Source organism: Ylistrum balloti, unplaced genomic scaffold (genome assembly GCF_031769215.1).
Source record: "Ylistrum balloti isolate Yb309-2 unplaced genomic scaffold, AGI_CSIRO_Ybal_v1 Utg369860, whole genome shotgun sequence".
In the NCBI taxonomy this organism is placed as follows: Eukaryota; Metazoa; Mollusca; class Bivalvia; order Pectinida; family Pectinidae; genus Ylistrum; species Ylistrum balloti.
The window spans coordinates 397,307-523,625 of NW_026782008.1; the positions used below are offsets into that span (position 1 = coordinate 397,307).

Sequence of the window (126,319 nt, forward strand, 5' to 3'; positions counted from 1 at the left end):
GTTTGATATTTAATCATAAGCACAATACTTATCAAACATTGATTTCTATTTTTAGATCAGCATTTGAATGGGATTTTCGTGTAAATAATTGTGTCGAGAAAGGTGTATACCTGTTTTTCGTTCAAAATTATACAATAAATAGTTTTAAGTGATAGACATTTTATATACTCTGATTATACCAGATTTGTACAGAGAATAAACCTAATAAATTAAAACTATTGTTATAAGAAAATGTAAATTGTGAAACGTAAGATGTGTCAGTAAAACTTTAGGTCAATTTTACAATATGATATTCAGATATTTTTAAATTTTTATTTTCCCTTATTTTCTTGATATTAGTATTAGCTGTGTGAACTGTAGATTTTTATTGCTTGGTATCTTCCTGTAGCTATCTGTCATTATTAGTTTTACATCGCAAACTAGCTTCAGCTGAGGCACATTTGGGCCAGAAAATCTTTCAAACGAAACATGGATGGCAACACAAGCACATTGTGGTGGACTACACAGGAGCTTATTTCGTGAAAAGTAGGTCCAAAGGTGGGTATGAAGGACGGAATCGTGAGGAAGAGTAAATCTCTGGTTGACAGTATTTTCGTAAAGTTTGGTGGTAAAATCTTGTGGCTATGGACCCCTATCAGAAGGTTGAAAATAACTGTAACCTTACTAAGTCCTTCGGTTTTAAGATATATTGATATATCAATAAATAACAAGTAATGTATTAAACGTGTACATCGTAAATAACAGGAAAATTTACATAGACAGTATAGGTATTTTTTTAAAAAGAGAGAGAGAGAGAGAGAGAGAGAGCAGATTTTCCAACAGTCGGAAATCTAATCCCGGAATGTGTATTTTATAAATCTGTAGAAAAATTGAGGCAATTATAATAATAGGTATACAGAGAGAATTGAAATGAGTGGTAAACAACAGCAGGCTTAACCTGGAATCATACGTTATGTAGGAAGTAAATTAGGAAGATCCGTCAACACCTGTCCCAGTTAGTTATCCAATCTTCTAGGGAAAAGGAAGAGTGAGCAAGAAAAATGGTCGAAAAGGAGTATATAGATCAATAATATAAAGGAATAAACGAGCTCATCGTAGGAAGGGGCATAACTCTTAATAAACGAGAGGCAGGAAAACAATGTTCAACCTGGGACAGATAATAGTATCAGTCGTTCTTGACTAGAGGCGATTTTTCGTAAAATGTTGAGGGATGAGGGACACTGGGTGAATATATGTGAGATGCCACTGATATATATTTTTTTTTTTGTCTTCTCACCGCATTTTAAAGTTTTCGTGTAATGATACTATGTAAATGCTTTGTATGTAGACAACATATATTTTGGTCATTTTGTTGATGTTATGGGAATTTAAGTCCTTGTTTGCTGATGGTAAGATATGTTAGTGGGTGTGTCGACATTGTGGTATATTTAAGTCCTTGTAGGATGATGGTAAGATATGTTAGTGGGTGTGTCGACATTGTGGTATATTTTTGTCCTTGTAGGATGATGGTAAGATATGTTAGTGGGTGTGTCGACATTGTGGTATATTTAAGTCCTTGTAGGATGATGGTAAGATATGTTAGTGGGTGTGTTGACATTGTGGTATATTTTTGTCCTTGTAGGATGATGGTAAGATATGTTAGTGGGTGTGTCGACATTGTGGTATATTGAAGTCCTTGTAGGATGATGGTAATGTAAGAGAGGTCATTTTTCATCAATGCCTTAGTGGGTGTGTCGACATTGTGGTATATTTAAGTCCTTGTAGATATGAGTGGGTGTGTCGACATTGTGGTATATTTAAGTCCTTGTAGGATGACGGTAAGATATGTTAGTGGGTGTGTCGACATTGTGGTATATTGAAGTCCCTGTAGGATGATGGTGTGTCGACATTGTGGTATATTTCAGTCCTTGTAGGATGATGGTAAGATATGTTAGTGGGTGTGTCGACATTGTGGTATATTTGTTTCCTGAAATTATGGTTTATTTTCCAATGGTATTTTGATTTTGATTTTTGAATATTTTATTTACAAAACATTCTATAAAAACCAAACTGAGAACACTTGCTATATATTTTGTCCTTTTTTGTACTTTATAATCATAAGACGTACATATCAAAACAAACACAGAGAGCTATTCTTCACCGTTCTTTATTTCGTCATCTCAGCTTCTAGACTTAATACCCTAAACAGAAACATTGAGTATTTATTTGAAAAATGTAAGGTATAAACAAACACTTTGAAGCAGTATCATGTCATCAGTGTCACCAACTCACCAGATTTTATCAGGACGACATGATATAGGTCAAATCGTGATGACTTACTTAAATCGTGACAAATTCTAGCATCACCTGATACTTCTTCACTTTTGATCAGTATTCAAAGGTTTCAAAGTCAATTACTGAACCTGATTTATTCAAAGTAGTGTTCAAACATATCACAGAATATCATCTTAATACACTGTAAGCAATGTAAACGAGAGAAATACTGGAAACATTTCTATAGCATTATGAAAACACCAGACCAGATTCAATCCTTTCTATTACACTGTCTTAATCCACGTCAGTCTTCAAAAGTATTGTTCCATAGTCTAAATCCACGTCGATCTTCAAAAGTATTGTTATATAGTCTAAATCCAGGTCAGTCTTCAAAAGTGTTGTTATATAGTCTAAATCAATGTCAGTCTTCAAAAGTATTGTTATATAGTCTAAATCCACGTCGATCTTCAAAAGTATTGTTCCATAGTCTAAATCGACGTCAGTCTTCAAAAGTGTTGTTATATAGTCTAAATCCACGTCGATCTTCAAAAGTATTGTTCCATAGTCTAAATCGACGTCAGTCTTCAAAAGTGTTGTTATATAGTCTAAATCCACGTCGATCTTCAAAAGTGTTGTTATATAGTCTAAATCCATGTCAGTCTTCAAAAGTATTGTTCCATAGTCTAAATCGACGTCAGTCTTCAAAAGTGTTGTTATATAGTCTAAATCCATGTCAACGTTCAACACTTGACTTGACATTGTAAAATATGAAACGTGACATAAATAAAACTCACATCAGACCAAAATCTATAAATATGTACCTAATATCAAATTTAAATAGATAAATAATGTGGCAATATTGTAACAACTTAATTAGTACCGGTATCAGTAATGTACTGACTCAATCAAGACTGGATACAACAGGACAAAAATAGCAGTCAAGGGACACAACTCTTCCTGGACTACTTCAAACCAATTGCATAGGTCCAATCCATCAATCTTCAATTTGTTCAGAATCATAAAACAAGCAAAACATCATGATTGAGATTTGCTGTTATGTTGGTGCAGTTGTTATTGAGAAGTCAGAAATGTGAATTTGATCATGGAAAATATTTGTTTGAGTCTCTGGAAACCCAGAACAGAGATTGTTTGTATATATACCAGGTTTGTCATGGAATAAATAACAATAGTAATTAACAGTATTTAACACAGTGTGATAATTAAATAGGTGACAATATACACTGATAAACAATACGTAAACAAACAACCCTTACACCATTACATGGTATTGCACTGAAATACAAAGACATGTTGCACCATTTATACAAATGGTAAGTGTACTACGGAATGTTAAACACCTGGTTTATATTCTAACTAGTGATTGGTCTGTTACTTATAACCCAGCTCACATCGATATTTGGCATAGCGGAAATAAATTTTCTTTATCTACAATTTCTACTTGATTTTTGCAGTAAAAAGCTCAGAGAAAATTTTTAAATAACAAGAATTACAATATTCAAAATGTCTTTCATAGAAGAAAGTTTTCGTATTTATATTTTGAAATACCATATTTATTCTCATATAAGCACCCTTCTCTAGTGTAAAGGTTTAGTAACAAAGTTAAGGGCGGGCTTATTTGTGAACCACTTTCAGCTTACTATTTTGAATTTGATCATTTGGCAAAAATGAAATGGGGATAAATACAGTATGCATATTGAAAGTACATTTTAAAATGAAAATTGTGTTCTTTTTTCCAGCGTGAAGCACTAAGTTTATGTAGCCAGATGGACTAGATCCTGGATGTAGTTGCTATTGTCTCCTTTCTCCATAGCAGTCAGAAGGTCTTTAAACCCAAAGTCCTGTGCCACTTTGTACTTCACCTTCACATCCCTACAGTGTGTTTCAAGGAACTTTTTCAGGTTGTTCAGTGACTGAGCAGGATGATTCTGTTCCTGTTGGAATCTAGAAAATAAAAAATATAACAACCTAAGAGACCATGTACAAATGTTTATAAATTCTATATCATTGATTCACAGAGATTTTACATTATTTCTACAGAGCATTACATATAGCTGTAAGATTTCATACTTCTCTATGGCCTCTGATACCAGAGCTGTGGTAAGTTTAATCCGAGACTTGACAAATGTTTATAAATTCTGTCATTGATTCACAGAGATTTTACATTATTTCTACAGAGCATTACATATAGCTGTAAGATTTCATACTTCTCTATGGCCTCTGATACCAGAGCTGTGGTAAGTTTAATCCGAGACTTGACAAATGTTTATAAATTCTGTCATTGATTCATAGAGATTTTAGGAACATGTTCTATATTTCTATAGAACATTACATATAGCTGTAAGATTTCATACTTCTCTATGGCCTCTGATACCAGAGCTGTGGTAAGTTTAATCCGAGACTTGAAGTCCTGCAGGTAACGGAAGTCACCGCCTTTCAGTACGTTATGACACAGAGCATCTGGCCAATTTCCCTTCTTGCCGTATGTCTCACTCACGATCAAAGCCTGTAGAAATACATTCATTACACTTAAACAAGTATTTCTATAGTAAAATGTAATCTCAGTCAGTCTTACAGCTTTGTTTCCTAACCTCAGCCAGTGTTACAGCTTTGTTTCCTAACCTCAGCCAGTGTTACAGCTTTGTTTCGTAACCCCAGTCAGTGTTACAACTTTGTTTCTTAACCCCAGCTATTTTACAGCTTTGTTTTGTAACTTCAGTCAGTTTAACAGCTTTTTTTCGTAACCTAAGCCAGTGTTACAGCTTTGTTTCGTAACCTCAATCAGTGTTACAGCTTTGTTTCGTAACCTAAGCCAGTGTTACAGCTTTGTTTTGTAACCTCAATCAGTGTTACAGCTTTGTTTCGTAACCTCAGCCAGTGTTACAGCTTTGTTTCGTAACCTCAATCAGTGTTACAGCTTTGTGTCGTAACCTAAGCCAGTGTTACAGCTTTGTTTTGTAACCTCAATCAGTGTTACAGCTTTGTGTCGTAACCTAAGCCAGTGTTACAGCTTTGTTTTGTAACCTCAATCAGTGTTACAGCTTTGTTTCGTAACCTAAGCCAGTGTTACAGCTATGTTTTGTAACCTCAATCAGTGTTACAGCTTTGTGTCGTAACCTAAGCCAGTGTTACAGCTACACTTTTGTTTTGTAACCCCAGTCAGTCTTACAGCTTTGTTTTGTAACCACACTCATTTAACAGCCTTGTTTCGTGACTATATTAACACGATATTAACTTGAAAATGTTGGTGCAAATGCACAGCCCTTCTTTGATCAATATGCAGTAGGTATGGTGGTGTTAGGATCTCTCGGATAGATAGGTTCTAATGATCAATTGATAGGGAAAAAACCAACATCTTAAGTCAACTCATAGAATTTACATACCTCAAGGAACTTTGGATGTGAGGCTATGAATTTCTCAGCATTATCTGAAGAGAGATGAAGGACTGAGAGAACAGGGGCAAGGTGCTGAAGCTGGAGAGCCACAAGTCGTGCCTGACGCAAACAAGTTTGGGCGTGTCGCAAACAGCTCTCCTGCAAACAAAAGACATGGGTATCACACAGTATCATGATAGATGTACCGGTCATTTCCTTTAAAAAGACCAGAGAAATTGCATCTCTGAAGAAACCTTGATTTTGACTTACTTTGTAGTAACTCTCAGCCGCCTCAGTAAAATCCTGGACAATGTTCTGAAGGTCTGCTTTGATCTCTGTTGTATTTTCTATAAAACCAAACAACCAGGATTATACAACACATTCACTTTATACATTATACAACACTTAAATACTATGGTAATAACGGCTATTTTGTAAGGTAAAAAGATACCAGATTATACACCACTTTTCAGAACAGTATGTAGTCCTGACATCTGTTCCACAACAATGAATCTGAAGCAAGTTTCATGTCCTTCAGTTTATCTACTTACCTAGTAGTTTATCTTTATATCTACTGAGCCCTCTACAAGCTCGAGACTCCAGCATCTGTGCGATCTCACGGTGCATGAGGAAGTTGTGAGCTACCATGTCGTAGGTGTCTATGTCTGCTGGATGGTAACGTTTCAGGTAGTCAAGCAAGGCAATCTTCAAACTGTTCTCCTAAAGGTAATTATCAGTTAAAATGATGAAATACATGACACACTCAATCCAATATACACACTACTACACTACACATGTTTGGCTGATTGGGGTAAATATGTTCACTTTTCACAGGACGACTTTCTTAAGATGAGAAAACAGACCCTTGCAGGCACTTTCAGGAAAGCCATCTAGAAGATTTAAACTGTATTGATCCAGTGGAATACAAAAGAAACTGCTAGAACTCATATAAATCTTTTCTTAATTTTACAATAACAGTTTACATACTATTCAAAGTAAACCTCCCAAGTTACTAGTGTAACTTCTAATAGATGCAGCGGAGTAACTTACAGTCATGTCTGATAAAATCAGCTGGGGACAAATTACCAGGGTACAAGATGTTGTCTTGTAGAACTAGCTGGGGACACATTACCAGGGTACAAGATGTTGTCTTGTAGAACCAGCTGGGGACACATTACCAGGGTACAAGATGTTGTCTTGTAGAACCAGCTGGGGACACATTACCAGGGTACAAGATGTTGTCTTGTAGAACTAGCTGGGGACACATTACCAGGGTACAAGATGTTGTCTTGTAGAACCAGCTGGGGACACATTACCAGGGTACAAGATGTTGTCTTGTAGAACCAGCTAGGGCCAAATTACCAGGGTACAAGATGTTGTCTTGTAGAACCAGCTGGGGACACATTACCAGGGTACAAGATGTTGTCTTGTAGAACCAGCTGGGGACAAATTACCAGGGTACAAGATGTTGTCTTGTAGAACTAGCTAGGGCCAAATTACCAGGGTACAAGATGTTGTCTTGTAGAACCAGCTGGGGACACATTACCAGGGTACAAGATATTGTCTTGTAGAACCAGCTGGGGACACATTACCAGGGTACAAGATGTTGTCTTGTAGAACCAGCTGGGGACACATTACCAGGGTACAAGATGTTGTCTTGTAGAACCAGCTGGGGACACATTACCAGGGTACAAGATGTTGTCTTGTAGAACCAGCTGGGGACACATTACCAGGGTACAAGATGTTGTCATGTAGAACCAGCTGGGGACACATTACCAGGGTACAAGATGTTGTCTTGTAGAACTAGCTAGGGCCAAATTACCAGGGTACAAGATGTTGTCTTGTAGAACCAGCTGGGGACACATTACCAGGGTACAAGATGTTGTCTTGTAGAACCAGCTGGGGACAAATTACCAGGGTACAAGATGTTGTCTTGTAGAACCAGCTGGGGACACATTACCAGGGTACAAGATGTTGTCTTGTAGAACCAGCTGGGGACACATTACCAGGGTACAAGATGTTGTCTTGTAGAACTAGCTAGGGCCAAATTACCAGGGTACAAGATGTTGTCTTGTAGAACTAGCTAGGGCCAAATTACCAGGGTACAAGATGTTGTCTTGTAGAACCAGCTGGGGACACATTACCAGGGTACAAGATGTTGTCTTGTAGAACTAGCTAGGGCCAAATTACCAGGGTACAAGATGTTGTCTTGTAGAACCAGCTGGGGACACATTACCAGGGTACAAGATGTTGTCTTGTAGAACCAGCTGGGGACACATTACCAGGGTACAAGATGTTGTCTTGTAGAACCAGCTGGGGACACATTACTAGGGTACAAGATGTTGTCTTGTAGAACTAGCTAGGGCCAAATTAGCAGGGTACAAGATGTTGTCTTGTAGAACCAGCTGGGGACACATTACCAGGGTACAAGATGTTGTCTTGTAGAACCAGCTGGGGACACATTACCAGGGTACAAGATGTTGTATTGTAGAACCAGCTGGGGACACATTACCAGGGTACAAGATGTTGTCTTGTAGAACCAGCTGGGGACACATTACCAGGGTACAAGATGTTGTCTTGTAGAACCAGCTGGGGACACATTACCAGGGTACAAGATGTTGTCTTGTAGAACTAGCTAGGGCCAAATTACCAGGGTACAAGATGTTGTCTTGTAGAACCAGCTGGGGACACATTACCAGGGTACAAGATGTTGTCTTGTAGAACCAGCTGGGGACACATTACCAGGGTACAAGATGTTGTCTTGTAGAACCAGCTGGGGACACATTACCAGGGTACAAGATGTTGTCTTGTAGAACTAGCTAGGGCCAAATTACCAGGGTACAAGATGTTGTCTTGTAGAACTAGCTAGGGCCAAATTACCAGGGTACAAGATGTTGTCTTGTAGAACCAGCTGGGGACACATTACCAGGGTACAAGATGTTGTCTTGTAGAACTAGCTAGGGCCAAATTACCAGGGTACAAGATGTTGTCTTGTAGAACCAGCTGGGGACACATTACCAGGGTACAAGATGTTGTCTTGTAGAACCAGCTGGGGACAAATTACCAGGGTACAAGATGTTGTCTTGTAGAACTAGCTAGGGCCAAATTACCAGGGTACAAGATGTTGTCTTGTAGAACCAGCTGGGGCCAAATTACCAGGGTACAAGATGTTGTCTTGTAGAACCAGCTGGGGACACATTACCAGGGTACAAGATGTTGTCTTGTAGAACCAGCTGGGGACACATTACCAGGGTACAAGATGTTGTCTTGTAGAACTAGCTAGGGCCAAATTACCAGGGTACAAGATGTTGTCTTGTAGAACCAGCTGGGGACACATTACCAGGGTACAAGATGTTGTCTTGTAGAACCAGCTGGGGACACATTACCAGGGTACAAGATGTTGTCTTGTAGAACCAGCTGGGGACACATTACCAGGGTACAAGATGTTGTCTTGTAGAACTAGCTAGGGCCAAATTAGCAGGGTACAAGATGTTGTCTTGTAGAACCAGCTGGGGACACATTACCAGGGTACAAGATGTTGTCTTGTAGAACCAGCTGGGGACACATTACCAGGGTACAAGATGTTGTCTTGTAGAACCAGCTGGGGACACATTACCAGGGTACAAGATGTTGTATTGTAGAACCAGCTGGGGACACATTACCAGGGTACAAGATGTTGTCTTGTAGAACCAGCTGGGGACACATTACCAGGGTACAAGATGTTGTCTTGTAGAACCAGCTGGGGACACATTACCAGGGTACAAGATGTTGTCTTGTAGAACCAGCTGGGGACACATTACCAGGGTACAAGATGTTGTATTGTAGAACCAGCTGGGGACACATTACCAGGGTACAAGATGTTGTCTTGTAGAACCAGCTGGGGACACATTACCAGGGTACAAGATGTTGTCTTGTAGAACCAGCTGGGGACACATTACCAGGGTACAAGATGTTGTCTTGTAGAACCAGCTGGGGACACATTACCAGGGTACAAGATGTTGTATTGTAGAACCAGCTGGGAACACATTACCAGGGTACAAGATGTTGTCTTGTAGAACCAGCTAGGGACACCTTACCAGGGTACAAGATGTTGTCTTGTAGAACCAGCTGGGGACACCTTACCAGGGTACAAGATGTTGTCTTGTAGAACCAGCTGGGGACACATTACCAGGGTACAAGATGTTGTCTTGTAGAACCAGCTGGGGACACATTACCAGGGTACAAGATGTTGTCTTGTAGAACCAGCTGGGGACACATTACCAGGGTACAAGATGTTGTCTTGTAGAACCAGCTGGGGACACATTACCAGGGTACAAGATGTTGTCTTGTAGAACCAGCTGGGGACACATTACCAGGGTACAAGATGTTGTCTTGTAGAACCAGCTGGGGACACATTACCAGGGTACAAGATGTTGTCTGATTTGTTTCTTTACTTGCCATCACTCACCTTCTCTATTCCTTTTTTCAGCAGCAGCTCAAAGTGCTCGTTCATCTTCAGACTGTCAAATATATAGGTCATCTCACTGAATCTGCCAACTCCTGTCAATAACCGCACCTACAAACATCAACAATAAATGTTTTAAGACTTTATCTATCTATAGCATTCTTCCTGTCAGTAACTGCACCTACAAACATCAATAATAAATGTTTTAGGATTTAATCTATCTATAGTTTTCATCCTGTCAGCAGATACACCTACAAACACCAACAATAATAGTCATGTACTTGGAGAATTTTGAAACACTTTATTAGTAACAAATTGTCCATCAACTTAAAATTACATCATAAAATCCATTGCGAGCAGTGGACTGAATGTTTAATATCAAACAAAACACTTGACCCTTACAAGAGGTCTAATTACCATCAGTGAGAAGTTGTGTGTGTTAGCCAGGCTGACTGTGATGGTGCGAGCCGACCTTAGGACGTGGGAGATACCCTCCATGTTACAGGCTGTAGTGTGACAGGTGTGGGAAAGGATCAGCAGTTCTGTCTGGACTGACAGCACTGAAACAAATTACAAGGTTTGAGTTATAACTCATGAATATTGTAAATTCCTTTTTGATATATACAGGAGGGTCAAAGTTCAAGGTTAAGATGAAATTATATATTTTGATGTACTTAAATTTTAAACACCATATGAAAATTAACAGTTTTATATAACAGTGAAAGTTTCTTTGTGTAACAGTGAAAGTTTCTTTGTGTAACAGTGAAAGTTTCTTTGTGTAACAGTGAAAGTTTCTTTGTGTAACAGTGAAAGTTTCTTTGTGTAACAGTGAAAGTTTCTTTGTGTAACAGTGAAAGTTTCATAATAGTTTTTGTTTGTAACAGTATATTCTAATTCAAATCTTTGTGACAGAAATATCACTTTTGCCAAGTAGGCTTGTTATTTATGATGTCAATTCTGATATAACATGAACAATGATGGGGTGGATTTTGTGGCAGTTTCTGAGGACCAAAAATAAAAAGCATATCTTTTCTTGATTTATTTGTCATCTATGTATGATAATTAGTGAATATCAATATTTATTAACTTTAAAAACATAATAGTTTTTGTTTGACAATTATTACATTTGTTATATTCTATATTCAAATACAAAGACAGATTAAAAAAAAATAACCAGTCTACAATATAGCCTTTTTTTCAACCTCATAAACTTCACTTCCTGTCTGTAACTGTACTGATAACCTCACTTCCTGTCTGTAACTGTACTGATAGCCTCACTATCTGTAACTGTACTGAAAACCTCACTTCCTGTCTGTAACTGTACTGACAACCTCACTTCCTGTCTGTAACTGTACTGACAACCTCACTTCCTGTCTGTTACTGTACTGACAACCTCACTTCCTGTCTGTAACTGTACTGACAACCTCACTATCTGTCTGTAACTGTACTAACAACCTCACTTCCTGTCTGTAACTGTACTGATAACCTCACTACCTGTCTGTAACTGTACTGATAGCCTCACTATCTGTTACTGTCTGTTTTAACTGTACTGACAACCTCACTTCCTATCTGTAACTGTACTGATAACCTCACTATCTGTCTGTTACTGTACTGATAACCTCACTTCCTGTCTGTAACTGTACTGACAACCTCACTTCCTGTCTGTAACTGTACTGACAACCTCACTTCCTGTCTGTAACTGTACTGATAACCTCACTACCTGTCTGTTACTGTACTGACAACCTCAGTACCTGTCTGTAAATGTACTGACAACCTCACTTCCTGTCTGTAACTGTACTGACAACCTCACTATCTGTCTGTTACTGTACTGATAACCTCACTTCCTGTCTGTAACTGTACCGACAACCTCACTTCCTGTCTGTTACTGTACTGACAACCTCACTTAACTGTACTGACAACCTCACTTCCAGTCTGTTACTGTACTGACAACCTCACTTCCTGTCTGTAACTGTACTGACAACCTCACTTCCTGTCTGTCAACCTTTCTAACTGACTGTAACTATATTGACATCCTTACTATCTGTCTGTAATGATATAAACCTACATGCAGTAGTGATGTGTTGTTCCTCAGACATGCTTGTCACTACATCCAACAATCTGTCCCCAAGAATGGAGGGATCAGGACACAGGGTCACAAACTGCCCAGACACACCCCTGTCCTCAGTGGGGTTAAACAGTAGATCCCTCTCTCCTGACTGGTGGGTAGGGTCAGTCTGAGGTAACTCCTCATTACAGTAGGAGAACTTGTATGCATAAACAATGGCATCACAGAGAAAGCCGGCAACCTAAGACAGTAAAACAATTGAATAGGATTATATGTTATTGGATCATATAACAAGCCTTTTATCAGTGTAATAACATCCTTAACACAAATTTTCATTTAACATGTATTATGACATAGCGTAATTGTGACTGGTTTCCTTTCATTTCAATCGTGACATCACCAAAAATGAGATAACCAGTGCAAATTTTGAAAACTTAGGTTTTGTATCAGTTTTAATAGGATGCTTTACTCACAAATATTCGCAAAGGTATATAAGTCATGTGATCAAAATCTTACACTTGTTTCCATTCATATGAAATTTGACAAAGGCTTGGTAGAATGATCATAAATCACATGAAAATTGAAACTCGAGTGAGATCCTACCAGTAGTGTATTAATTATCTTGTGTTAAACATTAGCCACTTACTGATGCCTCTACCTGATATACTTACTTAATACATTTGTAGGTTTAATTTACCTGAAAGGTGAATAAATATGGATAAACCTTACTCCAGTGGTTTGTTCAGCAAAATGCAGCTAAAATCTTTTTAAATCTTTAAATCATTTTCAAAATCTGCTGATCAGGTAACCTTGTTCCCACTTACCTCAGAGTTTGTGAGAGAGCTGCTGACCAAAGACTCGGATGTCAGTCATTGCATCGGTCCTACTTACCTCTGAGATTGTGAGAGAGCTGCTGACCAAAGACTCGGATGTCAGTCATTGCATCGGTCCTACTTACCTCTGAGATTGTGAGAGAGCTGCTGACCAAAGACTCGGATGTCAGTCATTGCATCGGTCCTACTTACCTCAGAGTTTGTGAGAGAGCTGCTGACCAAAGACTCGGATGTCAGTGATTGCATCGGTCCTACTTACCTCAGAGTTTGTGAGAGAGCTGCTGACCAAAGACTCGGATGTCAGTCATTGCATCGGTCCTACTTACCTCTGAGTTTGTGAGAGAGCTGCTGACCAAAGACTCGGATGTCAGTCATTGCATCAGTCCTACTTACCTCTGAGTTTGTGAGAGAGCTGCTGACCAGGAACTCTGATGTCAGTCATTGCATCGGTCCTACTTACCTCTGAGTTTGTGAGAGAGCTGCTGACCAAAGACTCGGATGTCAGTCATTGCATCGGTCCTACTTACCTCAGAGTTTGTGAGAGAGCTGCTGACCAAAGACTCGGATGTCAGTCATTGCATCGGTCCTACTTACCTCAGAGTTTGTGAGAGAGCTGCTGACCAAAGACTCGGATGTCAGTCATTGCATCGGTCCTACTTACCTCTGAGTTTGTGAGAGAGCTGCTGACCAAAGACTCGGATGTCAGTCATTGCATCGGTCCTACTTACCTCTGAGTTTGTGAGAGAGCTGCTGACCAAAGACTCGGATGTCAGTCATTGCATCGGTCCTACTTACCTCTGAGTTTGTGAGAGAGCTGCTGACCAAAGACTCGGATGTCAGTCATTGCATCGGTCCTACTTACCTCTGAGTTTGTGAGAGAGCTGCTGACCAAAGACTCGGATGTCAGTCATTGCATCGGTCCTACTTACCTCTGAGTTTGTGAGAGAGCTGCTGACCAAAGACTCGGATGTCAGTCATTGCATCGGTCCTACTTACCTCTGAGTTTGTGAGAGAGCTGCTGACCAAAGACTCGGATGTCAGTCATTGCATCGGTCCTACTTACCTCTGAGTTTGTGAGAGAGCTGCTGACCAGGAACTCTAATGTCAGTCATTGCATCGGTCCTACTTACCTGTGAGTTTGTGAGAGAGCTGCTGACCAAAGACTCGGATGTCAGTCATTGCATCGGTCCTACTTACCTCTGAGTTTGTGAGAGAGCTGCTGACCAAAGACTCGGATGTCAGTCATTGCATCGGTCCTACTTACCTCTGAGTTTGTGAGAGAGCTGCTGACCAGGAACTCTGATGCTAACCAGAATCTCTGTGGAAGACTGGTCTGGAGAAGCTCTTTGAGAACAGTGAACTCCTTGTCTAACACCACATTCTCGTATCCTTTTTCAAGAACCTGTGGAATGAGAAGGCAGATTTAAGATCAGAACAAGACATAAAAATACCAAAATTCCTCAGTCCAATGCACAAAAAAAGTTCTGATATTCTAATAACAAAACTAGATAATTTGTAACCAAAATCAAAATGACACAAAATATAGTCAAAATCAGCAATATTTTTGTGTTTTTGCATTACCTTTGAAACACATTAGAATACACCAAATTTAATTATTTCAAGTTTGTCCTATTTCATTAAAAGAAAACTGAATCATGTTTGCTCTATTTCATCAGTAGACAACTGAATTTTTAACTGTTACTTTACTGAATTTTGCAGTTAGTGCCTTACTAATATGATAGTGAACTGAAATACATTCTACAATGTCTCTCTAATACAATGTTGATATAATACTCATTGACATCCTTACTGTTGCTATGACATCACTGTCTCATTGACATCCTTACTGAAGCTATGACATCACTGTCTCATTGACATCCTTACTGTTGCTATGACATCACTGTCTCATTGACATCCTTACTGTTGCTATGACATCACCATCTCACTGACATCCTTACTGAAGATATGACATCACTGTCTCACTGACATAATTATTGTTGCTATGACATCACTGTCTCATTGACATAATTACTGTTGCTATGACATCACCGTCTCATTGACATACTTACTGTTGCTATGACATCACTGTCTCATTGACATCCTTACTGTTGCTATGACATCACTGTCTCATTGACATAATTACTGTTGCTATGACATCACTGTCTCATTGACATCCTTACTGAAGCTATGACATCACTGTCTCACTGACATAATTACTGTTGCTATGACATCACTGTGTCATTGACATAATTACTGTTGCTATGACATCACTGTCTCACTGACATTCTTACTGTTGCTATGACATCACTGTGTCATTGACATCCTTACTGAAGCTATGACATCACTGTCTCACTGACATAATTACTGTTGCTATGACATCACTGTCTCATTGACATAATTACTGTTGCTATGACATCACTGTCTCATTGACATACTTACTGTTGCTATGACATCACTGTCTCATTGACAACCTTACTGTTGCTATGACATCACTGTCTCATTGACATACTTACTGTTGCTATGACATCACTGTCTCATTGACATACTTACTGTTGCTATGACATCACTGTCTCATTGACATCCTTACTGTTGCTATGACATCACTGTCTCATTGACATCCTTACTGTTGCTATGACATCACTGTCTCATTGACATCCTTACTGTTGCTATGACATCACTGTGTCATTGACATACTTACTGTTGCTATGACATCACTGTCTCATTGACATCCTTACTGTTGCTATGACATCACTGTCTCATTGACATCCTTACTGTTGCTCTGACATCACTGTCTCATTGACATCCTTACTGAAGCTATGACATCACTGTCTCACTGACATAATTACTGTTGCTATGACATCACTGTCTCATTGACATAATTACTGTTGCTATGACATCACTGTCTCATTGACATACTTACTGTTGCTATGACATCACTGTCTCATTGACAACCTTACTGTTGCTATGACATCACTGTCTCATTGACATACTTACTGAAGCTATGACATCACTGTCTCACTGACATAATTACTGTTGCTATGACATCACTGTCTCATTGACATAATTACTGTTGCTATGACATCACTGTCTCATTGACATCCTTACTGTTGCTATGACATCACTGTCTCATTGACATCCTTACTGTTGCTATGACATCACTGTCTCATTGACATCCTTACTGTTGCTATGACATCACTGTGTCATTGACATACTTACTGTTGCTATGACATCACTGTCTCATTGACACACTTACTGATGCTATGACATCACTGTCTCACTGACATAATTACTGTTGCTATGACATCACTGTGTCATTGACATACTTACTGAAACTATTACATCACTGTCTCACTGACATCCTTACTGTTGCTATGACATCACTGTCTCACTGACATAATTACTGTTGCTATGACATCACTGTCTCATTGACATCCTTACTGTTGCTATGACATCACTGTCTCACTGACATATTTGCTATGACATAACTGTCTGGTTGGTATATAAACTGTAGCTATGACGTCATTGTCACTCTTTAACACTTACTGTTGCTATGACGTCAATGTCTCACTGACATATTTACTATGACATAACTGTCTGGTTGGTATATAAACTGTAGCTATGACGTCATTGTCACTCTTTAACGAATACTGTTGCTATGACATAACTCTCTGGTTGGTATATAAACTGTAGCTATGACGTCATTGTCACTCTTTCACGCATACTGTTGCTATGACATAACTCTCTGGTTGGTATATAAACTGTAGCTATGACGTCATTATCACTCTTTAACACTTACTGTTGCTATGATGTCATTGTCACTCTTTAACACTTACTGTTGCTATGACATAACTCTCTGGTTGGTATATAAACTGTAGCTATGACGTCATTATCACTCTTTAACACTTACTGTTGCTATGACGTCATTGTCACTCTTTAACACTTACTGTTGCTATGACATCACTGTCTGGTTGGTATATAAACTGTAGCTATGATGTCATTGTCACTCTTTAATACTTACTGTTGCTATGACGTTATTGTCACTCTTTAACACTTACTGTTGCTATGACGTAACAGTTAAGGACTTGTTTACAGCACTGGTTTCCATGATGACAGTTGTCCAGTAAAGCCTCCATTGTGGTAACAGTTTTCTCTTGGTCAGCAGGCAGGAATTCCCAGGTAGTGGATGCCACAGATGCTAGACTGACCACTGCAGTGACCAGAATTAAATCAGGGGTAGATTATTAGTACATTACAGACACTAGACTGACCAGTGTTAGACCAAGGATAGATTAAATTTTCAGAACTTTTAGAGACTTACTACTGAATTACTTATTCCAGTTTGTGACCAAATATAAACATGAAACTCTTGGTTTCTTACTACTTGTGAATACCTGTTCTTGTGAAGGTGTCTCCAGTTCTATATTTATGTAGTAAACACAACAAGATCAGACATGTTGTAGTGTCTGCAGTACTCACTAGAAGATCTGTTGTTTATCCTTCCCATACCCGGAGTCGCTGTCATTGACAATCTGCGATGTCCTGTAGATTCTGCCAACAAACTGACCATTGTCATGTCCATTGATTCGCCCACAGTGACTGTTCCCAAGGCCAGTCGTATACATGTCTGTGAGAAAAAGCATATGTGTCCTAACTCTGTCACACAAATATTCCCTTAGTCCATCTCAAGGCAAGAAAAGAATTCTGTTTTTTTCTTGTTCTGCATTGACAAGTCTTTCTAAAAATGAAATTCCCTTAGAATATTTTCTGAAACTTTTTTCAATCACATATATAAATATGTAGAACAATTAAAGGGTCAAATTATTATTAGTTTCCCTCACAAATGTCCACCACATATATGCTACCAGTAGGTTATAATCATTACAAAATAGTGTGTACCATCCACGCTGACATACAGGTGAAGTCATGTGACCAGTGACTGACACACAGATATATTGTATATAATAAAAACTCTGACATACAGGTCATGTATCCATCAATAACTTTAACTTTAGAGACTGAAACTGTGAGAAGTTGACTGACCAGGACGATGACAAGATCACGACAGTAGAAATGGAAGTCAGTGGCCAGTCTACAACTCTCGATTACTTGACCGTTGTCTAACAGTTCCTGTATCAGTAGATCCAGGGCCTTTGTCTCCTGTTGAAAAAAACACACAAAATCACCACAAAACTGTGAATTACTCATTAAAAGTAACAAATTGAATATAAGCCAATATACAAATAGTTTTTACCACAACATTAACAGTAAATTATCTAGCAAATAGTCAATAGTTTTACATTCCTGGCCAAGGTTGAAACATCAACAAGGGCCCTAATCTTCATGTATTGTGGAAAAATAACCTAATTTCTCCATATTGTCATACCAATACATAGAAAGACAATTGTATCTTAATCAATTAGTAAACTGACAAGACTGAAAATGACTTTATTGGAAACAAAATTTTAACAAAGGGCAATAATTCTGTAATTGAGGGGTGGAAGGCCCTGAATTTGTTTAACTGCATATTATCATAGTATAACCAATGTATACACAAAGTTTCATTAGCCAAGGTTTTAATGCAAGCAAAGTTATGCTGATGACATAAATAAGTTTGAAATAACTGAACTCTGTAATTTGGCCTATCTGTTTCCATGGAAACAGAAAAAGTATTTAAATGGAGAACTCCCTCCTAGCAAAAGATACTACTAGCTTGAAGTTAGAGCATAGAAAATCCCTTGAACTGACAGATGCACAGATGCATTGAGGCACAAACAAAGTGGTGACTGTATGCTTCCCACAAGCATGATAAAAGTTGATATTTCAAAGGGACATTAACAACTTTTAGAACTCGAACTGAAGCCTTTCAGTCATTCTAAATCGTATTAATATGAAGACAAGGTATATGGACCGACCAAAAAGATGGACGAACCTCTCTGTCCTGGCTAAGGATGAGTAATGATGCTATGTTTAATTAATTTATTAACCAACCTCCTCAGTCAGCTCTTTCGATACTTGATCTTTACGAGGCATCTTGCCGTAGTTGAGAAGTTCCTTCTTACGGTCATGGCTATCAGATGGTAAAGAACTGCAATCATCTTCAAAAATGTCCTCCATGAAATCCTCGCTGTTATCTCCATGCTAATTAGTGAGTGAGATAGAGAGACGTCACTTTTTTGAAATCATTAATAAACCACAGCAGAGCTTCAAGGGAATTTACACATCAAATTATTCTAAACTTTGTAAGCTACTTTTTGTACTACAAGGTTATAGTAATTTTTAACCCCAGTTGAATGAACATTTCTACGGTGAATGAACATGTCTACAGTGAATGAACATGTCTACAGTGAATGAACAAGTCTACAGTGAATGAACATGTCTACTGTGAATGAACACGTCTACAGTGAATGAACAAGTCTACAGTGAATGAACAAGTCTACAGTGAATGAACATGTCTACAGTGAATGAACATGTCTACAGTGAATGAACAAGTCTACAGTGAATGAACAAGTCTACAGTGAATTAACAAGTCTACAGTGAATGAACATGTCTATAGTGAATGAACATGTCTACAGTGAATGAACATGTCTACAGTGAATGAACAAGTCTACAGTGAATGAACATGTCTACAGTGAATACGTGTACAGTGAATTAACAAGTCTACAGTGAATGAACATGTCTATAGTGAATGAACATGTCTACATTAAATGAACATTTCTACAGTGAATGAACATGTCTATAGTGAATGAACATGTCTACAGTGAATGAACATTTCTACAGTGAATGAACATGTCTACTGTGGATGAACACGTCTACAGTGAATGAACACGTCTACAGTGAATGAACATGTCTACAGTGAATTAACAAGTCTACAGTGAATGAACAAGTCTACAGTGAATGAACATGTCTATAGTGAATGAACATGTCTACAGTGAATGAACAAGTCTACAGTGAATGAACAAGTCTACAGTGAATGAACAAGTCTACAGTGAATGAACAAGTCTACAGTGAATGAACATGTCTACAGTGAATGAACATGTCTACAGTGAATGAACAAGTCTACAGTGAATGAACAAGTCTACAGTGAATTAACAAGTCTACAGTGAATGAACATGTCTATAGTGAATGAACATGTCTACAGTGAATGAACATGTCTACAGTGAATGAACAAGTCTACAGTGAATGAACATGTCTACAGTGAATGAACACGTGTACAGTGAATTAACAAGTCTACAGTGAATGAACATGTCTATAGTGAATGAACATGTCTACATTAAATGAACATTTCTACAGTGAATGAACATGTCTATAGTGAATGAACATGTCTACAGTGAATGAACATTTCTACAGTGAATGAACATGTCTACTGTGGATGAACACGTCTACAGTGAATGAACATGTCTACAGTGAATGAACATGTCTACAGTGAATGAACATGTCTACTGTGAATGAACATGTCTACTGTGAATGAACAAGTCTACAGTGAATGAACATGTCTACTGTGAATGAACATGTCTACTGTGAATGTAGATATCTGTTATGCCTTATACATGAATACCAGTTCAGTAAATGGTGTGAAATTAGATACCTGTGAACAAACCAAAACAGGAACAATTGTAAATTATAAGCTCAGTGAAATTGCTGTTTACCTGGGTGACAATTTGTAAGTAGATATGTTAGCTAAGTTGTTATTACAGCTAGTATATACCAGGGTGACACTTTCACTGTGTCCCCACCAGGCCATACCTGCATCTGCTCCATCTTAGCCCTGATTCTGTATATGCTCAAAGTGTGGTACGTTTGGTCGATGAGTTGCAGCATGTCTGCCTTGCCTAGGGCCTCCATGTGTTGGACACACAGCTGGTATAGATAAGCTTTTTCCTGGTAGCTCTCTACCGTATTGGCCTCAGTCTGGAAGGTGAAGTGTTCCATCACACAGGAGTTACATCATTATTTCCTTTAACACGACTTTACTATCCATTCCTCTGAGAGGAGTTACATCATTATTTCCTTTAACACGACTTTACTATCCATTTCTCTGACAGGAGTTAAGGTGAACCTTACCTTGAAGAAGTCTGTTGCTTGCTCCACTGACAGTTTGTAGTTTAGGAAGGATTTAGCACACTGTTTCCAGAATCTCTGACGAATGATGGTAGACTGCCACAGGGGAGTTAACATCAACTTCGACTTCTCATCTTTCACCTAAAAATGAAAACAAAGTTATAGAATACTGGATAGAAGAGAAGTCTCGACAGATAAAACAACAGCATTCTTCATTTATTTATATCATTTCTCATTAGTTTGGATATCTCCATAATTTGAACATCTATGTTTCCTTGTCAAACTCATCTGAAATGTGAGATTTCTGGACTATTGTTGACCTTGTTCACTATCTTCTGTTCACTTGTTGGGCAGTAATTGTTCATCTTATCATTCTAAAATTATCTATCATTATTACAATCTTAACTGCCTGTCAACACATAAAAGTTCATTTGGGCCATCAACCAGTAAAACATACAGCGATCCAAAAAGAAAATAACAGCAAACAAACTAAAAAGTAAAAGATAAATGCTTTAAATATTAAATGATTATATTATCACAAAAGATAAAAATTGTAAGTCATAGTCTTTTGTATAGGCCAACATTTTTCAGATAACCTATCTTTAGACTTATAAAAATGGTTAGAGATGTTACCTCTGCCATGGTGACACGATCATGAGACAGTCCAGCCTCGCGGACAAACTCTCTTGCCTGATGGAACAACTGTTTCTCTACCATGATTTCCAGTATCCTCTGACTCTCTTCATCCACCTCAGACTTCTCTGACGCTATCAAATGTGAAAATCTTACATCTGGGATTGGTACATTCACCACCATCTGAAGCATCCGAGCCAGTCTGGCAAAGTCTGGTACTACAAGTCAAATCATCGTCACAATAATCAAGTGAAAAATATGGATATAGACATCAGACTCCTGTAACTGACACAAATAGACTACAACACTGACTCAGTGACCAATTTTATAGTTATATACAGGGTACCCCTGTCTCCTCTAGTTCACACTAACAGACTACAGTCAGTCACCAATGTTATAGTTATATACAGTGTGCAGTCTCCTCTAGTTCACACTAACAGACTACAGTCAGTCACCGATGTTATAGTTATATACAGGGTACAGTCTCCTCTAGTTCACACTAACAGACTAGTCAGTCACCAATGTTATAGTTATATACAGGGTGCAGTCTCCTCTAGTTCACACTAACAGACTACAGTCAGTCACCAATGTTATAGTTATATACAGGGTACAGTCTCCTCTAGTTCACACTAACAGACTACAGTCAGTCACCAATGTTATAGTTATATACAGGGTGCAGTCTCCTCTAGTTCACACTAACAGACTACAGTCAGTCACCAATGTTATAGCTATATACAGGGTACAGTCTCCTCTAGTTCACACTAACAGACTACAGTCAGTCACCAATGTTATAGTTATATACAGTGTGCAGTCTCCTCTAGTTCACACTAACAGACTACAGTCAGTCACCAATGTTATAGCTATATACAGGGTACATTCTCCTCTAGTTCACACTAACAGACTACAGTCAGTCACCAATGTTATAGTTATATACAGTGTGCAGTCTCCTCTAGTTCACACTAACAGACTACAGTCAGTCACCAATGTTATAGTTATATACAGGGTACAGTCTCCTCTAGTTCACACTAACAGACTAGTCAGTCACCAATGTTATAGTTATATACAGGGTGCAGTCTCCTCTAGTTCACACTAACAGACTACAGTCAGTCACCAATGTTATAGCTATATACAGGGTACAGTCTCCTCTAGTTCACACTAACAGACTACAGTCAGTCACCAGTGTTATAGCTATATACAGGGTACAGTCTCCTCTAGTTTACACTAACAGACTAGTCAGTCACCAATGTTATAGTTATATACAGGGTACATCTAGTTCACACTAACAGACTACAGTCAGTCACCAATGTTATAGTTATATACAGGGTACAGTCTCCTCTAGTTCACACTAGCAGACTACAGTCAGTCACCAATGTTATAGCTATATACAGGGTACAGTCTCCTCTAGTTCACACTAACACAGACTACAGTCAGTCACCAATGTTATAGTTATATACAGGGTACAGTCTCCTCTAGTTCACACTAACAGACTACAGTCAGTCACCAATGTTATAGCTATATACAGGGTGCAGTCTCCTCTAGTTCACACTAACAGACTACAGTCAGTCACCAATGTTATAGCTATATACAGGGTGCAGTCTCCTCTAGTTCACACTAACAGACTACAGTCAGTCACCAATGTTATAGCTATATACAGGGTACAGTCTCCTCTAGTTCACACTAGCAGACTACAGTCAGTCACCAATTTTATAGTTATATACAGGGTACATCTAGTTCACACTAACAGACTACAGTCAGTCACCAATGTTATAGCTATATACAGGGTACAGTCTCCTCTAGTTCACACTAACAGACTAGTCAGTCACCAATGTTATAGTTATATACAGGGTACATCTAGTTCACACTAACAGACTACAGTCAGTCACCAATGTTATAGCTATATACAGGGTACAGTCTCCTCTAGTTCACACTAACAGACTACAGTCAGTCACCAATGTTATAGTTATATACAGGGTACAGTCTCCTCTAGTTCACACTAACAGACTACAGTCAGTCACCAATGTTATAGCTATATACAGGGTACAGTCTCCTCTAGTTCACACTAACAGACTACAGTCAGTCACCAATGTTATAGCTATATACAGGGTACAGTCTCCTCTAGTTCACACTAACAGACTACAGTCAGTCACCAATGTTATAGCTAGTCTCTCTAGTTCACACTAACAGACTACAGTCAGTCACCAATGTTATAGCTATATACAGGCTACATCTAGTTCACACGAACAGACTACAGTTAGTCACAGATTTTATAACTGTACATTATGTATATAATTATCTATGAGATTGTCAGTCAGCAATTTCACAGTTAAAGGAGATAGTGAAGTGTAATATTGGAGTATAATAACAGTATACAGTCTATTGGAGTATAATAACAGTATACAGTCTATTGGAGTATAATAACAGTATACAGTCTATTGGAGTATAATAACAGTATACAGTCTATTGGAGTATTAATAACAGTATACAGTCTATTGGAGTATAATAACAGTATACAGTCTATTGGAGTGTAATAACAGTATACAGTCTATTGGAGTATAATAACAGTATACAGTCTATTGGAGTGTAATAACAGTATACAGTCTATTGGAGTATAATAACAGTATACAGTCTGTTGGAGTATAATAACAGTATACAGTCTATTGGAGTATAATAACAGTATACAGTCTGTTGGAGTATAATAACAGTATACACTCTATTGGAGACTTAATAACAGTATACAGTCTATTGGAGTATTAATAACAGTATACAGTCTATTGGAGTATAATAACAATATACAGTCTATTGGAGTGTAATATCAGTATACAGTCTATTGGAGTGTAATAACAGTATACAGTCTATTGGAGTGTAATATCAGTATATAGTCTATTGGAGTATAATAACAATATACACTCTATTGGAGTATAATAACAGTATACAGTCTGTTGGAGTATAATAACAGTATACAGTCTATTGGAGTATAATAACAGTATACAGTCTATTGGAGTATAATAACAGTATACAGTCTATTGGAGTATAATAACAGTATACAGTCTATTGGAGTGTAATAACAGTATACAGTCTAGTGGAGTATAATAACAGTATACACTCTATTGGAGTATAATAACAGTATACAGTCTATTGGAGTATAATAACAGTATACAGTCTGTTGGAGTATAATAACAGTATACAGTCTGTTGGAGTATAATAACAGTATACAGTCTATTGGAGTATAATAACAGTATACACTCTATTGGAGTATAATAACAGTATACAGTCTATTGGAGTGTAATAACAGTATACAGTCTATTGGAGTATAATAACAGTATACAGTCTATTGGAGACTATAATAACAGTATACAGTCTATTGGAGTATAATAACAGTATACAGTCTATTGGAGTATAATAACAGTATACAGTCTATTGGAGTATAATAACAGTATACAGTCTATTGGAGTATAATAACAGTATACAGTCTATTGGAGTATAAAAACAGTATACAGTCTATTGGAGTATAATAACAATATACACTCTATTGGAGTATAATAACAGTATACAGTCTATTGGAGTATAATAACAATATACACTCTATTGGAGTATAATAACAGTATACAGTCTATTGGAGTATAATAACAGTATACAGTCTATTGGAGTATAATAACAGTATACACTCTATTGGAGTATAATAACAGTATACAGTCTGTTGGAGACTTAATAACAGTATACAGTCTATTGGAGTATAATAACAGTATACAGTCTGTTGGAGTATAATAACAGTATACACTCTATTGGAGTATAATAACAGTATACAGTCTATTGGAGTATAATAACAGTATACAGTCTGTTGGAGTATAATAACAGTATGCAGTCTATTGGAGTATAATAACAGTATACAGTCTATTGGAGTATAATAACAGTATACAGTCTGTTGGAGACTTAATAACAGTATACAGTCTATTGGAGTATAATAACAGTATACAGTCTATTGGAGTATAATAACAGTATACACTCTATTGGAGACTTAATAACAGTATACAGTCTATTGGAGACTTAATAACAGTATACAGTCTATTGGAGTATAATAACAGTATACAGTCTATTGGAGTATAATAACAGTATACAGTCTATTGGAGTATAATAACAGTATACAGTCTGTTGGAGTATAATAACAGTATACAGTCTATTGGAGTATAATAACAGTATACAGTCTATTGGAGTATAATAACAGTATACACTCTATTGGAGTATAATAACAGTATACAGTCTATTGGAGTATAATAACAGTATACAGTCTATTGGAGTATAATAACAGTATACAGTCTATTGGAGTATAATAACAGTATACAGTCTATTGGAGTATAATAACAGTATACAGTCTATTGGAGTATAATAACAGTATACAGTCTATTGGAGTATAATAACAGTATACAGTCTATTGGAGTATAATAACAGTATACAGTCTATTGGAGTATAATAACAGTATACAGTCTATTGGAGTATAATAACAGTATACAGTCTATTGGAGTATAATAACAGTATACAGTCTATTGGAGTATAATAACAGTATACAGTCTGTTGGAGTATAATAACAGTATACAGTCTATTGGAGTATAATAACAGTATACAGTCTATTGGAGTATAATAACAGTATACAGTCTATTGGAGTATAATAACAGTATACAGTCTATTGGAGTATAATAACAGTATACAGTCTATTGGAGTATAATAACAGTATACAGTCTATTGGAATATAATAACAGTATACAGTCAATTGGAATATAATAACAGTATACAGTCTATTGGAGACTTAATAACAGTATACAGTCTATTGGAGTATAATAACAGTATACAGTCTGTTGGAGTATAATAACAGTATACACTCTATTGGAGTATAATAACAGTATACAGTCTTTTGAAATTGGTGTTTAAATTAGACAAAAACCTGAAAGGGGAAAAACATCAAAAAGACACCTTCCATACTTTATAAAAAATAACCCTGTATACAAAAGCTGTTTATATATGGACAGAAAGTGGACAGACAAGTGTATACAAATGCTGTTTACTACTGAACTGATATAGACAGAAAGTGGACAGACAAGTGTATACAAATGCTGTTTACTACTTCACTGATATGGACAGACAGTGGACAGACAGCTGTATACAAATGCTGTTTACTACTTCACTGACATGGACAGACAGTGGACTGACAAGTGTATACAAATGCTGTTTACTACTTCACTGATCTGGACAGAAAGTGGACAGACAAGTGTATACAAATGCTGTTTACTACTTAACTGATATAGACAGAAAGTGGACAGACAAGTGTATACAAATGCTGTTTACTACTTCACTGATATGGACAGACAGTGGACAGACAAGTGTATACAAATGCTGTTTACTACTTAACTGATATAGACAGAAAGTGGACAGACAAGTGTATACAAATGCTGTTTACTACTTAACTGATATAGACAGAAAGTGGACAGACAAGTGTATACAAATGCTGTTTACTACTTAACTGATATAGACAGAAAGTGGACAGACAGCTGTATACAAATGCTGTTTACTACTTCACTGACATGGACAGAAAGTGGACAGACAGCTGTGTACAAATGCTGTTTACTACTTAACTGATATAGACAGACAGTGGACAGACAAGTGCATACAAATGCTGTTTACTACTTAACTGATATAGACAGACAGTGGACAGACAGTGGACAAATGCTGTTTACTACTTCACTGATCTGGAAAGACAGTGGACAGACAGTGGACAGACAAGTGCATACAAATGCTGTTTACTACTTCACTGATCTGAACAGAAAGTGGACAGGCAGTGGACAGACAGCTGTGTACAAATGCTGTTTACTACTTAACTGATATAGACAGACAGTGGACAGACAAGTGCATACAAATGCTGTTTACTACTTCACTGATCTGGACAGAAAGTGGACAGACAGTGGACAGACAGCTGTATACTAATGCTGTTTACTACTTCACTGACATGGACAGACAGTGGACAGACAGCTGTATACAAATGCTGTTTACTACTTCACTGACATGGACAGACAGTGGACAGACAGCTGTATACAAATGCTGTTTACTACTTCACTGACATGGACAGACAGTGGACAGACAGCTGTATACAAATGCTGTTTACTACTTCACTGACATGGACAGAAAGTGGACAGACAGCTGTATACAAATGCTGTTTACTACTTCACTGACATGGACAGAAAGTGGACAGACAGTGGACAGACAGCTGTATACTAATGATGTTTACTACTTCACTGATATGGACAGACAGTGGACAGACAGCTGTATACAAATGCTGTTTACTACTTCACTGACATGGACAGAAAGTGGACAGACAGTGGACAGACAGCTGTATACTAATGATGTTTACTACTTCACTGATATGGACAGACAGTGGACAGACAGCTGTATACAAATGCTGTTTACTACTTCACTGACATGGACAGACAGTGGACAGACAGCTGTATACAAATGCTGTTTACTACTTCACTGACATGGACAGACAGTGGACAGTTGTATGACAGGTATAAGACAATTAATATGTATATCTACATAGTGCTGGGTATAATAATGACTATGATTTATTACTCTGGAGGAGGTAAAATGAGTTATCAGCATGAAATAAAATCCTATGTTTTTCTCATCTTTAAAACAACAGCTTTTGGCATCACAGCCTCAAACTTACAGCAGGTTACATGTCTGATAAATAATGAACTCAAACTCTCAAACTTACAGCTGGGTACATGTCTGATAAACAATGAACTCAAACCTACAGCTGGGTACATGTCTGATAAATAATGAACTCAAACCCTCAAACCTACAGCTGGGTACATGTCTGATAAACAATGAACTCAAACCCTCAAACCTACAGCAGGTTACATGTCTGATAAATAATGAACTCAAACCCTCAAACCTACAGCTGGGTATATGTCTGATAAACAATGAACTCAAACCCTCAAACCTACAGCTGGGTATATGTCTGATAAATAATGAACTCAAACCCTCAAACCTACAGCAGGGTACATGTCTGATAAATAATGAACTCAAACCCTCAAACCTACAGCAGGTTACATGTCTGACAGACAATGAACTCAAACCTACAGCTGGGTACATGTCTGATAAATAATGAACTCAAACCCTCAAACCTACAGCTGGGTACATGTCTGATAAATAATGAACTCAAACCCTCAAACCTACAGCTGGGTATATGTCTGATAAATAATGAACTCAAACCCTCAAACCTACAGCTGGGTATATGTCTGATAAATAATGAACTCAAACCCTCAAACCTACAGCTGGGTACATGTCTGATAAATAATGAACTCAAACCCTCAAACCTACAGCTGGGTACATGTCTGATAAACAATGAACTCAAACCCTACAAGGGTACCTGACAGCTGAACTCAAACCCTCAAACCTACAGGTATATGTCTGATAAATAATGAACTCAAACCCTCAAACCTACAGCAGTACATGTCTGATAAATAATGAACTCAAACCCTCAAACCTACAGCATGTCTGATAAATAATGAACTCAAACCCTCAAACCTACAGCAGGGTACATGTCTGATAAACAATGAACTCAAACCCTCAAACCTACAGCTGGGTACATGTCTGATAAATAATGAACTCAAACCCTCAAACCTACAGCTGGGTACATGTCTGATAAATAATGAACTCAAACCCTCAAACCTACAGCTGGGTACATGTCTGATAAATAATGAACTCAAACCCTCAAACCTACAGCTGGGTACATGTCTGATAAATAATGAACTCAAACCCTCAAACCTACAGCTGGGTACATGTCTGATAAATAATGAACTCAAACCCTCAAACCTACAGCTGGGTACATGTCTGATAAATAATGAACTCAAACCCTCAAACCTACAGCTGGGTACATGTCTGATAAATAATGAACTCAAACCCTCAAACCTACAGCAGGGTACATGTCTGATAAATAATGAACTCAAACCCTCAAACCTACAGCTGGGTATATGTCTGATAAATAATGAACTCAAACCCTCAAACCTACAGCTGGGTACATGTCTGATAAATAATGAACTCAAACCCTCAAACCTACAGCTGGGTATATGTCTGATAAATAATGAACTCAAACCATCAAACCTACAGCAGGGTACATGTCTGATAAACAATGAACTCAAACCCTCAAAAACCTACATGTCTGATAAATAATGAACTCAAACCCTCAAACCTACAGCTGGGTACATGTCTGATAAACAATGAACTCAAACCCTCAAACCTACAGCTGGGTACATGTCTGATAAATAATGAACTCAAACCCTCAAACCTACAGCTGGGTACATGTCTGATAAATAATGAACTCAAACCCTCAAACCTACAGCAGGGTACATGTCTGATAAACAATGAACTCAAACCCTCAAACCTACAGCTGGGTATATGTCTGATAAACAATGAACTCAAACCCTCAAACCTACAGCTGGGTATATGTCTGATAAATAATGAACTCAAACCCTCAAACCTACAGCTGGGTACATGTCTGATAAATAATGAACTCAAACCCTCAAACCTACAGCTGGGTACATGTCTGATAAATAATGAACTCAAACCCTCAAACCTACAGCTGGGTACATGTCTGATAAATAATGAACTCAAACCCTCAAACCTACAGCAGGGTACATGTCTGATAAAACCCTCAAATACAGCTGGGTAACTCAAACCCTCAAACCTACAGCTGGGTACATGTCTGATAAAAAATGAACTCAAACCCTCAAACCTACAGCTGGGTATGTCTTATAAATAATGAACCCTCAAACCTACAGCTGGGTACATGTCTGATAAATAATGAACTCAAACCCTCAAACCTACAGCAGGGTACATGTCTGATAAACAATGAACTCAAACCCTCAAACCTACAGCAGGGTACATGTCTGATAAATAATGAACTCAAACCCTCAAACCCTCAAACCTACAGCAGGGTACATGTCTGATAAATAATGAACTCAAACCCTCAAACCTACAGCTGGGTATATGTCTGATAAATAATGAACTCAAACCCTCAAACCTACAGCTGGGTACATGTCTGATAAATAATGTACATGTCTGATAAATAATGAACTCAAACCCTCAAACCTACAGCTGGGTACATGTCTGATAAATAATGAACTCAAACCCTCAAACCTACAGCTGGGTACATGTCTGATAAATAATGAACTCAAACCCTCAAACCTACAGCTGGGTACATGTCTGATAAATAATGAACTCTGATAAATAATGAACTCAAACCCTCAAACCTACAGCTGGGTACATGTCTGATAAATAATGAACTCAAACCCTCAAACCTACAGCTGGGTACATGTCTGATAAATAATGAACTCAAACCCTCAAACCTACAAGGGTACATGTCTGATAAATAATGAACTCAAACCCTCAAACCTACAGCTGGGTACATGTCTGATAAATAATGAACTCAAACCCTCAAACCTACAGCTGGGTACATGTCTGATAAATAATGAACTCAAACCCTCAAACCTACAGCTGGGTACATGTCTGATAAATAATGAACTCAAACCCTCAAACCTACAGCAGGGTACATGTCTGATAAATAATGAACTCAAACCCTCAAACCTACAGCTGGGTACATGTCTGATAAATAATGAACTCAAACCCTCAAACCTACAGCTGGGTACATGTCTGATAAATAATGAACTCAAACCCTCAAACCTACAGCTGGGTACATGTCTGATAAATAATGAACTCAAACCCTCAAACCTACAGCTGGGTACATGTCTGATAAATAATGAACTCAAACCCTCAAACCTACAGCTGGGTACATGTCTGATAAATAATGAACTCAAACCCTCAAACCTACAGCTGGGTACATGTCTGATAAATAATGAACTCAAACCCTCAAACCTACAGCAGGGTACATGTCTGATAAATAATGAACTCAAACCCTCAAACCTACAGCAGGGTACATGTCTGATAAATAATGAACTCAAACCCTCAAACCTACAGCTGGGTACATGTCTGATAAATAATGAACTCAAACCCTCAAACCTACAGCAGGGTACATGTCTGATAAATAATGAACTCAAACCCTCAAACCTACAGCTGGGTACATGTCTGATAAATAATGAACTCAAACCCTCAAACCTACAGCAGGGTACATGTCTGATAAACAATGAACTCAAACCCTCAAACCTACAGCTGGGTACATGTCTGATAAATAATGAACTCAAACCCTCAAACCTACAGCTGGTTACATGTCTGATAAACAATGAACTCAAACCCTCAAACCTACAGCAGGTTACATGTCTGATAAATAATGAACTCAAACCCTCAAACCTACAGCAGGTTACATGTCTGATAAATAATGAACTCAAACCCTCAAACCTACAGCTGGGTACATGTCTGATAAACAATGAACTCAAACCCTCAAACCTACAGCAGGGTACATGTCTGATAAACAATGAACTCAAACCCTCAAACCTACAGCTGGGTACATGTCTGATAAATAATGAACTCAAACCCTCAAACCTACAGCAGGGTACATGTCTGATAAACAATGAACTCAAACCTACAGCTGGGTACATGTCTGATAAATAATGAACTCAAACCCTCAAACCTACAGCTGGGTATATGTCTGATAAATAATGAACTCAAACCCTCAAACCTACAGCTGGGTACATGTCTGATAAACAATGAACTCAAACCCTCAAACCTACAGCTGGGTACATGTCTGATAAATAATGAACTCAAACCCTCAAACCTACAGCTGGGTATATGTCTTATAGAAAACTCATGCTCTAAATCTTATTAACTGGTTCAAGCCTGACAGACAATGTACTCATACCCTCAAACTTAAAGATGAGGACAATGCTCTCGCTATCAAGGAGGCGAAGGAGCTGCAGGATGTCGTACAGACTAGGTGTGTGTGTGAAGTGGTGCTGGAGTACTCTGAAGATCACTTGCTGAAACCAGTCGGTGTCCCCATAGATGGCAGCTCGCTCTTCGGCAGTGATTTCATGGCAGTACTGAAACAAATAGAGTTCAAGGGTTCAAGGAAGTATTTTCAGCTGTAGTTTGCATTTTAAGTTTCAAATTCTTTTCTTTAACATGGGTCCTTAAACAGAATTTGTATCACATATAATGTTATATCTGTAAAATCTGTATATAATCATATTTCATACAAACAGATACAACAGTGAAATAATCCACATTAACTAAAATCAAAATACTAGTATTAACAGAATACATACCAGATGGAAGCATTCTTTAAAATCTTCTAATAACGTTTTACACTGACTGAAATTCCTCTTTTCGGAAAACTCGGCTGAGAACTTGAAGAATGGAATGATTGGATTGTCCTGTAAAGTGAGTGTTCAGCAATCAATAAAAGTATCAAGGACTTACTGTGTAACTCACTAATACTGGTCAGCTGTTCTGTTGAGAGTTGTTCCTCTTGTTACATTATTACTATAATACATGTTTATAGAAATACAATGTTCAGATAGATTGTGGTATTTAGAAATTTTGTATTTAGCAGGGTTTGAAACGATCATCAAGTTGTTTAGTTAATATCACTAAACTTTTAACAATGGTGTCACATTCCATCCTGTTCCTAACCTAATTAACACCGTTCTACTGCTTCCATCACTTTGGAGGATTTTATCAAACTTTATACAAAGGTAAAATACGAAAATACCTCAAAAGATCTTGTCTTTCTGGGTTTAAAGGTCAAGGTCAAGGTCAGGGTTACTGTTACTGTTTGTTGTATGCATTAGAAACATTCATATCTTATTGACATTTCTAGAAGAAAATCTAACATAATTTAGAAAGATATTAGAACTTAAACCAATTTTAACAGAATAAAAAAATAGGATGGGAGCTGAGGGTTGAAGATGAGGGGGGATGGCAATGAAACCAAGAGGTGGTGAAAAAAATTTAACTAGGTAGAGTTGCTTGGGATATGTATTGCTATAGTTACCGGCTGGAAGATATGGAAACCATTGGCCAGAGTAGAAACCCAATTGTTTTGGAGATAGATGTCAATCAAGCTGCCAAGATGACGCATGTTCCACTTCCCAGCAAGCTTTCCATGATTCTTCAAGAACTTGTCATGTTCTTTAACATCTAACATAGCCACAAGCCAGCCACATAGGCATGCTAACCCAGGAGCTTCCTAGAGGGGGAAAAATATAATTCTTAAAACTCCTACAGCAGGTTTCTGAGAGGGCAGAGAAAGTATTCTGATATAAGGTCTAAATCTACAGACTCTGGTTTGTAAGATGTAATCACACAATAGGACAAAAATCTGATAAAAAAGATTTCTTACTAAACTTTATGAAAGGTTCGTTATTCTATGATGTTAAAACAAACACATCTGACTTGGAATTTACAGACTAGATCAGATTTACCTACCGATATACATGCAGCTAATTCAGAGAAGAGTGGGTTACGTAGTACGATGGAGTACTGCAACAGTGACCGCCACTGACACTTAGAAGACTGTGTTACAAATACGACTCGGAACACATCATCAGGGGCAGAGTCCTGATCCACCATCAACACTGTAAATAGAAGAAAGTGTTTTTTTATTTATATATTTTTACCGATTGACACTTACTTTTCACCTCAATGCAGTATTTATACCAAGAGACTGCAGTGCAATTTCGTATGTTTATAAAAATCTAACCATTCATACAAAACCTTGCAAAACCTTAAATTAAGATACCGCTTAACACTGCATTCAGGTATTACAGGATACCTCTCTACATCTTCTACAGGACACACTCAAAAAATCTTCAAAATAAGTTTGGTAATCTAACATATTTAGATAACTCTAAATCACAGTATATGACTGTGTTTAATTCAATGTATTTAGATTACAGTATCAGTTACCTACATTATGTAGTACATTTTAACAGGAGTCCAGAACATGTACAAATGATGATCTCATCCCTATAATTCTGTCATAAAGATTCATAAATTTGCCCTGAATTTTTACAGTACTAGAATGTAACAAAAAATGTGACTATTTTGAATATGTACTCACCCCCATTATCTGTATCATCTGTTTGTGGTACAGAGGTAAGCTGGTCCTCTTCATCACTACTTAGCTCCGCTGTAGAACAACACACATCAAGTTTTAATGTATCAATAGTTACAACACAACATTTCAATATAAAGGTAGAAATTTGATCACACCAACAAACCAGATAAAAACAACTCTATGAAGCAAATGAGTCTTATCAGAATTTTGGTTAAAATCAGTCATGTTTCCATCCGATGTATGTAACAAAATTTAAAAATTGTTTCAAGTTCCTTAAAAATCACTCAACAAGGTAAATTAATATCTACAGAGAGAAACAAGAAAGAGGTCATAATTCCTGGGAAAATCTTCTAAATATAAATCAAATGACAGGCACAGAATTCCCTTGGGTGTTCATCATGCCCATCTAGACTTTTAGATATGTCATGAAGTCTTAATACATGTACTTACGACAGCTATCTATATTCTAGACTTTAAGATATGTCAGGAAGTCTATATACATGTACTTAGGACAGCTTTCTATATTCTAGACTTTTAGATATGTCAGGAAGTCTTAATACATGTACTTAGGACAGCTTTCTATATTCTAGACTTTAAGATATGTCAGGAAGTCTATATACATGTACTTAGGACAGCTTTCTATATTCTAGACTTTTAGATATGTCAGGAAGTCTATATACATGTACTTAGGACAGCTTTCTATATTCTAGACTTTTAGATATGTCAGGAAGTCTTAATACATGTACTTAAGACAGCTTTCTATGTTCTAGACTTTTAGATATGTCAGGAAGTCTTAATACATGTACTTAGGACAGCTTTCTATATTCTAAAAATAACTACTGTTATAGAGATCTTTATAGAACCTTTAATAGAAGGACAAATCTTTGGGGAATCTTTATATGTTTGTTATTCAAAGTCCCGTACAAAATGAACTTCGTAAGATAACTCTCTATTAATCATTTATTAAAAAACGAATCAAAATTTAAACAGAAAGTGAGTTCTGAACTTTTATGGCATAGATGTGTGTAAAGCTTACAAACTCTTTATTACTGGTTTGACATTGTTGTAGTTGTCTCTTACCTGTGTCTGCATCTTTCTTAAGTCCAATTCTGACATAGAGTGATGAACGTACGTCCTTGCCCTTAGAGCCAGCTTGACCTTGACCTTCTGACTGCACATGTCCTCGGTCACTAGCTTTGGTTTCGGCATTTTCTATTACATAATGTAGATGCTGCTGCAGGTGAACACCCTTGAATTTATACAGCAGGCTCTGTAGCTGTAAAACATTCAGGTGAACAAGATTATACAATCAAATGTTGTTAGACTCTTGAGCTATAGAACATACAAATGAACAAGATCATACAATCAAATGTTGAACTTTAGACTCTGGATACAGAGAACAAAATTTTCAATTTAAGTCAATTTGACCCTTTTTTGACACCCCCCACCCCTCAACCCCTCCTCCCCGCACTAGCCCTTGGGTGTCAGTCAATATATAGAGTAACAATTCTCGCCAAGTTTGAACTATCATTAATGGTAAATATTCAAATTATGTTCAAAAATGTCATTTTCTGTATAAACTATGATAAAATTTACCCACTCCCTAGAACAGGTCATTTTCATAAGTATGATTGGCTGGATCAAAATTGTTTGTTTATAATACAGATCTATAGATCTGATTTTGCTTTCTGACAAGTAATTTCAAATCTTTATCAACACGTGCAGGTCAACCCTAACTTATGTCTGAAATGTAACAGTTTAAATATATACAAACCAGTGGGTACACATGAACGGACAGGCCCTGGTTTGATATAATGATCTTAATACATCACTAACCTGTTCTTTAGGATACTGGTGGGTCTGAGCAAACCAAAGGAAAGGCAGCCATTTATCTGCCTGGCAGCACTGCTCCAGGAACCTGGTGGTCAGCTGGAGGTGTAGACTTTGACAGAACATCACTGCTATTGTCCACTTCTGACCAGCTTCAAAACTTGTGCTAAAGTAACAAACATTCTAGATATTCATTCCATATATCTCACTGATGGTACCAGTAAACTGTTACCACCTCAATTAGAATCATGTTATGTGTTGTGTACCACATTGTCCAACTTTTAGTCAGGAGGAGTTAATTAGATAAAAGCAGATATTTTACCTGGGAATGTCATCCTTGTCCAGACTTGCGCTAATAGCCTCCTCCAGTTTAACTAACAAGAAAGTTGCTTGTTTCCTCTGATGCAGAACACAACTACACAGCCAAGATGCTGAAAACAAAATATGATGTAAAGTGGAACAGATATATCTGATCAAAGGGAAGTTGATTTATCTGATAATAAAATATGACCGCCAGTTACATGAACAGGTTTGTCCTGGTCTAACTAGGTCACAGTGACTTCTGTTAAACTGTAAGTATGTCATAGTTACTTCTGTTATATCCAGATGATAGCATCTTTCTAACTAGGTCACAGTGACTTCTGTTAAACCGTGACTGTAAGTACGTCATAGTGACTTCTGTTATATATCTTGACCATAGAGTCATTCTATCTAGGTCACAGTGATTTCTGTTATAACCTGACTACAAGAATCTTTCTATTTAGGTCACAGTGACTTCTGTTAAACCCTTACCGTTGCATTCTTTCTATCTAGGTCACAGTCACTTTGGTTAAACCCTTACCATTATATTCTTTCTATCTAGGTCACAGTCACTTTGGTTAAACCCTTACCATTATATTCTTTCTATCTAGGTCACAGTCACTTTGGTTAAACCCTGACCATTATATTCTTTCTATCTAGGTCACAGTGACTTTGGTTAAACCCTGACCATTATATTCTTTCTATCTAGGTCACAGTGACTTTGGTTAAACCCTGACCATTATATTCTTTCTATCTAGGTCACAGTCACTTTGGTTAAACCCTGACCATTATATTCTTTCTATCTAGGTCACAGTGACGTCTGTTAAACCCTGACCGTTATATTCTTTCTATCTAGGTCACAGTCACTTTGGTTAAACCCTGACCATTATATTCTTTCTATCTAGGTCACAGTGACGTCTGTTAAACCCTGACCGTTATATTCTTTCTATCTAGGTCACAGTCACTTTGGTTAAACCCTTACCATTATATTCTTTCTATCTAGGTCACAGTCACTTTGGTTAAACCCTTACCATTATATTCTTTCTATCTAGGTCACAGTCACTTTGGTTAAACCCTGACCATTATATTCTTTCTATCTAGGTCACAGTGACTTTGGTTAAACCCTGACCATTATATTCTTTCTATCTAGGTCACAGTCACTTTGGTTAAACCCTGACCATTATATTCTTTCTATCTAGGTCACAGTGACGTCTGTTAAACCCTGACCGTTATATTCTTTCTATCTAGGTCACAGTCACTTTGGTTAAACCCTGACCATTATATTCTTTCTATCTAGGTCACAGTGACGTCTGTTAAACCCTGACCGTTATATTCTTTCTATCTAGGTCACAGTCACTTTGGTTAAACCCTTACCATTATATTCTTTCTATCTAGGTCACAGTCACTTTGGTTAAACCCTTACCATTATATTCTTTCTATCTAGGTCACAGTCACTTTGGTTAAACCCTGACCATTATATTCTTTCTATCTAGGTCACAGTCACTTTGGTTAAACCCTGACCGTTATATTCTTTCTATCTAGGTCACAGTGACGTCTGTTAAACCCTGACCATTATATTCTTTCTATCTAGGTCACAGTGATGTCTGTTAAACCCTGACCGTTATATTCTTTCTATCTAGGTCACAGTGACGTCTGTTATATCCTGATCGTAACAGTCTTACTAGGTTTAACTTCCTCAGCTTATTCTGATTTTTCGTTTTTCCATTCCAACGTACCTATCTCGGTCTCGTTGTGACGTGCTTGTTCTTTACGACGGTCAATGTTGCCAGTCAAACTGCTGTTGAGGTGTAGTAGTATCTCTTGCCCTACTTGTAGATATGTCCTTACAAGGATGCTGTTCTGTCCAAGCATCTCTGTGAACACCACACATGCACAGGAAATCTGCGGGTTGTGAAAGTGTTTTATTCCAATCCAAAGTGCCGTTCCACACGCAGCGAGTATGCTGCAAATAACCATACAACAATAGAGAAATAAAACTTTTTGAAAAGTGTTTCAATTACACAAACAAATTATTTCAGAATGCTACATATAGGAGCATTTAGAAGCATGTATTTGCACTGATGCCTTTCCCAAACCAAAGTGAGGGTAATAACTGAAATGGACCCCAAATGTTTCACTACAAGGCTGATATGTATCCTGTTTGGGGCAAATCTTTTGAACATTTTTACCAGTATATGTCTCTCTAGTGACTAAATTTATTTATTTTGGTACGGGATTTTTTTTGTTGATTTTCGTGGATAATACTAATTCATTAATTCAGATGTCCATAAACTATGAAAATAAGAATAAATACATTCATTATATATTTATCCACAAAGTCAATATCCATGAAATAGAACTTGAAAAAAACATGAATATTGTGCTCCACAAGTTGTGTTTGTAATGGTTTCCTAATTTGTATGTGTTGGTTATTTAGCCAAGTAAGGATCATTTTCTTTTCATTATAAAGATATTTTGAAGGATTATTATAAATGAGGAAATTTGTCACCTTTTGTTAGACAGGGTTGTAGGATCTGTGTCTAACTGTTCCGCCAAAAAGGATGCAAAGGCAAATGAAGGTCTGCCTTGTCGCAGGTAGTATGGGTACCTAATCGTCTCTGTGTAGGCAAACCGGTTCACCAACTCTGCCATGGAGAAGTGGGGCAGCTGTCGTAGGGAATCTGGAAAGTCCATTGTAAAGATTTAAGTTGTAGGTTGCTGATAGTGAATAAGAATAGTCCCTGCATGTCATGGTAAGTTGGTAATCCTACTTATTAAGGTACATATGATGGAAGTATAAAAATGAAGCATGTACATCGTTTTAAATTTTCTGTTACAATAATTAATCTGTAAAATCCTACCAATTAACAGACAGAGAGCAGTTATAATTACGACTTAATATGGTATTATGGTATATCTTAAAGACACATTAGGGTGCATTAATAAAATCTGTGAATTTTACCAAGTGTATGTAATAATAATAAAAACAACATATAAAACATATTTTACTGTGATGTCACTTTAACCATTTCTTTGGGTTGTGATTTTTTTTAAAACTCTGCCATTTTCTATTCTTTAACTTGTACCAACCTTCTCCTGTAGTACGGTTCATGGACTGCCAACCAAAAAGCCGGCTTGGACTAAATGGAGCATTGTCCTGCACAACAAAAATGTTTGAAAATGATTATTAATCTGATGGTGACTAATATTCATTACAATATTTTATATAAGTATTTTCAGAATTCCTATTTTAATATTTTTGATGCTTAAACTATGGCACTGAATTCTGATTGCACTGTGAATTCAGTATATTGTCATCAATGTTGGCTAGTGAATTCATCAACATCACAAACCTTCAGTAACTGATAGACTGTGACATCGTTTTGAGGTTTGTCGATGGTAGAGGTAGGGAACAGAGCTACATGAAGTTTAGGGTACGGCTGTAAGGCCTGTTCCAGGGCCTCCATACTGAGTCCACCAAACATCGAGGTCATATCTGTACCAGGGGTAATCTGAAAAAAAAACCAATTAACATGACAATGGATAAAGTAGAGGGATTCACACCAACAGTGAAAGGAATGTAAAGTTTCATAAATAATTTGTACATAGATTCTTAGACCATGAAATTAAAAAAATAATTCAAATTATGTCAGGTTTAAAAAAGGTTTTTTCACACTTGTTTCATATCACAAATGTTAAATCTAAAAACAAAGTATCAAATCAGAACCTCAAACAACTATTACTGAAGAAACAGACACATCACAGCCAAGACCAATCAGAGCAGGGATAACAGACACACCTGTTGTATAGAATGTGGTGAGTACACAAGTGTTGCCGCAGATGTGAGGACTTCTCCCTGACCAATCAGAGCAGGGATAACAGACATACCTGTTGTATGGGATGTGGTGAGTACACAAGTGTTGCCAGGGCTGTGAGGACTTCTCCCTGACCAATCAGAGCAGGGATAACAGACATACCTGTTGTATGGGATGTGGTGAGTACACAAGTGTTGCCAGGGCTGTAAGATTTCTCCCTGACCAATAAGAGCAGGGATAACAGACCTACCTGTTGTATGGGATGTGGTGAGTACACAAGTGTTGCCAGGGCTGTGAGGACTTCTCCCTGACCAATCAGAGCAGGGATAACAGACACACCTGTTGTATGGGATGTGGTGAGTACACAAGTGTTGCCAGGGCTGTGAGGACTTCTCCCTGACCAATCAGAGCAGGGATAACAGACACACCTGTTGTATGGAATGTGGTAAGTACACAAGTGTTGCCAGGGCTGTAAGATTTCTCCCTGACCAATCAGAGCAGGGATAACAGACCTACCTGTTGTGTGGGATGTGGTGAGTACACAAGTGTTGCCAGGGCTGTGAGGACTTCTCCCTGACCAATCAGAGCAGGGATAACAGACATACCTGTTGTATGGGATGTGGTGAGTACACAAGTGTTGCCAGGGATGTGAGGACTTCTCCTTGACCAATCAGAGCAGGGATAACAGACCTACCTGTTGTATGGGATGTGGTGAGTACACAAGTGTTGCCAGGGCTGTAAGATTTCTCCCTGACCAATCAGAGCAGGGATAACAGACTTACCTGTTGTATGGAATCTGGTGAGTATACAAGTGTTGCCAGGGCTGTGAGGACTTCTCCTTGACCAATCAGAGCAAGGATAACAGACACACCTGTTGTATAGAATGTGGTGAGTACACAAGTGTTGCCAGGGCTGTGAGGACTTCTCCTTGACCAATCAGAGCAGGGATAACAGACATACCTGTTGTATGGAATGTGGTAAGTACACAAGTGTTGCCAGGGATGTGAGGACTTCTCCCTGACCAATCAGAGCAGAGATAACAGACCTACCTGTTGTATGGGATGTGGTGAGTACACAAGTGTTGCCAGGGCTGTGAGGATTTCTCCCTGACCAATCAGAGCGGGGATAACACCATCATCCAGTGACCAGGTGAGTGCGGCATTAGCTACACTGGCTTCAAATAGGCTGATTGTATCTGTAGCAATAAATTAGATCATTATTGAGAATATTCACAGTCAACACATTTCTTATATTATCTTTTTCAGCAAGGATTTCTCGCATCCTATTACGCAACTTAATTATGTACAACAGGATAAACTGCTAAAACCTGCTATACAAATGTGTGGTTCTACAGAATCTCAGTAAAGTTATAACATTCAGTTAGCCCTGATCATTATGATAACATCTATGTGTATGTATATGTGTCTCAAAACTAGTTGTGATATCGTATCTCAAATTGTATCATTGACAAGAAAACACTTACTGTGAGGGTTGGTGGCAACAGAGTACATGTGGACAAAAAAATCCAACCATTGTAGTTCACTTGAGGACTGGGCCACTCTGTACAAAACATCAGACTGGACTCTGCAAATGTTTTTTTTTTAAATTACTAAGATGTTTTTGCCCTCCACACAAATACAGGTATAAAGTAAAAGTCATTCAGTATTGTAATGTATTGCAGGTGTTAGACCATTGTATGATATAGGTGTTGCCAGGTCTTACTTGTAACACTGTGATCAATACTACAGATAAAGTTGAATTTTGTTAACTCAAACTTAAGGGGACAAAGTATTCAAATAGAGCAAGTTCGTAAATTTTGTGCAGACTTTTCTCAATATATACACGAATGCTAAAGTTACGTGATGTCAGTCACTTTCATTAATGATACGTTTTGGTATGAATTTGCTGCGAAACGGTCCTGATTTTAAAGCTTTATGACACTTGACACCTACTCAATACAGAGCTGCTATGAGCACTGCCGCAGTTATTACGATATAGTTTCATTAATTTATCAATTTGGTAGGCAGCTGTTAACTGTTATATTTGAACATCTGTTAAAACATTAGCTAAGTATGAACCCCAGCTCGTGCTAATAACTGTGTTCTATAGCTTAGTTCCACTTGGAGAGGGCACATGCTAGACCTGACGACGACATTGACACCTGTGTGTGTTATCGCCGACAGACATGGATTGTAAGTACAACTGTACTTTTCTATGTCAATATTTCTAATGAAATTTAACAATAACCCATTTTTTTTACAACAAAACATCTTTCTATAGCATATCATTCAGTAGTCTTTCTATGTAATGATATTTTTAGTACTACAACTGGAAGATTTGTAGGAAAATTTCAGCATTTATTGTCAACTAGTTAACTGACACAAAATCAATACTCCCAGTTATTTCATTATTTCAAGAAGGATTTTTATTTCCAGGGCCAAATCTTTACTTTGAATTATCAAAGTTTTTTGAGTTTTCCAAATTCAAGTCTATCGCGTCTGAATGATGAAGATAGAGTTTTGTAGGGACCGACTAAGTGCTTAAAGTCCAGCAGGGTATTGAAGTTTTCCGAGTTTGAGTTGAAGAAGTTTGACTGTATGTATTACATTACTCATGAATACCTGTGAAGGAAACAGTACTGCCAGAGAAGACTTGGGAGATTGTTCTGGACACAGTACACGGCAAATTCTTGATGAAAACGTTCTTGTGTATGGGCAGAGTAGGAAGCTAGAGGGTGTGGCACAACTAACGGACCTCCAACTAATCCCATTTGCTTCAGTAACAACGGGAAATCAGACCGGTCCAGGTAGAGGTTGTGTCTAAACAAAAAAAACACACATCAAAAACTTTACATTTTTTTTATTGCTTTCAAAGTTAAATTTACCCTATTTTTCTGGAGATTAAAATCATAAAAAAACTGGTATTATATAACATTTAAAATAAATTGTGATCTTATATTCCTAGCCATGAAAATTACACAGTTACTGCTTCAAACTTCTGGTTGGATGTTTTTTCCAACAGAAAAAAACCCAGAAGTAAGTTAATTCCGGAATCTTGGATAAACCCTTCCAAAGTTAAATCTATTTATAGAATAACTAAATCCTTCATATAACAAAAAGATGCAATGTAGCATTATACTTACTGAACACAATAGTGAGTGAGCTGAAGGAAAGTGTACTTACTGAACACAATAGTGAGTGAGCTGAAGGAAAGTGTACTTACTGAACACAATAGTGAGTGACCTGAAGGAAAATGTACTTACTGAATACAATAGTGAGTGACCTGAAGAAAAGTGTACTTACTGAACACAATAGTGAGTGACCTGAAGGAAAGTGTACTTACTGAATACAATAGTGAGTGAGCTGAAGGAAAGTGTACTTACTGAATACAATAGTGAGTGACCTGAAGGAAAGTGTACAGAACACAATAGTGAGTGAGCTGAAGGAAAGTGTAGTTACTGAATACAATAGTGAGTGACCTGAAGGAAAGTGTACTTACTGAACACAATAGTGAGTGAGCTGAAGGAAAGTAAAGGCAGTCATCTTGCTGGCCTGGTTATGTATTTCCTGGATAATGGTATGATCACTTGACTCAGCAGCCTGGTCAATTAGATTCTTCAGCAAGTCCAGTTTATTATGTCGAGCTAAATAATCCACCACTAGATCAAGGCGACAGTTCAGCTCCTCTGTAATATAAAAGTATCACCATGTTTACTTGTCAGTGGAAATAAAAAATAATAATATAAAAATCAAAATAATAATAATAATGCAAAAATTAGTTGAAATTTGAAATTTCAGACTTATCTTTTTTTGACCAGTGTCCAATAAGACTGACAAGCCTTCACCCTCCAGACTTTGTCTCCTATCCTAGTGTCTTACAGGACTGACCAGAATTTCCCCTCCAGACTTTGTCTCCTATCCTAGTGTCCAGTAGGACTGACCAGCCTTATTCATCCAGACTTTGTCTTAGAATCTAGCATCTTATAGGACTGACAACCCTTTCCCCTCTAGATTATGTCTCCTGTCTCCAGCAGGACTGATCAATGTTATCCTTTCAGATTTTTATTTTTCCATACCAGTTATTAATAGGACTGACCAGACATACTCCTTAAGACTTTGTCTTCTATACTGTATCTAACAGGACTGATGTGACTTACCCCTCCAAACTTCTGTCTCCTATCCTAGTGTCCAGAAGGACTGACCAGACTTACCCCTCCAGACTTTGTCTCCTATCCTAGTGTCCAGTAGGACTGACCAGACTTACCCCTCCAGACTTTGTCTCCTATCCTAGTGTCCATTAAGACAAGTTGTTGAGTATCTATGCTCCACCACCGCAGCCAGTCCATCAACACTTGGGAGTAGCAACTTGACTGCGTTGATAACTGTTTCTGGGAATCGTGTGATTGTTTGGATATTTTCTCCGGAGAATCATCTGTTTTGTTGATATCTTCATCAAGAGAACAGTCAATTTCCCCACATTCTTCTGATAAGTCGTACTTTTTATCAGCAAGCTGAATGCCAGAGTTTCTATGTAATGGTGGTCTACACAGTGAAAACAAAACATTGTCTTAACAGATCTCATATTCTTACAAATAGTTTCTGGCTAAATTATTACTGTCAATCACTTATATTTCGAGAGGGATTTATTTTCATGGTAATATGTCTGAAAAGTTAATCACGAATTCAAATTTCAAATTAAAAACAAAGTTCTTGATGACATCCTTGTTATTTCGTTGTTAACTAGCTTTTACAAAATACTGCAAAAGGCCCTGTCTTAAATATCTGTAAGGTATTTTCACTATTTCTACCTTCTAATAAATGAATTGACCATAGGAAAGTGTCAATGAGACCATACATACATTTCAGGCCCTCCCTGTTGTTGAAGACCAGCTGCTGCAGCTCTGTAAGACTGACATGGGTAGTGTTTAGACAGGAGGTCGGAAAAGGTCACAAGGTCATCCTGTTCTTTTGTCAGAGGTGCACGGGATCGTAACTCCTTGATGATAAAGTCTCGTGTAGATTTTTTCACTGACATAAGAGTTATCTCCCATAGTGTGTTGTCAATGTTCAGACCCTGACAATAACAATACCACGATTTAGTATTTCTAATCACAGATTAAAATCACAACATTCTGCGTAAAAATTTGTTCAAATACGTAATTTAGCTGCTTCTATGGCATATTAGCTTATCATGTAAACACAACATTCCCTTTTACTTTTATTTTATACCATAAAATCATTCCAACAATGTAATGGTAAAGTGGGTTCAAATAGGAACAGGTGTGTGAGGATGAGACAGAAATATTACATGTACCCGGTTTTTGAGAATGAGATAATGAGGGTAAAATGGATTTAATATTACCAGGTTTGTGAGAGTGAAAGGGTTCAAAATTACCAGAATTCTGAGGATGAGACAGATTTAATATTACCAGACCTGTGAGGGTTAGAGGGTTTTAACATTACCAGGTTTATGAAGGTGAGAGGGTTTCAATATTACCAGGTTTGTGAGAATAAAAAGTATTAAGTTTTTATACCAGGTTTGTGATGGTGAGAGGGTTTTAATATTACCAGGTTTTTCAGGGTAAGATTTTATTATTTTACCAAGTTTGTGAGAGTAAGAGGTATTGATACTACCAGGTTTGTGAGATTGAAATGTTTTCATATTTCAGGAGTGTGAGACAGTTTTAATTTACCAGATTTGTGAGGATAAGAAGGGCTGGTTTAATCTGTTGTCGTGACAGGTACTGGATGGTCTTGTTTAAACTGGCTCTGATAATACATGTAAGATCAGACTGGTGTCCGTTACTACACAAGTAAGTCTGTAGAGCAGGGATACGGTTCATGGTTACTCCATTCTCAATCACAGCCTGAAATACAGTCATGGTAAGTATAGGCCAGACAATCAATAACACCAGAGTTTTAATCTGGGCCACTCTACAATATATCAGACAAAGAGACGTAAATCAACAGTAGAAACAAGGTATTGTTGTACATATAACATTTCATAGACAGCTTAGGATACTTTATAAAAGCCACCGATGAGCAGGGATTGATTTATACATATTATATGTCCTTGCAATAAAATAATAAAATGTTCCATAATAATGTATTTGGAAATATATTTATATGTAACTATTCTGTCTGAATTTTGAGATGAAAATAATCAGTGTTGTCTCATTATATACTGATATACATAATAGATAACATCAGGGTTTACAATTTTTCAGTGTTTCAGGGAATTCCAAGGACATTTGTGAAATTCAGTAGGTTTACTGTATGAACCAATCTAGATATCAATTTTGCCTGTGTTCTGTGGTAATGAATGGTGGACATGAGAGGTCTGATTCTACAATACCTAGTATGATTCAGACATTAAGTATACACATACTTCATCTTATATAACCTTAAGTCTGAAATATTTAAAATGAACATACCTCGTTTGACATAACAGACCATTCATTAGCTGGAATACCAACATCAGGCACACGTTCTGCAGTTCCTGACATCCCATTCAACTCAGAATTATTATGAATCTGCTTATTCATACAACCTCTGACCTCTCCTATCAGGTCCAGTAACTTCTCTATAGCCAGATTCAGACTCTTTATTTCCTCATCATGACCATAAGATTCCTGTACCACATCCAATAAGTTAAGTCCATCCTGGAGCAGTTCGTACAGAAAGTCTAGTAGGATATCAGCCAGTTTCTTTGAGAATCTTTCTGATCCCTGGTCTGTAAGATGTACTTTTACTGTCTCTATCAGCAGCTGTAGGGCTGGCTCCAGCTGCATCAGGTTGTCATGGTGATTAGTGGTCAGAGACCAAGTAGGGGATGTCACTCCTGGAGAGGATGGTGTAGCTAGTTTGGAACTGGAAAAAACTAAATGGAAGCTTGATGTTAATATATAGTATACCAAATCAAGTGTTATTCTAGTTCTAACTTTCTGGTAATATTGGGAAGCCCATCAAAAATGACATACAGGCCTTGATGTTAAGCACGATATTTCCTGAAGCCAATTTCCTACAAAATGTAATAAATAGACACATATAACACAAGTGTGACAGTTTTCGCTTTGAATACCACGATTAAATGGCAGAATAAACAAATATTTCAACACATGCTTCCTCATTGTTAAAAACACTGTGATTTTTTAGTACTCATGTAATACATTAGAAATTACATAGAAAACCATTTACAATATATCTATCTTCTTGATATACTTTTTGCAAGTATTAATAACCTCATCTTATTGAAATATCATTTTCTTACAATTTTCTTTGCTTTTGAGGAAAAAAAGAACAGTGTCTAGCTGTCGCTGCTTGAGACCTATCTCTAGTGTATGGATCGGAATTGAGCAGCGACCCCACTTGTTTATATGGCAGAGTGTGTCGGCAACACTCGCTCCAGCATACACCATCATCTGTAAGGGGAGAAAACTCATTACATATACCAGATCAAACACCTATTAGTAAATGTAATGATCATTGAATGCTTGTTTATTTTTCAAACCTCACTGTCATTTTTATATAGAGACAAGAATTTAATTGGAACCAAGTATCTGAGGACTAAAGGAATGATAACAAGTAGGACAACAGCAGAATATACATGCATGAGAAATATTTTAAGCTAATTTTCTTATCTTACTCTACATTGAAAATCCTTTCTAGAAAGTCCATAGTAGGAATAATACATTGATGTTCTGACCAAGAAAATCTTGAGATGACAATCCCTGTCCACTTTGAATTCTATAGGATCAAACTGGAACAACAAAAACAAGATGTACTAAGGACAAGTTACCTTGGTAACAAAATCTTCCTGTCCAACTGTTTGGTCCATGACGACACACATAAGGTGGGTTGGTGTGGTAATGAAGTGTGGGAAGTTTGGGTCTCTGGACAGAATCACTTGACTATGGGCACACAAACTGTACAGGAAACAAAACTGTACATAATAAAACCAGCAACTAATCAAGTCTTCTTGTTTAAGGAAAGAACAAGCAATCATATATCCTGTTACCATCAAAGTAGCTTGATTGCAACAGCGTAACCAAGACATTTAAAAGATGGAATATTGTCCCCTAAAATACTATCAGGATGGAGGGTCAACTGACTAGTAGTGGCTGAATTAAAGGACAATTTACTTTGTTGTTAACATATTACAAGTTCTTTATAAAATCATAGTTTGGTTAATCTTGAACAAATTATGTACAAATACAAATGCTAGGTAAGTGGTTCGTTTATGTAATACACTACTGGGGCTGAAGAGAGATGGAGAGTCAGACATTGAGTATATAGCATCTATCATCTTTCTGAAACCTTGTCGTTATCACCAGGTATGTAAATTCTATTTAAGATAAATACATCATACCTTTCTGTTGTCACTGTTGAGGATTTTGTGTCATAGACACACAGGAAGTTTTCCTTGTCAGAGTGAAATACCAGAGAGACAACAGATTTACCTACGGTCGTGTCAACAATAGACATATTCTGTAAAGACGGGGGTAAAAACACTTTTCCAACTAGAAAGGAATTTATCTTCTTTTCTTGAACATTGGACTTCCTGAGAAATCCAGACACTTTCCATCGTTTTTTGCTGACAGTGTGATTCCCTAATTTTGTATATTGCTTGGGTCTATACCAGGGAGTGCTCATTGTTTCACTATGCTGACTATGAAGTGTGAATAACTTCTCCCTCCACACCACATCTCCAACATCACATGTGAGACAGACATTGGTCTCCCTTGTGCACTCTGGTGTTGTACTGCTCTTCAAACAGGTAGGATTGTCATGTGTGTATTGTTCCAGATCAACCACGGTCAGTGACAATGTGTTCTCAAGTAACATCAACGTCTGTAGGTCATGTGATATTCGCCACTGTATCAGCCGATCAGGCTCGAGATTGGTCCTATGGAGATCCACTTGGCAAAATAAATTTCCAGTTAATATTTCATAGAAATCTTGGAAAACTTAAGGAATTAAAAATTTGATCAAGACAATACAATATCCAAAACATTTGAAGTTAAATATGTAACTGACTAATTGAAATCAAAACTAGCTTATCTGATGTTTAATGTGCCTACAATAAACTAGATCAATTCTGTAAATCACTACTGTCTCAGTAACGTAGACCTTTTTCCATGATTTACCTCATCATAATAACTCAATTATTTTACAAGTGTAAAAGATACAGAGTGTGTTTTCATCTGTGTTGAATACAACAGCGACACTATCCAGGACTTGCAGACATTGTTGTACGTTGCCATGTGAGGACGGTAGAGGAATATCGCTGACAGCCTGAAAACTGTGTGTTTCCTTTGATTGGAGGCATATCAAGTGAGAGGGTGAAGCCAGAAGAACATATTCCCCTTCTCCAGCTATCAGCTGTACACCATGAAGATCTTCAGGTGAAAAACATATCCTCATTAAAATCATTACTTGTTACTCAAGGTCTGTTATCTAGGTACTGGGCATTACATCCACTATTACATAACTTTACAGAACACAATTGTATATGGATAGGTTTATTACTTATTATTTGTAGATGTTGTAGTATCTTCCAAAGTAAGCTTTAAACAAAATACCTCACCAACAAATGTAAGAGTCTGTAAGCTTCAATAATTACCATTGCGTTACATACATTTAGGATCAGAAGCGAGAACTCAGAAAAGTTCTGATTTAAAAAGTTTAAGGTTTCAATTCTGTTTAAATCTGAGCAAAGCATAACACTGAGATTGTTTTCATTTCTCTCCATACATTTCTTGGAGTAAAATTTAATTTTTTTGAAGTTGACATTGATGAATTTCAAGATGGAAGAATTGAAGAAAGATGGGAATTGATCACTCACAAAAACAAGTATATTTTGCTTTTGTGAGATCATCACAGCAATTTGAAGATGCACTATATTGAACAAGGACATTGAAAATTCTTCTCATTTTGGACTCCTTTTATGTGCAAATGCCTGTGATGATTCCATCTGTGTAGGATCACAAAAATATTGTTTTAAATGTATATCATACCCTTCTCTTTGACAATATCAGATAGAACTTGCTGTACGTCTGTAATAAGGGTTTTCTCATCAGTCAGTTGGCCTGTCAGTATTTCTCCATTTTCAGAAAGTGCAACAAATTTAGCAACTCCCAGGTTCTTTTTTGATGATGATTTCAAATTATATATCCACTGAAATCTGGAAAGAACACATATTTACATGTACATAAGTATGATCATATCAGTAATTGAATTTTGTATACAATAGTATTTTATATTAAAAATGTAAATATGACTAAACAAAACTAGTACATTTATAATGTTCTAAAGTCAAACAATCTCAAAATAACTTACAATCTTTAAGGTACAAAGAAGAAATGTCAGGTACTCAATGTCCTTACCACTGTTAACTCCATATCTTGAGCCAAGTCATTTAACTTATCTGGCTCTATCACTCATCTGCTGAAGGATGTATGATAGTAATCAGAGTACATGGGATGACAAGAAGGAGATATGAAAGTGTAATCACCAAGACAAGATTTCTTTATTAACAGAAGTTAATGCCCATAAAAACATTATATTATCTCTGCAATCTATTAACTGTCAAAGGATTTTCAAAATGGTAAAATGACAACTATGTGTCATTTTGATTCTAGATTAGTTACAGCCTTATAAGTTGATTATAATTCAACCTTGATTAGTAGCTCGGGCCCAAGCCCAGTCGCTCTTAGCAAATTACTTGAAACAAAGATTGGTTAATATCAATGTGTTGTAACATACTTCTTATAGAATGATTTGTGTGAAAACTTGCATTTGCACTTTTGTGTAAACATAATAATAAGTACTGCGCTTAGGGTTTTCCATAATTTTGTTTGTAGTAGGCTGTGTAGTGAAAGTAGGAGGCTGGCGAAGCTAGCCGACCCGAGCCGCAATGCGGCAAGGTGGGGGTGGCCTGCTGTGTACATGTAGTCTTGTACGGAACATTATTACGGAACTGGATTGGTGTAAGTGGCCAAATGATCAAAGAAGCCGGTCAAATTGGCCGGCAACTGGCTCTTATGGAAAACCCTGTACACTTTTTGCATTTAAATACAAATTTTGCAATTATAATATTCATTTGGATATGTTACATTGCCTGACATTATGTTATACAAACTAGATGCCTTCTGAAAAGTGCCAAACAGATATGAAAGACAGACACAGTTTTGTTAACATTTCAGGAAATACAAGATGGTTTACGATTATTTTACTGATGTCATATCTGTAAGGGACCAGCTATCATAGGACTGTAGCATTCTTACATCCCTCTTGTAGAACAGTTACATCCCATTCCCTTCATTCCAAATGAGACAGAAATATCAACATCACAAAATGTTTCTCATTATTCAAGTGACGTCATAATTATATCAAACAGTCGACTTCTTGTTATGGTATACAATGGAATATAGTCACAATGAAATTACCATTTATAGAAAGAATATGAGACTGTATATTGCGGTGTCACAGACTCAAATAATTTCTTCAGGTCAACCTGGTATTTGTCATATCAAGACCTGTTCAATTTGTGAAAAATACTACAATCACCTGATATTTCTTTACTTTTGATCAGTATTTAAAAGTCTCAAATTCGACTTTTGGATCTTATGTAGTCAAAATAATGTTCAAACAACATTATACACAACTGTACAATATCATTGTTGAGGTATTTTCATCTGATGACTCCAGAAAAGCATCCAGTCACTCTTACCATTGCCAGATGTTTGTTGGACAAACATTGGCATATTGTTTCTTACGACCGTACCAACAAAGGATAGACTGGTCCTGGGTCAGAAACGGCAAATTAAACCAGACAGCTTGATGGAAGAAATGAGAACTACTATTTTCGACAATTGTCATCAATTTGATAGGAAATTGCAGAAAATCTCTTTTCGATTTCTATCTTAAAAGAAACTTGGCGTTTCTTGTCAATATAAAACCAAAACAACCGTCGTTTTCATACCCTGTGATATTTTTGAGTGTTGGTGAATCTTGATCTTTCCTTTTTGTGTGTGAAACTTTCAAAAATTTCACAATCCCATCGTTGAAACGGCAAGCGAGGTAGCGATATCTGAGATGTGCATATATTTGCTGTACATGTTCCAAATCTAATTGTTTGTGGAATTTGTATATGTAACACCGCAAATTTTGTAAACGGTCTTTTTCCATGTTTTGATATTTTCTCACTGAAAGGTCCTCTCCGTCGCCATTTTTAGATCACATGACCGTTTATAAGGAGAAGTTATTATTTGTAATATAGATATATGATCATTACATTGTTATTCGTTATAAACATTTGACGAAAGAGCTACTTGTATTAAATTAAGAATTTCTCTATGTACTGGTTTAATAATATTCTCTCTTGATTACTTAAAATATGTCAGTCGATTTATACCAATTACGATATCTCCCTAATCACAGCGCCACCTTCAAAATTAAAGATGGTGGACCATGCAGACGATTTCTGACGGAAGAATGGTGGTTTCTTTTAGAAACAAGGATATCGTCCAAACTTGGAGATTTCTTACACATTTCAGTGACTTATTCCATTGTCATTTATAAGTTTTTTCAACAATTGACCAAAGACAGTCATGTTTCAATGTGTTACATTCGAATTGTTTTTGACGGTAAATTCATGTTGTGTGAATCGATAGATGTGTCGACCTGTCGTGCAAGTAAGTGCAGACAATACATGACCAGATAAAAATACCCGATGGATGGGCAAGTGAATAAAGACGGCAATATGTCCACCAAAATAAGGATTAAAACAGAGAAAGGTGAAACACCAGTCAAGTATTGTTGCAGAAAAGACGAGAGTATGGAAAAAGAAAATTATAGCATTCCCGACTCTGAAAACTTGGATAAGGCAAGACTTCATGGCAATTTGTTAGAGCAATGTCAACTAGAACTTAGTAAAGTGAAAGAAAAATTAATGAATACTGAGAGACAGCTCGAAAAAGCAAATGCGTATAATGTAGACCTGCGTGGTGAAGTGGAAAAATTGAATTCCCAGCTTCAAAGCCTTAAAAGTGCTGCCAGAGAGAAGACTGACGCAGAAACACAGACAAATGAATACCAAGGTGTCTATATCTCAACATAATTAGTTAATGCAACCTTGTTGAATACTATAAGCACTTGATGAAAGATGTTCTTTTAGCTAGTTGGGTTGATATTTTGACTTAAAAATAGGCCTGTCATGGGTACTAAATTTCATTCTCAGTGAATGAAAACAGAACAAAAGAGTGAGATATTGTATTACTTTAATAATCTGAAAAGTAAACACAGACAGAATGTGTCCAATTTTGATGGGTAACTGGATACACATTTTTAGACCCAGTTATTCTTAAATCCGACCCGTATATGGGTACTCGGTTACTTGGTACAGCCCTGCTTACATAGTACTATCTTATTTCGCAGTAGTTACATTGCCTCTGGTAGGAATCAAACCTGGGACTCTGGCTTACTAGCTTTTATGCTCAAGCTTCATTGTATTTTGGTTAGTATTTGACAAGGTTACAACTGTAATAGATCATAAAAGGCCTTGCTTGGTTACAGTGATGTTAGGCACTGCTATAATATACATCATGGATAAAGGAGGTTGGATATTAATACCAATGTGGCAAGAGTCAGATTTTTCTGTACAATATTTATGCACCTTTGCATACAGTGACGCTGTATCACTAGGCTAGCTAGGATAGTTTGATACCACTCTGTACCCAGTTTGTTGCCTTCTTTCATAGCCAAGTTGGCAGAAGTATTTTATTTAACTGACTTTTGGTTGGTTGCCTATTCCAGGGGAACCAATTATTCATGTTTGTAGGATTTTGTTAGTGGAATCTCCTGGGTAGAGAGATTACTTTAGGTCTATAAGTGTGGTGATATTTGGATGTTCGCTCTCTCTACTTCTAGTTGGCAGCCAACCGTTAATCTATGCTTCTCGTCTCGTCAGCGAGATGCTCTATACTACCTAGAATTCTAATCTGTCCCATCTACGCAATAACACCTCTGTTTCCTCACTAACACTACATGTTCCAACAACATGATGACAGCTCTGGTTATCTTCTAGTGCTACACAAGTCTGCCCCGACATCAAGATGTTTTTTTTCTCCCAGTACTTTCCTCATACTGTCCATCAGCAGAACATTCTGACTTTTAATAATATGTTGTTGTTGTTAGCTAATGCCTATAGTTGCCAGGGATTGGGGGTTGGCCTTATTTATCAAAGGTAGTTTAAGCTAGAGGGACAGTTGTGGCCCAGGTGGTCATTCACATACATGTACCCCTGCTGAAATATACATTGGGAACAACATTACAAGGGTTGGTATGATATTTACATGTTGATACTTAAGTATCCTTAAGTTTAAGCTCTGTATTCTGGTGTAACACTTTACAGTTGGTATTTATTTGAGGACTCTCCAATGGCTATCGTTTGGGACACACCAGTAGTTGAATTTATACCCAAGTTTTACAGTTTTACTAGTGTTGTCTAGCTTTAGCTGGAATTTCATTACATATTTATAAGCCAGTCAGCATTTTGCTATTACATGCATGTTTATAGTGCTAGTTTTAGGGTCCATTTTGACCTGTCTGAGAGTGCCTATCTTTATGGCTGATACCAGAGAGCTTTATATATATTTCATTGTAAGTATCATCATTAATATCCATATCAAATTGTTGAACTTAAACTACTTCTTTTGGTGGTCATTTCACTCTATGCCATTGTCACAGTGAACTGGAGTAGTAGATGGGGACATAACTGGTTGTTGCCTGTTTGACAACATTCAACTTGGAACACAATAAGAGTCGAGACAGCATCCTCTTGTTTTCAACCCCTTAACCCTACTGCACCAGTATCATGCTTATGGATAAGATTCTATATTTAAGCTATTGGTTCACAAAGTAAAAACTGCATTCTGTCATTCCATAAGGTTATGCATGTTATTTTGTCATCCAATGTTGTTTGAATTTTTTTGACAATACCTGCTTTCATGACTTTGCATTTTTAAACAGACAATGCTAATGAAAGAAATGGAATATCTAGAGATCAAGCCATAGTGATTGATGACTCATTCAATGAGGTAGGTTCTCAAAAATTCAAGCAAAAAGAAAATTTTATAGATTTGTGTCTCATGTAATGTCTGATTGACAAAGTTGCTACAGATCAGATATTTAAGAAGACAAAATAAGTTATCAGTTCTTTTTATATATTTATATTATATAATTACAAATAAGGAAGACCTTCTTTGCCAGATTATAGGAAATATTGTTTAAACGAAGAAAATTACTAAAATATTTTTGTAAGTATGAAAATTATATGAATTGTTCATTAAATTTTTGTATGGCTTAATTTTTTTTTTGTTATAATTGATAACATGGAAATGTGTTGACTTTAATGGGTAACCCAACATGAACAGAATATTTTTTTTCTCCAGGGTCAAGAAGATGAAACAGACAATGATGCTCAGATGACGGAGAGTGCTAAACCACATGGTGACGGAAAAACATATGACAATGCTAAATCTGAGGAAGGTACAAAAACAGAGAGTGATAATAAGCATGAAGTTGACAATGAAACTAAAATAGAAAATGAGGTAAAGTCTGAGGAGGAAGAAAAGAAATTGTCCAGTACATCACTGGCTGATGAGCTACGAGCTACAGCAGAGGCAGCAGTACAGCAGTCAGGCTATGTGTATGATGAAAAATCAGGACTCTACTATGACTACAACAGTGGATACTACTACAGTGCAGTTAGTATAATGTATAAACTTATAAATTAGCTATTGGAAGTTATTGAAGTGGTGTACTGTTTTTAAATCCTGATCCATACCTAGCAAGAGGTACATGTGGTTTAGTAAATTACAGTCTGAAGCATACCTGGCATGGATGATCAGTCTTGTAACAATATATACACAATGTATGATGTGCTTTTGATGAGTTTCAAAATTAAAAAAATTTACTGGTCACATCCATAATTTCAAGATTATCTACGGAAAATGTTTTTATGTATAGGTTAGATTTCAATATTGACCTTTTAAAATTTCTTTTTTGTCAAAATCACAAACAATAATAACATTTCATCAGAAATAAGTTTTATTTTCAGGAAAAGGCATTGTATTATGACCCCAATACAGGAACTTATTTTTACTACAACTCAGAGACTGGTAAATATGAGTTCCACTCTCAAGTCGATTTGTCTCAGTACAGCACAGGACAGGATTCTCAGCAGCATAACCAGTACTATGGCCTTGATCAGTACCGGGACCACCACTCTAGTTCCAGGGGAGACAACTACGATAAGCTTAGGAGAAATTATCATACTCATGCTAGCCACAGACCTAATGATTCTGGGTACCACAAGCCGTTACAAAGGAGGGACAGAGATACATCCAGATCAAGTCAATCTTATGCAGATTATGACCGCCACATATCATCACATAGGAGGGACAAGGAAGGATCCATAAATAGAACAGCGTCTGGCAGAAAGAAACAATCCAAAAGGCTTCAGTCAGAGGAAAAGGTTTGTTTATCACCATCTTCATTATACAATTTTTGTGTACAATTGAATACCTTTATCAAAAACAATAAAAATGTTGTTATTAGTTTAAATATTTCAAAGAAAATATAACATCAATGAAATGCTGTACATGAAACTAATAGAGTTTGTTTTTAGCCATGTTTCTCAAGTTTTTATCCTTCAGATTATAACCTTGTTGTTAAATTTATCTACCGTGTACATCTTAATTCAGTTGTTTGTTTAATTCATATCATTAACATAAATGAAATACAGAATAAAGATGTAGATTTTACAGTGTTGGTTTGAAGAAATGGAAATCTTTTGATAAATTCGTTTAACAAAATGTTAAACGTGTCGGAAAGATATTTGATTTTAAAAGAATTTTTTCTATAAGGTGTACTTAGTTGTATGTATACTTGCAGTATTGTATACAAGTACAAACAGTGACCACCAGATAATTCTTAATCTAATGCACTAGTTTATACCTTTTTCACTATTTCCATTTAAAATTTTTCGTTTTTTTTTTTTTTTGCTAAATGGCTTGTTTGGTATTGAGATATAGATTTGAGAAAATAAAAGAAAAAATTGTAATTTGGCTATAAGTTATGGGAATGTGCAAGTTTTTATTTAAACTCAATATCATGAGTAAATAGATTTTGTTGTATGCAGCATAAATCTTCAAATTAATATTTTAAGAAAATAAGTCGTAAATGATATTTTGCCTTTTTCATTAGGATAAGGAAGAGTATGAAGAAGTTATTACAGCCCTAGAAAGCCTTAGAATCAAAACAGCCAGGGAAACTGCGCTAGGTAAATATTTGTTTTCTAACAATCACATGTTTATTTCAGGAATATCATAAGAGGAAGAAAAAGAAGAAAGATAAAGATAAAAAGAAAAGGAAGAAATCTTCAAAAGAGAGAAGGAAAGATAGATCATCAGATAAAAAAAGAAATGAAAAATATCCACAAAATAGCAAAAGAAAGGTGAGGGAGAGCAGAGAAAAATCTGAGGATGGTGAGGTTGTGTCAGAAGATAGTGATGAAAGGGATGATGATAGCAAAGAAGGTGATGAGGACAACAAAGAAAACAGCAGTGTGGATCTAGAAAGTTATGACTTAGAGGGAAAGTCATATATGGGAGAGCTTTATGAAAGTTTTGATGAGAACAGTAATAATGAAGTGACTTCTGGGGAAGCTTCTACAATGGACAATTTATATGATGATTTGGATGATGACATTGTCCAGCAGTCTGCATCTGAAGATGATGGTTTATCTAAAAGGACAGAGGATTATCTATATACCGAAGGTTGTAATCACAATGAAAATGATCGTTCTGATATGGAATATTCTACAAATATGAATGTTAGTAGTGAACAACATGAAAAGACAAAGTATTCTAAACGGAAAAAGATACATAATTCAAAAGACAGTGCTAGCAATTCCTCTGGAAAACTACAGAAAAAGAAGATTAGCTATAGTTCTTCAGATAGTGATACAGCTCATAAGGAAAAGTCACACTCGAAGGAACATGATTCTTGTGATAGGAATATTACTAGTAAGATAGATTCATCTTATTCTCACAAACACTTAACTAAGAAAAACATATCAGATAGTTCACACAGACATGAAAATTCAAGGTCAGGTAGTGATAGAAAATCCAGAGATGAACACAGCAGTAAACATAAGTCAGGGGAAATGTCTGGTGTAAAACGAAGAAATTACATCAGTGAAACCTCAGGTAAAAAACATAGGCACAGATCAGGGAAACAAGGCCGGAAGGCTACAGTATCTAGACATTATCATGGAAGACAGACATCATCACAGTCTCGGAAGCAGCCGGCTTTTTCTTCAGATAGTGACAGTAGAAGTAGTAGTAACAGTCTCTGTACAGGGGAATCAGAGCTGGAATCAGGGGAGATAACCAGTACTTCTGACGAGGAACCTGAAGCTATGCAATGTGATAATGAGCAGGAGTTTGACCAGGATATGTATGGAGATCACTCACATGATGTCATTATGGCTGAGGAAGGTATAACAATTAATACACATCAAATGTACATTATATATTGTGAGGATTACTATAGATTTACAATGTTACATTAATTTCTGATAATTGTGTTTAGTTTTGGTTTTTATTTATTTCTTTGGTTTTTCTGTTGTCTGAATATTTACAACATTAGTTGTAATCTTAATCCTAGAACAAGGATCATTGTACAGGACATGCACTGTATAATTACCAAACAACATGTTATTTGGGGTCAGTAGACTTTAAAAATACTTGATCAAATATTATGGATGGGGGCACACTTTACATTATGTTGGATAACAATTAAAACATCATTAATGGACAATGTATCCCAATAAGAGATATATATTATCCACCCCAGTGTATTCAGTATTGCAAATGTGTCCCTTTCTGATACATGTGTAATATTGTTGGTGTATTGTGTTTTACAGAGCTGGTCAGTAAATGGCCGCCATGCATACGTTTAATGGTAACTGACTCTGACATTGTTGATCCTGGTACACTGTTTATCGTCACCTGTACAGGAGCCACAGTGGGACGAGAGAAGGGCCACATCATTCTCATCCCTGACATCAATATTAGTAAGGTGTGCATTTATCTCATTATACTACTGTCATAATTATAGAACACATGTCCAGGGGAATAAACTGCATCGTGACTTTTGGAAACACTGTGACTAGTTGTGACTGTCCAGGACTCAATGCTGTGGTGACACATTATGTGACAAAAACCCTGATGACAAATTATGGGACTAAAACTGTGTTGACTGACATATCCCTGGGCCCAGACTGTGTTGACTGACATAACCAAGGGCCCAGACTGTGATGACTGACATATCCCTGGGCCCAGACTGTAATGACTGACATATCCCTGGGCCCAGACTGTAATGACTGACATACCTGGAGGCCCAGACTTTGATGACTGACACATCCAGAGGCCCAGACTCTGATGATTGACATTCCCCTGCACCCAGTCTGTGTTGACTGATATATACAAGGGCCCAGACTTTGATGACTGACATATCCCTGGGCCCAGACTGTAGTGACTAACATATCCCTGGGCCCAGTCTGTGTTGACTGATATAAACAAGGGCCCAGACTTTGATGACTGACATAACCAAGGACCCAGACTGTGATGACTGTTATATTCGGAGGCCCAGACTGATTATTGACATTCCCCTGTACCTAGTCTGTGTTGACTGACATATTCCGGAGCCCAGGCTCTGATGACTTGACATATCCCGTGACCCAGATTGTGCTGACATGTCCTGAAGTCCAGACAGTTGTAGTGCCACTCTTGATGAACTAATGTTAAATGGACAAGTCGACCAACATGGAAATTCTATATAGATTTAGCTAGGTTGATTTACAAATATAAGTTGACCATGACTGAGCCACAACAGATTTGACAAGTCCAACAATGTGAAAATATTTGTGTATATTTTAAGATGAAAAAAAACAGGCCAAGCAAAGCTATGGAATTCCAATGAAAATGAACAGCATACTGATCTGTGTACTTATTTAACCAATACTTCCCCAAAAAACTGTATAAGTCAGTGACTGAGTTCCAGAGTCCTTAGCATGCTGTATTTAGACAGTCTAATGTTATATTGGCCGGTGATATTTCAAACAATTTTGTTTGTCCAAACTGACCTTAGGAAAGATATTTTGTTGCTGACAATAGTTTTAAAAGTCATAAGAAAAAGTTTCAACTGGTACAACTGGTCAGAAATTTGCCAATTCATGCAGAATATCCTTCTAACTTTTGGGAAAACTCTTGCCAAAAATAGGGATAATCCATACATAGCTTGAAATACTACATCCACTGGTAACAACAAAGTTAGTTATAAACAAATACATGTTGTACATGGGATATAGGAACAGAGCAAAAAAAGGTTAATTTGATTTCACAGTGTATACAATTCTTTCTCAGGATTTTACATTAAAATAAAAGAACCCAAAATAATTTTTTTTTAATGTTTCAAATCAACCACACACCACTTTTATACAGTTTGGACACAAAAGGGGCCCTAAGGAGAATTCATGAAATGTAAAATGTCTGTCACCTAATGCAAACAATTTTACTCTATGTAATTCTATGTAAATGAAAATCCTCATAAATGTTAGATGTTGAGTAATTGTTTAAGAAATATGTACTGGTTACTTTATAAGATACGTTACATAATTTTACTCAAAGTCACTGTCATCCACATGTTACCACTTAAGTTTTGTTTCCATGTATACATTGAAACATAAAATTCTGTCATTGTATTGGCATGGCCATTGTATAAGGAGAACAGAGCGACAATTTTTGTCAGGATGTGACCTGATAAAGAAAAGAAACTTTACAAGTAGTCCCTTTGATGTGACTTGTGTGAGACATCAAGACAGGAAATTGTGTACATTATGTATATGTCTAAATAAATGCTTTTTGTATGTTTGTTTTGTTTAGGTTATATAGGGTTGATATGGAGCGAGACTATGATTGAAATACACTTCTTATCATTTAATTGTAAACAGAATTTCAATAAGTTCTCTCCTGTTTATTTGATTTTTTTTTTTTTGTGGTGTTTATTTATGACTTCAATTATTTATACACAATCATTTAAAATATAGGTCAATATATTTCATAACAGTATCCAGCTCAAGATATTTATTTAAGTCTGTGTTAGTTCTACTCGTGAATATGTAACTAATAATTGCTATTCCAGACTCATGCAGAAATCCACTTTGACGAGACCGAGTATCAATACTTCCTTACAGACCTGGCTAGCCAGAATGGCACGTTCCTAAATGAGGAAAGAGTGTCTGAAGTAAGTGTGTTATACTTAATTTAGATGCACCTGTCTATTCCTACATCACTTACCTACATTATTACTCTTTCCACTTGGGTACAAAACCAAAATTACCATTTTCAGAAGAAACATTCATTGATAATAATGGATTTCATTTAGAATATCCAAACTTTGATAACATGACTTAAAACCTAATGTGAATGTAGTGTTGTTCATGTTGAACATTGCAGAGATAAATGTAAGTTTTTGTTTTAAGATTTGAAGCAATTTTTTTATGTACTTAGGTCTGCTAGTTCTGGTCTGTAAAAATCTGCACTAGTTGCTTTAATAGTTACAATAGTGGATTATAAGCTTTAATTACCAGATAATAAAAAGCATTGTGCAACAATTAAATCTGTTTAATGGATTGTGAATTGTTTGAATAAATAAATAGAAGTTTTTCTCAAGCAAAGTCTAGTTCTACTGTACATGTACCAATCAATTGACTCAAGACATTGATTCCAGACATTACAAGTAAAACATATGGTCCAATTGATGACTCAGTGAATGAATAAATTTGATACATAGTCTTTTCTTCAGAAATGACATAAGGTTTCTCTGTTTCCTTAAGTTGTCATTTTACTGGAATAAATCTAAGGAACTTTTAAGTTGGCAAATAAAATGGTAATGAAACTGCAATTCGGACATTACAATTGTGATAATAGAAAGCTATAGAAAAGGAAAGTGCTGCCATTCATTGCATGTTAATCCTCTAAACAGCTGAATGGAAGGAGTGTTACAGGTTTACTGTACTGATTGTATGGTGGTTATATGATTTAATTTTAATTTGCAGCCTAAGGAAAAGAGTAAGCCTAAAGTCCTGAACCATGGTGATACTCTACAGTTTGGTTGTACTCGTCTTCTTCTACACATCCATGATGGCATGGACACTTGTGATGAGTGTGAACCAGGACAGGTACAGGCTCAGCTACAGGCCCAGAACCAGTCACAGAAAGGTAAGTTCATGTGTACCAACAACAGGCTCAGAACCAGTCACAGAAAGGTAGGTTCATGTGTACCAACAACAGGCCCAGAACCAGTCACAGAAAGGTAGGTTGATGTGTACCAACAACAGGTCCAGAACCAATGACAGAAAAGTAGGCTTGATTCAATCACAAAAAAGTTGGTTAATCATAATAGTTGAATATGTGCATATTATTAGAATGATAAAGTTAATTGGATGATTGTTAATCTTCAAATGGTTTTATTTTATTTTGATGTGTTTTTGGATGCAACCATTTTCAAACTTCTACTATGATAGAATAGATGTTCTTATAACACAACCAGGAGGGGATTAGAGTATGACATTTCGATGATAACACAGGTCACCTCCGTCAGTCAAATAACCCAAATACTAGCACTGGCATACATACTGTTCAAGCTGGTACAGAATTGACCAACTTTTTCGGCTGTATTATAATCCTTTGTACACTTAAGGTTGAAAATAATGTGACAAGATGGTAACAATGTATTATAGTCAATTCGGCTGTGCTTTGTTTAACACTTGGTCACAGATCTGCTAACAACAACATGCTTTGCCTTCCTAAGTACCATCTATCACCAATGGTTTGGCACAGCCATGGTTAGCTCAGTATCTGATTATGGCCAACTTATTCATGGAACATTTAGAGAAAGAGCTACAGTGACGGCCCCCTAGAATGTAAGCCCAGTCTGTGGAAGGCACACAGACCTATACCTCAACTTCTGATTGCACCACCCCTTACACCAGAAGCTGGATGTTGTTTGTACCTTGCTAAACAGATGTGAAATGATTGTCACAGAAGAACAAGACAAGAAGCAAGAACAAAATCACATCCATAGCACCATGAAAACACATGGATGCCCTGATAGGGCAATCCAGAAAGTTAATGAATTTGATATAAGCAAAAAGACTAAGAGAAGAAACATCAAGGAAAACAAAATGAAAGGACAAGTTGTAATCCCTTACATTAAAGACCTGTCAGAAACCATTCAGAGGATTTACCGTGGTCATGGCATTGCAGTGGCCATGAAACCTTACAAGATACTCTGAAATATCCTAGTCCACCCAAAAGATAGAACACCTAAAGAAAACGTTACAGAATGCGAATACAAAATAAGATATAAGAACTGTGACACATCATATATCGGAGAAACAGGTAGGAGATTTGGGGTTTAACTCAATGAACATCAAAAAGATGCGATATTCCAAGAAGGCAAAAAATTAACCAGATCAGCAGGAAAACATTCACAGATTAATACCTCTGCACTAACAGATCATTCCACACAGCAAAATCATATCATTGACTGGGAAAATTCCAAAATAATCAACAGAGAAAACAACGTTTTCATGCGGTTGGTTAAGGGATCCATCTGGGTACACAACAGTGGGCCAGTACTTAATAGGTTGTGTTATAAGAAGTTTTATTTTATTGACATTACCAACCTAAGTGTTCCAAAATTTCTGCTATAATATTTGCACTGATTTATGTACATGAAAGTGAATCAATATTTCATATATTGGTATTGTAGTTTAATATTTTTCAAAAGTAAATCATGGCATGTTTAATAAAAATGTGATGATATCATTGATTCAACTTATATAATTTATCACAAATTGTTTGTTTTCTGTTCTTCAGAAATTGTCATCCTGAGTAAGGAGGAAAAACAAAGACAACAAAAACAGCAGTTGAAGAAGATAAAGAAGAAGTATGGACTGAAGGTATTCTCTATAAATAGATACCTGTAAAATGTGTTAACATGCTGTGTAACTAATTCATTATCACTTACATATAAAACAATAACAACGCCATATGTTAAGATAGGACCAACAGTAAAGTGTCACTATTCCCCATCCAGCCTCAACCCCCTCCTTTTTCTCCATTAAAATGTGTTATGTTTTATTAAATTGAACTTGAAAAATTATTGTTTCCCTTGGCTACAAAATTCTGTACATGCTTGTACTAATATATTTGTCAAAAGGAGAAATGAAATCAATAACATTATGTAATTATGGGTAAACACATTCCATCAAAATGTTTTCTGTTTATCTAGGATTCTGCCTATGTGGATAACATGTCAGCCATAAACAACCCTGCTTATAATGATAAGGCTGATGAGAGGAGGAAAACTGTGGGAAGTGACAATCCTTACCAACCTGACGAGGCCCCAGCTTCTGTACATAGGTACCACTTCTGTTTCTTTATATGATATACATACCTAAGTTTTCAACAACTCTCACAAAAGTCTGTCCCATTCTTTCTCAGAAACTTACTTATTTTAATTACCCCTTACTAGTGTCGCATTGACTATGGAAATGTATCTGTAAGTCTGTGTTTATTCTAACAGGCCTATCTCAGAAGAAAACAAAGGCCACAAGATGTTGAAGAAGCTAGGATGGACAGAAGGGGAAAGTCTTGGAAAGGATAATGAAGGAATAAGACAGCCTGTAAGTATGATGATGAAAGAGAACATCCTTCTGGATATTGATTTTCAGCTTTTAAGTGTTCAAACATCTATAACAAAAGTAAATTGTAGAATAATAGATTTACCTAACAATAGATTTAAGCCCTCAATATTGTATATCACAAACGGCAGTGGGTTACTTCCCTTTATCTGCTATCGACTATTGAAGTTCTCCTTAGGTTTGATGTGGTTATTCATTGCTAGACAGGTTGCAATTAATTAAATCTATTTAGATTTTTACTTTGTTGGGGAATAAGTTTCATTTTAGCCTCCCTCACAGCGTTAAGTTTCGCCCTAGCACCTATCATATCCTTAAAATTTACCCAAGCCTTAATCATAGCCTAAAGTTTCACCTCAGTCTTTATCATAGCTAAAGTTTAACCTCAGCCTTTATCATAGCTAAAGTTTAACCTCAGCCTTTATCATAGCCTAAAGTTTCACCTCAGTCTTTATCATAGCTAAAGTTTAACCTCCGCCTTTATCATAGCCTAAGGTTTCACCTCAGTCTTTATCATAGCTAAAGTTTCACCTCAGCCTTTATCATAGCCTAAAGTTTCACCTCAGTCTTTATCATAGCCTAAAGTTTAACCTCTGCCTTTATCATAGCCTAAGGTTTCACCTCAGTCTTTATCATAGCCTAAGGTTTCACCTCAGTCTTTATCATAGCCTAAAGTTTCACCTCAGCCTTTATCATAGCCTAAAGTTTCACCTCAGCCTTTATCATAGCCTAAAGTTTCACCTCAGTCTTTATCATAGCTAAAGTTTAACCTCCGCCTTTATCATAGCCTAAGGTTTCACCTCAGTCTTTATCATAGCCTAAGGTTTCACCTCAGTCTTTATCATAGCTAAAGTTTCACCTCAGCCTTTATCATAGCCTAAAGTTTCACCTCAGCCTTTATCATAGCCTAAAGTTTCACCTCAGTCTTTATCATAGCCTGAAGTTTCACCTCAGTCTTTATCATAGCCTAAAGTTTCACCTGCCTAAAGTTTCACCCCAGCCTCCATCATACATATATCCACATGTAGCAATGTATATGCCATTCTGTGTATTGCTCATAATTATGTTGCATGCTAAGTTTTTTAGCCCACCTTCATCAGATGGTGGGCTACTCAAATTGGTCTGCCTCCTTTGTCCATCGTCCGTCCGTAAACAATTTTTGTTATCACTATTTCTTGAGAAGTATTAGATTGGTCTCTAGTTGTGCCCATTTGATTTTGGGATGATTGAAAAAACAAAATGACCAAAAGGTGGCCATATTGGATTTTGGCTTTGAAATTTTGTTATTGCTATTTCTTGAGAAGTACTGGATGGATCTTTCTTCAATGTACTGGATGGATCTTTCTTCAATTTCATATGGCTGACAGATGGACATCTTAGATTTTGACTTTGAAAGTTTGTAATAACTATTTCTTTAGAACCACTCTATAGATCTTTCTCAAATTTCATGCTTAGACCTGTTTAGGTCCCAAGTTTTGCCTGTTTGAGTTTGGGACTGACGAGAAAACAAAATGACCGACAGGCAGCCATCTTGGATTTTTCATGGTAAAGATTTTTATTGCTATTTCTCAAGCAAATTTAATATGTATGTTCTCTTTGGTCTCTTCTTGTGCTCATTGGATTTTGGGACTTATCAGAAAAAACAAAATAGCATCAGGTGGCCATTTTGGATTTTACAGGTAAATATTATTATCTGTATTTCAGCAAATAAATGTTCAAATGTCTTATCATTAAGAGCAAAAACAGAAGAGAAAAGAAGGGGAAAAGATCCATCTTTCAAAGAGCATATAAGGATCAAACAATGTTAGGTGCCAAGATCCCTGTGAGATTTCTTGTTTGACATTCGATCAGTTGAGAAAATATAGATTTCCTACCAAAACAATAGACCAAAGTGTGATGAAATAGATAATGTTGGTGGTTTCTTGCAGACCTTTGATTACAAGATTATACTGGTTGTATGTAAAATGGAATACTTATCAAAGGCTGTAGATAGAATCATTGCAAACCTAGACAGATCTGGCATCACCACTTACAGCAGGGTCATATCATGACTTTATGTAGGGTGTTATATCTTGTCACACTGGGATTCACAATATATTTTATAGGATATTGATGATCTTAAGATCTATACAGTTCATGTCAACACCTTCTAGAATTTAATGAATGGAAAATGACAGGGAAAATATTCACTGCTATGTGATTGTGGACAGAGGGATAATAATTTTAGTAAAGCTTCAGTTTTTTTTTCATAACAGTACATAACATTTCATATGAAGCATGAGTCTCAAATGTCACCGTCATCCTCATCATCCTTGTCATCTTCATTCTCCTCCTCATCATCAGTAAACACACATCCGCCATCATACAACAACTTTATCATCATCCTCATCATCCTTGTCATCATCATTCTCCTCCTCATCATCAGTAAACACACATCCGCCATCATACAACAACTTTATCATCATCCTCATCATCCTTGTCATCATTATTCTCCTCATCATCATCAGTAAACACACATCCGTCATCATACAACAACTTTATCATCATCCTCATCATCCTTGTCATCATCATTCTCCTCCTCATCATCAGTAAACACACATCCGTCATCATACAACAACTTTATCATCATCCTCATCATCCTTGTCATCATCATTCTCCTCCTCATCATCAGTAAACACACATCCGTCATCATACAACAACTTTATCATCATCCTCATCATCTTTGTCATCACACATCATCAGTAAACACACATCCGTCATCATACAACAACTTTATCATCATCCTCATCATCCTTGTCATCATCATTCTCCTCCTCATCATCAGTAAACACACATCCGTCATCATACAACAACTTTATCATCATCCTCATCATCCTTGTCATCATCATTCTCCTCCTCATCATCAGTAAACACACATCCGTCATCATACAACAACTTTATCATCATCCTCATCATCCTTGTCATCTTCATTCTCCTCCTCATCATCAGTAAACACACATCCGTCATCATACAACAATTTTATCATCATCCTCATCATCCTTGTCATCATCATTCTCCTCCTCATCATCAGTAAACACACATCCGTCATCATACAACAACTTTATCATCATCCTCATCATCTTTGTCATCATCATTCTCCTCCTCATCATCAGTAAACACACATCCGTCATCATACAACAACTTTATCATCATCCTCATCATCCTTGTCATCATCATTCTCCTCCTCATCATTAAACACACATCCGTCATCATACAACAATTTTATCATCATCCTCATCATCCTTGTCATCATCATTCTCCTCCTCATCATCAGTAAACACACATCCGTCATCATACAACAACTTTATCATCATCCTCATCATCTTTGTCATCATCATTCTCCTCCTCATCATCAGTAAACACACATCCGTCATCATACAACAACTTTATCATCATCCTCATCATCCTTGTCATCATCATTCTCCTCCTCATCATCAGTAAACACACATCCGTCATCATACAACAACTTTATCATCATCCTCATCATCCTTGTCATCATCACTCTCATTGGCTTTATTATTGACTTATTTAAGGATGAAAGTGTCTTTCTAGTGGTTCTATCAATGTCACTCTGACCTATATTTTGATGTTTTACCTGCATCAAGAAAAAAGGTTATATCTCCTATACTTCTAGTCATAAGCCTCATCCTTGTTGTATATGAGGACGCCTTAGTGATGTGTGTCAAGGAGGTAATTCAGTAAGTTGTATTTCCCTAATTGCATGTTGTAATGAAGGAACTAATGTTTAGCATTTATATGATACAGTGTGACATCAGAACTTTTTTCACAAAAATTTAAATCAAATTAAAGTTAGCAGCAACTAGTGGTGATGCGATGTTAAATTCAAATCGAATCAGATAGGAGTGACAGTGATGCTTCTGTAGCTGGATGATCTATCATCAGTGAGAGTTGTCAATGCTGATAAAGTTAATTGATGCTGTGTTCCTGGGTAGTAGTGATCTCAAGAGATTTACTCTCACAGATGTCTGGCTCCTCTGTCCAAACAGTCAGACATTTTTTATAATTCACCACATTTCCTATACAGTGTCACTCATGATATGTGTAACTATTGTTCATAAGGTGAGATAAGAATCAACAGGTATACACTCACTTGTTTAATATGTACAGAAGAAAGTTGGTGAAGGTTGTTTTCTCAATGAATTTGTTACCAACTAATTGTATTTGAGAGAAGAGGAATGCCAAAACTATCATCATTTTAAGAGCAATTAAACTTGATTTTATCTATCGCATGAGTGTGGTTTATTTACGTAAGTATCACACCATGTGTATAGTTAACATTGCCTGCAATCGCTTGCTTTACTGATTCTGAGGGAAAATAAAGTTCTGCAATATCCCAGTAGAAATCAATGGGGTTTAAGCTATCAGTTCATCACAGACTGTAAATGTACAAAATGATTATGTGAAATTAAACTTGCTTTAGAAGAATCTGGGTTGACATTGCCCATAATTCCTGCCCAGTGTAACTAGTGCTAACAAGATCATGGTTCAGTAACTGCATATTCAAAGTATTAACACAGTTATTGATGTCTAAAACGAGGATTTTACTGATAAACTTACATGTCAATTGATTGTCAAAAATGACAGGTATTGTATTTTATCCAGTTTTATATCAGAGTCATCGTTTAGTGGCAGAGGTTTATGTCAACATTTCAGTACACCGAACATGAGACTTCCAATACAATACTTCATTTTATTTGAACTGTCTAACTGTATATGTCTGGCTCTTAGATGGCAGAAGACTTTTGAGTGCCTGCCTGTCATTATTGTCTCATTTTATATATCCAAATCTTAACTGGCATAATGAGACCTTTTAAAAGCCTACCTGTCTTTATCTGAAGAAGTTTGACTGTCATTATTTTAAGATGCCAGTCTGTCATTATTTTAAGAAGTCTGTCTGTCATTATTTTAAGAAGTCTGTCTGCCATTTTTTCAAGAAGTCTGTCTGTCATTATTTTAAGAAGTCTGTCTGAAGCCAGTCTGTTGTTATCATTTGGAACCTGGTTAGATTACAGTTAATGTTCTACTGGTGGTGTTTTTGACTGAATGTAATTTGCTGACAACAAAGCATTAACCATGCTGTTGTCTCAGTTCAAACATCAAATCAAACTTTGTTTACATTAGCATATGTATGGATAGCACTTCAATAATTAATACATATCAGTGGTCTGAGGACAATTATATGATATACAAAATAAACAAAGACATAACAATCTATATAACAATATGTCATACTCTGTACTCATTGTACATTTAACTTTGCAAAATTGCAATTCTGATAGGGTAAAAAAATTTGTAAAAAAAATCCTCCTCACAAGACAGGGCATTTGTTATAATTCATTGTCATATCTGTTGTGGTGTGCTATCCCTGTATGGGGATACATGTGTTGTCACATCTCCTTGGATACATTGAGATATGTATTGTGTTGTGCCACTCCTATATTAGGTTAAATCTGGTCACCACCACTCATAGAATACATCAGGATACCTATTGAGTTATGCTGACAATTTGCTTGGCTTTTTTCAGGCCTGCAAAGTTGAAATAGTTCAAAATTTGCTCTTTTTATCTGGCAAAATACAGGTTTAATGTAAATAGATACAAAGTTAAATAATTTTTGCTGCAAAATATCATTTTCTCACATTTCTTTGTAAATTGACAACTTTAAGTGTTTTTTCTACAGTATATCTCAACTTCTGTTGCACCCTTCTTTACATTTATCCATGGTGTAATTGCCACTTGAACACATGTCATCCATCACTATCATCACCAAACTTGTGGATTTATATTTCACTGTGATGCTGTTTAAAGTGGTATCTGCCGAGAAACAAATGTACATTTCTGTAAAAAAAATACAGAATATAGAGATGTAGATTTAAAACCATAATGGTGACCATGATTTTTTTATTAATGATAAAATTTGCATTTCAAATTTAAACTGGAAAAGGAGTTGATTACAAAAGTTGTATATTATCGCATGTACTGTAGATAACAAGACTGACAAGGACCCTAGACAATAAAAAAATGTTTTATGTATTTTAGAGGAAATGTATGTACATCATGCAATTTTTCACAAATAAATCATTTGGAAACTCCCTTGATCTTGAAATCAACACCGAATTAATTTCTGAGCCCTCTGATATCCATTACTAGGAAGGCATTTTGTCAAACATAAAAATAGAAGATATTGTCTAACCAACATTCAAAGGTTGAAGAAGATTATGGAAAAAAAATGAATAATTATCCTCTAGATTGTAAACATATTATCAGATATCTTGAAAGGTCACAGCTTCAAAATAATCTTAATTCTTTAAATAACTAATTGCTGCTGTTAAACTAAATTTCCCACAGCCAATCCAGAGCATGTGTATAGAATAATAGGACCCAAGATTTATAAAGGAAGTTTTCATCTATAAAACAAATGTATCTGGTGTTGGGTGTTTTTTTTATGATTGATAGTTTTCTGTGTATAATATGTTAGTGGAAATGTTAGTATAATTAAGTATAATTAACCTTACTTAAAGGGTTCATTCAGTGGTCATAACATTCATCAATTTCTCTAAAAGAATCCATCAAGTCTGGAAAGCTTTTCTCTTGATTTGGTCAGAATTAATCTTGTCTGAGGTTTCCAATTCTGTCCAGAGTCCTCAAAGAGTGCTGTTGAACATACAAACCCTATCCTGTTAACTTAATTTGGATATTTAAGAAGAAAGAACCAAAAATGAATAAAATTTCCATTTTCAAAGTATTATTTTAGAATTTTTGTGGGTTTCAATTTTGTTCCCCAAAATAGCATTTTTAGATGTAATGGGATATACTAACAAAGCTTTAAGAATTATGAGGAGGGGAGGGGGTTTGTGGCCTCCTAATTACTTGTCCCTGATACTGATAAGTCATCAGTAGCTGTATAAAGATAACATTGATGTGTACAACTTGTCCCATGAATGGCCTACATAGCCAGCATTCCAGAGGGGAAGTGGATATACATCTCTAGTTCACCTGTGTGTACTAGTCATCATATGATGACACATTTATACAACTCACTCATTACACTGAAATAATTAACCCAAATTTCTGCCAATTTTTTATCTGACACAATTCCTTAAGTGCTTGTGTGGAAGCATTCCTGTTATATATCTTGCTATTAGCGTGAAAATTGACTGACAATATCAGAGGTTTAAATTTCCTATGAACAGAGATCATTCTATTATCAGCTTACTGTATTTGATAAGGGTTTCTACAGCAGGTTGAATCAGTGAATTGTATAGCACCTCATAAAATTGTCAGGTATTTTGTATAGGTAACATGATTAGTTAAAATTGTCAGGTATTTTGTAAAGGTAACATGATTAGTTAAAATTGTCAGGTATTTTGTAAAGGTAACGTGATTAGCTATACTATTTGTTAATTTTAAGAACTCACTGGAATCAAAAATTGATCTCCAAAGACCTGTTTTTCCTGCAATAAAATCAGGGGGCTAACATATTATGAAGTTCAAGGGTTGAGTTTTTACAGTATATGGGTAAATATTTTGAAACAATAGATATGAATTTGCTTTTTATGAGACTTAATGGTGGATTAATAGTGCCAGTGAGTGATTTTGATGTGAAGTCAGGGTGGTCACTTAACTGAACACCATGCAAGAGACAAACTACATGTTATTAGGATAAAGTGTTTTGCACAAGGACAAATCGTAGCTTCCTGAGAAACACAAGACACCCCAATTAGGGATTAAACCACACAGTTTATATCTATACCAGTACTCTGATGCTCCACAGACTACAGGTAAACCAAAACAGTTCCAAAAGATGAAAAAGCTCTATTGTTCTTGGGATTTTTTTCACAAACACTTCAGATATTATCAGAATTTGCTAAATTTTTGTTGTGTCTGTTCATCCTTGTCTTTCTGCTCTGATATGAAATCTTTAAAAGACTTTTCACAAAAGTCAGGATGCAATGGTTTACTCATTTTGATATGTTAAAAGTTGTGACGGGATAGTATTATTATCTTATATGTTTGTCAGCTTACTGAGTTGTGCATTCGGGGAAATTACATGCTCAGATTCTAAAACAATGAATAAGTGATGAAGTTTGATTGTGTAAAAATTTGTTTGCAATTGCATCTACAATTGGGATAGAATATCTGGAGTCTCTTTACAACGAGTGACCAACAGCTTAGACATCGGGAAATAATGTTATGAATTCATTATTAAAGTTTAAAAAATATTCTTTTTGATGTAATGAGCTAAAATTGACATTTATTAGAACATTTTGTTGACACCGAAACTGTTGGTCCAGTGTTCTGTGTTATACAGACATTTGCCATACAGTGATCTGAATCACTCCTAAAACCTACATGTCTAACATACATACCCTTTTTGAAACTGTTCACATTTATCAGATTCTAGGTTATCTGAAAAATGTTGGTCTGTATTATAGAATATGACTTCATATTTTCATCCTTTGTGATTATATAACTATTTGATACTTATAGTATTTGTCTTATATCTTTTAGTGTGTTTGATGTTGTTTGCTTTTGGAATGCTGTGTCTGTTACCGCTTGATGACCCTAATGACCTTTTTATGTGTAGACAGGCTGTGAAGAATGTAATAATATTACTAACATACATAGATTCTCATCAGAAGGAAACTTGAGATTTTTTGACAATTATTAAGTTAACTGTCAAATGCTGTCATTTTTAATATGAGTAAATGATATGTTTGCATTATCTATTAGTGCACTAGGATGTAAGATAGATGAAGAAGCATGTTTCACATCAGATATTGTATAGACAGGGATGTGTGAGATAGGTGCAGACTTTTGTATTCAATGATTGGAATTTTCATTCTGTTTCATAATATCATTTTAATTTTTTCCTCAAAATCATTTTACCTGTAGAATATAAAAAGAAATATGATAATTGAAACATTTTTGAAATGCATTAGTAGTGTGTTCACACATCAATGACTTCAGAGCATTCGTAAATCACCAACACACCAATCTTGTCTGACACTGCCTTGTACATTTCATCTAATTACCCATCATGATATATAGCTGTGATGTTTTTTTGTGAAGTTATAACATATAATTGTAACAGCTCCAGTGTTTTTTAATGTCTTTCTCACCCTAAGACGTGTAAGAGATGGGGATTTAAGTTTTTGTTAATGTAGCAGTGTGACCACAGGGATCACGGCTTTGTAAAATCTAAACAGATTATGCCTGTTTGGCTTCACCAGAGCACGAAAGGGTGCTAGTTGTCATGTTGTACTTAACCTATGTCACTGCACACAGGGCATAGCTTCGACTTATTGCCAATGAGGCATCAGCAATTAGTGGTTTGAAAAGTCATAGAGCTCAGATAGAGATCACTGCTGCTCACATCCTGTCTTTTGATTTAATAGGGATTTATTTTGTCAGGAAATATCTACATATACATTTTATACAATCAAAGAAGAATTTGCATCTGCAAATTGCCCAATTGCACCACAGGGAATTCTCATGTAGGTCATAAATTTTCATAGACGGGGCTGAATTTGTGTTGGTTTACAGGCAGTATCTTGTTTGGGATTAGCACAACATTTTATCTTGTGATTTGGTATAGGGTACAGGATTTCCGAATGCTGTTAAAAATCCATTCTTAACTGTGTTAACTGTAGCCCTGGTATTATACAGCCAGTAATGACAAGACACTTCATCATCTAACACAAAATTCTTTGTTTAACCAATTACTTGGCTCAAAATACATCAAATGGTTAACTTGGGCATGATCTCATAAGATTTCTGCCCTTAGATCCTTTTTTAAGTCTACCTCCATGTACTATTAGATTAACAAAACTAGGTTTTCCTTGTATAACAAAATCATTAGGATTTGCTGTACACTAATTGATGTGATAAAAATTACTTCCAAATGTTGAGAGTAACTCCATGATATATATATCACAGGGAATTTGGGACATATTTTGTAATTAGACTACAGTATATATTCAAGGAGAAACTTTTGGTGCAGGCACAGATATGCTTCATTAAATTATCAAGAATATTACGTTCGTGATGAGAAATTTGTTGCCACAAAAATCGGTCAATAAGTTAAGAAGAGAGCATATAGTTAATTTACTTTTAAGTTGAATTTTAAAGTATATGAAATGATTTACTAAACCAATTCACACTGTAACATCTATATTTGACTCATTTTGATGTGTCATTGCCCTGAATTTTGGGTTTTGAGACGACTCAACTTTAGAGGAACATCTTGGATTAATGATTCACTGAGTAAAAATTTTGAGGATTGAATAGGATATTGATATGCAACAATTACCATTTAACCTTGACTTTGAGTTCAGGGTGATGACTCAGGTGTTCCAGACATGATAAAACTGTCTAGAGATGATAATAGTGTATCAACTTTCAACAAATTATTTTTTGTTTCTGAAAACTGGTACATGTATACAAAGATTTGAAGGTTTAAACATTTTCTAACAATTTCTTCAATCATGTTGTAACTCAACAACTGAATTTTTCTGTGGTATACATTCTAGTTATTTCAGAAGAAATATTAGATATTTAATTGAATTGAAGATCATTAGAGTAAATCCATACAAATGAATATGTGATGTAGCAGTAATACACCAATACACACAAACAGCAGTGGATTCACCAGTGTATATTTAACACAGAGTAAAATTCATAGACACCTTTTAAGACCAGTGACAACTCTATGAAGTTACTTGTAAAAGGAACAGTTTGTTGTAGTTTGTTCATGTTATTTACGGTGCTGGCTCCGTTGCATCAGTAGAGTCATGGATCGTCACTCAGGTTTGATTTTTATTGGAGCTAGGCAGGATTCTAATTTTGTTTGTTTATAACACAAATGTCAGTGTCATTATAGTTTATTAATATTTTTAAAGGGAACAATTATTTGGATATCATTTTTTTAAAGGGAACAATTATTTGGAAAGTCATAGACCTTGTTCATTACAAAACTTGACAAACAAGTTTACATATATTGCTCCTCTATGTTGAGATGATTGACAGAAGGGCATATTTTCTATTTCTCTTTACTAAGAAAATAGAAAAAATGAATAGCATACATTTATGACATCATAAGTCATCATTATGTCATCATATAATGTCTTGATTCAGTTTTATAGAAGATCAATGTCACATCAATCTTCAGTTATATGATAAATTATTTTAGTGTTATAAAACTATTTTAGTATTAAACATGGTCTGTACTTAATTTTATTATAGTAATTAAATGAAAATGGAACATTAGTTTCTTTGAACGTTATTTTAAGGGGGATAACTCTAACAGAACCATCAAAATGTTTCACTCTCACATGAAAAGGACTAGAGATATAGTTTTGCTTTGTGATTTGTATTTAATTTTCTCTCTTTAAAAACAGAATGTGATCAAAGATTATAAATATAGTTTCCAAATGATGAAGAAGTATATGTAAACCGAAGCTTTTTTTAACATGGTTCAAAACTACTTCCTGCTATCTCTGGAGCACTGCTTTCAAATTATCCCTTAAAAATAAGCTCAACATTTATTGAAAGGGAGATGCCTTCCTTCATTCACTGCTTGCTATCTAAGAGCTTGGCTTAAGCAAATGGGGGCAGAAGAGCTATGCTCTTAAAATATTGATTGTCAAAAAATACATCTAACTTAGCTAAAGTAGAAATTTTCATGAACTTTATAAACTGCTTCAGATCTGATGCTAGGTAGATACTTGTATGCGACTTATTAGAAGTGAGTTTTATGGTCTTTGAATAGATTAAATCGAAAACTGCGTGAAGCAATCTTTTTTTCCATTATCTGCCATCTTTTAACATGAAACACTTCAAAATGGCAGCACACATTCATGGTTGAATCATTTTGCATTAGAAGAGAGATGTTGTGAAGACACCAGATCAATTATATATTACAGTGTTTTAGGGCCATTTTATCTGGTATGGAAACTAAATTTAATATTTACTGCATTATAACCAATAGTGGTAGTTCAGATGTAGTGCCTAATTAGATTGGACTGAGTTGACATGTATGTTGTTACAGTACCGACAGTGAAGTTGAAGGGTTATCACACAAGTATTATACATCCATCAGTTATTGGTTTACCTATTGAGAAGACTAAATAGCAAAGCCTTTGGTGGAGATGTTCTTATTGATTCTCTCTTAATGATGAAAGATTGATTATGGGGAGACATTTCAACATAACAGTTTAATTAAATTCTTAAGAGTGTTCAATGAACTTTTATAAGTACACACTGGGTCTGTCTGCACTGGAAATGTGAAGATAAAGGCGATGCACTTGCAGTACTGCTGTAGTGTCTGTGACGATGGTTTGATGAATGTTGTGATATTGTTGAGTCCTGAGTCAGGTTTAGTGGCAGCTTTTCCCATGTTTTCTAGAAATAACAGAAGATGGTAGTTGTGATTGGTGATTAGTACAAAGATTTTTTGGAGATAATTGGTATTGGTCAGTACCGAAGTCAGAAAAATGATAAGAGGATAAATTATGAGCCTATTAAGATTTACTGAAATACAAATATTGAAAAATAGTCACTAAGTTGTCAGAAAAATTGTCCACTTCTGTTAGGATTTACCAAGGGTCTGTATCTTTTGAAACCATCTGACACAGCTATAACTCCACAAACAACACCTGACATGTTAATACCTCTAAAACAAATTCCTGACATGATCATACCTCCACAAACATCTCCTGACATGATCATACCTCCACAAACATCCCCTGACATGGTTTTACCTCCACAAACATCTCCTGACATGGTCATACCTCCACAAACATCTCTTGACATGGTCATACCTCTACAAACATCTCCTGACATGGTCATACCTCTACAAACATCTCCTGACATGGTCATACCTCCACAAACATCTCCTGACATGATTATACCTCCACAAACATCTCCTGACATGATTATACCTCCACAAACATCTCCTGACATGGTTTTACCTCCACAAACATCTCCTGACATGGTTATACCTCCACAAGCATCTCCTGACATTGTTTACCTCCACAAATATTTCCTGACATGGTTATACCTCCACAAACATCTCCTGACATTGTTTACCTCCACAAATATTTCCTGACACGGTTATACCTCCACAAACATCTCCTGACATGATTATACCTCCACAAACATCTCCTGACATTGTTTACCTCCACAAATATTTCCTGACACGGTTATACCTCCACAAACATCTCCTGACATGATTATACCTCTACAAACATCTCCTGACATGATTATACCTTCACAAACATCTCCTGACATGGTTTACCTCCACAAACATCTCCTGACATGGTTATACCTCCACAAACATCTCCTGACATGATTATACCTCCACAAACATCTCCTGACATGGTTATACCTCCACAAACATCTCCTGACATGGTTATACCTCCACAAACATCTTCTGACATGATCATACCTCCACAAACATCCCCTGACATGGGTTTACCTCCACAAACATCTCCTGACATGGTCATACCTCCACAAACATCTCCTGACATGGTCATACCTTTACAAACATCTACTGACATGGTCATACCTCCACAAACATCTCCTGACATGGTCATACCTCCACAAACATCTCCTGACATGGTCTTACCTCTACAAACATCTCCCGACATAGTCATACCTCCACAAACATCTCCTGACACGGGTATACCTCCACAAATATCTCCTGACATGATTATACCTCCACAAACATCTCCTGACATGGTTATACCTCCACAAGCATCTCCTGACATGGTTTGATACCTCAATAAACATCTCCTGACATGGTTTTACCTCCACAAACATCTCCTGACATGGTTATACCTCCACAAACATCTTCTGACATGATCATACCTCCACAAACATCCCCTGACATGGTTTTACCTCCACAAACATCTCCTGACATGGTCATACCTCCACAAACATCTCCTGACATGGTCATACCTTTACAAACATCTCCTGACATGGTCATACCTCCACAAACATCTCCTGACATGGTCATACCTCCACAAACATCTCCTGACATGGTTATACCTCCACAAGCATCTCCTGACATTGTTTACCTCCACAAATATTTCCTGACATGGTTATAACTCCACAAACATCTCCTGACATTGTTTACCTCCAGAAATATTTCCTGACACGGTTATACCTCTACAACATCTCCTGACATGATTATACCTCCACAAACATCTCCTGACATGGTTATACCTCCACAAACATCTCCTGACATGGTTATACCTCCACAAACATCCCCTGACATGGTTATACCTCCACAAACATCTCCTGAAATGGTTATACCTCCACAAACATCTCCTGACATGGTTATACCTCCACAAGCATCTCCTGACATTGTTTACCTCCACAAATATTTCCTGACATGGTTATAACTCCACAAACATCTCCTGACATTGTTTACCTCCAGAAATATTTCCTGACACGGTTATACCTCTAAAACATCTCCTGACATGATTATACCTCCACAAACATCTCCTGACATGGTTATACCTCCACAAACATCTCCTGACATGGTTATACCTCCACAAACATCCCCTGACATGGTTATACCTCCACAAACATCTCCTGACATGGTTATACCTCCACAAACATCTCCTGACATGGTTTACCTCCACAAACATCTCCTGACATGGTTATACCTCCACAAACATCTCCTGACATGATTATACCTCCACAAACATCTCCTGACATGGTTTACCTCCACAAACATCTCCTGACATGATTATACCTCCACAAACATCTCCTGACATGGTTTACCTCCACAAACATCTCCTGACATGATTATACCTCTACAAACATCTCCTGACATGGTTATACCTCCACAAACATCTCCTGAAATGGTTATACCTCCACAAGCATCTCCTGACATGGTTATACCTCAATAAACATCTCCTGACATGGTTTTACCTCCACAAACATCTCCTGATCTCCTGACATGGTTATACCTCCACAAACATCTCCTGACATGGTTATACCTCAATAAACATCTCCTGACATGGTTATACCTCCACAAACATCTCCTGACATGATTATACCTCCACAAACATCTCCTGACATGGTTTACCTCCACAAACATCTCCTGACATGATTATACCTCTACAAACATCTCCTGACATGGTTATACCTCCACAAACATCTCCTGAAATGGTTATACCTCCACAAGCATCTCCTGACATGGTTATACCTCAATAAACATCTCCTGACATGGTCATACCTCCACAAACATCTCCTGACACGGGTATACCTCCACAAACATCTCCTGACATGGTTATACCTCAATAAACATCTCCTGACATGGTTATACCTCCACAAACATCTCCTGACATGGTTATACCTCCACAAGCATCTCCTGACATGGTTTGATACCTCAATAAACATCTCCTGACATGGTTTTACCTCCACAAACATCTCCTGACATGGTTATACCTCCACAAACATCTCCTGACATGGTTATACCTCAATAAACATCTCCTGACATGGTTATACCTCCACAAACATCTCCTGACATTGTTAACCTCCACAAACAACTTCAGACATAGCTATACATTCCCAAACAACACAGACATGGCTATAACTCCTCAAACAATACCTGACATGTGTTTATCTCCCTGATTAGTGTCTTGCATAGCTATATCTTGCCGGAGAACACCAGATCATTGCAAATATAGAACTATTCTATGTGTGTTTGATGTTATATATCATTTCAGGTATATAGTACTATTGGATAGTAGAATACACAACTAAAACATTAACTTTCAAAATTACTTATGATCAGACAGTAAAGTCATCTATTGAAGGTTACAAATATGTACTTGTGTTCAGTCAGATTCTATTGTTACAGTGGAGAAAAATGATGTCCCTTGAAGTTGCAAACTTATCAGTTCTAGATTGTAATTATCCAGCCCTGTTTTGTGAACAACATAATATAAGATGGCATTATGCCATGAGACGATTGAAAAGTGGATTATTATGGAGTTATTTTGGGCCATGCAACATTAATGGAATATTGACTTAAATAGTTATAGACACAATGTTTGTGTTATCTTTAAATACCTTTGAAGTTCTTGTCTGTCATTATTACAAAAGATGAGCACAAAAGTTTTGGTGCTCGACAGATAAATTATTGTAATACTGTATAGAGAAATCTTTGTGAGAAAGTGCTAGGCATAGAAAAAGATTTTTGTGTGGGTCAGTCTAAGGTATGTGAGGTGGTGAGTAGCCTGTGAAGTATAGGCATGGTATTTCTGACTTTTCACCTCGAACATGATGAGTAGAAGGACTCATGAATCCTGACAAGACCCCCACTGGTGACAGGTTTGGAAATTCTACCACATGTTTTTACTTTACGTCACATTTTATTGTAAATTTTCCCTTAAAGTAATAGGCACACACTAGCGGCTGTATCGACTTAAACAGTGGCAACATAAAATCTAGATAAAAAAGAAATTGGTTTGAGGACAGCTGTCTGATGTCATTGATCCTAAGTCTGATTTCAAATTTGTGTTTTAGAGATTGCTATTGTGAAGAGTTAGCTGGTTAAAATTTAATTAGGACATGTTTACCTGTATATACCTATCACCTTAATGCTGATTAACATGCATACTTATGTATATTTAAACAGGTATATCATTTGACAGGGGCTTATCACCAACTCTCAAACAACTTATTGTTTGGGGAGATTAAGAGCATATGAAGGTGTATGTTAATGTGTATATCTGGTATGTCTTGTATATATCTGCAAAATTCTGAGAAAAAACAACTAACCATTAGAAATCCCACAGATGTTTCTTAATTTAATAACATGCATTGTCCCAGTTACATGTCAAGGTCAACATTTAAGGCCACAGCTGCAGAATGTTCTCAATTTCATGGCTGCAACAGTCTGGAAAAAATCACTCAACTTTTATCACGTTCTAAGTAAAAGGTTAATGGTCAAGGTCACAGCTGCAGAATGTTACTACTGTCTTGACTACAACAACTTGGAAAAAACTGCTGATATCAATGATACTTATGGCAGAATTGTTCCTTACAAAAGTGTCAAGGTTACAGCATCTGATTATTAGTGCTGTCTAATGTCTGCAATTTTCTGGAAAAAAACATTAAACCAATACTTTAATGGAACTTCTTATCATTCTTTCTTACATAAACTTCTATAGTCTGACTTAATTGTGAAGGACAGAGGTCTGAGGTCAAGGTCACCATAGTTAAATGGTTTTATTTTTTTAATTTGCTGTATCATGGAAAAAGTGTTAAATAGATGTTGAATTAGTCTTATCAGTGAGGTGAAGGTTTTAAGTCACTTGTACTGGTCATAGGTCAAGGGTTAGTGTCATGGCAACAAGATATTGATACAACCTGTGTTCACATTGTCGGTCCATAGGGAGTAACTCCTGAACAGCATTCAGACAGTTGTATGTCAAAGTCAAGTGTGGAGGGCGAGATCATACCAGGTGATTCATATTTCACACAGTTTGCCAAAATGTTACAAGATAGTTAGAGTATCATATAGATATATTTAGGATTGTGGATTTCTATGCACATTGTCAAAGTTTTTATTGCGCAACATACTACAAAGTTAATGGGATATTATTAACTTTTATCTGGCTGTATTTTAGGACTTGTGGCATGGAAATAAAGCCATTCAAATAAACAATAAATTCATGTCATTTTTGTGGATTAAGTCTATTGCATCATCATTCTTTTAGACAGGAAAGCCGGTTGCCTGCTGTGAGGGGATTGGCCACTCTCCTGTGTTCTTAGTAATGTTAGCATACATACCTGTAATAGATGTACATACCCGCCCATACTTAACAGTAAGCGTGATATGATTTGGATTAAAATTCCAGACTGTCATCAGCCCTGTACATGTATTTGTGTTTGTTTGACATCAACTATGTTGATGGTTCCATATTTCTGTCAATCAATCTGTCTGGTGTTTATCTGTCCCCAATGCCATTGATTTGCATTGGTTGTCCCTACTACTTAATCCACTTTATTATTAATCAATAACACTTCAAAACTAAATAAAGAGCTCCTGAACACTGGTCACTGGTGTTTAAATACCAAAATTAATCGGCTTATTGACAGAAACAAGTGAATAATGATAAAGATCCTCACACTTGTTCTGTCCCCCCAGGAGGGGCTAATAAGGGGCTATACTTTGATTACCCCCACTGAGGGGGGTTATCCAGGACTTAATTTGGATTGGATGATGGAGTTAATCTGGGGCCACACCTGATGGTGGGGGACTAGATGGATTCACAGGAAAAAGCAGTAGGTGACCTCCAGGAATCATTAGTTCTCCAAAAGTCATACTGTACCTCATTTAACATGTGGTGATGTGCTTTTCCTCAATCCAAACTGTACCTTATAGCTTTGTTATGTCACAAGTTACTAGGTACACATACATGACCGATGATTTGTGTAGAATTTCTTTTAATTCTAAACACTCATTCATATACGACAAAAGTAATTCATATATTGTTTCATTAACCCCTCACAAATGAAGATTGGAGGGGATTCAGGAATATTGCTCTAGGTTTGTACATCGTTGTATGACATTGTAAATGACACCCTATTTTGTCACCTCTTCATGTTTAGCTTCAGTCCTTAAGGGACTTTGATAAAATTTCACACTAAATTAAAGTCTGTAATATCTCTGACAAGTTCTAGTTTCAGAATTGTAGAGTCAAGGTCACTATGTTACTGTTTTTGAAAAATCCTTGTCAGCACTTGGATCTATTTCATGTAGAGATATGGATAAAACGTCAGGATCTTGGCCATCTTAAACAATGCAACACACAAGGTTGGCTATAGAGCAATTTGGAGTGTTAGTGGTTGCCTTGTTTAGACTAACCAAGTACGTATATGTTATTGCAGTTGTCCTGATCTTCAGATACCAATAGACTTACATAATGTTTTCCTGATTTTAACTGTCAAAATACAAAGTTCTTTTGTATTGACTTTCCTAGGTTGAGGAAGTGACACATTCAGTAGGGTTCTGACTTTCAGATAAAGAAAGTCATTTCCGTAGACTATTATCGCTGTGAGTCATGTAATAGGTGTGATCGGAATGGAAATTTTACATAGAATTTCCCCTTCATGATTGTACAGGAATTACCAGTGTTTTTGTTTGAGTGTAGACATTCTCAATAACAGGAAGTCATATGAAGGCTGACATCATGAATTATCTCCGTGGTCCATCAATGGAAATGTTACTTATGAAAATAACAAGGAAATAAAAAAGCTAGCCTCAGTCATCCTGGTGCTTCATTTGTTCTATTTCATGCACACAACCTCATTATGGTGATATAATTTTTTCGTACTAATAATGAGAGTATACATGTAGCAAGGTGTTACTGTATGATGAGAAGAGGATGGTTTAGCTACATGGATATATACTGGCTAAAACATGCTTTTGTTACAATTTCTTGTCGGGTTTTTTTCTGAACTATTAAATGGATCTCCTGTAAATGTAATTACATGCCAAATTTTGATCTTTTTGCAAGACGGTTAGAGACATTCTGAATTTTGGCATGTAAGTTTGTTATCATTACAACTGAATTTCTGAAGATCTCCAATATATATATAGTTAAGGGATTCTCCTTGAAACACACTGTTTAGTACAGATCCTAGACAGCATACTAGTATTTTGAGCTTCAATAGCTACTCAAGGTGGCTGCCAGCAGCCATTTTCAGTTTTGTTTTAACAGTAAATTTTGGCCGCCTTGTGAGGCAAGGCAATGCCACATAGGGGAAATAGAGTAAATTCTTTAAAATTCTACTCTTTCTGTAGGAGTGATTGGATTTTGCCTAAATTTGGTCTGAAGTGTTCCTAGGTGAAGGGAGATCAGTTCTGTATAAACAATGCATCCTGGCTCCTAAGAGGAGGAGGGTTAGGCTCAAATTGGGGAAATGTAAGTTCTTTAAAATTCCGTACAAAGATGTCCAAGTTTGGTCTGAAGCAATTTTTATGAATAGTGAATCTGACTTTTGTTTGACCTCAAGATGAAGACCCAATAGGAAGTGATGTAAGAAATTATTTGTCATATTTGAAATTCTTTATTAAATGGCTGAATAGCTTAATTAGTCAGGTGAGTGATCCAGGCCCCTTGGGCCTCTTGTTTTTCCTATTTCTTATAAGGAATTTTAAAATTAGTAACTAAGAGCAAAAAAAATAAATAAAATTAGAGGGAAAACTTTACCCTTAAAAGAATAAAAGATCAAACAGTGGTGGGTGCCAAGAGATTTGTTTGTACTGCTGTACACCTATTGCAGTATAACAAGATTTTGTATGATAAGTCTTGACAGTATATTGTTGAGTAGCATTTTATGAATCAGGCTTTTGTTTTAAAGTGGTGGCAGCAACAAAGTTTGCAGTATTGTTCAATGTATGATAATGATTTCTGCATAGTGATGACAGTATAGCAAGGTTTTACTGTATAATGGTGGCAATATAATAAAGTTTTACTGTATAATAGTGACAGTATAACATGGTTTTACTGTATATTTGTGCCAACATATAGCAAGGTTTTACTGTATAATGGTGGCAGTATAACATGGTTTTACTGTATAATGGTGAGAGTATAACATAGATTTACTGTATAATAGTGGCAGTATAACATGGTTTTACTGTATATTTGTGGCAACATATAGCAAGGTTTTACTGTATAATTGTGGCAGTATAACATGGTTTTACTGTATAATTGTGGCAGTATAACATGGTTTTACTGTATAATTGTGGCAGTATAACATGGTTTTACTGTATATTTGTGCCAACATATAGCAAGGTTTTACTGTATAATGGTGGCAGTATAACATGGTTTTACTGTATAATGGTGAGAGTATAACATGGATTTACTGTATAATTGTGGCAGTATAACATGGATTTACTGTATAATTGTGGCAATATAACATGGTTTTACTGTATAATAGTGGCAGTATAACATGGTTTTACTGTATATTTGTGGCAACATATAGCAAGGTTTTACTGTATAATGGTGGCAGTATAACATGGTTTTACTTTATAATGGTGGCAGTATAACATGGTTTTACTGTATAATGGTGACAGTATAACATGGATTTATTGTATAATTGTGGCAATATAACATGGTTTTACTGTATATTTGTGGCAACATATAGCAAGGTTTTACTGTGTAATTGTGGCAGTATAACATGGTTTTACTGTATAATTGTGGCAGTATAACATGGTTTTACTGTATAATTGTGGCAGTATAACATGGTTTTACTGTATAATAGTGGCAGTATAACATGGTTTTACTGTATAATTGTGGCAGTATAACATGGTTTTACTGTATAATTGTGGCAGTATAACATGGTTTTACTGTATAATTGTGGCAGTATAACATGGTTTTACTGTATAATTGTGGCAGTATAACATGGTTTTACTGTATAATTGTGGCAGTATAACATGGTTTTACTGTATAATTGTGGCAGTATAACATGGTTTGACTGTATAATAGTGGCAGTATAACATGGTTTTACTGTATATTTGCGGCAACATATAGCAAGGTTTTACGGTATAATTGTGGCAGTATAACATGGATTTACTTTATAATTGTGGCAATATAACATGGTTTTACTGTATAATAGTGGCAGTATAACATGGTTTTACTGTATATTTGTGGCAACATATAGCAAGGTTTTACTGTGTAATTGTGGCAGTATAGCATGGTTTTACTGTATAATTGTGGCAGTATAACATGTATAATTGTGGCAGTATAACATGGATTTACTGTATAATTGTGGCAGTATAACATGGTTTTACTGTATAATAGTGGCAGTATAACAAGGTTTTACTGTATAATTGTGGCAGTATAACATGGTTTTACAGTATAATTGTGGCAGTATAACATGGTTTTACTGTATAATAGTGGCAGTATACAAATGTTTACTTTATAATGCAGGTTGTATAACAAGGTATGCTGTGCTGTAATGACTGTATAACTACAGGTTTTACATTACAATGGTCAATATTACAAGGCAGACTGACAGTGTTGTATTATAAAAATAACCACAGTGTAGCAAGGTCTCATGTACTTAATAAGGGATCATTTATATATATAATTGAAGCAATTTCATTCTGACTTAAAATGTATGCAAAAATATATGTACAAAATGTGAACATACATTGAAGTTTGTAAATTGTACTTGTTTGAGATGGAAGTTATGATATAAAAGGTTTTCACAATAATTGTCTCATCTTGGTAAGTGTAAGGTTGATGATTAAAGATCATATTAGCATCTAATAACTTTTGTGTGCTTTTGAAGTTGTATAAAAAGTTGTCATTTCATCTCGGCTTTTCCATATCAATGTAAATGAGGTTTTACCGCAAACAATAGGATGATGTTCTTTGGATAAATCTACTTGACAAATGTCTCCTTGATCGATGGTAGATTGATCTATTACAAAACAATGATTGATGGTGTATATGTTGATGATCTCAGCTGATCACACGTGTCTCGGCCAGTGTTTCTTCCAACACACAGCTCTAATGTTGTAATTAATGACAAGTGCTTTATTGATGGCAGGGTATGTTGAATTATTCATAGTGATATATGATGGCCTTGTAGTGGGGTGACTGAGTACATAGCTCGTTGTATAATACCTAAGTGATGGGTTGGGACAGACTCCTCCAGTATAGTAGTAAAGCTGAACCCCATCTGCAGCTTATCTGAAAACTTTTACGTTATTTTGGCACCACATTGACCAACTTTCATTATCCGTTGCTTATTTCATTCATTTCTCTTTTTAAGGGGGAAAAAATCCACATGAATCAGAAGTTGTCAATAAAAATAACGACGTAAATGTTTGCATTTTCTACCAATCAGAATGTACAGCACTACTGTAGTTACCAGTGAGTTGGCATGAATGATATAAGATAGTGTAATGGCCCATATATCAGCATGTTAGTTTTCTGGCCAGCGTTCAGACATTTCCTTTATATACAACATTGTCAGTAGATAGATCTTAATTCTGGACAAGTGTAGATATATATAATATCACTACAACAAATGTTGGAGTGTGAATTGTCTTGTACATGTGAAAGATATCAAGGCCTCCATGATGTAGGTAAACATGAAAAGGTAGAAGTCATCTCCTTCAATTTCTTTCAATATATTGCATATAAAATTTTATTTTCAAAATCTTTCGTTTGTTCATGCATAGGCATGCAGTCTACCGCTGTGGTAGTCTTATATCATATCCAAACATTTAAATAAATATAAATTGAATATGTCTATTATTAGAATGTTTACAGTGATGTAATTTTACCAATCCAAAGTATCCTGGCTTCCTGCATGTTTTAAACTCTATTGCTTTTATGAGTTTGTTAAACACACTTGGATATAAACTTAGTCTCCACAGGATCTGACATCTATGTCAGCTATGTACCTCTTACTTCATTGGATTATCTATAGCTTTAATGTTTAATACTCAGTGGCTTTCTTGTGAATTAGCCATATCACTTCAGGAAGAAAAACATTTGAATACCTTACCTTGAAAACTAATACAGTATGTCCCAATATTGTTCTAAACTCTTCAGAAATGTGTGGAAAAGGACTATTTTGGAAATCAACAACAGATAGCCGACCTTTAATGAATTTGAAGTGTATAGGTGTTGCACTCTTCATGAAGGGTTATATGGCAATAGCTTTGTCTGTTCATCCTCGAGAAGGTCAGTTGGTCTTGCTGCCCTTTTATGGCTTCAGGAAAGACAAAGTTGTCTTGGCATCCTCGTACATTCTCAGGAAGGATGGAAGGACAAATTGGTCTTGGTTTGTCCTATAAGGAAGAACAGGGTGGTCATGACATCTTTGTATCCTGATGAAAGATGAATACACAAATTGGTCTTGGATGATTGTCTAGAGTCGTCATTTGCAACTGTATACAGGGTGATTTTAAGAATGAAATAAAAATAACATTCTTGTGGATTTAATTAATCATGCCTTTAAATATGAATCACAATAATATCATCTGAACTTTCGTGGTTTATTTGGAAACCATAGCAGAAGTTAACAATAGCCTGTTGCATCTTGGGATTGATAGGTCATCAGGTCAAATTCTAGAAAAATGGCTTCAAGTAACTTACAAGAAATAATATCGGACTATAAAAATTTATTCAGCATGCCTGGGCCTTTACTATTATTTAAGAGTGCAGACACTGATGGAGATATTGTTAAGTAAACCGTATGTAACATCAGGCACTATATCTGTGCATAGACAATCTGTGTAGGCTTCCAAGCCAAACAAGTTCGATAATTGCTATTTTACGTTTGTGAAACACATCAATAGAAGAAAGGATTCATTTGCAATCATACATTAAATATTTCACCAACGATCTTGATAAATTGTCTTATGTTGCCAGTTATATTAACAAACTTTGGTCAACTTAAAGGTTACATCATTGTAAGAAGGGTGCGGCTTATCTTGCGGTGCGACTAATATATGGATCAAATAGAAAAAACTCATTAAAAACTGGTTCTGTGGCTTACATCCCAGTGCAGTTTATAACCTGGGAAATACGGTAAAATCCTTCTGCTTCCGAAGGAATGGACAGATGTTACCCAAATTTTGTCTGAAGCATATTTGGGTGAAGGGTGAATCAGTGTTGTACAAATGGGTCATATCTCCCAATAGGGGCCCAATAGGGGAAATAGAGCAAATTCTTGAAAAAAACCAATTCTTTCATAGAAATGTCAGAATTCTGTACTAATTTGGTCTGAAGCAAGGGAAATAGTTTTGTATAAATGGTGGATCTCCACTGGGACCACTAGGGCAGAGCTGTGGAAATGCTTTGATTCTGTCCCGATTTGATCTGAAGCATGCCTATTGAAAGATACTTATTTTGTATCAACCAGGAATCTGACATCAGAGATGTGGGGTCCTATAGGGGAAATTTAAGTTCTGAAAAGTTCTTCTTCCTTACAAGGATAATGTTGAAGGTTGGTATATAGCCATTTTTAAGAATGGTGAATCTGACTTTCGTTTGACCACAATGCGGCTTCCCAATGGGGTATTTCAGAAATTATTTTAGAAATAATTTGTTATATTTAAAAATCTTTGTTAAATAATTTAATAGCTAAATAAACCAGGAGAGTGATTCAGACTCCTCTTGTTTCTTAGAGCCCTTGTTTCTCCTTTGAGGAATGTCAAGTTGATCTGGGAGCTCTTGTTTGTCATAAGAAAGGATATGTTGATCTTTGTGTCTTTGTTTGTACTTTGAAAAAGGTGGAGTTGTTTTTACACCCTTGTTTGTCATTTCAGGGAGGAGAAGTTGGTCTTGTGCCCTCGTATGTCCTTAGTCAGGACAAGTTTGCCCTGGACTATGTTTTTCATTTGAAGAAATTTAAGTTGATGTTATTCATTGTCATTTAAGGATGGATGATGCCTTTTTTGGTCTTTTGAAAAAGGACAAGTTCAGGTCTTGTTGCCCTTATTTTTCCTTTGAAGAAGGTGAAGAAGTAGGTCTTACGCCCTTGCTTGTCATTTAATGAAGGACAAATTGGTCTTGCAGCCATTGTTTGTCCTGAGGTAGAACAATTGGGTAAAGGTGCCCTTGTATAACCTAAGGAAGTACAAGTATATCTATACATCAATTTTTTGTGTAAAGTTGGGACAGTTTTGTCTTACTGGTTAAACAAACACTAAGATTGGTGTCATTGATTTCTTGGTTCTGACCTGTTCAGGGTTTTATGAGCACTGTGATGGTTTTTGGCGATAGTCACTTGCTGGTTATGTTTAGGTTCTGGCAGTGGCATCTTTTCCCTTTCTGGCAGAGACGTAAACAGAACTCTCACATCAGATGTTTCACATCATTAATCGCAAGCTATAGAAATTAGACAGAAATCGGGAACATAGGAAGTGTACATTTGACACTTCATCATTATAGCAATTATCAGCTCTGCCAACTATGTATTGATGTATTTATCATAATTTCTACCTAATGATATCAGATGTGAGATAAACAAGCAATATGGAGAAGTTGGGCAGCAGTTGCAGTTTCTAGACACAAATATACACGATTGCCAAGTCAGTCATAAATGTTTTACAAATTAAAAGATATTAAGTAAGGATGGTCAAAAGAGAAATGCGGGTGACTGTTTGACATGTGTCTTTATGTTTATATGTCCCATTTCCGTTGCAGATCTCTGTCAAGTTTCGGGCCAACAGATCAGCAGGACTTGGGTCAGGTGATGTTGGAGAAGGGTCAGTGGAGGAAGTTGGAGATCTACATCGGCGACAGAAATGGTTAGAAGTCCAAAGACGCTATAACAAAATGGAAGAAGAAGCACCTGGCGGTGGAAATATTAAAAAAACATTAACTACACCTAAATGGGTACAAGGAGAAACACAAGAGAGCTGAGACTTTTTATATTCTAATACTGAATGAAAGGAAAGGATGTGGAGCCTTCTGTATTGAAAGTTTTTATAGATGTTGAGGAAGGATGAGGATATGTGTCCTGCTGAGGAAATTTACTTTCTGTTTACATGGAGGGAATAAATTAATTTTCTGCTCTGGAGCAGAAATTTCTTTTGAATTTTCAAGAGGGCTGTGACTGACTTCCTATAATGGAGGTTATACTTGTGCACAAAAAGAGGTGTCGGGGAGGTTCCTGTAGGAGAATTGATACTTTACCGACATTGAAGAGGATTTGGTGGACATCCTGTTTTGCAGATCCTGTGGGTGATAACATAAGATATTCCATAATGAGGAGAGATAGGAATACAGTTTCTGTTGGTTCTTTTGAGTAGTTGGGAGGGACTCCTTGTCTGCGAGGTCTTATGCTTGTTAAATCTCTCGAGCTATTTAATTTATTAGGTTTTGTATGAACAGATATACACTGCTTACTTTCACATAGTAACCAGAACTATGTTCCTCAATCAGACTGGTTTCGTACTACATTATAGCCCCTACTCCCACCACCCCTATCCATTCAACTGTTGTTTAAAACAATTTGAAGTTTAGATTTAGAATGTGATCAGCATTCCTTGGAATGAGTGACGGAACACACATAGAAGATGGTGAAATTTTTCTGAATCAGTAATGGTTCACTACATTCATACAAATACAAAGTCCAGAGGTGAACATGCTGCAAGGCAGTCAATGAGTATTTGCTTTTAATCATGCTAAACAGCAGTAGATATGGATGGGATTAGCATAGGATAAATATGGTAAGCTAACTGATCATAAAAGCTTGAGGCTGTAGACATCCCTCTGTGTGGGCAGTGGTTTGTAGACTTCCTAAGGGAATCTTTAACCAACAGATGCTGTCTGCATCAAGATGAAAGGATGTGTATATTTGGATAAACCACAGTCTGGCTGTATTGTAGATACTGAAATACAGAAGCTTACAATTTTTATACTACAGAGATATTTTCACCAAAGTAGAAATTACCAGGCATTTTTTCTAATTTCAGGAAATTTGTTGGAAATAAACCGGATGGTTGACTAATTTCTCAGTATGTCTTTCTTTTATTTGTTATGTCAGTTTGGTAGTCAATCATCATCTGATAGTGGGCTTATAGAATTGCCTTTCAACCATTAATTGGGTCATACCATAATGACTAGGTCTGTGTATACCTGTGCCTCATTGTAGTCATACTGTGATAACCAGGTCTAGATATACCTGTGTCTTGTTATGACCATCCCACAGTGACCAGGTCTAGATATACCTGTGTCTTGTAATGACCATCCCACAGTGACCAGGTCTAGATATACCTGTGTCTTGTTATGACCATCCCACAGTGACCAGGTCTAGATATACCTGTGTCTTGTAATGACCATCCCACAGTGACCAGGTCTAGATATACCTGTGTCTTGTTATGACCATCCCACAGTGACCAGGTCTAGATATACCTGTGTCTTGTTATGACCATCCCACAGTGACCAGGTCTAGATATACCTGTGTCTTGTTATGACCATCCCACAGTGACCAGGTCTAGATATACCTGTGTCTTGTTATGACCATCCCACAGTGACCAGGTCTAGATATACCTGTGTCTTTTAATGACCATCCCACGGCGACCAGGTCTAGATATACCTGTGTCTTGTTATGACCATCCCACAGTAACCAGGTCTAGATATAACTGTGTCTTGTAATGACCATCCCACGGCGACCAGGTCTAGATATACCTGTGTCTTGTTATGACCATCCCACAGTGACCAGGTCTAGATATAACTGTGTCTTGTTATGACCATCCCACAGTGACCAGGTCTAGATATACCTGTGTCTTGTAATGACCATCCCACAGTGACCAGGTCTAGATATACCTGTGTCTTGTAATGACCATCCCACAGTGACCAGGTCTAGATATACTTGTGTCTTGTAATGACCATCCCACGGCGACCAGGTCTAGATATACCTGTGTCTTGTAATGACCATTCCACGGCGACCAGGTCTAGATATACCTGTGTCTTGTAATGACCATCCCACGGCGACCAGGTCTAGATATACTTGTGTCTTGTAATGACCATCCCACAGCAACCAGGTCTAGATATACCTGTGTCTTGTAATGACCATCCCACAGTGACCAGGTCTAGATATACCTGTGTCTTGTAATGACCATCCCACGGTGACCAGGTCTAGATATACCTGTGTCTAATCATGACCATCCCACAGTGACCAGTTCTAGATATACCTGTGTGTTATCTTGCAGATTGTGAATTATACAGTCCTCACCCCTAAGACGCCTGAGGGGCAGGGCCAGATGGGTCAAATTGACTTGGATTTCAAAAATCTTCTTCTCAAGACCCAGATATGGTAGAATCAAATACATATGAATTGAAGCATGCTAAGGTGTTTTACCAAACTTGTGAATTTCATGGCCCCAGTGTTTCGCATTTCCCTGTGGGGAGGGGTAAAGTTTACTGCAGTTTATATAGGAAAACTAGATTGATTTGTTTTATTTTGATTGGAAATATTTCAGACTTGGTTAGAATAATGAGTGAAGGATGACAGCTTGACGGTATGCCCATTTCGATCCTGACCGACCCCCAGGGGCTAATGTGCCCTATAATGACCATCTCACGGGGACCAGGTCCAGGTGTACCTGTGTTTTGTCATGGCCATTCAATGGTAATAAGGTCTGGGTATACCTGTGCCTTATAATGACCATCTCACAGGGACCAGGTCTAGATATACCTGTCTCTCGTTATAGCCATCCCGCGGGGACCTGGTCTGAGTATACCTGTGCCTTATAATGACCATCTCAAGAGGACCTTGTCTGGGTATGCCTTTGTCATACCATACTGACCAGGTATGCACATACTGGTGCCTTTCATGGTCATCCCACCACAACCAGGTCTGAGCATACTGGTGCCTTTCATGGTCATCCCACCACAACCAGGTCTGGGCATACTGGTGCCTTTCATGGTCATCACACCACAACCAGGTCTGGGCATACTGGTGCCTTTCATGGTCATCACACCACAACCAGGTCTGGGCATACTGGTGCCTTTCATGGTCATCACACCACAACCAGGTCTGAGCATACTGGTGCCTTTCATGGTCATCCCACCACAACCAGGTCTGGGCATACTGGTGCCTTTTCATGGTCATCCCACCACAACCAGGTCTGGGCATACTGGTGCCTTTCATGGTCATCACACCACAACCAGGTCTGAGCATACTGGTGCCTTTCATGGTCATCCCACCACAACCAGGTCTGAGCATACTGGTGCCTTTCATGGTCATCCCACCACAACCAGGTCTGGGCATACTGGTGCCTTTCATGGTCATCACACCACAACCAGGTCTGGGCATACTGGTGCCTTTCATGGTCATCCCACCACAACCAGGTCTGGGCATACTGGTGCCTTTCATGGTCATCACACCACAACCAGGTCTGAGCATACTGGTGCCTTTCATGGTCATCCCACCACAACCAGGTCTGGGCATACTGGTGCCTTTTCATGGTCATCTCATACTGGACAGGTTTGGGCATACTGGTGCCTTTCATGGTCATCCCACCACAACCAGGTCTGTGTATACCTATATCTTGTCCTGGCTATTCCTTGTTAACTGTCTTCCTTGATTTCCTTAAGCAGGAACATTTGACAGGTGGCTTAATGTTATCATGGTTGGGAACTACAGGAACTTACACCATAAACCGTTTGTGGATATTATAAACATGGACCACACAGCTTATCAAAGTGCCAGCTTTTTTGCTAGAAATAGAAAAAAAAATAAAGTCTGTGTTAACAGACTTTGTTATTACATACAGAGGGAGGAGATGAAACCCAGCTAATATAAATACAGCTGCTTTGTTCACAGAGAAAAATATATGCTGATTGATTTGTTCTTGCTATTAAATATATGCCATTTTAACATAAGATACCATTGTCTTCAGTATCAAGATGTGGATCAGTCCCAGAATTCCAACACATTAACTCTGGTAGCTACACATGTGGAAAAAATTGAATGAGTTCCTCTTTATTATGAGTTCTGCAAAATGTTTTTGGGCTGATTGGAAAAGAAAAAAAAACAAATGGTATAAAGAGAAAATTGTAACTTGTATAGAATCAATAACGGTCATATGATGATGGGTGCAAAGATCCATCTGACATTTTTTTAGTAACGCAGTTAGACCCAGTTCTCTACCTGTACAATTTGTAGAATAAGTAAGACGGTTAGACCCAGTTCTCTACCTGTACAATTTCTAGAATAAGTAAGACGGTTAGACCCAGTTCTCTACCTGTACAATTTCTAGAATAAGTAAGACGGTTAGACCCAGCACTCTACCTGTACAATTTCTAGAATAAGTAAGACGGTTAGACCCAGCACTCTACCTGTACAATTTCTAGAATAAGTAAGACGGTTAGACCCAGCACTCTACCTGTACAATTTCTAGAATAAGTAAGACGGTTAGACCCAGCACTCTACCTGTACAATTTCTAGAATAAGTAAGACGGTTAGACCCAGCACTCTACCTGTACAATTTCTAGAATAAGTAAGACGGTTAGACCCAGCTCTCTACCTGTACAATTTCTAGAATAAGTAAGACGGTTAGACCCAGCACTCTACCTGTACAATTTCTAGAATGAGTTACATCGGAGTACGTGCTGTTCCAGCACAGAAGTTGCCAACAAATAACAATAACACTGGTTTCATGTGAACAGTCAAATGAGGATCTAGGATTTTTAAAAGGAGAACAAAACATCTATCCACACTATCTGGGAAAAAACAATAATAAAAAGGCCCACCCACCCACCACCACCACCCCTTCCATCGGTTACACCATGACAGTTTTAACAATTAAAAGTTTTAGTTGTAACCGTTAAAAACATTCCTTTCACATGGGTGGTGTAATCCGCTTACATTATAATGTCTTTGCTAACCTACTGGATCGCTAGGGGATTGTGTTATGTAATAGTAAATCAGATGCATTTCAATGAATGTTGTATTCTCACACATATTCAAACATCTTGTTTTGATTGGAGTAATTTAGTGTGTTCACACTCGATAACCCAGACTATTACGTAAGTACGTGTACATTTGATGTCGGTCACATCTTGATCAAGTTGTACTTATATATGCGTAACTAAAAATTAAAACATATTGAAAACAAATTAGCGCTGATCTCATCACAGAAAATCGACAAAGAGTGCATACGACCTCTGACCTCTTCTCTTCCTCTGCCATTTGTGGGAAGGGGATTGGCGATGGAGGTTGACAGGTGGTTGTGATCAAACCAGCATAATACGCACGTGTCCATCTTACGTTGGTAATCCGTGCCGGATTAGTGTACCATTGATCGTAGACAGCCACAGGAGAATATCGGTTAGGCATATGCACTGTAAAATACGTATATATGATAATTGGTGCACTTCCGATACTGTATATATTTTGCAGTAAACAACAAGCAACTTGTCGGCGTCATTAAATTGTTTATATTTTGGAGACAAAACACTTCCACGAGAAACCTTTGTCCGCTCTATTGCTGTCTGTGTTTTGAAAGATGTAAATTGTTAAAAAAAACTAGTGAAAATTAAGTGTGAAATAAAAAAAAATAATAGATTATAACGTGGGACGGTCGTTTACGGAGGAATGAGTACTTAGAGCCACGCCATTTTAGGCGCGTAATTTAATTACAAGCCCCAACTGTCTGTTGGATTCATTTAACTGAAACGAATGTCGATTTTCACGGCAAGACGTGTACGTAAGGTACATATATTTTGACCAGTTATTTATCACCTTCAATGAACAGGACAATCGGTATAATGGGAACGGGACAATCGGTATAGTGGGAACGGGACAATCGGTATAGTGGGAACGGGACAATCGGTATAGTGGGAACGGAACAATCGGTATAGTGGGAACGGGACAATCGGTATAGTGGGAACGGGACAGTCGGAGTAGTGGGAATGGGACAGCCGGTGTAGTGGGAACTGGACAGCCGGTGTAGTGGGAACGGAACAGTAGGTATAGTGGGAACGGAACAGTAGGTATAGTGGGAACGGAACAGTCGGAGTAGTGGCAATGGGACAGCCGGTGTAGTGGGAACTGGACAGTAGGTATAGTGGGAACGGAACAGTAGGTATAGTGGGAACGGGACAGTCGGAGTAGTGGGAATGGGACAGCCGGTGTAGTGGGAACTGGACAGTAGGTATAGTGGGAACGGAACAGTAGGTATAGTGGGAACGGGACAGTCGGAGTAGTGGGAATGGGACAGCCGGTGTAGTGGGAACTGGACAGTAGGTATGGTGGGAACGGAACAGTAGGTATAGTGGGAACGGGACAGTCGGAGTAGTGGGAATGGGACAGCCGGTGTAGTGGGAACTGGACAGTAGGTATAGTGGGAACGGAACAGTAGGTATAGTGGGAACGGAACAGTCGGTATAGTGGGAACGGAAAAGTCGGTATAGCGGAGAGTGTACAGTCAGTATGGCGGGGAGATGACAGTAGGTATAGCGGGAACTGGACAGTCGGTATAGTAGGAACTGGACAGTCGGTATAGTGGGAACGGGACAGTAGGTATAGTGGGAACGGGACAATCGGTATGGTGGGAACTGGACAGTCGGAGTAGTGGGAATGGGACAGTAGGTATAGTGGGAACGGAAGAGTAGGTATAGTGGGAACGGGACAGTCGGAGTAGTGGGAATGGGACAACCGGTGTAGTGGGAACTGGACAGTAGGTATAGTGGGAACGGAACAGTAGGTATAGTGGGAACGGAACAGTCGGTATAGTGGGAACGGAAAAGTCGGTATAGCGGAGAGTGTACAGTCAGTATGGCGGGGAGATGACAGTAGGTATAGCGGGAACTGGACAGTCGGTATAGTAGGAACTGGACAGTCGGTATAGTGGGAACGGGACAGTAGGTATAGTGGGAACGGGACAATCGGTATGGTGGGAACTGGACAGTCGGAGTAGTGGGAATGGGACAGTAGGTATAGTGGGAACGGGACAATCGGTATGGTGGGAACTGGACAGTCGGTATAGTGGGAACGGGGCAGTAGGTATAGTGGGAACGGAACAGTCGGTATAGTGGGAACGGGGCAGTAGCTATAGTGGGAACGGGACAGTCGGTATAGTGGGAACGAGACAGTCGGTATAGTGGGAACGGGACAGTCGGTATAGTGGGAACGGAAAAGTCGGTATAGCGGAGAGTGTACAGTCAGTATGGCGGGGAGAGGACAGTCGGTATAGCGGGGAGTGAACAGTCGGTATAGTGGGAACGGGACAGTAGGTATAGTGGGAACGGGACAGTCGGTATAGTGGGAACGGGACAGTAGGTATAGCGGAGAGTGTACAGTCGGTATAGCGGGGAGATGACAGTCGGTATAGCGGAGAGTGTACAGTCAGTATAGCGGGGAGAGGACAGTCGGTATAGCGGGGAGTGGACAGTCAGTATAGCGGGGAGAGGACAGTCGGTATAGCGGGGAGTGAACAGTCGGTATAGCGGGGAAAGGACAGTTGAGAACAAACTGATTATGCGTGGATTCTGTGATCTTTGTTTTTTGCCAATTGACAGGTCACGAAACATGATTAGATTGGAAACAATAAACATGTAATGAACATTAAATCATGGCCGAATAATAAACGCCTACGATGGTTTTTAAATCAACTAACCAGTCAATATAACGCTAGCTGTTTCTACCCCTACGGCATCGCCAACATGTAGGATTCCCGAATATGTCATCGCGTACGACAGTTCAAGACAAATGTCTTTTTATCTTTATATGAGTTTTGAATCTGGACCCAAATTGGTTTTTAACTCTCTGCAATAAAGTGCACATTGGTGCGGAAGTGAACGTGCAACTCTATCGAAGTAATCTAGAAATACGATACGAACTTAGTACGTATATCTGTACAATGCATCCGGATCTGTCTCACACCCGTTAACGAGACATCAAAGAAACGGTGTCTGCCAATTTAACAATATAGCAAACTTCCACCTAACCAACCGTGATTGTCGCCGGCTCATCTTTATTGCCAATTTAACTCCCTCAATGCACGTGTCTGTGCGATATAGATAGCGTACGTTACCACGTACCCCGTTGACAGGTAAACCATGGTTAATTAATAGGGTTTCACCTGAGCAGACAATAATTACAAGTGTTGGGTTTGGCGACATGGGCATTGACCATTCAATTCAGAAGAAAGGTCAGCCCCCGTCGCCTTCAAATGAGCCCAAAAAAACCGTACACACCGCTGAGGCACTGCTAGGAAACAGCAGATCCGAGTTTTAACCATTTTAGCTGTTGTTAGATAAAGACCAATATAAAGGAAAGGTCTAGAGACCCGGGGGCGTGAGACTTGTTACAGATTATAGACTCATCAAGTTTAAAACTAGATTTTGGGGGAATGTTTAATTACACCTCTAACTAGAAAAAAGGCGTTAGTCAATATTACAGTAATGACTAACTGAAGAAATGCGTTATTCCTTATCACATCTCAAATTGACCAGTAAAATTTGAAGTCCGAATCATGTCTCTGGCAAACAAGAGAAAAGTGGAGATCTTTCGAACGTTTCTGAACGACTACAGAAAAGCGCAAGTATCCATCATGTCTCTAGCAAATTAGAGAGAGGCGGTAGTACTTATCATGTGTCTGACCGATTAGAGAGAGGCGGTAGTACTTATCATGTCGCTGACCGATTAGAGAGAGGTGGTAGTACTTATCATGTGTCTGACCGATTAGAGAGAGGCGGTAGTACTTATCATGTCGCTGACCGATTAGAGAGAGGTGGTAGTACTTATCATGTGTCTGACCGATTAGAGAGAGGCGGTAGTACTTATTATATCTGACCGATTACAGAGAGGCGGTAGTACTTATCATGTGTCTGACCGATTAGAGAGAGGCGGTAGTACTTATCATGTCTAACCGATTAGAGGGAGACGGTGGTACTTATCATGTCACTGACCGATTACAGAGAGGCGGTAGTAGTTATCATGTGTCTGACCGATTAGAGGAGGACGGTGGTAATTATCATGTCTGACCGAGTAGAGAGAGGCGGAAGTACTTATCATGTCACTGACCGATTAGAGAGTGGCGGTAGTACTTATCACTATCATGTCACTTATACACTTGATCTACTCATATGTCATGACGAATTTAAATTTAAAAAAAATACGATATTTCTGAACTGACATCGTTTTTATTGGAAAAGAAAATTATTCGGTAAATTAGTGACTAAACTTAATTGTCGAGAAGATATTACCGTGTATATTATGATTTCTTACCACGGTTTTTTGTTTGACGGTCGTCTTAGCTAGCTAGCCGGTAAAATATTACTGACGCATTGATTCAGGATGGAGTAAATATCCCGATATAACGCTCGTTTCTTGCCTCGAATCAGAGGCCTTTAGTAACCCCGCATATTCTCCTTTATATCAAAAAACTTTATTAATTTTATAACAATTGCGCAACAACTTGTCCAACTTTACTTATCACTCTTGTTGGCCCATATGGTTTTATTGTGGCAGAGAAACCAGTGTACTCAGGGAAACCCAACACGTGGTCGGGTAGCTGACATCTTACCATTTTAGGGAATCGAACACCGGACGCTGAGGTGAAAGGCGACGATTACGTTACTACTGCGCCGCTCGACCACCCAAACAATTGGCATTAGGAACGCGGAACACTTCATTACTTACTCTGTATTTAACATGAAACCATCTGTCAACGGTACGATCGTCTTCCCTCACATTGGGAAGCTGCAGCAGGATGGTGTCTAGGGAGGGGGTCATTTTGCACGGGGGAAAGGAAATATTCTGTTCCACTTGACGCCAGACACGGCCCTTTAGTATTAACGATAAACCAAGGTGTCCTGATCCACACTCTACAACTATCATTGTACACGGGGGAACTGAAGGGTGCGATGATAGATGTTGATGACTGTAAGACGATAAGTGTCAATGACAGTGTATTGGAGACACTAAATTTTCTTGTTGCGACGAGGTCGACCCGTTTATCTGATCGGGTACCAACCATGTAGAGGTTTACTGTTTTTAGTATGGGATGAAAAAGAGCAAGTCGTCTTTCATGACAGAGGATAAAACGAATGTGGAAAAACAATTCATTGTACTTTTTTACTACTTGGGTGTGTTTGCGATAATAGACGATATCGCCTGTGGGAAGAAACATATGATAAATAACATTCCTTTATTGTTGAATATGTTTGATTAGTACATACCAGAATTCCAAATAGTACCGTGACCATGCCAACTCCGACAAAATCTCAACAGTACCGTGACCATGCCAACACTGACAAAATCTCAACAGTACCGTGACCATGCCAACTCTGATAATATCTCAACAGTACCGCGAACCATAACAACACTGACAAAATCTCAACAGTACCGTGACCATGTCAACTCTGACAAAATCTCAACAGTACCGTGACCATGTCAACTCTGACAAAATCTCAACAGTACCGTAACCATGCCAACCCTGACAAAATCTTAACAGTACCGTGACCATGCCAACACTGACAAAATCTCAACAGTACCGTGACCATGCCAACTCTGATAATATCTCAACAGTACCGCGAACCATAACAACACTGACAAAATCTCAACAGTACCGTGACCATGTCAACTCTGACAAAATCTCAACAGTACCGTAACCATGCCAACTCCGACAAAATCTCAACAGTACCGCGACCATGCCAACACTGACAAAATCTCAACAGTACCGTGACCATGCCAACACTGACAAAATCTCAACAGTACCGTGACCATGCCAACACTGACAAAATCTCAACAGTACCGTGACCATGCCAACTCTGACAAAATCTCAACAGTACCGCGACCATGCCAACTCTGACAAAATCTCAACAGTACCGTAACCATGCCAACCCTGACAAAATCTTAACAGTACCGTGACCATGCCAACACTGACAAAATCTCAACAGTACCGTGACCATGTCAACTCTGATAATATATCAACAGTACCGCGAACCATAACAACACTGACAAAATCTCAACAGTACCGTGACCATGTCAACTCTGACAAAATCTCAACAGTACCGTGACCATGCCAACTCTGACAAAATCTCAACAGTACCGTGACCATGCCAACTCTGATAAAATCTCAACAGTACCGTGACCATGCCAACTCTGACAAAATCTCAACAGTACCGTGACCATGCCAACTCTGATAAAATCTCAACAGTACCGTGACCACAACAACACTGACAAGATCTCAACAGTACCGTGACCATGCCAACCCCGACACAATCTCAACAGTAACGTGACCATGACAACTCTTGACAAAATCTCAACAGTACCGTGACCATACAACACTTACATGATATCAATAGTACCGTGACAATGACATCACTGACAGGATATTAATAGTACCGTAACCATGACAACACTGACAGGATATTAAGAGTACCGTAACCATGCCAACACTGACATGATCTCAACATCACCATAACCATAACGATTCTGACATTATTTTTTCATTATTGGAACCATGACATGATTGCACTATTTTATTAAATTAGAATTCCAAAGTTACACGTAAGAATATATCGTGTCGATTAACTCGCGAGGGGGCGGTAACGTTCTTAGGTCTAATGAACGCACGTTCTATCCTGTGACGTTGGGAGAAACGCCCAAGAAATTCTTTATATAAAACTACTAAGTATGTGATGTTACCTTTGTGGGGAAATTATCCCACATCGAAAACGAGCAAATGCATTAATTTGATAAAATGGGGAATTTGATAGATAGGTCTGTACTTGGTAATTATAAAAGTACATTTTTCTTATTTTTGCATCAAAGTGTGATCTGCATATCCGCTCAGAGTTTCGTCTCTTCGTCCATCATTTATTTCGCATAAGCAAGACTTTTAGATTGCAATCTACTCATTGGCTCTCTCATTAAAGTTATGTTTTGTTAATGAGTGTGTGATCCCGAGCACGCGCTGTAATACCAGTGCTGTAATACCCGCGCTGTCTGGCGACATGGCCACAAATCGGAACACCTATGTTTGCGCGATTTAAAACGTTACCTTTAACGCTTTCGGCTGAATTTTTAACATAATTCATGGCCGAGGTAGATCAACTTCCTTATAGTTGTGAGACATAAAAACATGTTTTTGAGACAACTTGAAAAGCAATGACAAGTGAGTTATTCAAGTGGACCAAAGGAGTGAACCAAAATAAAGAATATTTAACACGTTTTGATCCATAGAAAAAAAACATCAGCTACAAGAATAAATCAATCGGTTTTTTATTGTTGCCAGAGAAATCAAACAAATGCACTTAATTATGACATTCTAATATTGTTGGTCCCAATATACCGTAAAACTTCTCCAAACCCATCATGCATGGGTCGTGAACATTTCGCTGTTTTAGGGAGGTGTCAGTTTACTTTAATTTTACACAAAATTCACTTACACGCATATCCTTTAGGTTTTGTTTTTAAAATTTCTTACAGTGAGATACTAAAAGACTTTCTAAGTCTAGACGGAATGGATGCGCTGTGGTGAGTGTAATCAGACTCTGAACACTACTAAGTCACGTGACCATCGATGTGGTAATGATAGTCTTTCCTGTGCAGGAAGGTCATCATATATACTGGACAAAAAGTTAAGGAATAAAATATATGTTTTTTTTCTACCATTAAGATAAATAAAGCTTGACACTCCTCGGCTACTGTTTTATCGCCAATGTATGCAAAATCACTTTTCGGTAACGATTTGCCTGAGTAACCTGTAGTAGGCGTGACGCAAGACATCCTATAACTGTCAATGATGGTTTTATTGTATGTCTGTGTGGTCCTACCGTCAAATCAATCAACAAATGTTGTGTTTCTTCTGTCATTTTTTTGAAACCTGTTTTGAACATTTGTGGACCATGTGTAGGCTAGCCCGTTAGTATCGTCATGTAAGCACTCTTACTAGGCGACATCGGTTTGGGAGTTCCAAGGAGCTGAGTAACGACTTCCGTCAAGTAACTGAACAAGATTTTTCTACACAAACAGTTAGGAATAGACTTCAAAACTCACAGACCCACTGTACGCCCTCGACTCGCACGCCGTCACCGTATAGCTCGGCAGCGTTGGGCGGCTGACCACGTGAATCGGTGACTGCGTCGGTGGCAATGTATTCTTTTTACGTTCGAGTCTAGGTTTTCTCTAAACTTTCATGATGGCAGGAGGAGTGTTTGGCATGGGTTGGGTGAGAGGTATGCTGACTGCTGCGTCACTGAGCATGACCGTTTCTTCGGAGGCTCAGTGGTATGCGGGAATGGATTTTGATGGTCAGCAGTTTACGGTACCGGGATGAAATAATTTATCCAACTGTAAGACCCTTTACAGGTGCTGTCGTCCTTGAATTTGTACTGATGACCGAAAGAGCTCGACCACATAGAGCTAGACTTGTACATAAGTACTGCAAGTAGAAACTATCGAGTGTATGGACTGGTTTAGTCTTTCACCCGAACTTTTCCTAATCGTCCGCGGCTTCCTGTCAATCGACAACAGCTTGCCGACGCTCTTCGTCAAGAATGACCACTAATTCCACAAATGGCTATAGGGCGCCTGATACACAGCATACCAAGCCGATGTCGTATCGTAATTAGGGTCAGTGGAGGACACAATCGCTATTGCTTGTGTTACCTAACCCACTGAAGTAGTTTTAATTTTCAGCTGTATTCTGTAGTATTCTCTAGAGCTATATTCTGTTGTATTCTTTATAGATATATTCTGTAGTATTCTCTATAGCTGTATTCTGTAGTAATCTCTATAGATATATTCTGTAGTATTCTCTATAGCTGTATTCTGTAGTATTCTGTATAGCTGTATTCTGTAGTATTCTCTATAGCTGTATTCTGTAGTATTTTCTATAGCTGTATTCTGTAGTATTCTCTATAGCTGTATTCTGTAGTATTCTCTATAGCTGTAGTCTGTAGTATTCTCTATAGCTGTATTCTGTAGTATTCTCTATAGCTGTAGTCTGTAGTAATCTCTATAGCTGTAGTCTGTAGTATTCTCTATAGCTGTATTCTGTAGTATTCTCTATAGCTGTATTCTGTAGTAATCTCTATAGCTGTAGTCTGTAGAAGTATTCAGTAGAATTCCTCACTTTTATTATGTAGTAGTATTCTGTAGTATTCTCTATAGCTGTTTCCTGTAGTATTCTCTATAGCTGTAGTCTGTAGTAGTATTCAGTAGAATTCCTCACTTTTATTATGTAGTAGTATTCTGTAGTATTCTCTATAGCTGTTTCCTGTAGTATTCTCTATAGCTGTAGTCTGTAGTAGTATTCAGTAGAATTCCTCACTTTTATTATGTAGTAGTATTCTGTAGTATTCTCTATAGCTGTTTCCTGTAGTATTCTCTATAGCTGTAGTCTGTAGTAGTATTCAGTAGAATTCCTCACTTTTATTATGTAGTAGTATTCTGTAGTATTCCTTAGTTGTAATGTGTAGTTGTATTATCTCCTATTTTGGAGGAAATGATGTGATGATGACCGCCCAGTTGTAATCTGTAGTAGTATTATCTCCTATTTTGGAGGGAATGATGTGACGATGACCGCCCAGTTGTAACTAAATTGGTGGTCGGGTGGCGCAGTGGTAACGCACTCGCATTTCACCTAGCCGACCGGGGTTCCCGGAACGGACGTGAAAAGGTAAGGGGTCACCTGCCCGACCACGTGGGTTTTCCCATAACTTGTTTCGCAATTGTTGTAAAATAAATAAAGTTTATATTTATATTTAACTAAATTGTCCTAACTATGTGATACCATCGTGTATTGTGCTGTCGATATGCGTAATACATTTTGATGTTTTTTTTATTCTACAACTCATAACGGAGATAGACCCTATGCTTCTATCTTAACGGCGTTCACCCAAACGCCAACCTTATCCTCATCCCGTTATCTCATGGTTCCTTTAACTTTGTGTTGTTGTTTAGAACGTATTACCAGGCTACAGCGCAAAAACATGGGTTAATATTCAAATACTAAACTGTTCAGAGCACGTGCGGGACTTAATATTTGGTTGTCAACCTGCCCTCGTGCGACGCAATCAGGTAATGCACATGTAATTAACAATGTGTCATTATCTTAAAAATAAACTAAGCAATAACGATAATCTTTTTGATTTGTCACCAGAGTGTAAAACATCTTTTTCTGGAAAAGTGTAGTAATCTCTAGGAGCTATATAGTGTATTTCTACACGAAATAGCACCTTCCAATAAACCATTCCTTGAAAGGTACACACTGGAAATTCCTCTTGTATGGAAACGGTTTTAGAATCCTGTATCTTGAAACTATCTCATTCATGTTCACAACGTACATCTTTTCTCTGTTTCCAGAACATATTTTTTCCCTTGTATCTAGTATTTTTTCTCTGATACTGGTATTTGAGCTATCCAATTAATCAGGATTTATATTTTCAAATTTCCCTGATTCTCTCTGCACATTTTTGTTGAAATGTCAGTAATAAATATATCACAGTTTGCTGATTTTAAGTAAAATAATCATATTTACAGGCAGGCAACCTTTGTGTCCATTATAATGGATAATGACAGACTAATTTCAATACGGAGTAACAAGTTTCTGGTACCGAGAAGTACTCACTCATACAAGTACAGGTAAATTATACACAATGTACAGTTTTATATCTACAATTATCGGCCTTTCAGCAGATGAGCGAAGATAGGAGGGTGAGTAGACAGGAGATAGTATGAAGAGATGAGAGTGGGAAACAGAGATAAGGTAGAAATGGGCCGTCTATACTACCAGACCTGTTTTAACTATAATTTCGATTACGACCCCCTTGGCTCAAGTATAGCTCTAATTTACCACTAGTTAGGCACATCGCAACGACAGGATCTGTTAAAGACAGAGTGGACGAGGAAGAATCCTACACTATCTAAATTTTGATATATATCTAATATTTTGGAAGTCTATCAAAATTATTTAATGAATAGTCCTTATTGCTAATCTAGCACTAACCTCTGGGCTGGCGTTATCACGCCTACCCTTATCGTGCGAGTTGAACCTTCTCACACGGGCCACCATTTTGAGTCCCATCTGACGGGTTGTGTTTAGCGTTTGTTAGTAATGCGTCAGTATTTATATGCTGTTGGTCTGCACTTTTATGCCTTCTGTCTGCCACTTTAATTGTAATTATAAAAAAAAAACAATAAAAAATCAAACAATGAAGAGTTAGGATGTGGGGCTGACAAGGTGAGTCTATCAAACGCTGTATGATAAACAACATTTACCGTCATTATAAACATGAAACCGTATGTGTATTGAAATGTCAATCAAAGAGTTACGTAGTACTGTAGATGTCTTCCTAGGTTGATGTTCGCGGTGGTCGACAGCTTCGAGAGATTTTAGTTTGACCTGTAATCACGCAATGACGAAGTTTCGATCTTTTCTTGTAACTAATCAACTGATATAATTTATTGGACACTAAGAGCAGTTGGATGTCTTGTACGTAATATTCTAATCTTATAATTTTGAGTGCGGAGTAATGCGCTTGAGTAAACTAATTAATTTTGTTTACAGTTTGTGTTAGTGTAAAGTTTTCAAACCCACCATCAAAGGCTTTTGACATTCAATAGTTTATTTTGAAAAAAAAAAACAAAAACAAAAGCAAAAAGGCGTCCACGGTAAACAAAGTGCTTTAATAATAACGTACGACTTACAGGCCTGCTCAGCTGTCAGGCACGCACGACCGTCAGGTGTATCGCTTACTAAAAGGTGTCGGGTGAGGACGCTGGCGGTCGGCAGTACAACATGCAATACGGTGATTAGTGAGACAGTCTAGAGAGAGAATGACGTCTGCACGTGTCGTGTCAAAACTGGATGCCTAGTATGTGACCTGATCTACTGATATGGATACAGTGACGCTGCATCGGAGGTTACCATCTGGAGAGTCAACATCTCTAAACCAAAGGGCACCCGACGTTCAACAAGGGCGCAAATTATTTTTGATTTATGATTTTATTTACTTGTTTAGGAAGACTCTGGGACATCAGTGTATTGTTGATAGTTTTTGTATCTAAACATTTCTAAGTGCAAATATGTGTAAAAAAATTGTAAAATCTTTGATGGTTATAAAGATCTTTGGGCTAGATTACTGTCAAACGACAATTAAAAAACATTTTATTGACTGACACGTATTTGTTATAATATGTATGTATAATAATGGAGAGTATATGATGAATTATTGAGAAGAAAACATACATTACTGACGAACATATGCTTGAAATAACGGTTTGCAATATACACCGGGGACCTGCCTGGATATCTTATTGATCATGTCAAATTCCGCAGTTGGAATTAACATTATACATATACATACGTTTTCATGGTGCTAAAATTTCGTGGTTTTCCAAAGATATTAATTTTCGTTGATGCTTAATTTCACTGATTAATCATGATTAAACAGATCAACTCGTGCTTTAATCCATGTCATCGTTTATCTGTTTATCATTTCGTGGACATGTACATTCCTTGATTTAGAATATTCACGCAAAAACAAAACCTCGCGAAAATTAACAATTGTACAGTATCGCAAGGTCAATAGTAGTTTGTGTGGTTTACGGCAGACTAATATCGACCAACTCCTTAATATATATCAGGAATATACCGCTGAAACAAATGAACGTGAGGTACATCACATAGCACGTGTTTTTCTTGTAACAGAACCTCGGGGCTTGCTTGTTATGATGAAGACTTTTAAATGAACATTTCGCCGATAACTGGTTGAAAAATCGCTCATCCTGTTACATTTTACTCTTCGTAAAGAAGTCTTTAATGCACAGCGGTATTTTTTATAACATTCTATTGCGAAATTTGAAAATTGAGTTGGGTCTCGAAAGGAAATACCGTTTAGTTGTCTGTTGAAGTTGAAGAAATTGCTGTTAGCCATTGAGCTGCTGAAGACCGCAAGATTATATGTGATCCGGATTAGAGGTCTGGTTACTGAAACGGTCTTAAACGAGGTAGGACATTTCTGACAGTCACGTGGCTTACATAGGACGAAAAGTGAGTGACTGAAAGCTCACTTCCGTGCTCGCGGCACTGACGAATCAAAATTGTAAATGTATCAATTCGATTCTATATAACTTCGCGTCCAAACAAGGTCGGTGGTTTTTCTCCGGGAACTGCGACTTTCTTCCACCACTCTGAAACGTCCTTAAATGACCTTGGCTGTTAATACAACGTAAATATACAATAAACTAAACAAAAATGAAACACGTCTTCAGTGTGGATTATTTACATGAGACACTGCAGTACTATATATATTACCTTGAACTTTTGCGACATGTGTTCAATGATAGTAACATTATGATGGAATATGTCCATGACATATATTTAATAAAAAAAATCAAAACACGTAAAGAGGTCATATGACTGAGTGTCGAATCAGATCCTTCGGGTTTTAATTACACCCGATAGGCCACGTGACCTTAATAGTGATTCTTTAACAGTTACGAGCATTCTTGTAACGTATTGGGAATGAGTTAGTGTTTTTTCTTGGTTCCGAACAGAATGAGTAGCTAATGTTGGTATCGTTAGGGTATCCATATGTAACAGGTCATTATTTACATGTCTATGCGAGGGTCGAACCCGTCCACCTATTACGGCTAGTATTTAACATGGTTCCTAGTGCTGGTTTAGTTAGCGATATCCATGGTTCCGAACGGCGCGGGTGCTTAGTGCTAGTTTACCTTTATTGAGTACCATTGCTTCCGAACTGCACGAAAACATGACCTCGTCAAACACTGAGTATTCCTGACGGAATATGATGACTGATTAATAGTGTTACATCAATCTGTCGTTAAATCAAATGCAGGCAGCCATCGATAATTGTTGTCTATTCAGATGTGTTCGTCTGCTGTAAGTCAGACGAGTTAGTATCGCGTGCACTGACACACTGGTAATTGCATGGCCATTAGCAAGCCGATGAACTAATAAGAATCATTGAAGTTCTATTTTGACAAAAAAGATAAATTAATGAAGGTCGTCTATGCTGAAGTTCTGAGCGTTACGCGATTGAAGGTAGATCGAGGATGTTAGCGTTATTGCGTACCTTGCCCGACTCCGTTGGAGGGCTATGATTTGGAACCGGAAGTACGATGGCACTATCAGTTCAGGCGAGCGCTATAGCAAAGGTGCTTCCGTTCAACGCCATCTCTTCACACGACATGAAAGAGTTCACGTTGTAAGACCTCCACGAATAATCTGAGCATGCATCCACGAAAGTCTTGGTTCCCTGGGACAGGTGTATAGGGAGATCAGGGCGTCCTGGTGTTCTGACGTAACACCAACCTCTTTGTGACCGATACCACACACACAAACATTGAAATCGTATAGTTGCGTTTTTAATAATTTTATAAAAATGGTCGACTTGTTGTTTTCTGATTAGAAGTAATGTTAGTGGATATTAGACACGCTCCAGAGTTAACACTACCCGTGTTCCTTTTATAGCTTGTGTATAACGTGTATATTGTGACAGGGGACATCAAGTACATAACGGAGACGTGGAACACGTGAGCTGCGTGTTTGGCACGTCTGTACTTTCTGTTAAATAAGGACACCACTGGCGTGTTTTGTTTAATGATACAAAGGAAAGCGATATTGACAAAAAACTTTTTATTATAATGTAATTGGAAAATTTTCATCTGTTTATGTAAACCTGAACTAACAGGATGTTACATGATACAAGGAGATAGATCCAGCTGTAGGGACTTATCTTATTGTCAAACATTTATAAACAGGCATACCCGAGAAAAACAGGAATATTCACCATTTCCATCGTTCAAACATATATTAGCATATCCTGTCCCAACAGAACGTCCTAACGTAGATTAGTTTATCGTGTCCCAACAGAACGTCCTAAGTTGATTAGAATATCGTGTCCCAACAGAACGTCCTAACATATATTAGCATATCGTGTCCCAACAGAACGTCCTAACGTAGATTAGTTTACCGTGTCCCAACAGAACGTCCTAACGTAGATAAGTATATCGTGTCCCAACAGAACGTCCTAAGTAGATTAGTTTATCGTGTCCCAACAGAACGTCCTAACGTAGATAAGTTTATCGTGTCCCAACAGAACGTCCTAACGTAGATAAGTATATCGTGTCCCAACAGAACGTCCTAAGTAGATTAGTTTATCGTGTCCCAACAGAACGTCCTAAGTAGATTAGAATATCGTGTCCCAACAGAACGTCCTAACGTAGATAAGTATATCGTGTCCCAACAGAACGTCCTAACATATATTAGCATATCGTGTCCCAACAGAACGTCCTAACGTAGATTAGTTTATCGTGTCCCAACAGAACGTCCTAACGTAGATAAGTATATCGTGTCCCAACAGAACGTCCTAACGTAGATAAGTATATCGTGTCCCAACAGAACGTCCTAACGTAGATAAGTTTATCGTGTCCCAACAGAACGTCCTAACGTAGATAAGTATATCGTGTACCAACAGAACGTCCTAAGTAGATTAGTTTATCGTGTCCCAACAGAACGTCCTAAGTAGATTTGAATATCGTGTCCCAACAGAACGTCCTAACGTAGATAAGTATATCGTGTCCCAACAGAACGTCCTAACGTAGATAAGTATATCGTGTACCAACAGAACGTCCTAAGTAGATTAGTTTATCGTGTCCCAACAGAACGTCCTAAGTAGATTTGAATATCGTGTCCCAACAGAACGTCCTAACGTAGATAAGTATATCGTGTCCCAACAGAACGTCCTAACATATATTAGCATATCGTGTCCCAACAGAACGTCCTAACGTATATATTAGCATATCGTGTCCCAACAGAACGTCCTAACGTAGATAAGTATATCGTGTCCCAACAGAACGTCCTAACGTAGATTATCATATCGTGTCCCAACAGAACGTCCTAACGTAGATAAGTATATCGTGTCCCAACAGAACGTCCTAACGTAGATTATTATATCATGTCCCAACAGAACGTCCTAACATATATTAGCATATCGTGTCCCAACAGAACGTCCTAACGTAGATTAGCATATCGTGTCCCAACAGAACGTCCTAACGCAGATTATTATATCAGTGCCAACAGAACGTCCTAACGTAGATAAGTATATCGTGTCCCAACAGAACGTCCTAACGTAGATTATTATATCATGTCCCAACAGAACGTCCTAATGTCACCACTACACTGATCGTTATCGTCCTACATCACTAATCCCGACATGTCACCACTACACTGATCGTTACCGTCCTACATCACTAATCCCGACATGTCACCACTACACTGATCGTTACCGTCCTTCATCACTAATCCCGACATGTCACCACTACACTGATCGTTATCGTCCTACATCGCTAATCCCGACATGTCACCACTTCACTGATTGTTACCGTCTTACATCGCTAATCCCGACATGTCACCACTACAGTGATCGTTACCGTCCTACATCACTAATCCCGACATGTCACCACTACACTGATCGTTACCGTCCTACATCGCTAATCCCGACATGTCACCACTACACTGATCGTTACCGTCTTACATCGCTAATCCCGACATGTCACCAGTACACTGGTCGTTATCGTCCTACATCACTAATCCCGACATGTCAACACTTCACTGATCGTTACCGTCTTACATCGCTAATCCCGACATGTCACCACTACACTGATCGTTACCGTCCTACATCGCTAATCCCGACATGTCACCACCACAATAATCGTTACCGTCCTACATTGCTAATCCCGACATGTCACCACCACAATAATCGTTACCGTCCTACATCGGTTATCTCGACAGGTCACCACTTCTCTGATCAATACTGATCAATTATTGGTTAACCTGGCCTATTAATACTACTCCTAACGTTACCGGCCTACGTCGCTAATCCTGAAGATTACCTCCCCGGAGAAGACGATATCTATCGCATTTAACAATCTGCAGTATAAGCATGACGAAGTATTTAGTTGTTTACTGTTCATTATGTAATAGAATGTGTAATTGCCCGTGAATTTTAATGTTAATCAGGTGTAATTGTGCCCCGTTAAGGAGGTATGATGACTGGACAAGAGCTATTAAGAAACATTTCCGTAGCGGCTTGTAACAAAGGCATCTCACTTGTTGACAAGATTATGAAAGCCAATCCCCTGAGACCCGGTCAGGTCGGACCCTCAGGAAATTCGAGGACGACAATATGCGATCGGCGGAGGTGTTAGACAACTTCGAAAATGGAGATTCGAATCCTTTCTCATTAGAGAAAGAGTAATGTTTCCTACGTGGACTGTGTTTGGCAGACTCTGTTCATGGTTTAATGAACAAATAGTTTCTACCTCAAAGGATTCAATGGAATGTGTATTAAACTGCATGCAATGTCGTTTTAACGAATATGGGCGCGGATGATCTTTTGTTTATTTACAAAGTTTGTAGATGATATAATGCTTTGCTCACTCCACATGAATATGCCCAGGCTTATTGTCTGCCCTGGTATCGACCCTACATACAAATCTCAAGGACACAGGACCACAACAACAATTTAATGGCCGCCTCTCATTTAATCACGCAATGGATATCGCAGTTCTTGACAGGAATTTTATATTCAAAGTCACATTGTGGACGTAAAACGGTGTTACATATAGGACACGGTATCAACCCTCCTTAACAAGCCCAGTCCGGAAGTCGGTGAAGGGACCTTTTCTGCTAAATGTAGCGGAATGCAATCAACCCAAGCATACTTGTTTATTTCACTACGGAACTAGAAAAACATGGCGGTCGTTCTACACTCATTCACCCTAACTCCTCTTTGTCGAGCTAAAACTTAGACGATTCAGATCAGTTAAAATCCTTTGTCATAGATTCCAACTGCTATCCTGACGCTATTTCGTCATCTGTCCACAGTCATATTTTAAACTGTACTCTATCATCTGTCCATTGACCTTTTCAAACCATATAAGTTAGTTTTCTTTTGAACTCTTTTCCACACTGTACACTGTCATCTGTCCACTGACTTCTTTTCCACATTGTACACTGTCATCTGTCCACTAACCTCTTTTCCACATCGTACACTGTCATCTGTCCACTAACCTCTTTTCCACATCGTACACTGTCATCTGTCCACTGACCTCTTTTCCACATCGTACACCGTTATCTGTCCACTGACCTCGTTTCCACATTGTACACTGTCATCTGTCCACTAGCCTCTTTTCCACATCGTACACTGTCATCTGTCCACTGACCTCTTTTCCACATCGTACACCGTTATCTGTCCGCTGACCTCTTTTTCACATTGTACACTGTCATCTGTCCACTAACCTCTTTTCCACATCGTACACTGTCATCTGTCCACTGACCTCTTTTCCACATCGTACACCGTTATCTGTCCGCTGACCTCTTTTTCACATTGTACACTGTCATATACTGCAAACTGATTTTGGCCCTACCTCCAACTCTACTACAGTTTTAAATAGTGCCAAGAATTTCGGAACTCCTTGTTGGTGGGACTCGGTGTCATATCTCAAGAACCTCTGAACTGTTTTGGTCATATTTACGTCCACTCTATTATAATAAGACGGTACAAAGGTTCAAAGGCCGAAGTCGATAGCTTAGGCAAAGCTATCAATCAATGTTACGTACATTTACATTTGTGAGAAATAAATGCCATACAAACATTTTCTAGAAGACGTTACTCCAGCAGCCAATTTTGACGTCACAAATCGTAAATCTCCGCTCAGGCAGATATTTTGTTATGGCTGCAATTTTGCTACACTTTGAAACTACGACCTATCTATTTCCTATCACTAAACAAGCGTGTGATTTTTATTTTAGGGAAATGTGTCTGTGGACATAAAATCCATATAAAGTGGATTTGAAGTACAGTAATTATCCTTGCGCTTCTTCTTCAGTGACAAGTCGCAACGTGTGCTCTGTAAGGAAGACGACATACTGAGAACAAGGTGTTGAGCAAGCATCGGTTGGTGCGGATTTATGTGCACTTTGTATGGGTGTTGGCAGTCATCGTTGGATTGTATCAGAAAAGGACTGCTTTATTCACGGTTTTATTCCGACAAAGAATATCATTAATGTAATTATCAGATTATATTCAATAATGATACTGTTTTGACTTTGTTTGTACATACAGTATTTGATTTTGCCCTGTATCGGTAAATATTCAACCCACTTAATATAAGATTGTTTGAAGTGGTGACATATTGATTATTTAGACGGAAAAGGCCCGATGGCGATATACTGTTATCTGACCTTGTATCCTGATTGTTATGTAAAATAATAGGCAGATTAGCTAGTAATTACGGCCGTATTAGGGTTTTGTTGGACGTTTGGCATATCTTTGTCATTGTCACCCCCGGCTTCGATCCAAGGTTTTGCGTAGTTAGCTTAAAATTACTGGCGGTTAACTCTTGGGACAGCTAGTAATTATCGATGTTATTCTTCATCAAGTACATAGGCGTACATAGTACGTTATAGGCCTAATACATTTCGAAACACATATTCTACCTCCAATCTGAAATATATACTCTTAATGGTGTCACTAACTTGCATTGTATATCTACACAATTGTTCCGTATAAGGATGTCCTTGGAATACAAGCAAATTATTTTTCTTGCTTGCTGAGTTTAACGTCCCGTCAACAGCCACGTTCATTTCGAGGCTTAGATACCTTCACATGGTACACTATCATCTGACAATTCTCCTCTTTTTCACATCGCACACTATCATCTGACAATTCTCCTATTTTTCACATGGTACACTATCATCTCACTATTCTACTCTTTTTCACATCGCACACTATCATCTCACTATTCTACTCTTTTTCAATTTGGTCTATATATGATATAGACTGAGGTGGTGGTGATGTTATATATAAACTGAGGTGGTGGTGATGTTATATATAGACTGAGGTGGTGGTGAAGTTACATATAGACTGAGGTGGTGGTGATGTTACATATAGACTGAGGTGGTGGTGATGTTATATACAGACTGAGGTGATGGTGATGTTATATAAACACTTTGGTATATATATGATATAGACTGAGGTGGTGGTGATGTTATATATAGACTGAGGTGGTGGTGAAGTTATATATAGACTGAGGTGGTGGTGATGTTATATATAGACTGAGGTGGTGGTGATGTTATATATAGACTGAGGTGGTGGTGATGTTATATATAGACTGAGGTGGTGGTGATGTTATATATAGACTGAGGTGGTGGTGATGTTATATATAGACTGAGGTGGTGGTGATGTTATATATAGACTGAGGTGGTGGTGATGTTATATATAGACTGAGGTGGTGGTGATGTTATATATATAGACTGAGGTGGTAGTGATGTTACATATAGACTGAGGTGGAGGTGATGTTACATATAGACTGAGGTGGTGGTGATGTTATATATAGACTGAGGTGGTGGTGATGTTATATATAGACTGAGGTGCTGGTGATGTTATATATAGACTGAGGTGGTGGCGATGTTATATAAACACTTTGGTCTGTAAATGGTATAGTCTAACAGTTTAGAGTTAAGATGTCTCCAGTATCTTTCTAATCTTGTAGGTTGTATCTTCTGTGATAATCATATAAGTTGATTTGTTGGACTGGCTATCCTCCACAACCGGCCCCCGCGGTGCCGTCCGCGCTAAACTGCTGTCTGGACAGATTGAAGACAGACACGCATTACCATGTAAGATAAGGATTCGAGTGGATTTCACAGTTCTTATATGCAAAGTCATAACTTTAAGCTTGATTTCCTATCCAGTGTTTGTATGTGTTATGTTGCATGAAAATTTATTTTTAAAAAAATAACCTAAAGACAACGCACCGAGAATAAAAGTACACCTTCAAATATAAATCATATCTCGGTACCACAGGGAAGCAAGTATGGACACAGAAAGGAAAACAAAAGTAGGAGGAGGCATTTATAATAAAAAAAGGACAGAAGTGCAGGGGTCATGAGGAATATGAGGGAATTATGAAGAACAGGACAAAAAGGAAACTAAAGGGGAAAGGAGAAAGATGGGGAGGTATGCAGGGAGTTATACAGGAATAGAGACAGATAAGGGAGTGTTGGAAGGAAGTTGTGAGTTATGAGAGAAAGAAGGTTGGTAGGGATGGAGATGAAGTTATAAGGGGAGGATGGCATGGGTGGGGAGGGAGTAATGAGTGGATAGACAAAGACATGGATGGGGAGGGAGTTATGAGTGGATAGACAAAGACATGGATTGGGAGGGAGTGATGAGTGGATAGACAAAGACATGGTAGGGGCGGGAGTAATGAGAGGATAGACAAAGACATGGGTGGAGAGGGAGTTATGAGTGGATAGACAAAGACATGGGTGGGGAGGGAGTTATGAGTGGATAGACAAAGACATGGGTTGGGAGGGAGTTATGAGTGGATAGACAAAGACATGGGTGGGGAGGGAGTAATGAGTGGATAGACAAAGACATGGGTGTGGAGGGAGTTATGAGTGGATAGACAAAGACATGGGTGTGGAGGGAGTTATGAGTGGAAAGAGAAAGACATGGGTGGGGAGGGAGTAATGAGTGGATAGACAAAGACATGGGTTGGGAGGGAGTTATGAGTGGATAGACAAAGACATGGGTGGGGAGGGAGTTATGAGTGGATAGACAAAGACAAGTGAGGGGAGGGAGTAATGAGTGGATAGACAAAGACATGGGTTGGGAGGGAGTTATGAGTGGATAGGCAAAGACATGGGTGGGGAGGGAGTTATGAGTGGGTAGACAAAGACATGGTAGGGGCGGGAGTAATGAGAGGATAGACAAAGACATGGGTGGGGAGGGAGTAATGAGTGGATAGACAAAGACATGGTAGGGGCGGGAGTAATGAGAGGATAGACAAAGACATGGGTGGGGAGGGAGTTATGAGTGGATAGACAAAGACATGGGTGGGGAGGGAGTTATGAGTGGATAGACAAAGACATGGGTGGGGAGGGAGTTATGAGTGGATAGACAAAGACATGGGTGGGGAGGGAGTTATGAGTGGATAGACAAAGACATGGGTGGGGAGGGAGTTATGAGTGGATAGACAAAGACATGGGTGGGGAGGGAGTTATGAGTGGATAGACAAAGACATGGGTGGGGAGGGAGTTATGAGTGGATAGACAAAGACATGGGTGGGGAGGGAGTTATGAGACATGGGTGGGGAGGGAGTTATGAGTATAGACAAAGACATGGGTGGGGAGAGAGTGGATAGACAAAGTGGATAGTGGATAGACAAAGACATGGGTGGGGAGGGAGTTATGAGTGGATAGACAAAGACATGGGTGGGGAGGGAGTTATGAGTGGATAGACAAAGACATGGGTGGGGAGGGAGTTATGAGTGGATAGACAAAGACATGGGTGGGGAGGGAGTTATGAGTGGAAAGAGAAAGACATGGGTTGGGAGGGAGTTATGAGTGGATAGAAAAAGGTAGTGGTTAGGAGTGGTAAGCAGGAAAGGAAGATGATTCTGACGTTACTTCTCAAACATATAAAAAAAGTTTGTCGTCCATGTCAGGTTTGATTGTGGGATTCGACAATGACTTCTTCCTTGACATATCAGGTTGTATTTAAGTTAGGTTTTGCTCTGTACACTAGATCCATGCTAGTCCTTTATCTGTGATGTCATCTAACGTTGGAGCCAAAGGTATATCGGGCCTGTTGGTTATGCTACACTTACATACATCATGTACTGTCTGATGTCCTCAATGTAGGTTTTGAACATTGTGAATCTCGAAGCCAAAAAATAAAGATGTGCAAGTCATCATCCTTTAATCCTCTAAATACTGGTTTTATACCCGATTCCAAACTAGCTGCCAGTGTGTTTGAAATGTTAGTTAAAGACACCGATAAAGGAACTGAGGTACTTTAATCCGTGGTAAATCATAAACTTAATCAAGGACGCCCTGTCTACACCCACCCCATGCAAAGTTACAGAGATTTACCGGGATTATAGAATCAACACCACCAAAACGTTTGTAACGCATTTTATTTATTTACTGGTAAATAAGCATGTAATAATCATCAAACAGCATTATTTTTGTATCAACTTATGATGTGATTCCCAGACAGTTCCCCATTATACTTGTCGACCCCTGTTCACTAGTAGTAGCACAAGGGCTGTTCGTGTTTTTCATGGCTACACGTTAAATACATTTTCTATATCTTGTCTATTCTTCCGTAATTATCGATGTTATCGATTACGTCACCAGTTTCTGTTCTATATGACAAGCACTCTACATTTTCCTATAGCATTGCTATCATAAAACAAGGTGTTACTTCCAGTTTGTAAGTCTCTACATTCGGACAATCGTTGATAAAATGAGGGTCTGGACGGACCCTGGCGCACATCATTGTAAGATCTGTTTAGATCCTATGGCAGTGACAACACTTCCTCTGTTTCTGTTCTTTTCTCACGGCCACTTGGTGAATGAAATCCTTCCACAGAAGTATATTTAGTATCTAACGTAACAAGACCAGGAAATATGTTCACGTGGTATTTGATAAAGATCCCTCCGGTACCCAAGATCCTAACAAGTTGTCTACGTAGTTTAAAACAGGATACAAAGTATTAATAACGTTTCGATAATGTTTTACCAGTCTCCCCCCCCCCTCCAAAAAAAAACATGATTGCTTACTTTGAGTTTCAAAATTCAAAATGACTCTTGGTGGCCATCTTGAACATTTGGAGAAGGTGAAAATGTGGCACAGAAGGAACCATATTTAGCATGTTTATAATGTTTTAAGAATTCCCTTCAGTCATTCTTCGGAAATAGTGGCAATAATCTTTAGATGTCCATACCCAATATCGCCACTCTTGGAAATGCAATGAGTTCCGTACTGACCTTGATTATTATAATTAATGTTCAGCAGTTCTCCACAATCAGTCGTAACAATGGGATCTGTGTCATAAATGCTATCAGTGACGTACACAAGAATTCTTACCGATATCTCCTCAGTAAGGGGTAAAATGTCAAATTAGCAACAAGCGATTATCGTGAAAATCCAGTCGAGCTCCATATCTAACATGAAGTAGATTGAGCAGCTCATAAACATTGATATCATTCCTTAACTGTTAAAATCCAGTCTGGCTACTGGCGGCCATCTTGAAACTAAAAGTCATACTCAAAATGTTACATTTTAAATTAGAAACCATGCTTAACATGTTCAAAAATAGTGTCAAAACATTTTTACTGTCAAAATCTAGTTTCACAATTGGTGGCAATCTGGAAATACAATGAAAATACGACATTACAATCCAGAAAGCATACATACAATGTTTCAAGGAGATTTCTAAAACAATTCTTTATAAGTGTTTAAGAGACTTCACGTGTACATTTGTACTCTCTGTAGCGGGAATAGACGACAAAATTACCATTATTTTCCTCTGGTTTGCTACCTCTTATGTTAAGTAAGATATTATAACACATAACAGCGTCGTTAAAATTCTAAAAGATAACAAATTTACATCAGGATTGAATGTAAAAACTGACTATCCCCTGGTATAAGTCATTATTTCCAGTGAGTTGGATATGCTAAATCTACAACCTCAAGCTAGGATACATTTATCGGCACACCCAATTAGTGTTAAGATATATGTATTACGCCAGTCATATATCACGCTTAGATAGATCCGTGTTGACCTCTTTCATATCTTACTTCCATGTGTGGTATGCGGACATTGTGTGCGGAGTCCTGGCGAACTGAAAACGGCTGTGTGATGTAATTGGATAGCCATACGCTATTGTGTCCAAATGCGCATATTGCATGGGGAGAGTACATCCATCAGAGCTAGTGATGTGTCCAACCTACCATCAGATATACCCGCCACGCTTTGTTTACACTCCAATACTTTGGTCTCCTTTGAAACTCGATCCGGATCCATTGGGGTCTCGTTCATTAGTCCGGTTCAGGCGATACAATACTACTTCCTGTGAGAACCCTATACAGTGACGATACCTGCTATATCAGCACGTATCTTAATGTCTGATCACTATGTGTGTAACCTACATTTTTACATGTTTTCTTTTTACATATATAGAAATGTGTATTATCAGCTTTAGAAGGTGGTTGACATAATTTCTTTTTTACTCCGCTTCAGTTGGTAAGTTATTTCAATATAAGTTTGGTTTAGTTTCAGCAGACATACGAGTGGAATATTGAAAAAATTAACATTTTTACTTGTCTTGTGCACGATTATTTTCTGTAGATTGTTTAACATCTCGGAGACTCAGCGAGATCGGTAAAGATTAGGTCATAGTAAGGAAAACTCCGAGATAAAACTATTTCACACATCTAGCATATTTTCCGATATAATTTTTATCTGCAAGAAAGTGGCGAAATCAGTTTTAACTACGTGTTCGTGAGCATATCAAATATTGTCGCATCGACAGAAAAAATGGACTGTAACAACTTTGCTGAATGTAATAGAAATTCAAAATATATGAAACCCCAACACTTTATATTATACTCTTCGCCAAATTATGGAATTTTGATGGAGATGTTCTGTGTCTGTCACTGTTTGCTATCTTTCATAGACGTGGTTGGAGAGTTGTAACAGGAAAAAACTTGCATACAATGAATTTAGTATGTCTGACTATTTATTTCAATAGTAACAGAAAAACAGCAAAAGGAAACAAATTGAACACTAATCTAGTACGTCCACCAAGCCTCGTTATGATAGTTAAATGGTTTGATGTCCATGAAAGTTATTTGGACGAAAGAAGAAGCAAAGGAGAGGAGCTAAGTTTTATATTTCCTAGGAACGCAGGGGTAGAGTGGTATCATATTAAAGCAAACTGAATAAACAGATAAATAAACAGATGAATAAATAGATAAAACAAGTGTACAAGTCACGTGGTATGGAATGGAAAAGACATTTGTACATGTTACATAATATGGAATAGAAGGGAACTGGTGTAAAAACCACGTGGTATGAGGTGGAAGGGAACTATTGTACAGGTCACATGATATGGAATGGAAGGGAACTGGTGTACAAACCACGTGATATGAGGTGGAAGGGAACTGTTGTACAGGTCACATGATATGGAATGGAAGGGAACTGGTGTACAAACCACGTGGTATGGGATGGAAGGGAACTGGTGTACAGGCCGCATGGTGTTGGATGGAAGGGAACTAGTGTACAGGCCACGTGATATGAGGTGGAAGGGAACTGTTGTACAGGTCACATGATATGGAATGGAAGGGAACTGGTGTACAGGCCACGTGGTATGAGGTGGAAGGGAACTGGTGTACAGGCCGCATGGTATGAGGTGGAAGGGAACTGGTGTACAGGTCACATGATATGGAATGGAAGGGAACTGGTGTACAAACCACGTGGTATGGGATGGAAGGGAACTGGTGTTCAAGCCACGTGGTATGGAATGGAAAGGAACTGGTGTACAGGCCACGTGGTATGAGGTGGAAGGGAACTGGTGTACAAACCACGTGGTATGAGGTGGAAGGGAACTGGTGTACAGGACTCATGTTATATGAGGTGGAAGGGAACTGGTGTACAGGCCACATGTATGGGATGGAAGGGAACTGGTGTACAAGCCACGTCGTATGGGATGGAAGGGAACTGGTGTTCAAGTCAGGCCACGTGGTATGAGGTATGAGGTGGAAGGGAACTGGTGTACAGGCCGCATGGTATGAGGTGGAAGGGAATTGGTGTACAGGCCACATGGTATTGGATGGAAGGGAAGTGGTGTACAGGCCACGTAGTATGGGATGGAAGGGAACCACGTGGTATGAGGTGGAAGGGAACTGGTGTACAGGCCACGTGGTATGGGATGGAAAAGAACTGGTGTACAAACCACGTGGTATGGAATGGAAGGGAACTGTGTACAGGCCACGTGGTATGGAATGGAAGGGAACTGGTGTACAAACCACGTGGTATGGAATGGAAGGGAACTAGTGTACAGGCCACGTGATATGAGGTGGAAGGGAACTGTTGTACAGGTCACATGATATGGAATGGAAGGGAACTGGTGTACAAACCACGTGGTATGGGATGGAAGGGAACTGGTGTTCAAGCCACGTGGTATGGAATGGAAGGGAACTGGTGTTCAAGCCACGTGGTATGGAATGGAAAGGAACTGGTGTACAGGCCACGTGGTATGAGGTGGAAGGGAACTGGTGTACAGGCCGCATGGTATGAGGTGGAAGGGAACTGGTGTACAGGCCGCATGGTACGAGGTGGAAGGGAACTGGTGTACAGGCCGCATGGTATTGGATGGAAGGGAAGTGGTGTACGGGCCACGTAGTATGGGATGGAAGGGAACTGGTGTTCAAGCCACGTGGTATGAGGTGAAAGGGAACTGGTGTACTGGCCACGTGGAATGTGATGGAAGGGAACTGGTGTACAATCCACGTGGTATGAGATGGAAGGGAGCTAGTGTACTGGCCACGTGGTATAGGATGGAAAAGAACTGGTGTACAAACCACGTGGTATGGAATGGAAGGGAACTGTGTACAGGCCACGTGGTATGGAATGGAAGGGGACTAGTGTACAGGCCACGTGGTATGGAATGGAAGGGAACTGGTGTTCAAACCACGTGGTATGGAATGGAAGGGAACTGGTGTACAGGCCACGTGATACGGAATGGAAGGGAACTGGTGATTAATGTACAGAAATATACTTCTCTTTTGTTCATTTAGTATGAAGTATTAGGACACTTATGGACGAGTCACGTGGGAATAGATGTAAAGGTTTGATGCATGAATCACGTGAAAATGTATGTGCGGGTTGATTTATGTGTCCCTTGGTAATTTGCACGGGCTGATGAACTGGTCATGTGGTAGTGTAAACATACTGTTGAATGTGTCTCGTGGTAATAAATGTAAAGGACCGATGTACGGGTCACGTGATAATTATTGCGCGTAGTAGTCATTTATGTAGGAGACTAAAGTATGGGTCATGTAGCGGGGAGTGTGAGAAATCCAATGTTTTCTACTGTTCTTTCATCCATTCTAAGAGTTTCGGTTGGTAAGATGTAAGAAAACATGGTTAGTTGGGTAATAGCTGTTAAATACAGTCTCTGTCACTGAGTTGACAGAGCATGCTTCGCCATTACGCCAGTGACCCAGGTTCGATTTCTGTCGAGGTTTCTCAGCAGGAGTTTGTTTTTCCGTGTTCTTTCACAAATGTATGGAGACTAACATATATGTGTCATAGTACAAATCTGTATTGTGTGTTTTTCACAATTGCATAACGAGAATTCGGCAAACATCTTATGTATTAACAAGTAGACAAACATCGCTGCCCCGTGTCATGAAATACACGTGTCAATATTGACTGACTCTCAACACGGTGGTTGTTACGTTAAGTAAACATTTTACCAGACAATAAAACAAAAACTACTCTACAGATCAGTTACATAATACACGTGAATGTATACAGGACTATTCGTGTTAACTCTACCTCATGAGGGTCCAGGTCTTCGTCACGACAGTTTCCGATTGTCGAGTGTTTAGTAGTGAGATTCGACAGCAAGGCTTTTGTTTTTTGTTCATTTCCTACGTAAACTTAAGAGTGATATGAGTCTCTGATTATTCGTATTTCTCGTGTAGAATCTACATGTCGTTTGGAGTATATCTAATGCACAATGCCATTCTCTCTAAACGACACAAAATAATATTTCTTTTACATTGTATGTTGGAGATCAGTGTTACTGATATAGTCGCTAAAATTTCCTTGTTCTGTTTGGCGTAGTGATTGGTTGGTGAAGTTGTTGGTGTGACTCTAAAGTGTCACTATTTAGCTGTTTGGTTGTTGGTTTTGGTCTTAGGATGAAACCTACAACATTTCTCTCTTGGGCGGACACTCAACAGTATGGCCAAAAGAGAGGTGTACGCATAACGGTAGCCAAGTGGTTTGCAAGTTTTGTTTTGAAATGAGAGAAGTGATGAAAACCCCAACGAGGCCAACCTGGTCACACTACGTATTATAGTTTAAACATATTCTATTGCCGAAAGCAAATGGATTGGGCACAAGTTATCACAACTTATAAGAGCCCTCTCCACAATAATATATACAATGAATGTGACAACAGCTATGTACAGTTACAATTCATTTTTAAATGTTAAATGTAGTAGGGAAAAAGGAAGGAAAGAAAAGATGGGAGAGGAAGAGAAGAAATTTATTTAACAATCTGACGTAGTCAACGCTCATGCCTGGCACTATAACTGCACAACACATCATTCCTTCTTACACAGTTCATTAAAACACCATTCCTATAGCCCATCTCGTTCTCTTCAA

The 126,319-nt window shown here is 37.7% G+C and overlaps 3 protein-coding genes across 5 annotated transcripts; 1 reads left to right on the top strand and 2 right to left on the bottom strand.

Annotated features, from left to right (window-relative positions):
- Positions 1 to 2,130: 2,130 nt before the first annotated feature.
- LOC132545872 (spatacsin-like) lies at positions 2,131 to 52,912 on the bottom strand. The gene is made up of 42 exons (XM_060209544.1): positions 52,890 to 52,912; positions 50,699 to 50,865; positions 49,871 to 50,080; positions 49,051 to 49,639; positions 48,481 to 48,607; positions 47,953 to 48,103; positions 47,117 to 47,562; positions 46,376 to 46,549; positions 45,542 to 45,756; positions 44,947 to 45,224; positions 44,182 to 44,368; positions 43,305 to 43,502; positions 42,167 to 42,267; positions 41,733 to 41,878; positions 40,222 to 40,380; positions 39,959 to 40,025; positions 39,378 to 39,549; positions 38,605 to 38,831; positions 36,891 to 36,999; positions 36,575 to 36,734; positions 35,819 to 36,014; positions 34,742 to 34,810; positions 34,108 to 34,256; positions 33,674 to 33,868; positions 32,946 to 33,053; positions 32,540 to 32,720; positions 21,679 to 21,896; positions 21,049 to 21,186; positions 20,731 to 20,895; positions 18,976 to 19,125; positions 18,028 to 18,144; positions 17,464 to 17,611; positions 17,043 to 17,194; positions 14,252 to 14,389; positions 12,155 to 12,395; positions 10,507 to 10,649; positions 10,093 to 10,200; positions 6,197 to 6,365; positions 5,916 to 5,992; positions 5,655 to 5,804; positions 4,626 to 4,777; positions 2,131 to 4,215 (listed from the first exon to the last, which is right to left on the bottom strand). Exons 1-42 carry the CDS (start codon positions 52,910 to 52,912, stop codon positions 4,026 to 4,028), a joined length of 7,260 nt encoding a protein of 2,419 aa, XP_060065527.1. The 3' UTR covers positions 2,131 to 4,025.
- Positions 52,913 to 53,249: 337 nt separating this feature from the next.
- LOC132545879 (angiogenic factor with G patch and FHA domains 1-like) lies at positions 53,250 to 93,089 on the top strand. 3 transcript variants are annotated; one of them, XM_060209552.1, is made up of 12 exons: positions 53,250 to 53,782; positions 55,713 to 55,780; positions 56,135 to 56,449; positions 56,803 to 57,219; positions 57,951 to 58,026; positions 59,674 to 59,828; positions 61,953 to 62,054; positions 62,869 to 63,031; positions 64,694 to 64,776; positions 65,109 to 65,239; positions 65,403 to 65,502; positions 91,774 to 93,089. In XM_060209552.1, exons 1-12 carry the CDS (start codon positions 53,416 to 53,418, stop codon positions 91,990 to 91,992), a joined length of 2,196 nt encoding a protein of 731 aa, XP_060065535.1. In that variant the 5' UTR covers positions 53,250 to 53,415; the 3' UTR covers positions 91,993 to 93,089. The 3 variants fall into 3 exon arrangements, with proteins under 3 accessions (XP_060065535.1, XP_060065533.1, XP_060065534.1); XM_060209550.1 differs by lacking the exon at positions 57,951 to 58,026 and adding an exon at positions 58,066 to 59,245; XM_060209551.1 differs by lacking the exons at positions 55,713 to 55,780; positions 57,951 to 58,026 and adding an exon at positions 58,066 to 59,245 and having other exon boundaries at positions 53,687 to 53,782.
- A 2,049-nt stretch (positions 93,090 to 95,138) lies between these two features.
- LOC132545874 (uncharacterized) lies at positions 95,139 to 95,588 on the bottom strand. Its single transcript, XM_060209545.1, has one exon. It carries the CDS (start codon positions 95,586 to 95,588, stop codon positions 95,139 to 95,141), a length of 450 nt encoding a protein of 149 aa, XP_060065528.1.
- Positions 95,589 to 126,319: the final 30,731 nt, after the last annotated feature.

Excerpts from the sequence above, each read along its gene's own strand:
- LOC132545872 (XM_060209544.1), bottom strand. The coding sequence starts at position 52,912 with ATGGCGACGGAGAGGACCTTTCA. Across the intron at positions 47,563-47,952 it reads CCTCAAAAGCAAAGAAAATT|TTTTTTCCAGTTCCAAACTA; the intron begins GTAAGAAAATGA and ends GCTTCCATTTAG. Across the intron at positions 42,268-43,304 it reads CAGTACTGTTTCCTTCACAG|AGTCCAGTCTGATGTTTTGT; the intron begins GTATTCATGAGT and ends AAACATTTGCAG.
- LOC132545874 (XM_060209545.1), bottom strand. The coding sequence starts at position 95,588 with ATGAAAGGCACCAGTATGCCCAAACCTGTCCAGTATGAGATGACCATG.
- LOC132545879 (XM_060209550.1), top strand. The coding sequence starts at position 53,416 with ATGGATGGGCAAGTGAATAAAGACGGCAATATGTCCACCAAAATAAGG. Across the intron at positions 59,246-59,673 it reads TGTCATTATGGCTGAGGAAG|AGCTGGTCAGTAAATGGCCG; the intron begins GTATAACAATTA and ends TGTGTTTTACAG. Across the intron at positions 59,829-61,952 it reads CTGACATCAATATTAGTAAG|ACTCATGCAGAAATCCACTT; the intron begins GTGTGCATTTAT and ends TTGCTATTCCAG.